Source organism: Brachyhypopomus gauderio, chromosome 6 (genome assembly GCF_052324685.1).
Source record: "Brachyhypopomus gauderio isolate BG-103 chromosome 6, BGAUD_0.2, whole genome shotgun sequence".
Lineage (NCBI taxonomy): Eukaryota > Metazoa > Chordata > Actinopteri > Gymnotiformes > Hypopomidae > Brachyhypopomus > Brachyhypopomus gauderio.
Window position 1 is genome coordinate 5514103 of NC_135216.1, and position 144179 is coordinate 5658281.

Sequence of the window (144179 nt, forward strand, 5' to 3'; positions counted from 1 at the left end):
CCTACCATCTCTGACATGCCCACAGACGAGGAACGTTACATGCATGTGGGTGACAACAGAGATGGTGGAGTTGTCAGAGACTCCATCTGCAATCACTGCTTTTCACATTAAATCATGCACCACCATCACCCACCCCACCATCCACCCTGTAACCTTTATACATTACAGTCAAATTCACTGTTATGTTTCATTATTTCATTTTTCCTGTAAATAAATATATTTTAGAATATATTTTAAGAATAAGATATAGTTATGTACAGCCATAACACTTTGTACTATATTCATATACTTCATTTTTATCTGATGCCATGTGTGTTTCACACCACTCAGATTAGATCTGGAATTAGTAAGTGTTCGATTAAAAAAAATATTTAAAAACTCAATACAGTATTATAAATGTGGAGAATATAATAATATAATCGCACCCTTCTGCTAAATATAAAAATATCATTTTCACTCACGCATTAACTCTGTTGGCAATTTTTTGACATGCTGACTGCCTTTCTCTAGCAGCTACCGCAGTATTACATTTAAGTTTAATAATATCTAAATATTCTGCATACGCAGTCATTAATATTTCAAGCTACAGTGGTGTGAAATACGATGCTCGGCTGATTTTCGCGTTTAAGTCCATGATAAATCTTATTTATCTGCGCTCCATTAAGAATGCCTTTCATAGTTACGCGTGAACGCGCTTCTGTCTGGGTCAACCTACTCAGAGTTGAGCGACCCTGATTACTTTAACTCCGATCCGCCGTTTTGGAACCGAAAACTCTGAGTATGTCAGATCGGGGTAAGACAACTCAGAGTCCAGGGTTAAGTTTAGAGTTTGTTAACCCCGCTTTGTGGAATACCCCCCCCCCCCCCCCGGCCCACCTGAGAACAGAAGGTCTGGAACAGGTGTTCTGTCGATTTTTCCTACCCATCGAAAATTCATACCAAGGCTTACTGCGCATGCGCAAGTCGCTTTTACGTCACTATTTTGGTGGCCGCCTACTACACCCATCGATTTTTCCTGCCTGCTAGCGAATTTCAACAGTGCAGTACTATTTAGTCCTTTCAATAGTGCAGTAAGTTAATTTCTTGTTTATAATTTCTTCTTTGTTTGCAGTTGCAATGTTTTCAACTGTGCATTAAGTTAACTAGTTGATTAAAATGTTTTAAACAGCGCCGTTTTACTGTCTGTTATTACCTATAGGGACTTGGATATTTCCGCATGATAATGATTGAGCCGTGTAGTGTATTATTATTAATAATACACTAATACGCAAAATAAAACTTTTATTTTAAAGCTCATCCTACTTTTGAAACGCTGATTTGCGCTACATTACGACGTTTCCATAAGGTAAACAAACTAGAGATACGTCTACAATACTACTTTTTAAACGCTGATTTGCGCTACATTACGACGTTTCCATAAGGTAAACAAACTAAGAGATACGTCTACAAATACGCGATGCCAACGGACACGGTATGAAAATTCGACAGACTAGCCTATAAATACTCGCTGCCAGCTGATACGGTAGGAAAATTCGACAAAGTAGGAAAATCCGACAGAACACCGGCCCCACAGCCAAACTGAGCTGGACATGCCTGGTGTAGAGTGCCTTGTAGCCTCTAGGGGGAGTTAGAGTGCTGTTGAAGTGGGAGGAGAGAGAGAAAGTTGGACAGAGTGTGAGCGGGAGAGTGAGGACACCCGGGGGGTGTTCCACAAAGCGGGTTAAGCGAGAAAACCCGGGTAAGTTAACTCAGAGTTCACGGAAACTCGAGGTTTTCCGTTCCAGAAACCGAGCTTAAAGAGAACCGGAGTCAGTTACTGTAGCAACTTATGCTCTGAAGCTAACCTGCTCGCTGGCAGGTTAACTTGGACCTGACCCAGAGTTACAAACACGTCATCATGACGTGTCCTTTCCTCTAGGATCATGTGGATATTGAAACTCAGTTTATTCGCTGAGTTCTTCGTCGGGAACGCCTTATAAAACCCCGAATAGACATAGGCCTATCATTTTCGGATTATTTTTTTAATGAACGTTATCGTTTTTCAGCACAATCCAATACTTACGTCAATAAAATTATTAAGCGTCACATTTCAAATATTACACATCGCGGATCAGCCCTAAATTCTCTCCAGATTGTTATACGTCGCTCTTCGTTTTTTGCTAGTGGAATTTTTTTTTATAGTGTAGGAGATGCGGGATCTGTCAGCAAAGCTACTGTATGTCGGTCTGTCCAAAAACTATGTCTGGCATCAAAATGACTAGTGCCCAGTTTTGTGGTGTTTCCTGGGCTTAAGCCAGTTATGGACATCAAAGAGGAATTCCACAGCATCGTAGGTTTGTCTTTAATTCACACGGACAATAAAGAAATTAAGCAAAGGAGAAGCAGTAGGCTATATAACAAACTTCATTCCATTTACATTTTAAGGATTTCCTAGAGTGATTGGCTGCATTGATGGAACCTACATATGCTACCTATTCCAGCACCATTAGAACATAAAGGCGATTACATAAACAGAAAATCCATCCATAGCATTAATGTACAGGTACTAACCTTTATAATCCTTAATGAATAATGTACTTATCTTTAATGGTAACAAAACTAACGTAGCTATTGCCACCAGCCACTTTCCCTCAAACTGGACATATATAGACTTACCTCCCCCTGACTATATCTCAGATTTGCCACCAGTCCAGAGACCAGTCCACCAGCCCTTTGGCACCATGCACCATGCACTTTATCCCTGTCCCATTTACCTACCTCACACACACTGTACATACTGTACTTATATTTTTATATTTCATACCTTATACTGTTATCTATTTTACATTTTTTTACCTTGCTTATTTAATGTCTATTGCCTGGCTTGCACCATGACCGTCTTGCACTATGTTGTCCTGCACTATGTTGTATGTAATTGCTGCTGTGATATTTTGTAGTATGTAATTGCACTGAGGCCTAGCCTAAAAGTGTTTCATTGTGCTGTACAACCCTGTTTCAGCATAATGATAATAAAGTTGAATTGAATTGAACTGACCGTTCTCCCCATCAAGATCATATGTGATGCTTCTCACCTCATCACAAATGTTGAAGCCAGATGGCCAGGATCCGTGTATGATTCCACACTGTACAACAAATCTGAATAGAGTAGGCCTGAGGTAGTGCAGTGTAATAGTTAAATCAGTGTAATGCAGTGTAATAGTTAAATCATTGCAAACCCTAGTGTGATTATAGGACACTATGACGGCCTCCTTCATGGAGACAGAGGGTATCCCTGCCTGTCCTATAGGCCTACCTTATGACTCCCTATTCAGATCCTGCACCTGGACCACAGTCCCGCTACAATCAGGCCCACAGCAAAACCAGGGCAAGAATTTAAATGATCCTAGGAATCCTCAAGGCCAGGTTCCAGTGCCTGAAGGGGCTCAGAGTTACCCCTGATAGGGTGTGCCACATAATAATGGCATATGTGGTATTACACAACATTGCAACTATCCAGGAAGAGCGACAGCCTACCATCTTTGACATGCCCACAGATGAGGAACCTTACATGCATGTGGGTGACAACAGAGATGGTGGAGTTGTCAGAGACTCCATCTGCAATCACTGCTTTCCACATTAAATCATGCACCACCACCCACCCCACCCCACCATCCACCCTGTAACCTTTTAATATACATTACAGTCAAATTCACTGTTATGTTTCATTATTTCATTTTTCTTGTAAATAAATATATTTTAGAATATATTTTAAGAATAAGATATAGTTATGTACTGCCATACCACTTTGTACTATATTCTTATACTTCATTTTTATCTGATGCCATGTGTGTTTCACACCACTCAGATTAGACTTGGAATCAGTAAGTGTTCAATTAAAAAATATTTAAAAACTCAATACAGTATTATAAAGGTGGAGAAAATAATAATATAATCGCACCCTTCTGCTAAATATAAAAATATCATTTTCACTCACGCATTAACTCTGTTGGCAATTTTTTGACATGCTGACTGCCTTTCTCTAGCAGCTACCGCAGTATTACATTTAAGTTTAATAATATCTAAATATTCTGCATACGCAGTCATTAATACTCCTAAGCTACAGTGGTGTGAAATACGATGCTCGGCTGATTTTCGCGTTTAAGTCCATGATAAATCCTATTTATCTGCGTTCCATTAAGAATGCCTTTTATAGTTACGCGTGAACGCGCTTCTGTCTGGGTCAACCTACTCAGAGTTGAGCGACCCTGATTACTTTAACTCCGATCCGCCGTTTTGGAACCGAAAACTCTGAGTATGTCAGATCGGGGTAAGACAACTCAGAGTTCAGGGTTAAGTTTAGAGTTTGTTAACCCCGCTTTCTGGAATACCCCCCCGGACCAGAGCCGTATGGCTCTGACCCGGACTAGCCGCGGACTAGCCGTAACCACCACTACTAGCCTCCCAGTTGTTCTTCATTAAAAGTGATATATATTGAAATCCATTCTTCAGTCCCCCTGTTATATTTAAATACTTATCTCGCTACCGCAACCGCCAGCTGGATTAACCCACGGCCCGAGAACTGGTAAGAGTGCTGGTTCCGTAATGCCCGGTTCACACAACACGATTTTAAGCTGGTTTTTCAGTCGCCGACTGTTTTTTGTAGATCGCCGACAGAAACTGTGCTCGGAGGCAAATCGGCGATCACTCGGCGCTCGCTCAGTCGTGTAGTGTGAACTGCTGAAAGACGCTCGCCGAGTGGTCGCAGACGATGAATATCTAGCATGTTTAATATCTAGCATGTTTAATATCTAGCATGTTTAATATGTAGCCCAACAACTAAAGACTCAGCACAACCAGTCGTGTACAGCACAACCAGTCGTGTAGTGCGAACGGCACAAAAACCTGACGACTGAAAAGTCGTGTAGTGTGAACCTGGCTTAAAAGTACGTTTTACACTTTTAAATATTGGTCCCTAAAGTATTTAAAAGGCTACAAATACCTTCATACGTGTGCAAACACAACCCATTCTGTTCAAGAGATGGTCAAATCTGCGCTCTTTCCAAATAGATAATGAATATAAATCTCTTGGCGTCGAGTTGACATGATTTGAATGTGATATTGGCGACACATGAATGTTGTGGTTGCTATAACACTGGTGGTTCCATAAGTTCATACGTCAGTTACTTCACCACGTTATTTCGAGTGTCGCGCGCTCTTAACCGTGTGCGGCTGGTATAATTGCAGTATGTTCTGTTGAATAGCCAATAATGAATTGGCATTAAAGCTCAACTGACTTAAAATAAGTATATAATATTTGTTGTAATCGAACACATTCTGTTTCCGCGTTTGAGTTCGTGTAACCTAAGAAATTATATGGCACAATTAGCTTGATGCTAATGTTATATAAGAAATCCCATAGGATTGCTAGCGGAAATTAGCATTATGATCGCGTTGATAATTTGCCTTCAAAAACATCATGTACAGCAAACCTTCTCATGTAGAAGCATCAAAATTGATAAATGTTGTGATCTAAACAGCAGGCTAAAGCTACTCGTTGTATGTTGTGTTATAGACTGTGCTGGGTGTGATTAGCTAAGAAATTATATGGCACAATTAGCTTGGTGCTAATGTTATATTGGAAATCCCATAGAACTGCTGGCGGAAATGAGCATGATCGCGTTGCATCAAAGCACTGATAAATGTTTGTGTCATGTGCTGTTAAACAACTTTATTCTGATCAAATATCCAGAAAAACAAACAAATATTAAGACAGAATGAAATAATGAGTGGTTGAATTATGAATGTCTATTCCGGGTTTCTTGAGTTATGAATGTAAATGTGTGGCGCTATCAGGGACGCTTCATACATAACGCCAATACCATGCTTCTATCATGACTCTGAAGAACACACCCACAGCAGCTCATACTAACTGAACATACCCCTAACTGAAAAGAAAAATCTATCTATCTATCTATCTAGATTTCTGTTAGAAGCATTTGATAGAAGCATTTGTGTTTCTGCTTCTATCATGACTCTGCCATGCTATGAGTAGTCTCGCCCGAGTACTCATAGCATGGCATGCTTGCCTGCTAAACTCCAGTCTGCCATGGGGAAGGCCAGGTCGCTACTTTCCCCAAAACAAAATATATTAATAATATATAATATTATAATATTATATATAATAATAATAGTTTCATGGCCACATGATCAGGCAGGACAGGATAAGAAGCACTTTTATGTTCATTGTGCTAAATTTCATCTTTTGGTTGACACACTTCCAAATAATTTTTTTGGCAACAATATCTTTGAAAATGTAAGCCAAAATGTTCCAAGCTACTTTTTTGGTATCTTGCCCTCCGAGTGTTGCCAGCATTTTTGTCTGAGGAAAAAGTAATAATAATAATTAAAAAAAACATTTTCAATTTGATCCTGTTGAACACTAAAATATAAATGCTAAACATAAACAATATTCTGACAACTCAGTAGGACAATTTTATAGGTATGCATTATATCAAACAAAATATTATTGCTTGTATGATTTTGAGTGAAACAGCATGGGTACGTTTCATTTTTATTATAAGTACCTTATTATTCATCAAATAACAGTGTTACATTTTTCCCAGAAATTTCTTGGCTGGTACATTTACCCATAATAACCTGAAACCTGATGCTATAATTATATTACTTGTTTCACTTAGTGATATACTGAAAACAGAACTGATGTTCAAGACATCTGGCTGAAGCTTTTTTCTTATACGTTACATTGTCATTGACATTACCAAGTCGAAAATTACTACCAAGTTACTTCTGGCTCCAGTATTCATGGAATCAGCAAGCCAGGCTTCAAACTGTTCCACCTCCTCTGTGGTTTCCAATGGGAACTGAAATCCTTCAGGCATCTCAAGAGACCCCCGGGATCCTTCGTTTGCATCAGATCTGGTGTTCAGGTTACCTAGTGCTCCCAGTATTTGAGTTTGCTGATGCTTAATCTGCTCCAGCAGTGTCAGGGCCTGAAATTCATTTTTCAAAATGAGTGGGAATTCCCCCCTTAAATGTGTCACATAAGGGGGATTTCTATATTGGGGGGGGGATACTTCTGGTGAACCTAAATACAGGTCTTGCTGTGCTTCAACAAGATATATTATATATATTATATATATATCCTCTCCTTGGTCTTTCTTTTCTAAAAAAAAAAAAAACATTCCGACTGCTCTCTTGGAGGGCCAAGCTGAAATTAGCATACATTGGTTAGGCTTGTTATAACTTAATTTTACGTCTGTTTTGTGTGCTGAAATGTGTCATCACATCACAATCAGCTGACTGGGCATCAGGCAGCATTTTATACATTGCAGTAATCCAGGGTTGCCAACTCTCACGCAATGAGCGTGAGACACACGCATTTGACTGTCTTCACACGCACAAACGTCATACATCCGATTTCTCACGCTGAAAAAATCTAGTTTTTTTTTATCTCTGATCTACATCTATGATTCAATGAGTTACTAGTTCGCTCTGGCGCCATTAGTTCGCTTATATCGCTCTGATATAATACTTAAGGTGTCCATTTTACACACCCCCCCCCCCAACAATTTACACACGCACACCCCACCCCCGGCCAATATTTTACACACACAGAGCCACCCCCCTCCCTCCCCCCCTCCTAAAATCAAATCTCACTCAAAGTGATAAAGTTGGCAACCCTGGTAATCTGTTTTTTTGCACTTCTCCTCCGTTATTGACCACCTCTTTCAGATCAGCCTCGCGCTTTCTTTTCAGTGCTGCTGTATGAGAGACACTAGCCGAGTGGCGACTTCAAGTCGATGTTTTGTAGCATCGGCTGGTAAAAGGCACAGCACCGTACATTTTACAAATCGAGCAGCTCATTTCACCGCTATTAAGTTCGACTATTCAACTGGCCAAGAATATATCCTTGGCCAGTTGGACTGAAACATATCTTTGGACTGCTGCTTTAGTTTACTACCGTCACCTGTCTGTGAATCCTGAGGATTAGTTTGGTCAACGTCGCCGCCGCTGCGGTGCTAGGAAGAGTGAGAGCGCCGAGTGCAGCGTCCAGTACGGACGTCGGTCTGTCCGACTATCTGTCCGTCTCATAATACAAACAGAACTATTGTTTTGCTGAACGTTTTCGCTGTAATTGTGTGCGGGAGTTTCCCGCATTATTATGGCAAAAATTGCGGGAATCCAAGAAATAGTGCGCAATTCCCGCAATCCCGCACTGAAATTCAGGCCCTGAGTGTCAACATATGCAGTTGAGCAGCTATAATGTTACAGAAGAATTAATAGTTAAAATGTTTCAATCAAAAAACCCACAAACAAATTTCATTAACCACTAATAATAAGAGGAATAATAAGAGGAATGTGAAGAACAGTAATTTGGGTTTGACAAGTGTGGTTGAAATTCTGAAACCCTTAAATGGTGAGCATAAGTCAGAAGCAGTTGGGTAAGATAATAACGTACAATGATTTATTTAACAAAGTATGGATTTAATTAAGCAAGTATGGATTAGTTCCAGAGACCCCTGTTACAAACGCACAAGGCGTCTGTCACAGAGAGCCCAGAGACCCCTCTCCGAGAGACCCCTGTTACAAATGCACAAGGTGCTTGCAAAGAGAGCCAATTCCCCTCTCCAAACTCTCATCTTTTGTACTTTAATCATAAGCACACAAGGTGTCCACGAAGTGAACACGAGGTGATCAAAGCATATGATTGGATGAACATAACACAAATCGCACGTGATTGGACAAATGTATATTGGCTTCTCCCCTCGCATGCCCCATCCATGCTTGGCAGTCTTGTGATGGCATGATTGACTGAGTGTCGCCGTGGCCCCTTCCAAGTGGAGATTAGGCACCTCCAGCGAGGTCAGTTTAGGAACATCAGAGGAACATCAGATTAGGAGTGAGCCGAGGCCGTCCAGAGAGAAGACAAACACTTCTGAGGCCTACTGAAGTCACGAGGATGGCTTCAGTACCATGATTAACACAAATATGTGCAAAAGAGCCCTAACCTATACATCTAATGTGTTTAATATATACTAGGAAAGCCTGGCATAAAGGGAAATCATAAAATTTCCATCACACAAGCCATGTCACGTAGGGCTACGCCCCCTCTCCTCGCTGTCACTCCAGTGTGTCTGTTCCTCATGGTTCTGTTGTTCCTTGCCCGTTAGCCCCGCCTTGCTTGTCTGTCTCCCTGTTTTCTGTCTGTCTGCCCCGCCCGTGTCGTAATCGTCCTCAGCTGTGTCTTGTTAGTTCTATGTCCTTATAATCCCTGTATCTCCCCCCTGTCTGGTTATCGGTGGTTTTGTTTTCCCTGTTCACGGTCCTGGATTCCGTTTGTGAGTTTGCGCGTTATATTTCTATTATCTTTATTCATCTGCCCGTTGCATGTTTTCCCTGTCTTGTTTAGTTCCCTGTCCCAGTATGCCTGTGTACCTTACATGTTCTGGCTGCCCTCCTGGTTTGACCCACGCCTGTCCATTTGACCACGGTTTTGGTATTCCCTTGAATAAATCTCGCTCTCCTCAGCGTTTGTGTCCGCCTCCTCGCTCCACAACGCGAGCTGTGTTACAAGCCAACTTAATAAAAAACAACAATAATAATGCTTTGCAATGCACAACCATAATAAGAACAAGACGACTTCATTAAGCTTACCAGTGCATGGAATGGGTCCAATTCCTGTCCTTGTCACTCTGCAATTTGGACGAAAGAACTGATGACCCTCCCCTGTTCTCAAGTTAATTTCAGGACGGTACACCGATGATGCAGGTGGGATGGAATCAGCTGGTGGAGGAGTCACCTGAGGGGCCAAGATCTCTGTAGGGAGGAGCGGAGCCAGAGCAGATGGAGGGGGGATCTGAGGGGCCTGAGCAGGTGGAGGGGGGCCCTGTGCTGATGAAGATAGCCAGCTACGTACTGGTTGATGAGCCCGTTGTTTCTTCAGTGGAATTCTCAAATCACTCTCATCACTATCTTCATCAGACTCTCCCAAATAGTGGCTGAAAAAACAAGACAAATTATTTTCTATAATGCCCATCTAACAGCAATAAAGGAAAAATTTGTCACTATTTTAATTCTGAAATATTGAAACTAATATTTGCTTGGGTTTTCTCCGAGGCCTTGAGTCCACCTCTTCCTCTGACTGAATGTCAGAAGTGCTGCAATTTAAAGACTTTTTCAAAGCCTGGCGTGCTGTTAAGTAGTTGTCTGCAACAGAAAGAATCTTAGCTCATGTGCATGAGTGTAGTACTAATATTGATTAATAATGAATAATAAGGATTAGACACTAGAAAGCTGATCTACAGTTGAACAATACACCAAACAGCTGAAAATACCACATGTCTTTAGAACAGTGCAATCAAAGTGGACCCAGTCCTCTCCAGGCAGCTCTCTCTGTTGAACTGCTTTATCCACACGTTTGTGTTGTAAAGTGTCTCTCCAGCACTATACCATTCAGATGGCACAACGACAACCTTTTCACTTTCCAAGAGTTTAACAACATGGAACATTCTGAAATGTGAAAAAGGATCAGTATTAATTAGTTATAATATTAGTTTTTTTAAAGGGTTTTTTTAACCTTAAATAACTCAGAGTAGTATTCTGTAATAGATGTGTATCCCATGTATGTGCTCACAGTACAACAATAGAAATTGCAATCATTTAAATTTTTTCAATTTTGTCATTCCTATTGCTTCGTCCTAAAATGAAAGCATAAGAAATAAGAAAATAGGACAAGAATGCACAATAAGAAGTAACAAACATAAGAAAAGCCTGTAAGGAAAAAAAGAGTTTAATTTCCCTAACTGTCTGTGAGGAGCTGGAGAACGAGCTGCAGGTTATACAGTGAGTGCAGATCACAGAACATAGTAAGCAGTGTGTTTTTGCAAATAACATCACATCTGCAATGATCTACAGTACTTACCTTCAGCTCGTTCCTTTGACCCCATCACAGAGGCGTGTTACAATAACATCCTGTGTTCTATTACTTTAACACTGTGCATAACATTATCTAGTTAATTGATAAATCTTTCCTTGAGATAAGTGTACTTCTTTATAACATGTTATTAAACAAACCGCTGTAAGAATTCTATGTGCACTACAAAATGAAATGACTATGACTAAATAACTTCATTCAGAAGTAGGAGAAGAGGAAGTGTGGGTGCTGATACACATTTCTGTCTATCCAATTTCTGTCTATCCAATTTTTCTACCAAAACGATGGCGCCAGTATGTTTGTTGGCGTGCTGTCGGTTTTTACCTGTCCTGCCGCTGCCTGTTCTGTGTATGTCTATGTGCCTTCTTTTCCACCAATTTCTTACAGTACCGGCGACTCAATTTCAATATGACCGTGAAATTTTGCTCTTTATACGATCGGCTATGGACATATATGTACACAAGACTGTTGGGGACCAGTTTTTTCATCTGCGGTTTTCCACGGCAATGTCACCGTGTATTGGCCGCCTGTCCTGCTGCAATATTCAGAGAAGGAAGCGCCAGAGAAAGCGCGGAAAACGAGCCGGTGTGAGAGTAATAATAATAATAATAATCTTTATTTGTATAGCACCTGTCACGGTGAGGCGGCCCCCTACCGGCCGCATCTGTCCACAGCGGCTGTTGTTGTTGTTGTTTGGTGACGTCATGTGCGTCCCTCAGGTGGGCGGAGCCCGTGATCCGTCTCACCTGAGGGTCGTTTGTTTGCCTATATATGTCTTGTCTTTGTACCAGTTGACCGCTGGTCATTATATCCTTAATTTGGAGATAGTGCACGGGTTTTAGGTTTGCACACTTTCTATTAAACCATCATTTTTCCCTGAGACTTGGCGTGATCGCTTCCTTTTCGTTGCTCACCCCTGCCCGTCACAGCACCTTTCATACATACATGCAACTCAAAGTGCTTTACAGTATAAATAAAATAAGCATTAAAAGGAGATAAGACAAAAAGAAAATGTTAAAAGAAATTAAAGATAAAAATATTAAAATAACATAAAAAGTAAAGTAAATAAGATAATAAAAAGTAATGTAAATAAGATAAAACTATTAAGATAATTGGATTTAGAAAATAATAGACAACGTAATGTAATAAAGTAAATAAGATTGAGAATTTCTTAACTAAAAGCGGATCTAAACAGGAATGTTTTGAGACTGTTCTTAAAACTATGCAGGGATGAAATGCCTCTGAGCTCTTCAGGAAGAGAATTCCAGAGCTTTGGGCCATAGTGGCTAAAAGCACTCTCGCCAATCTTTAATCGGCTTTTAGGAATCACCAGTAGATTACTGTTTGAAGACCTGAGAGACCTGACTGGAACATATCTAACCATCATTTCACTGAGGTAAAGAGGGGCAAGACCATGAAGACATTTAAAAACCATCACTAGAACCTTAAAATTTATTCTAAAGCTGACAGGTAACCAGTGCAGTGAGTGGAGTGCAGGTGTAATATGATCTCTCTTTCTCCTGTGGGTCAGAACCCTTGCAGCCGCGTTCTGAACTCGCTGTAGGTGCGAAATAGAGCTCTTTGGAAGAGCAGATAGAACAGCGTTACAATAATCTAGCCTTGATGTGATAAATGCATGGACAAGTTTTTCACTGTCACCAGGAGAGAGCATATCTCGTACCTTAGCGATGTTTCGAAGGTGAAAGTAAGCTGTCTTGCATGTAGTCATGATGTGTGATTTGAAGTTGAGCTCATTATCAAAGGTGACGCCCAGGTTCTTAACACATTGTCTGGCATTCAGATTCATTTGATTTAAATAAGTCTGGACATCATTCCTTTGTGAATCACTGCCAAGAACAAGAACCTCTGTCTTCTGTTTATTTAACTGTAGAAAATTGTCAGACATCCATGTCTGTATATCATCTATGCAGTCAAACAGTGAGCAAATTGATTTTAGGGCTTTAGGTTCTAGCGAGATATACAGTTGAGTGTCATCTGCATATTGATAACTAATACCATGTTTATTAATGATGTGTGGTAACGGAAGCATATATAGGTTGAATAGTAACGGCCCAAGAATTGATCCTTGGGGGATGCCACAAGTTATTTTTTGACGTGTGGAGGAAGAGGTACCTAAAGCCTGCTTTATACCTCCGGACACGGACGAATTTCGTCCGTCCGTACCAAACGTAGCCTACGTAGGGGGCCACTGTACCTCTTTCCGGTTCCAACGTTGTTATGATTTTTTAAAATACATCCTCTAGAGGGCAGTATAGTCAAATTTCCGGCACCGGTCTTCAGAAAAATGGCGTCGGTAAACAAGTTGGCTTTGCTGTTTCTTATTAATAGAAAAAGACAAAAGCAGAAAAAAACATGGTCTATGCGGCGGTGGCATGTGCGACCACTTAATGAAAATCGCCACATCAATGGAGAATCAATGGAGATACCAATCTTGTCAGTACGGCCGTTTCACAGCCGCAAGAGCTACCCAGGAAGAAATGACTGTTAGGGAAATCTTTAAAGAATACTTCCAGACAGATCAAGGAAGGCTTGATTGGCAGGATCGGCACGTCAGACGAGGCTCTAATGTAGCCTAAATACTTGAAATGCAGTTAGAATGTTACCATCACTGTGTTGTTATATTAAAATTCTGTGTTGTAATAGATTGTATGTATACTTACAATGTATGTTTATAATGCATAAATAACTACAGTTATTAGAGTGCTTCATTTTTAATCAGCACTAATGTGCAAATAGAAATATAACATAACATTAATTATAATATTATAACAAAACGGTAAACAAAACAGTGCAAAAACATACATTCAGGGGTCTTGAACAATTAACTGCAGCTAACATGTCTCAATATCTAACTATATGTTAGCATCAACTGCTGGATCTCTTTTACGAGTTTTTTGGCATCTGCTGGTGGGAGGTCCTGAAGAAAAGTGTTCAAGTACGCTGTAAATGTGCTGAACATATTATTGCTTTGCTGGGTCTCATGCCGCAACTCCTTCAATGTTTCCAGCAATGCAGTATCTACTGGATCCACCTCTGCATTTCGTCTCCTCTTCTTGGACGCTCCAGACTGGGGACTCTGATAAGGGGGTAGGCTGCCCACATCAGTAGTAGTTGTTGGTGGTGGCGGTGGGAGTGGTGGTGATGATGACCAAGACCCATGCTCTGTAGCTGATGAAACATCATCCTCCGTCTCCTCTATCTCCTCCATGTGTGCCTCTGCTCGCTCTTGACTCTAGAAGTGCAATATATAATTAACTCAACACAAATGGTTTTCAGTCATGGACATAGTTTAAGAACACTGCATGATTTAAATAGTATAAAATGTGCATTAACACAATGCACTTCAAGACATGTGAATCACATCATCTGTAAATTTTTGCCAGGAACTGTTATGACAAAGATTGTGCATTCAACAGCAAAGGTAGCTAGTAAGTGGCTTTATGTCAAGTCATGAGTAACTTTATCCTTGAGTAACTTCAGTATGAAGTAAGTTAGCCTAACTATAAACTCTAAATTTGAAGAATTGGGCTACTTTACCACCTAATTACAGCTCATCAACATTGATAATTTTACAAAGACACTTACATCGAAGTTTGTCGAGGTGTTTCGGTGTCGGATGTGCACAGAGCCGGCCCTGACCAATGTGGTGCCCTAGGCGAGATTTTGGTTGGTGCCCCCTGTATCATCAATCATCGGGTTGATTGTGTCACTATTAAAGAAACAAATAAAAAGCAAATGACTTAAATATTACCATATAACAAGCAATAAATATAAAGGTGTTGCACAAAAAATATTTTAAAACTATTTTACATAACGTAGTGCAGAGAACAACTTTTAAATATTAATAATAAATTAAAAAAAATAAATTAAAAACAACAACTACCACCAGTGCAAATCAGGGCAATTTGCCTACTGCAACATTATTATTTCAAAAGTGCATCCGCAATGAACAGTTAGTATATATTTATTTTAAGCTAAGCTAATCATAGCACCTACTAGGATTGGGCAGTATAATGACAGTGTCGGTTTTCACTAAGATCATACAGAGGGGAAAAAGCCACAATGACGATTGAGTGTTAGTTGTCAGTCAAGCGAGCTGGTTTCAAAGAAAAACACAACAGCTACAGATTGGCAACATTTTGGATTTGTTTCAAATAAAAATGAGAGACCATTGGAGCACGCCCCCACGATTCTAATTCGATAATATGATTGGTTGATAAAACTGCCAATCTATAATAAAAGCTCTCTCTTTTACCTAGAAACAACGGTGTGAAATATTCTGATTGGTTGATTTTTTATTTCACCGCTGAGGTTTTTTTCAAGCACAAGTACGAAAAGTGGATTTGAAAGCCGATTTATAGGAAAAATACAAATTATTGGTGAAGCGTTATTAACATATATTACATATAATAGATAAAGCATCCTTTTTAAGATCAATTAACCTTCAGAGAAGGTGTTGAAGTCCCTGACGCTTCGCCAATGGTATAGTGTTAATTTACCACATATTACCATTATATTACCTGTTTTTCGCCGCCTTTCCTCCTCCACGCTTCTCATTTTTCTACCCTGGGCACCAGAGGACTTCTGCCTTTTTGACGTCTTTACAGGGAGATGTCACTCACTCTGTGGTGTACAGAGAAACGGTAACGAGGTGCGCAGAGCGCGCGGGGGAGGGCGGGTTGGCGCGCGGGTGATAGGTGTCGTGTGTTGTTATAAGAATGATTAATTTGACTAATATTATTAAACAATGAAATTATGATTATGTGGACTTTGCTTGTTTTCACATTTATTAATTGTTCATTTGTTAAAAAATAATAATAATAAAAAAAACCGCATGCACGCGAGCGCCCCCCTGGACAGCCGGCGCCCCTAGCATTTGCCTATATCGCCTAATGGAAGGGCCGGCCCTGGATGTGCACCTTCAGCCACGCCAAACGGTGTAAAACAGGGTGTTCTGACCCCCCAGCTGCATCTCCACTCTTCTTTGCCATAGCATCTCGATGCGCTCTGACAAACCTATCCCGAGCCAGATTCCATTTGTTTTGGGCTGCCTGCACAGACAACCCAAGCGCACCAGCAATCTCCTCCCAGCTGTTTTTGCATCGCTGTTTATCGCAATGACCTGGCACCGTAGCATCATAGAGGTGAATGAAAGTTTTTATTTATTTGATCTAACCAACTCGCAAAGTTTCGCCATTTTTAAAAGTCCAGTACTCTTCTTCATTGATTTTCCCGAATTGGTGTACTTCCGATGCTTCTGACTCTCTACTGCCCCCTGATTTCCGGTTTATATTGCTCCATTACGGATTCGTAGGCGCTCTGGCAACGGACCCACTGACGGATGAAACGACCCCCGGAACCGGACGAAAGGGTCTGTATTTATTTGATTTACTTTGACATAGTCATTCAACTGGATTGACACTACTTTTTCAATTATTTTGCTAAGAAAGGAAAGGTTAGATATAGGTCGATAATTATTAAGAATTGTGGGATCAAGATTTCTGTTCTTTAATAGTGGTTTAACCATTGCAGTTTTAAAAATTTTAGGGAATTCACCCAATTGCAGAGACTGATTAACAATCATTAGAACTTCATTTGCTAATGAGCTCAGAACCTGCTTGAAAAAGCTTGTTGGTAGAGGGTCCAGTTCACAAGTAGAGGATTTTAGTGATGAGATCACATCAAGTAGTGTTACCATGTCAACTTTTTGGAAATTAGACATATTAAAGTTAGGCTGAGTAACTGATGTAAGGGTTGATGGTTTATTAGTGCTTGTTGCTATGTTCTGCCTTATACTAGTAATCTTGTCCCTAAAAAATATAGCAAACTCCTCACATTTTTCAGTTCAGTTGGCACATTTCAGTTCATCCAGTGAGTGAGAGAACATAGACATTGAGGAAGTCTGAGCCAAATGGATACTCAAAAAAAAACTGACCGCTCTGCATAAGCTCTGTATAACACATAGATTCCGTCAGAGCACTCCACAATATTACAAAAGACATGTCAGTCAGACACTGCAAACCTGAGATCATGAGGGGGGTAGGATTTCAGCAGGCGTTGTAACAGTACTGCCAAAATTATACTCTCCTTACTAACGCAGCCCATGTTGAACATAGAGACATGTGCTTTACACGGTATAACCTACACATGCAGATAAGTCACCAAAACAAAAGACATGTCAGTCAGACATTGCAAACCTGAGATCATGAGGGGGTAGCATTTCGGCAGGCGTTGTATCAGTAATGCCAAAATTATACTCTCCTTACTAACACAGCCCCTGTTGAACATAAAGACATGGGACATGAAAAGAGGAAAGGTACTAGAGCAGGGGTGGCCAACCCAGCCGGTCCGCGGGCTCACCTGCTACATTTTCGTGGTGCGCGGTTAGTTTACAACCCTAGCGAGCCGCTAATACTTTTAAAACCGGCGTAGTGGAAAACACGCATTTGACTGTCTTCACAGCTAATAATTTACACTCGCCCATGTACGATGTGGCTCTTTGCCGTAACACAGTAAGAAAAGTGGCTCTTGGTCTATGACGGGTTGGCCACCCCTGTACTAGAGTCTGACGTGTTAAAACAGTACTCTGATGCACGTAATGTGTCAGTACTACCATGTGGAGTACTCATCCATCCAGATGCAAAGGTTTATGACCCTGCAGCATCACCACCATTTGGGCTGGCAGAGGTGAAGTGCTGCAATGTGGCATCAGTTGGAGAGGTCCAACACCTTAAAGTAGTTGCAGGTGAGGCAACATTGAAACCCACTCACAAATACTACTGGCAGGTACAGGGGCAACTTGCCATAACTGGTCTTCAGTGGTGTGACTTCATCACAGATACTCACACTGATGTCACCATTCAGAGGATTTTGCGGGACGAAGGACTTATAACATCCATGAGAGAGAAGCTAGACACATTTTATCATGTGTACATGGATGTCTACCTAAACATAAAAGATAAAGACACATACAATTTTAATTGTTTTTTATTTTTGAAAATATGAAATTTTCTTAATAAATTTGTATTCTTTGCTTGAATTTTGAAAATATTTGTCAGCTTTTTGACATTTTGTTTACTCTGTTAATCTATTTGTATTGTTACCATGGAACTGTCTTACATTTTATTTTACTTAAAAAAACAAGATATTCTGAGTAAACATACAGGGGTGATAGTGTGAAAAATTTCTGAGCCTGGAATTTTTCTGAGCGGGGGGAGTGTGCTATATTTTGAACATTTAATAATAAATCTTTAAATTAATTAATAATAAATAAGTCAGGTAAACATTATGGTGAGAAAAAAAAATTCTATTAATATTCTGAGAAAATGCTGTAACCTAAAGATTATGTTAACACAATTAGACACAATATGTTAAAAACAGGCATGATTAATTATTTATTCATTACTGTTAGTAAATTATAGGATACCAGACAACTCAAATAAATTATGCAAATAAAGTTTAAAAGAATTACAAGTATTATGATTATAGTTAGTTTTAATATATAAAATATTTTGTGTTGGATTATTAGGACATACATTTTGTGTTTTTGTTCATGTATTACACCTTATGCCGTAACTAAGGCGGCCATGATGAACCAGATCGTCTGACCACCTGTACCGGCTCAAAAAAACACTTTCTTATATTTCTGATAAAAATTAAACTTCATCAGAATAAAAATAAAATACTGAATGTATCTTGTATCTACGTCTGAAGCTCTTCCGATGTCTGAAATACAGGCAGTCCCCGGGTTACGACGTCGTAAATCGATTTTCGGTGTAAATCGGAATATACGTACATACTGTACGTAATTAACGTACTATACGCAGTTGCCTTTTTGGCAAATACCTTTATCCATAGCTGAGTTTAACTAAGGCTAAAGGCCTATCCTGACACCGCGCACACAACACCAAATTCCGTTTACGATGCAGAACCGGTTTATACAGTAAATGGGAGATGTGTCGAACCACAGAAAATCGCAGGGTTGCCAACTCTCATGCATTGAGTGTGAGACACACGCATTTGACCATCTTCACTCGCTCTCACGCCACACATCCAATTTCTCACGCCGGAAAAAAAAATCTAGTTTATTTACCTCTGGTCCACATGTATGATTCAATGAGTTACTAGTTCGCTCTGGCGTCAACCACCGGCGATCGATTGATCGCGATATAATACTTGTGTCTATTTTACACCGCCCCGGTATCGCTCGCCACCCAAGCCCCCCCCCTCGGTTAAACAACTTACACTCGCGACCTCCTCCAGGTTCAAATCTCACTCCAAGCGATCATGAAAAGTTGGCAACCCTGAAATCGTAACTCATAGTCGTAATGTTTATGTAAATTACATCAGAGTAATGTCTTTGGCACGACCAATCAAGTTGAAAACATAAACTGACCAAAACAAACTGGACTTAAAGCAGGAGGTAACTTTTTACGTAATGTCAGAAAATCAAAAGGCGGGATGACCCGCAAGTCAATCAAATGACACCGCCGTCATCCATCCAGCGCTGATGATCCAGTGAGAGGTTCATATTTCGGCCTCAAAACAGATAGCGTGCGCACCTGTGTGGTTTATTATAATGATTTGACGGATTTTTCCCCCAAAAAATTTAAATGACGGAAATCCGTCGTCGTGACGGAGAACTTTAGCCCATGCACTAGGCGAACCTTTTTTTTCTCGCGGACATGTCGGTACGACGGAATTCCGGCGTGGTGCCTGAAAACTATCAGGCCTGAACATAATATTTTGGTTGTGCTTCAAAGAATGCATCAATTCTGACAACTAGCTATATTGTTTATAATCAGTATATTTGGAGTACTGAATTTCCTGCAATGGTATGTCCAATGAATACAGTCACAACCAAATCATCTATGACCTTGACTACAAAGAAAACAAACACAAAGCACCTGAGACAAGAGGGTTCAAATATATTTGATTTATTATATTTATAAACATTTGTTATTAATTTGGAAAAAAAAACATAAATAGTAAGTTTACTTTGTGTAGCATTTTTCATATCCATTATTTAACAGGAGCAGGATCAACACAAAAAAACTCTTTGGACAATAAGATGCCAGTAACACATGAACAATTAAGATAGAATACAGTAGCTTAAGTAAGTAATTAAGAAATGTGGTAAGTTAAAACTTTTGTACAGAATTTACTTTAAAAAAAAAAACAAATCTGAACTAAACATTTCTGAAATATATAAAAACGTTCAAACAGGTTTATCCTCCATAATATCCAGGGGACCCTGGTAGTTGGACATCAGGCAACATATTGCCCAAAGTTGGTTGACTAAGCCTGTGAAGGAGAGTGGAACAACTCCGTCCCAGATGTGATACTCCTTCACTCTGCGGATTGCCCTTTCCACCAGCACTCTTAGACGCGCTATTGCTTGTGTCTTCTCAGCATCTTCCTTGGTGAACTGCACAGACCTCTTGAAGGGGGGAATGATCAGGGTGGCCCCTACTTCTGCCAACATTCCTTCTATCTGAAAGCCCTTATCAGCCATCACTCCATCTCCTGGTTGTAGTAGCCTGGTGAAGTTAGACCTCCGGGTTAGTTCTTGATTGGAGATGGATCCAGTGTAGAGCTTGGAAACAAACGTGATGACACCACAGGGAGCAACTCCAACCAATGATTTAAATGTTGTGTGATTTTTGTAATGTGAAAAGCTTTCAGATTGTACGGTGACTGATGTTGCTGTCTCACCGCGGACTTCGGTGCAGTCAATCAGCACACGGACCTCTGGACAGTACTGGTGGATTTTTTTAGGCATGGTAGCTTGCACCTGCTGTCTGGTCATCCATGAAGGTTGAGAGCCCAAAACAAGGTAAAAATAACTGGTCCATGTTATGATGATGCGGCTTACTGTTGATAAACTGACCTTGAACATTGATGCCAAAGCTTGTTCCTTGAGTCCAGCAGCAATACGGCAAAGAAACAGGAAACATTCATCAATGAGGCCTAGTTTACGATGAGGACTGGGTGTTCCATAAGCCTCCCTCTGTGCCTTGGTCCAGTAAACTATCCTTGAAGCTGATGGTGCAACAGACCCCCAGAACATCATGAAGACTTCCTCTGAGGGAAATCGTGTGTAAAAGCGGAATTCTTCATCAGTTGAGCAGAAACGGTTAAGCTTAGGCTGGTCTGCGAGGAGTGTAAGCTGTTTAATTTCTTTCTCCAGCTCCATCACCTTTTGCTCCAGCTCCCTTATCCGTGCAGCTGCAGCATCCATTTTACCTGTGACAAGAAAAAAAACAAAACAAAAAAAAAACAGTTTTAGATTGTCAAATAATCTGACAAATTTTAAATCAAACTCTTTACTGACCTTCATTGTACACCAACTATAAATTAGGTAAATTGGTATATTTTTACTGTGCAATGTTTAGCTAACATGTTTTGGTATAAGCACAACACATAAACCATGCTTGTGCTTGGAATGAACATATGCTATCTCAGACATCAGTTACCTATTTAGGTAAGTATTGCATATTTAGACTGTTATTCAGGTAAGTATTGCATATTTAGACAGCTATTCAGGTAAGAATTGTATCTCCAATATTTTTGGTAAGTATCGTATCTTAAGACTGTTACTCAGGTAAGTTTTAATTATTCAGATGGTTATTTAGGTAGTTGGCTTGTGTATTCGGATCTGTATTATGTATAATAGTGTATATAGGAGTTGTAAAGTTACTCACCAGGAGATGGTGGACGGCAGTAATCGTGCTCCATAGCATTAGCGTTCGGCTCGGTTAGCATAGCTTCCAGACCCTGCTCCACTCTCTCTCCCGTGGCAGCCTCAGTGTTGAGAAGGAGAGGAGTACTTGCCCTCTCGTAAGGTGTCAGACGATCTTCATGTCGACTTTCAAAATGATTCCAGGCGAATCGTGATGGAACTGATCCCTTCTTTAGCCTGGATCTGCTTCCTCCCTCTTTCACATACAGCTCCTCCGACCTGAAGTGCTGGCTACACACGTATGTACTGCCGCGCAGAACCGTAAATGTGACATTTTCCTCTCTCCTAATTGCTGCTATCCATTTACTACGTAAATGTTTGTCCTTTGGAAAGTCATGGAAACTCAGGTATGGTTGTTTCCGTTTGCTGTTTGAGCAGAAAGGCACACTGCAGTAGCACTTGCTATGCTGCTCCATATTGTCTCTACGTCCTATCCGCGCAGTTTACCCTGCTATTTTTTACTTCCGCATTCCAAACCCGGAAACGTGAAACGGTCCCATAACACTGCACATACAAAAAAGTAGCCTACTTCGCTAAGCCCATTCCCGCCGCTTGAAGGAAAAAAATGATTTAGCCTACATTCTCATAATTATGACTTAGTATCTCAGAATTATGACTTACTTTCTCATTTTGACTTAATATCTCATAATAATGACTTATAATCTCATACTTGACTTAGTATCTCAGAATTATGAATTACTTTCTCATTTTGATTTAATATCTCATAATAATGACTTACAATCTCATACTTATGACTTAGTATCTCAGAATTATGACTTAATATCTCAATTGAGTTAGCATCTCATCTCGTTATTATGAGAGAGTAAATGTATACTTACAATCTCATAAAATCATTATGAAATACGAAGTCAGAATTATTATGAGATACGTCTTAATTATGAGAATGTAAGTCATAATTATGAGATACTATATGGACTTCCTTTTCTTCAAGCGGCGAGAATGGGCTTCCATATATATAGAGTAAGATATGTCTACTTTGACTTATTTGTCATTTTTGGGAATTATACTTAATCCAAATGTTCGATTTCAGTGTTGCTAGACATTTGGTTAATCAGTTATTCACTACGAACAGCAGCTATCCCTTCTCCGTGTTGCCTGTTGAATGGGATAACCTAATTGTGAAATTCACACACACACCAGAATATCATCAGATTCCGCCACTGTTTGATTTGCGGTCTCGTCTCACTCGCGATTCCATTCAAACGTTTCCGGGTTGACCACAGGGACAAATCTGTGCGAGGTGATACCATGCAGAAAGGGAGACGCTAACAGTCAAAACATTGGATGTTTCAAAGAAAAGTAGGTTCAACCATGTTGGCGTTTCTGTTCGGGAACTAATAAGAGGATAGAACGATGGAGTTGGTTTGAAGCTTTAAGGAAATGTAACTAGCTAGTAATCTCGCAGATATCTATTGCTAGCAGTGTATCAGCTAACAAGCTAGCTAGGTTACCCAAGATGTTGGACACCTGCTGCCTGGTTCTGCTACACTGACGTGTGCACCGCTGCCCTGCCCTTCCCGCACGCTAAATGCAAAACTAGAACACTGGTCCTAATAAGAAACATTGAATGTTTATACAGTGTGTGTATAATGTTTATAAAAGCATTGCTAATCGGTTATAATACATGGACTGTGAGTGAGCTAGCTTTTGAGCTAGACAGTTAGCATTAGTTAACGAACTTTTTTTATTATAGCAAAACACGAAGAGGCCCGACTTGTTTACCTAGAAGATGGCGCACTGCAGAGCTGTAGGTTGGCAACCGTAGGTAACGTGTCTGCACGCGGGCTGCCTCGCGCTGTGATTTCCTAAACATGCGCGAGCTGCGAGCCCCGCGCACAGTGTCGTCAACAATGTCTTGAGCGTTGTGTCTAGTTACGGGTTCTTTAAGGCGCTAGGTTGGCTAGCTGTCTTGGCTGGTTGGCCGTTTTGATTTGCCGAGATTGTTAACTGACCAGACAGCACACAAAACATTCTCCTAAAAAACATATTAAGACTTATCTTGATTAATTTACAGGCAACTATATGAAAATAAAAATACACCGTAGTGTCTCGCTTTTCCCCTAAATTCTTTTGCTTGTTAGCTAGCTGGCTAAGCTAACTAGCAAGCTATTAACTAGCCAGCTATAGCGTTTCGTTCTTTATCGTTTAGTATGTGAGCAAGTATTAACAAGTAACGGTTTCAGCTTTTAAAGGGATTCCTAAAGTTCGTTGTAGTTCAGGGGGCTCATCATTGCTGTAGCTTATTTGCGTGCAAATAAACGTTTCCAGAGGATAATGGATGAATGGGGGGGTGGGGGTGGAATTTTTAGATGTTTTGATGGCGGACATTGATATCTGGTTTGGAATTGAAACGGATTCGAATTAACTTACTACTCAAAAATGTTACCTTAGGAAGGTTTGGATATATATACAGTAAGATATGTCTACTTTGACTTATTTGTCATTTTGGGAATTGTGTGTGTGTGTGTGTGTATATATATATATATATATACACACACACACACCATGTATATACCATGTGGCTTCTCTGGCTGGGTTCCTGAAGTGTACATTTGGTCCATAAATATTTAGGACTGGACAACTTTGGATGTAGCCGAGGGAATGTGGTTGTGGTGTTAAACTGAGAATGGAGCAATATTAATATTTTATTGCCAAGGAATTCTAGAGCACTGAGCACTTACATTCCAAATGCTGGCACTGATTAAATAATGCACCAAGACTTGTGTAAAGACCTTTGTATTGCTGAGAATAAGCTGTGCAAGTTTATTAAGGCTTGTTTCAGTCTCTTACCTACAACAGAATGTATTGAATGATGTATGTGTGTGAACGTGAAAAAGAGAAAGAGAGCTTGCAAGAAGAGCCTGGTGTGCAGTCTGGCTCTGATTATCTGCAACTGACCAATCAATGTCATTTGACAAATATCGACTAGTGGAATTGGTACAGTCCATTTGAGATGGAATCTCTGGGTATTGATCTTCAGTGTTCTGAGTGCTGTCAACTATATTCTGGTTTGTGATACTCAAGGTGAAATTGCGCACACCAATAGCCCCCCCCCCCCCAATCCACATTTCTGCGAGGTTCAAAGATTAACGAAGTAGCACTCATTAGTCACAAATTAATTCGTTTTTTTATTTATTTTTTATTTCAAAGACTTTTAAAAACTTGTTCTTTCCAAAAATTGTTAATGATCCATTTGTCCAGTCACACTACATAATCGATAGGAGGTGCTATAAGACAGTGTTTCTCAGCCTTGTCCCTAGGACCACCAGACAGTTTACTCTGTCAGTGTAATCTCCAGTGATCTTGCTTTCTTGGTTAAATTGTGTTAGGAGCTAGAACAGAGAAATGTGGATTTATTAGACATACAGTTTGGTCTGTACAATTACAGACGCTATCCGTTAGAATACACAACTCATCAGCCACCCTGTACATCAATCATTGGACCACTTGCTAACCATGTATTGGTCAATAAGAAGGGTGCATTAACAAGAACAAGGACCTTTCCTGACTGAAGCATCTCGTTTGTGTTTTTATGCCTGACTAAATTGCTAAACAGCCACCAAACTCCGAGAGACCGTACCCAAACATTTGGGAATCCTTTAATTGAGCACTGAACATTTTTCAACAGCTCACTGCCTCCATGAATATCTGAGAGAATACCACGCACTGCTCAACATCTGCAGGCACGTTCAGGATGCCAATCCCGCCTCCACCACCCCCTCCGCCTGGGGGCCCACCTCCACCCCCCACCTTCAACCAAGTGAGTACTCCACCTCACAGCCCATCTCCAGACCTCTGTCCTGCAGGACCATCTGGAAACTGAGTAAAAAACAGCAATAAATCTTACAGCTATAAATATTACAAAATAAATGATGGCAAACAAAATCCCACCTTTACACCTTCCAAAGGTTTTGTTTATACTTGAACATTTTAATCTGACCTTCTTGACATTGTGTTTTGAGGATTTTCTTTTGAAAAGCCTGTTTGTTGAATGTTTTGTTTGAAGTTACTGTGATTTGTAGTGATTCAAGTTTAATCTTGCTTATTTGTTAACAGGATGCAGATCAGATTATTGACAAGTAGTTGCATAGTTTCGGTGCGACACTAGCATCGTAACTAGACATGCTCAAATTATATTTGAGTGAAAACTATGTTTTGTGTCAAAATAATGATCTGCAACAAAGAAATGTTGCTAGATTTTGCTTGATTGCTCAGATATTAGTGTTTAGAATCCCCCAAAGCATGTCTCTTACATATGCTTTTTTTTTTTTTTTTTTTTTTTTAAAGAACTAAACATTTTCTTCAATGACTTAACGAGTGAGCACAAAGTGAACAAATATTTCAGCACTGTAAATAGTAGAATGGCTTGTAAGATAGGAAGCCTCTCCAATGTATTTTTTTTCTCAGCAGTTGGATATGAAATACCAAATAAATGTTGTGAATTCAATCATTGTTTACAATGCTTGCCGTAGTTCTTCGGAGATCTCTCTTTGCACGAGTTCTTTTTATCCATCACGTCTTTTAATAGAAGTCAAAATCTTCTCTGATGTTTATTGAGTTTTGTGCTTTTCTCTGTTTGTTCAAATACTCTATTTGTTTTAATAAAGGCAAACACTATTCCTCCTAAACTGTCTCGAGATGAAGCAAAAGGCAGAGGAGCTTTGCTGTCAGATATCTCCAAAGGGACCAGGCTGAAGAAGGTTGCCGTGGTCAATGACAGGAGCGCTCCCATGATTGAGAGTAAGCCTGTACCATTCTACTGCGTTATGATCTCCCAGTACGAAGCAGGTGCACTGACAGAGTCTCTGCTATCCTGCAGACCCAAAAGGAGGTGGTGGAGGCGGAGCCGTTGGTGGAGGTGTGTCTGCGGGAGCTCAGTCAATGGGTGGCTTGTTTCAGGGAGGTGTGCCTAAACTGCGGCCTGTAGGAGGTATGCATATTTTAACGTTCCTCCTCCATTTTCAGTATTGAGCTAGGTTTGACTCCACTGATTTACAACACTGGTTTCATTAATCAGGACATGTGAATAAACATGTCCAGAAATATGACCTTGTTGTACCTCATACTTGCATCCAAATGGGTGCATTTTCTCCACATGGTCTACCGTGAATTCAAGTGCTCTGCTCCATAATTCTCAGGCTGTCAGTTTTGAGATGGAGATAATTTACATTTACATTACACTCAATGCGATCTATAGTTTTTGTTGTTAAATTGCCTGTAGATCTTTAAACAGCACTGCCATTTCCCTCTGAGTGAGTTCCATTCCTCTGTGTGTGTGTGTGTGTGTGTGTGTGTGTGTGTGTGTGTGTGTGTGTGTGTGTGTGTGTGTGTGTGTAGATGGCTCTGTAGGCAGGTGTGTTCTGCAGCCTCCCAACTCTCGCCCCGCTGGCCCGACGGGTCGTCCGGACAACCTTGGCAGCCCTGTCCAGCAGTCCTCTCCCCCCGAGTCGAGTCGCATGCAGCGTCCTTCTCTCCCCGATCTGTCTCGTCCCTCTAGTGGAGCCAGCAGCCCCTCGATGGGCATGAAACACAGCTCCTCTGCCCCTCCCCCCCCTCCTCCCATGTCTCGCCGTGGAAATGCTCCACCTGCCCCTCTGCAAAAGGCCAATGCGTCTTCATACAACCGAGAAAAGCCCCTCCCACCCACACCGGGGCAGAGGGGTCCTTCTCCGGCACCAGTTCGTGATGCTGCACCACCACCTCCCGTCAAACCACCTCCCTCTCCGGCAAGCAACCGCTCATCATCGTCATCGTCGTCTTCTTCCTCCCTGGCTCCACCACCACCACCACCACCATACCGCCAGCAGCTTGTGGTCTCCAACGGTCCCTCCAGCCCTGTGAACGAAACCGCACCAGAACTGCCCCAACGACACAACTCTCTCAGCAAGAAGCCAGTCTTGGGTGGCCACACGCCTACAAGAGCACACGCTCCACCCCCACCCCCGTCACCACAGGTTGGGCGGCCTCCGCCTCCAGCACGGGACCCACCAGGCCGAGGAGCGGGTGAGTATGCCTGTGGAAGTGTCTGACTTCTCCTGTCGGACTGTGCATTTCACATTAATGGAGGACACAATAATTACACAATAAGGACATTTATAGCTTGTGGGACCATTTGAAAGAGGTTTTACACTGTAAATCATGATATAACTGTTCTACTGTCATTTATTACCCATTACACTGCGGTGGAGTTTACAGCCAGTAGAGCGATATACTTGCAGTCATGAGCACTTGACAGGAGTGAAAAATGTGACAAGGTCAGAAAATGTCTTTTTATTGCTTCTATCTAAAATGAAACATCCTGGAGCAGATGGGCACTGTCCAGTTAATCACACACTACAGCTACCAAAATGAACAATGCACGCACATTCTTGCCATCTTAAATGGTATGAAACTATTAGGATGTGTGTGTCGCATGGCAGACCCAGTCGGAGCACGTGGCTAAATGCATGTGCTCTGGGGAGCTGCTCTTAGCTGTGGGGTAGATGGCTCCCTGTGACTGTTTCTCTCTCCAACTGTTTTCACCTGGTAAAACACATTCAGGATTGTAATGTTAAAAAGTAAAACAGAGCTGCGTAACTTGACTCATTATTTTGTTTGCTGTGGTGGTAGATTCTTTAAATGCCCGTTTTGAGATCATCTGGAGTTTTTTATTTGTTTTCATTTAATATTATATTTCATATATTTTCATTTAAAATTCATATTTGTTAGATCAATTTTCATGTAATTTTGGCAATTTTGTGCCTCATTTTTTTATTACATTGTTGAATTTTATAATGTATTTTTAAAAGTCTAAAAACAAGATAACATTACGTATATCTGCCATCAGCCTCCCTAATTTCTAAATATCACCTTTGGCACCAGTCTCCACCATTGGAAAAAATTCAGCCTTATAATTCAGTGAATTCACATACATGTATTGCATACCCCAGGGCCTTTTCTTATTGCATGTTGTATGTTTAATTGCTTGTTTGTATATTGTTGATTTAGCTCCCCCGGTACCCGGGCAAACGTCGCGCAACAGCCGGGACGCCCCACCACCACCTCCACCCCCCTACCGGAACCATGGGAACTCCTCCGACGCCCCCAGTAGGGGCAAGCCCCCACCTCCCCCTTCACGCACCCCCGCCGGACCCCCTCCCCCACCCCCCCCTATCCGCAATGGACATGCCTCTGTTCCCCGTTCCTTCGTAGGTAAGTGCATCGGACTCTCACCTCAGTTGCTCGTCCTGCCTGCAAAGTCACTACTCTGCCAACAGGGCTGCTACTGTGTAAATATATATGTTTTAACCATCCCTTAACTGTCAATTCTATAGCACATGTGACACTGTAGAACAAATGATGATATGCTTTGACATTGTATTGTCCCTATGAACTCCAGATGACTTTGAGTCCAAGTATTCTTTCCATCCTCTGGATGACTTTCCTCCACCAGAGGAGTACAGACACTTCACCAAGATCTATCCCAGCAAAGCCAACAGAGGTAAGGCCTGGCAATCCTCTCACCAGCTTTCTACGTTGCAGTACTGAATACCGGTAGATTTTTTTAGTACCTCTCACAAAGCCAAAAGTTTCTTCAGTGCCAATAAACCATTATCTATGATGATGACGCATCAAGACAACAACGATCCCTTAATGTTACTGACGTTTGCACATCATGCGCCGTGTACAAATGACATTTTGCATTGTGGTTGATCATGAAAGCATCGTGGAGGCTGAGTGTGCTGTGGTGCGATTGGTGTTGTGAATGAATCGTGACTCATGACTCTGAGTTATTCATGGCTTTGTGATTCTGTTGGACAGTGGTGAGGGGGGCCCCTCCACTCCCTCCAGTGGGGAGGTGAACACTGTGACCGGTCACACGGTGCCACGTGGGAGTCCAAGCTTGCACATTTGCATCCACACACAGACAATCCTCTCCCTCACACCCACACACACACACGCACACCAAGCCTTCACCTTATTAACACCCTTTCCCTCACTGGACAACGTTCCATTTCACTCGAGCATACTACCATCGCGCAAGCAATGCTCTCTAGACGTTCATCGGCAACGGGTCGGGAAGAGAGTTCTTCTTCACTGGGGACGGAGGGGGACGGCAGCAGAGAAACGACGTTCAGTGTTGCATTCCACCACCCGCCACGGCCAGCTTCCCTTTTCTCCAGATGTTGTGTGTTGTGTGGATGTTAACACTGCAGACGAAGGAGCAACAGTGAGATGGCACGCAACAGCGCTTCCAGTGTTGTTTGATGCACCAGCTGTTGGAACTGAAGGCCTGTGTAAGTGCAGGGCTCGAGATGAAAAACACGGGTTTGGAAGAATTCTGTTGGGCATATCATTTATTATTATTAATGATGAGTAATACTAAATTAATAACTTAAAAGTAATAATAAACTAATAATAATAATAATGCTATTGCTAACACTTTCTCCAAAACCTGCTCAAGATTGATGCACTGTGAATATGCCAATGACTCAGAAAGCAGAGAAGTTTGCATGCCTGTCCTTGAGTGCATACTGGAACTGTAAACCGTAAGCACTATAACTGCTTTAGCTGGGTTATTGTACTTTTTATTTTTATTTAAATGTTTATTTTTTGACACACCCCGTTATCAGGGAACAACCATTATTTTTTAAGTTCTCAGGGGGCTTTTGGGACTTGAACACGTACCCCTTGTAATGAATAACTATTATAACAAAGTTCTCTCCAGAAGTGCCATGAGGAGCAGGTCCCACTGCATGCTTGTGTCTCTTAGTTGTCCCTTGCCTTCTCAGTAGTAGTGGGGCTTTTGGACAGGATTGGGCATACTAACAATGGTGTAACCTGATTTCTTGATATTTTTTCTTTTTTTATTATTGTTGTGGGAAAAGTTGATTTTGCGTTGCTCTGCACAGACCATGTGCCATTGTTGTGCATCATGGGGGAATTCAGGCGCTTATGTACGTCTTCCATTTGTTCGGTCTCGACAAGGTGATGAATCTGCTCCCGTTCTCAGACTGCTTGCTTCACATTGCACCAGCCAGGATGAAGGCAGGTTGTGTGTGTGTGTGTGTGTGTGTGTGTGTGTAGCCCTCTGACTAGCTTTGTTTGATGGCCTTGCTTTAGCAATGCACTCATGCCTTGTGAGAGAAAACTAACACTACTTACACTAACTCCCAAAGGGGTGAAATGAACTGGAAGTTGCTTAAGCACTATATGATTCACTTAGTTTGGACCCTCTTTAAACTGCATGTGACGCGTTGGGACCGAGCTCAAGCTGAAATTTGACTGCATGTGGAGCTGCAGACTTCTGTGTGTTTCACTGTTTATTTAAAAAAAAAATACTGAACTGGAAAAAGTAAATGTTGGAAGGCTGTGGGTTTTTTTCAATTCTGTAATACTGCTGAAACATGACTTAGTAACTGTCATGGTAGTCGTGTTCAACTAACTGCTCAGTTATCCTTCACTGTCCTCTGTACAGGGACTAGTAACGGATTTTTCATGATTGACACTTTTGATTCCGTTAATGGGTATCGGCTCATCTGCATTTATGACTGGATTAGACAGTATTTTGCAAGGCCAGAGATAGAGCTGTGGATGTATCCATGCATACATCTTAACATGGTAGGGGTAAACAATGCACTGTGTGTATTTTGTCCATCTCATTTCCTTCCCAGATCTTGAATTGAGTGCAGCTCACATGCCCCTGTGAGCCAAATAAGTGTTGCAGAACTCATCGGACCCCCACCACCCCTTCTGCCTTACACACATTGTTAGCTCATTGGTACACAATTTTTAGGAAAGGAAAAATAACCGAAGTACATTAAACTATATAGGGAAATATGGTAGTAATAGTTATTAATCTATTTTTAAGTTGTAAAAAGCTTGTAATATAGGGACTGAAGCACATGTGAATAACCTGGGCCTCAAACGGAGCCTTTGACTAATCTTTGTGGCCCACATGAGTATGAATGAGTACTTTTCTCGCATTATTCTGGTCATTCTGTCTGTCCCTCTCTGTCACCATGAGACAGTGTAGACACACAGCTTCACTCACATTGAGAGAGACTCCAGTGTGTCCCTGCCCATTCCCTGCTGTTCATATGATGCATTCCTCTATTGGTCAGCTGTGTAGTACCAGTACAAATAAAAAATTAAAATGGACAAATAAAGGTCAGCTGATGTGTCTGTCTTTTTTGTGGAAAATAATTGTAATATTTTATTTTTTGTCGTGCTGTCCTCAATCTAAACAAAGTATAAATGGGGTATTTCTGAGTCCTGTAACCTTTTAGAAGTGCAAAATTATAATCTGTACCCTTTTTATTTATTTACAATATTTGTTCAATACTTCTGACCACATCACCAATGCTGACAGGTTGCTCTTTCTTTGCCCATTCTCAGCAGGGCAGAGCCGTGGATATGGGGAGTAGTATTGGAGGGAACTGGTATAAATGGAGGGTTTACATGTTTATAAAATGTTATATGATACAAATGGGATCAGGATTTTCTAGATGGGAATGACGTAAAGGGCACTTTGAAATAAGCCGCACCTTAAGGTTGTGTCAATGGACAAATCCATCGTTGATTGCCGATGGGTGACGTGCAGTGTTGAGCGAGCATTGAGATTCCACCTCCAGCTGCTCCTTCTCATATCAGCAGAGTGCCCCCTACATGCCACTATAACATAGAAAACAGTTGTTGGCAGAGACTCTGCATGGTTGGTTCTTCATTGCTCCTGGTTACTAGTCCAACTATTCAATTATTTGAATGGAATCATTTGTATGTTACAACTGACTCCAATGCTGGGTACGGTGCAACATAAAAAAAACGTTCAGTTTCACAAATTAACTATTGCTAACGTGTCTGATTCCTCTCCTGCATGTTTATCTATTTTTTTATGAACAGAGAATAAGATGTGATGGATGAAATCCCATAATCTTGCCCTTATCACTGATTCTAAAACACTGAGTAGAGCCCTGCTGTTAGTAACCCTTTCCTCACTCTTTGCATAACCTACTGAAATCGAAAACTATTCGATTATTTATTCATTGTATGACCCACCCGACACACATGTACTAAAACTAATTTGGCAAATGACTTCGAGATTTCACTGTTGAACACAAATGTGCAGTGTTAGAATAACATCCTGAGAGTTGTGCTTTGCTCTTGCCATCTTCAGTGTTTGGTCTAAAGTGATCAGGATATCTGTCTTTGGCATTATAAATGTTAAAATGTTTGTAGTCTTGGCTCAGGCAAAGAGTGACATGGCCATTGTCGACAACTGATATGTGAGCTCTCTCCAGCAACAGACAGAGCAGCAAAGCATCGACAGGTAAACAAGAGGCATCAGAAGCCGTGTTCCTGGTGTTCCTATTTCTGGATGTTTCAGAACAAACCCCTGCACACGCAAGGCCAGCTGTGGCCACAAGCTGCTTTTGTTCCTGCTCAGTTGTTGAACAGTTTCTCTTGTACATTTCCAAAAGCAGCATAATAGGAACTAATGTCAGAAGGAATCTCGCAGTTTTGTGGTAATTACAATATGGTACTATATTACCATATGGTAATGTCTGAAATAAGCACATTTAATGCATGGAGACTACTGTTTGACTCTCAGTAATGAAAAAAAGCCATTTTTAGAGTACATTCTGAAATGAAGTTAAAGGAAATATAACCATGTTTCATTCCCAAAAATGGTTTAATAGTTCATGACAGTTATGTTAGAGTAAAGAAATAGGAAGCTCTTCTTGTCTGCTGAGCACGTTTATTAGTCTTCAGTGTAAAATGCTTTTTCTTCTTTTATACGGTATACTATGTGATTGCATCTACACTGACTACTGGATATCTAAAGAAGTTTTCACTGGTTGAGCAGTCCTGGTAGTAATTTTATGATTGGACTATCCTTCTCATCTCATAACACCTCGCTAGGCTATAAGTGGCAAAGGCAAATTTATTTATATGGCACTTTTTACAACAGCTGTTGTCACAAAGCTGCTTCATTAGATGTCCAAATCCAGTGCACAAGCCAAATTGCAGTGGCAAAGGAAACTCCCCTAAGGCATGAGAGAGAATCTCTGGGGTTTTCTAGGAGCCCTAGTCTAGGTTTAATGAGTTTGGGTGTGTCCAGGGGATGGAGGAGGAGCCACAGCAGCTGGAATGGAAGTAGATGTGACGGATTATACTGCACAAGGAGTTTGCTACTGTGGGGCAAGACCAGTAGATCATTAGAAGTATTTTACAATCAATGCAAAATTTTACTGGGAGCCAATGCAAAGTAGCTGATATATAAGTATGATCAAACGTTTACATTCTAATAAGATCTCTGCCAGCTTTATTTTAATTTAACTGGAGTTTGTTCATGCACTTAGAGGTAGAGCCAAACAGTGAAGCATACACTGCTTAAAAAAAAAAAAAAAGGGAACACTTAAATAACACAATGTAACTTAACCACACTTCTGTGAAACCAATCTGTTCAGTTAGGAAGCAACACTGATTGTGAATCAATTTCACCTGCTGTTGTGCAAATGGAACAGAAAATGAGAATGGGTAGAAATGAGAGGCAACTAGCAAGACACCCCCTATAAAGGAGTGGTTCTGTAGGTGGTGACCACAGACCTGACTGATTTAATTTTGCATTATGTCAGTTCTCTCACCATAGAGGTAGCATGATGCAGTGTTACAATCCACAGAAGTTGCTCAGGTAGTGCAGCTCATCAAGGATGGCGCATCAATGCAAGCTGTGGCAATGACAGACGTGACAGATGTCTGGAGACGCCATGGAGAATGTTCTGCTGCCTGAAACATCCTCCAGTATGACCGGTTTGGCAGTGGGTTAGAGGCCTTTCTTTGGAGGGCTGCACAGACCTCCATGTGCTAGCCAGAGGTACCCTGACTGCCATTAGGTACAGAGATGAGATCCTCAGACCTGTTGTGAGACCATATGCTGGTGCAGTGGGTCCTGGGTTCCTTCTGATGCATGACATTGCGAGGCCTTACGTGGCTAAAGTGTGTCAGCAGTTCCTGCATGATGAAGGCATTGATGCTATGGACTGGCCTGCCCGTTCCTCAGACCTGAAACCAATCAAGCACATCTGGGACATCATGTCTCGTTCCATCCACCAACGCCAAGTTGCACCACAGACCATCCTGGAGTTGACTGACGCTTCAATCCAGGTCTGGGAGGAGATTCCTCAGGAGAACATCTGCCACCTCATCAGTAGGATGTAGGGAGGTCATACAGGCACATAGTGGTCACGCACACTACTGAGCCTCGTTTTAACTTGTCTTGAGGAATTTCTCCTGAAGTTGCAACAGCCTGTAATTTTATTTTTCACTTTGTTTTTGAGTATGATTCCCAATCCAAACCTCCATGGAATTATAATTTTGATTTACATTGATCATTTTAGTTTTTTTGTTCTCAACACATTCCACAATATAAAGATTTTGAACTGGAATATTTCATTCATTGAGATCTATAGGATGTGTTGTTTTAGTGTACCCTTTATTTTTTTTATGTAAGTATGAATATATGTACTGATGGTATGTCCCTGAGGTGGTAAAATTTTATATGAGCTTTGAATGAGAGAATTGAAGCCAACATTACACCAAGAACTTTAATCATCAAAGCTATCAAGGTTTATTATGCATCAAGAGCATGTATTCCTGTGGGACTAATAGAAGCACTCCTGTTTTGTCAGGATTAAGTGAGACAAAGGTTCACAACATCTAGTGTTTGAGGTCCTTTAAAAATTCCTGATTAAAACTGAGCTAATACTTCTAGCAGATTTTTTGGGGACACCAAATATAACCGTAGTGTGTACTGAAATGTCACCATTTACAGTTTTTTACGACTGCTAACATTGTGACACTGTTTGTCCAGTCTGTAGTCACATTTGCAAATCTGTAAACACAACATCAGTCTTCAGTGGGCTATACAATTAATACAATTCATGTTGTTTTTGTACAAAATGCAGTCATTTAACATGTTTCATTTTCTATACACACAAGATTACACAATAACTAAATTCTGGATCATTTTTGTCACATTTTCAAATGCTTGCACACAGCATGTCAAAAATGAAAACCTAAGGTTCCAAACCTTAAATATCGAATAAAATGCAAAGTTCTGCAAAAAAAAATACACATGTATGTGTAACACACATTTTTTGCACATACAGATCATTGAAATAAAATGCAGTAATAGACCAACTACAGCTGATTCAAATCCCACTTGGAAATACAACCAGGTGTTGTCAATGACAGGGACACATAAAAATGGGCTTGTTTGGTGTGAGTTTGGTCAATGTGGGCACAGGAGCAGAGAGTATCAGAGGGAGGAAAAGTCATGTCTGCACAAGGAAGACGAACAGCTGGGCCAAGGCGAGGGAGAGGAGTAAGAATGCGTGGTGGTGTTCAACGAAGGGTAAGAGCTACTGTCACTGATGAAGTTAGAGCCACCATCATAGATCATGTGATAAATCATGGTCTAACACTGAGAGAAGCTGGTGAAAGAGTGCAGCCTAACCTCAGTCGCTCAACTGTGGCTTCCATTATCCGGACCTTCAAACAAACTAGCAGGTAAACAATACATTTCACAAGTATAATCCTACTAATGCTATATAGATACAGTGATCCTACCACTAATACATATGTTTGTTCTTTTACAATAAAGGCTGCAACGTCTGCCTCCCTCTGGGGGAAGGGGAAAACTCCTGAGTGAAGACCAGGAACATGCCATTGTAGATATGGTCGTTGCTAATGGTGGAATAAAGCTTGGAGAAATTCAGACCGAAATAATAGAAAATAACCAGTTATTTCACAATGTGGAAAGCATTAGCTTGACGACCATTGCCCGGACACTGACTAAATACAGAGTTCGCATGAAGCAGCCGTACACAGTTCCTTTTGAAAGGAACAGTGAGAGCCGGCAACAATATGTCCAGGTATGGTGTCTGTCCTATGTATATCTTGCAGTATAGTGTTACAGTAGGACAGACTGAAAGTATATTAAAATGCTGTTTGTTTCTTTTAGAGTCATGGAACTGGAAGCAGCTCAGACCCAACATGAACTCTAAGTGGATGAGGCAGGATTTAACCTGGTGACAACTTGTGGTGTGGTAGAAACATCATTGGGAGAAAGAGCCACCATTAATATACCGGCTCAGAGGGGAGGAAATATCCCAATGCGTGCTGCAATGTCGGGGGTTGGTGTGGTCCTTCACAAATGCCAGATTGGTCCCTACAGCGGGGTTCTTATTTATTTTTTATTTTTTATTTTTTTTGCACTCTACCAGCAACTGGTGCCAGAACCAGGAAGGGAAAAGATGGGAGGACACTTGTGATTACATAGAACAACATGGCATTCTCATGTCATCGCAAACTGGTTTGCAGAACATCCAAGAGTGATGTCCCTTTATCCTCCTGCCCTACTCTCCTTTCCTCATCCCCATTGAAATGTTTTATGTATAGACTATAAATGTGTGTTTTTACACATGGGACCATGGCTAATTGTTTAAAATGTATTAAGCTACAATTTCATGTCCCTAATAAAATAACCTTTACTGCAAAACTGTTGGATTCCTTTTTTTTTTTTCTGCGTTCCATACAGAACATTACAGTAAATATCACTCATTGTGTAGATGGTCTATTGCCAAAAATGCACATACTTGAGTAAAAGTTCCAAATGAAGAGGATTACAGTAAAAATGAACTGATGTAAGAAAATTACAGATGTTGCAGTATAATGTCTGTTTGCTGGGAGGTTATGCATGTGATTGACATTATGTTCCTCTTGAATGGAGCATTTGTGCTAGGGTTTGAAAGAATGATTGGATACTGAACCAGCTTTGCTGTGTTTTAACAAATTTGGCGTATAAAGTGAACTTTGTTTGTATTGTGAAATGCAGAGTTGGTATGTAGTTAAGAAAATGCGTTTTTGAACAGGATATTAACTATTTGGCTATATGAATGAGGTAAATGTGTTGCTGTGTTTAGAGTTTTGAAAATGTATCAAGTATTGGGAAATGTTGGCAGTTGTAAAAAACTAAGTTCAGCAATTGGTGACAAGCTTAGTAAAATTTGACCAGCAAATGGCTATTTCCTTAAGCCCATTTTCAAGTCTATCTATAAAAATGCGTCACATGTTGCACTGAGATCAAGCTAAGTAAGGAGACAACCTTAGTTGGAAGCCACAGCAGGTGAGTTAATGTAATCTGTGTTGTCTCTGTACTATTGGGTTTAAACCCAGACTGAAATATTTCTGGGATCTTGGGAATAAAGGGAAGGTTAGAGATCAGCCTGTAGTTTCACAACTGACATACGTCAACATTAGTTTTCTTTATGAATGGTTTGATGACTGCTAAATTGAATGATCTAGGTACACAGCCAATGTTCAGGGAGCAGTTTATTATATTTAGTAGATGTTTGATTACTCTAGGTGGGTGTGAGGAATTAATACAGAAAGCAAATAAAGATTTTCCACATGAGATCAAAAATATTAAGTCAGGCTCTCTGGTTGAAGTAAAGTGTTTTAATGCCTTTATTGATATGGTTGTGTGGGTCCTGGTGGCCTGTAGATACCAACAAGTGAAAAAAAGCTAAGTGGGTTTCTTTCTATACATTTATGTTAACAAAATAATTTCAATGGATTTGAGATCATAACCAGTTTTCTGGTTCATGCCTAGTGTGTCTCTATAAATGTAAATGAACACTGCCTCCACAGTTACAGTTGTGATCAAATTTATTCAACCCCCAATGCTGTGAAGGGTTTTATGGAATTCAGTGCACATTTGTAATTGTGTTCATAATGAAATCTTACAAGGATTTGTTAAAGAACTAAATGCAACTAAGATAGCATCAATTTTTTTTGTCATAAAGTATTAAATGGCCTTTTTGTGATTTCTTCATTGACACAATTATTCAACCCCTTTACGACTACCACTCCTAAGAACAGAGGTTCATTCCAGTGTTTTCCATCAGGTATTGAAAACATCTGTGGATGTCAACGAGCAGCAATCAAGCATGATAAGCACCAATTAGGCAGATTTAAAAGGACTGTGATACTCAGCTCCTTCTAGACATCTACTGGTGTGTTTCCAAGCATGGTGAAGGCAAGAGAATGGTCCCAGAAGACAAGAGAAGAGGTTATTGCTCTTCACAAGAATGGCAATGGATATAAAAAGATTGCGAAGTTGTTAAATATTCCAAGAGACACTATCGGAAGTATCATTCGCAAGTTCAAGTTAAAGGGCACAGTGGAAACGTTACCTGGTCGTGGCAGAAAGAAGATCCTGACCGCGACTGCTGTGCGCTACCTGAAGCGTAATGTGGAGAAAAATCCCCGCGTGACTGCTAAGGAACTGAAAAAAGACCTGTCAGATGTGGGCACTGAAGTTTCAGCTCAGACAATAAGGCGCGCACTGCATAACGAAGACCTCCATGCCAGAACGCCCAGACGCACCCCCTTGCTGACTCCAAAGAACAAGAAAAGTCGACTGCAGTATGCCAAAAGTCATGTGGACAAGCCACAAAGGTTTTGGAACAGTGTACTGTGGTCAGATGAAACTAAATTAGAACTGTTTGGGACAATGGACCAGCGCTATGTTTGGAGAAGGAAGAACCAGGCTTATGAACAAAAGAACACCTTGCCTACTGTGAAGCATGGCGGGGGGTCAATTATGCTTTGGGGCTGTTTTGCTTCTAATGGTACAGGAAAGCTTCAACGTGTGCAGGGTACCATGAATTCCCTTCAGTACCAGGAGATCTTGGAGGAAAATGTGATTGAGTCAGTCACAAACCTGCGGCTTGGGAGACGTTGGACCTTCCAACAGGACAATGATCCGAAGCACACATCCAAGTCCACTAGAGCATGGTTGAACATGAAAGGCTGGAACATTCTAGAGTGGCCATCGCAATCACCAGACTTAAATCCAATTGAGAACCTCTGGTGGGACCTAAAGAAGGCAGTTGCAGTGCGCAAGCCTAAGAATGTGACTGAACTGGAGGCTTTTGCCCATGAAGAATGGGCTAAGATACCCATAGGTCGCTGCAAGACACTTGTGTCAAGCTATGCTTCACGCTTGAAAGCTGTCATAACTGGAAAAGGATGTTGTACTAAGTACTAAAAAATGTCACTAGGGGGTTGAATAAAACTGATAATGATGTGAGCACAGTAAAGACATTTGTGGTTATTCCATCATAAATATTATGTTATGTTTGTCTAATTTATAAGTGCCTCTTTGATATAATTGTAAATAAGATGACTGAAATGATCAAAATCAATGTCAAACTGGCCAAAACACTTTATTTCAGTGGGGGTTGAATAAATTTGATCACAACTGTAGATGAGGGTGGTGTACATGGCTATAGTCAGAAGGACTCGCTTCATTTAAAGGTATAAACTCATTTGGCCTCACCCAGATTTGACAGAGTACATAAAATATCTATGATCAGTGATGACTTAATTTAACATCTATAGATGTTAATATTTAGCAATATTTAGTTTTAGATTATGCTATTTATTAGGTTATGAAGACAATTTGGCTTTCTGTAATTCTGTTTAGGAACAGACACTCTGTCAATATGGCGACCCTTGGGGTGATATCTCAACAGATGGGTGATCAACAGATGGTCAGTTTAGCCTCGTCTGGTGCTTGGCTACTTGTCTGGATCATCATTGACTAAGTCTGTGATAAGACTATGACTGTAACGCTACAGAGCAGCGCCCTCCCAAGTAGGATGTATACTATCCTGCCCTGAAAGATCATACTTTCCCTCAAATGTAGTTCACCACTTGCAATTCAGCAAAGACAACCAGCTGTATATTACATCACTACACAGCAATGGAATGGGAAAAGTGCATACTAGAGCACTGGATGCAATTGGCGCATCTGTATAATATTACTCTTGTTACTCGTGAAGGTGTATTTTGTTAGTTTCTATGTGAATGACTACCTTAGAGAACATATGTTTGCCTAAGACTTAAAAATTACATGCAACGTCCGGCATGCTAGCCCATGGTACACAGCAAACTACTGTTGCTGGTGTCCCAGTGGTTGAAAACCCTAGCTAATTTCACCTGTCACAGCATAGTGTCCCTTATAATCAGAGCTCTTTCAAAAGGCTTCTTACAGGGTGCCTTGTTGAGCGAGGCATACCTGTTGGACACACAAAGAGGTTTGGTGCTTTTATGGGTGAACTGAAACATAGCTATTTCACCAGGCATCATCCATTTGTACCTGTCGTAGGCTTTGATGCTGGAGCTGAGAGCAGAGTACAAATTGATCTACATTACTCACAAAGAATAACAAAGAATAAGTTTTCAGTATATTGCAATGAACACAATAAATAAATGAAGTGGTCATGATCAAAATGTTTTTAATTACTTGCATTTTTAAGCCGCTCTGTGGATTATATGTCGAAACCTGATGTCTGTTTAGTGTCTCTACTGTGTGTCTCCTTTGTTGGCCAGTTGGAGTATATTCACACTAAGTACTCCACAAATCTGATGTAGTGTCTGTTTTGCCAAGGGGAAATATTCTACTCCTCCTCAAGGACTGATATGTACTTTACATGTTGTCCCTCTGGGACACAACAGCTTTCTTAGATTTGAACGGTGAGTTCAAGTAAATATCAGACATGATTGCATCCTCATACAACAGAGCATATGGAGAGCCCTGGGGAGTCTGGTAAGTGGGTTCATGTCCCTAAAGTCCAGCAAGGTCCCTAGAAGCCCAATATCCAAGTACTGACTTCAATGAAGAGTCAGTATGAAAAAAAAGAGTATTTTTACTAATGCACTGACCAGGAGTTTACCACTCCTCTCTGAGATACTGATGGGAAAAGGGTTCACAGGGTTCACATTAAATTATACTGTATGAAGAAAATGGAGATTTACAGAGCCTGGTTTGCAATGTGCACATGTGGCAACAGCTTTTCAGTGAATCCATTTTCAAGAGCTGTGTGAATCTGTGCATGGTTGTGGTTCCATCTCTCCAGGGCATTTTTTTTGCCAGGGCCAGTGTGTGTGTGTGTGTGTGTGTGTGTGCGTGCGTGCGTGTGTGTGTGTGTGTGTGTGTGTGTGTGTGTGCGTGCGTGTGTGTGCGTGCGTTTGTGTGGTATTGTGGTCTTATTTCATCAGTGCATTCATTTGAATCATGTGTGTTTGTGACCCTCAGTTCAACCCTACAAAAAATACAAAGACAAATTCTTGTTCTTGTATTACTATAGAAGTGTTCCTATAAACAGATTTTACTGTCACAAAGTTCTGTTTTCATGAACAATGTATAGGTGCCAAGTATTGTTTTGTATATTTGATTGTTTGCATTGACAATCTGTATACATTGTTTCATAATGTGATGAACTTACTTTCCCCTCATTTGTACCAGTAAGATTCAGATGTTGCTGGTTTTTCTTACTGAACAGTAAACTTGTTCAATAAACTGAGGGCATCCATAACTTTGTAATGTTGAAATTGCTCAGTACATTTAAAAACCTTGTGTTGTAAATGTGGCCTTGTACTAGTAATCAAATCTAATCCAGTATGAATTACTAGTAGCATTATATGACACTGGAGGGCCTCATTTCCTACTGGGCTTTCACAATCTACTATTTTTTCAATTAAATCATTAGTTAAATTGTTTATTTTCTTTAGACAATAATTTATGCCTTTGAATTTCTGCATTTCTTCATTACAACCTCTCTACTCCAAGTTGTTAGTGCTTGATATGGGGGCGAGCATGTGCATATTTCATTATTAATAAATACAATAAAAATGCAAAACCTTTGCTTGTTACCTTGTTCAGCACTAACATCTTACAATATATGCCATGTGTGTGTAGACAAACACACCTTGTATCTCTACTAGAAATGTACTTTTTCTTTGTAGTGTTTCTTTGGAAAATGAACTACAAGTAGGTGGAGCAGAAGCATCTTATCTAAAGTAGTGTCATGTGACAACGGCCTTTTAAAAGGTAAAACATTACTTACTTAACATTCAACTGTCTGAAGAATTCTTTATTGTCTGAGAACTAGCCCTCTTCTCTGTGTGGGATGAACTATTTCACATGCATCTATTTATTCACAAATGTCTCCATTATTTGGCTGGATAGCACTCTCCTCCAAATACAATCAGTAAGTAGCAGCTGAAAAAAGATGCAGTGGATTCATCTTGCAGGAAGTGTGCATTAACCCTCAGCATTAACCCTTACCTTATTAACACTCACCATTAAACTGTACCCTATAACCCCTCACAAGTAATCCTCACCTTTAACCCTTACCCTTGTTCCCTTCACCATTAACCCATATCCTCTTACCCCTCACCATTAACCCTTACCCTTTTTGCCCTCACCATTAACTCTTATCCTCAATATTAACTCTCACCATTAACCCATACCCTATTACCCCTCACCATTAACCCTTACCCTTTTTGCCCTCACCATTAACTCTTATTCTCAATATTAACTCTCACCATTAACCCATACCCTATTACCCCTCACCATTAACCCTTACCCTTGTTGCCCTCACCATTAACTCTTATCCTCAATATTAACTCTCACCATTAACCCTCGCCCAATTATCCCTCACCATTAACCCATACCCTATTACCCCTCACCATTAACTCTTATCCTCAATATTAACTCTCACCATTAACCCTCACCCAATTACCCCTCACTATTAACCCATACCCTATTACCCCTCACCATTAACCCTTACACTATTACCCCTGTCAGGTGGTGGAGTGCAAGCGCAGAAGTTGGCACTAAACTGGAATAAATTAGGACAAAACAATAAATAAAAAAATATTCATTTATGCATTTCAATTTACTTTACTGGAAGCATTTCACTGGTGTACCTTGGCTGATGTCAGAGAGATTTATATACTCTACGCTGTCACGCCCTGTTGGCACCCAGCCACACATGCACACTCCTCCATCATTCACAGCATCCCATCACCTCCTCAGGCCCACTCGACCACACACTAATGATCATACTCACCTGTAACTCACCTGTAACTCACCTGTAACCCATTTCTCCTTCCTTGATTTTTTACCACAGGATCACTCTGTGAAATTCTTCGCATTTGACTACACTGTGACTAAACCTTGACTGTCAGCTCTACTTCCCAAGAGAATAACTTTGCTTTATTATCTATTTTGCTTTGATGAGAAGCTGCTTGTTTTAGTTTAGATTCCTGGCAGCATCACATTCCTCATAGGGGGTGTTAATCTGCAGGCGTGGTTATTGGTTGGCGGTAGCAAATGCTGGTCCACCGCGGGCCTGAGATACACCAACTGCAGGCCATTTTGGACAGGCTGGTCAGCTCGGGGAGGCTGTCTCTATGAGCCCTCTTATGAGGCTGGTGGCTCAGCTCACTCTCATTACCAGGTACCTGGTATCATTACCTGTCACAACAGACATCCCGATCCTTCCCACATCCCTGGACCAAGACGCTCCTCCACAATGTCTTAGAAAACAATCTATACTGTCAGTTTGAGTTCAAGTGACTTCAGCCTGCATGAGATCAGCGTCTTAGCTTACCTCATCACTGAGACTTGCGGACGTATGCAGACCAGCAAGGGAGAGGTGGTAATTCAGTGGCCCAGTGGCTTTTATCATCAAGGCTGGGCCCCTTATTAGAAATGTATGTACATATACATCTGTGTTTCAGGGAGTGGCATCATCAATAAATATGTGCAGATAAAAACACAGGCTGTAGTAAAATGTTTGATTTAGAACTTCTTATGATTATTTTGTGACAACATATGTTGTGAAAAGCGCTATACAAATATATTTGATTTGATTTATTTTACCAATAATAACATGGTGTTATTATAACAGAAAATAAAGAGACAGGAGGATGGCATAGTAACAGCTGCCATCAGCTTTGAGCTTGCAAGGTAATCTTTCTGAAATTTGGAAATGCTGAATTCAGCATTTTAAACTGTTTTCCACTGCCAGCACAAAAACAGAGAGGTCTGAAATTGTGCAGTGTGCCCCTATGCAATTCCAAGAGGGAAAAAAAATGTTTCTAGAAAAAGTTACCATACATAAGCCATATGTTCTTCACATAGGCATAGGAGTGTGAGTTTGGAGAATTGCTTGATAGAACTGTGTGTAGCATGAGAGAGAGAGAAAGAGAGAGAAAAGAGAGAGAGAGAGAGAGGGATTTTTTCCTTGCCACTGTCGCCCTTGGCTTGTTCACTGGGGGCTTGGACTCGGCACTTGTAAAGCTGCTTTGTGACAACAACTGTTGTAAAAAGCGCTATATAAAAAAAATTTGATTGATTGAGAGGCAAGACAATACAAGACATGAGACAATGCAAAACAATACAAGATAGACAGATGACACAATGCAAAAGCTGATTGATATTTGTCAAGTAAGAAGTGAAATTTTGTACAGTCAGGTCAAAGGATCACCAAAAAAAATCACAAAGACAAAGTGAAGAAGTGTCCAATCTTCATTCAGGCATATCACTGATTTCACAAGAAAAATCATTTAGCAAAAATGTGCACAGAGCTACAAGAAAAGTTTATCAGAGTGAAAATACTGACATGTTTATTTGCAAAACTATACTAGATTAACAAAGATTTATTTCAGTGGTCAATACTTCTGATTGGAAAGATGAATAAACAAAATAAACAGGGGAAAGATGATATTCATGCTTGGCACAGTTGCAAAATGCAACATAATGTCTGAGAACATTCAGCTCATTAGAGAAAAACTCTCTAAAATTAGTGGCATTGTCAGGTCCCAGAACAGTATTGTTGGGTAGGAAATCCTTCATGTGAAGGACAAAATACAAGATTGAATATGAAATCATACAGATGCTCCAGCAGTATTATGAAGGACAAAATACCATGCACTGTACATGACAAAGAGACTGTATAGTGGAGGGAAAGACAAGGACATTCTAAAGATGATTTTGATTCATTTTCTGGATTTGGGTGGACAGTACCACAAACAAACTGCATCCTTCATGGAAGATTCCAGTTGCTCTCAGTGAGAGAGTAATTGATGAATTACATTACATAGATCCAACAGGGGTCATCACAAAAGAGGCTGACAGGGTCAACAGCACAGTCACTGTAGTCACACCAAAGATGATGGGTATTTCTATGAACCCAAGAGATTTAAACCAAACAGTAAAAAATGAACACTATTCACTGATGACTGTTGAAGAAGTTGTTACCTGAATACCAAATATAAAATGCATTCAAGAATTATATATTTTCAGTATTAGATGCCAACCGGAAAATATGACAAATCAAAGTTGATGAGACACAGTGCACAGTGTGTACTCCAACAAAAAAACTCCCAACTTCATGCATTTACCCTTGGAATATGATCAGCATCAGAACTGTTTCAGGGGGTTGTTAATGTTACTGGTGACTTTCTGGTGTAGGGAGACTCACCAGAACAGCATGTTCACAGATTAGTCAGCTGCTGGAAAAGGCCAAACTGCCTCAGTTCAAGTAGACACAAATGCAATACATCACAATAACAAAAATCAAATAGGTCAAATTCTTTGCATTACTGGACTAGAACCGGACGATGGGAAGTTGTGAGCAGATGGCCAGGTGCCACCACTGGAATACAAACAAGAACTAAGGGTCTGTTACAGTACCTTGCAAAATTCATAGCCAACCTATGAAAAATCACGGCTCCATTGAGAAAATGTCTTGATAAGAACATCGAATGGTGCTGGAAGCAAGCCTGACGTAAAAGGGGTGAAGAACTGAAGCATTGGTTATGAATGCTAAAACTTAAAATTATATGAATAATTTCAATAATAATATCAATAATCATATAATGCTATTAAGACATGTACGATCTAAAGGGATTAGTAGTGTCATAATGCAGAAGTACACATTCATAAAAGAGGAAAAGTTTTCAGTAGAATGACAGCAGTGTTTTTGGAAATGTAGACACTAAAGAATTCCACTACAAAAAGATGGCCAAGAACAAGGGGTTCAGTGCCACAAATAAGACAACTCTCGTGGAGTTATTCAGATGGACTGTTGATCAAACATGAAGAGGTCATTGTCCCAAAACAACTCTGGAAAGAAATGCGCAGCAAAATACAAGAGTCACACCTACTAAGGGTCTTCTGTAAAACTAGAGCAAGAGACATTCTCTGCTGGCTGGTAATGACTATTTTAAAAAAGGAAACTGTATCTCAAGGCGCTGTTGTGCAACATGTTCCAAAACAGCAATCTGAGAGAACCATTACCTTCACAGACACTACTAGAGCAACCATTGGAGATCCCTTTCATGTATGATTGATAAGGCTTGCTGCTCTTTACAGACTACTTCTTAAAGTACCCAGAAGTCAGCAAAGTGAATGAGACAACTGGTCAAGGTGTCATCAATTGTAGGCATACAGATTTTGGCAGTTCTGACAATGACCCACAGTATGTGAATGCTAAAGCCTGCTGAAGACGTCCTGGAGCAGTAATGTTGATCCTTCGTTCCACTTTTAGAGTATTGCAACACACAACTGGAGGGCTCGGGGCTGTCACTTGTTCAGATATTAATGGGGCAATGTCTGAAGTCCAAACTCTCTACCCCTACATCATTGCATACATGAGAAGATATCGCAGATGTGTAACAAGCTTTTAGGATAAATCAAAAACATAGATGTACTATGACAAACTAGACACTTACCTGGTGTGACACACACACGTACCTGGTGTGAAAACTAAGAGAATGTCAGGATGCAAAGAGGGGCGACTTGACAGTGTTTGAGAGAAACCGTGAGCAGTCAAGATCCTATACAGTTCACACAGATTGATGTTGTATTTTGCTGATGAAATGACACTGGAGAACATACAAATCCATGGTGATGTCTGGATGAAGAAACAGGGTTCACCCAAGTTCTCCACAAGCTTTTTTGGCATGCGATTCAATTATATGGCTTACATTAAACCTACTGTATATCTGTTAGACACAACTCCTCTGCTGGGATGTTACAAGAGCTGTGCAATGCTCTGCAGGAACCTAGCTATCGTTTGCTGCCTGAGCTGGTGTACATCGTTTGCATGGACATGGTGACCACTGAAATCCAGCTGTCAGTTCCTTGGTGTTCTGTATGCTGATGACCTCATCCTGGTTAACGAGGAGCACCAGCACCTTAAGTGAAACTTATGGACTGTATGGATTGGAGAAAATTGAACATGATTAGGTATCAAGAAAATGTACATGGAATGTGCCAGATGGTACTATCCATATTACCAGGGAATACCTCAACTAAGTCAGCTAGTTCTAGTCCCTTGGGTGCCTGGTCTGCTCAGATGGTGACAATGTCCCAGGCACCTGTGCACAACTCACTGCTGCCTGTCTGAAGTGGAGGCAGGTCAGCAACATTCTCTGCCATCAAAAGCTGCCAGTCAAGGTTAAGGCCTATAAGGTCATCACTGGCCCATGTGGCCCTATAGAGCATACTGCTGGCCAGAATTTTCAAAGATTGAGACACAAATGGCCCCGAAACCTGAATCTTCATCAGGAGAGGGTTTGAGTTCTGTGGAAAACATCCTATCTGGTCCCTGATTATTGCATTAGAAAACTGAAATGTCCATAGATACTATCAAGGAGTGCAGACAAGATAAACACTAAGATTCAGATTTTACAATGCTTTAAAAATAATTGCATGGTTCCAGTTTTACAGTGCGATTGGTATGCAGATGTAATTGGATATGTATGTGTCTAAGTCTACATTAGTAGTCATTTAGACTGGACCAGAATACAAATGTTTTTGCATACAGAGTACATTTCTACACAGCCAAAACGTCTGACATAAGATAACAATGAAAACAATGTATAAAAAAACAACGTCCAATAAGACCTGACAGATCATTGTAGTTAATATAATTTTTATTTCATTGAAAACAAAATGAAAAATTAAATTTGTCCTGTAAAAATGTGTATTTATATAATTTCATTCATCACCTTTTTTATTTAGTTTTTCTCTCAAATGGGAAGGCAAGAAAGTGCTGTTAAGTCCATTTTCATTACACGTGATGTAATAAACTTACCACTTACTTCAGAACAGCCCAACTCCAATTGGAATGAGGAATATGCTTTAACTATTTTGTAATAGTGGAGGGGAGTCCTTTTTCATCACCATAATGATGAAATCATTTTTTTGCCATGTGGGTATCTATTCACCAGTGTTTAGACAAAAATACATCAATTCACAAACAGTTCAGGAAATGAAATTCAAAAGATGAATTACTTAAAACCTGAAAAAAGAATCACTGAATGTCTTTTATGGGTTTAAATGGTGAATGGTGGCTAAATCGACTAAAACAATGGATTAAACTGCATCTAACTTCGACCCTGTTACTGTTCATTACCAGGAACTGAACAGGAAGACTGCACATAGATTGCAGTCTTTTGCTGGGCCTCAGGAATGCTGACAAGCCACCATCCATATTTTAACAAGCACAGCTCTCACAAACATCTACTGCAGAATCTGTGCTGCAGGGGCATCGGAGCAAGACAGAACAATGGTAACAAAATGATGCTTTTATGCTGAAGTTAAACTTTTTTTAAACACTGCCCCAACTAAGTTCAACAATAACATTTTAACAAATTATCCATACAACAAAATGCAGCCATAATCATAAAAGCAAAAATGCAGGATGTAAAATAAATGTGTTGATGTCCATCCATACATCAATGACTCTTTATTGTAAATGTTTTACAACAGTATAAAACCTTTGACATTACATGGAAAAAATAATCTGTTATTCTTATAAATTTGAAAGGAATTTCAAAGGGTCATTCCAGGTTATTTATCAACTGCAGCTGTTTCTGTCTATTAACACAGACCGTATTAAAAACACAATGTATGACAATGTCTTCCAATTCTTTTTCCCCATTTTTCAGAGCTCCATGGTAAAAGTCTCACGTAATCTCACTGTGTCAGTTACAGATAACCACAAATCCTCCCACCATGAAATTTCCCAACTCTAAATTGCTCTGATTTGCATAATTTTTTTTTATTGTTTCACATTTATGGTTTTAAACATATTTATTGTGTTCATTGTTTCATTGTGCTGTAAGTAGATAAAGATGAATCTGTCATAGCAGACAGTTCAGCTGTAGTGATATATCCTGTGTAACACCTTGCAGGCAACTACGTAGCTTTCATTCCAGCATAGAGCTACGTCATTTACCAACATTTAAAGCAGTGTAATGGAAACAACATGTCTACCTGCATGATTATCACCACAAAATAAATCTCTTTGGCAGATTTACTCTTTCCTTTAGTAATTTACCTTTTTGACTTCTGCAAGCATTCCTGCTCCCATCAAAAGTGTTGCACATTACAGTCTTACTCTTTAGGACATACTAAAACATTTCATCATCACAATCATTGAATTAACCAAAGACAATTGCTTCAGCCAATCACAGGAGTGCCGATTCTGGATGTTCTATTTTGAGAGGGAGAAAAGAATGACAGAAGTTTCATATATTGTAAATTACAACAGAGACATAAAAAAAATTACGTGGGTACAACTGCTGTTACTGTGTGCACATGTGTGAATGCATGAGACAGAAAGCTTGAGACTGGGTTAGTAGGTTTTTGGCTCATGTGTATTAATTACTTATTAATGTGCATCTTCACTTTCAGGGTTGTTATTTTTGATAAGCATAACATTACTTGATTTGACGTATTATTGGAAGAGATTACTGGTTTGGAGGCTAAAGGAGGAAAGCCAAAACAAAAACGAGAAACTACAAATCAGATTATAATTTCTCATAAAGAAGAGGCTAGTACAATTTTCCTTGAATAATTAAATAATGAAGAAATGAAGTCTAATGTTATATAGAAGACTGATATCTGATTTGCTTTTCCACAGTTTGAACAGTCCCTGACTCAGAGACGCAGACGCACAGAACTCAAATGGAAGCTTGAGATATACCAGAGCTAAATGGCTAACTGCTACATTTCTAAGACTTTATGTTACGGATGTCATCTGTCAAGCAATTTTACGAAGTACAAAATTTAAACATTATGAATACATGCGTATCCCATTAATACAGTTCTAGGCTTTTCACCTCTGTTAGTTGCACAAGATAACAAAACAAACAAACAAACGAAAAAACAAAAAAAATAATAATAAAAAATAAAAAAACCCCGAACAAACAGAAAAGCCATTTGTGTGTTTTAAGTTCACATCACATGTACACAGACTGGTAGTGAACTGGAGCAAAGGAGGTTCCTCCATCTCTGCTCTTCACGGGTATGGCCAAACCCTGTTTCACAGAAACACCACAATGTTGAGTGCTTCCTGTCCTTAAGCCCCACCTCCAGGTCTTTTGTCAGTCATCCTCCAGTTCACTCACTGGATCTACACAGGAAGAATATGGTGAATGGACTCCCTGTCAGTGAATTAGCACGATTAGCAGGGACCTGTCTCATTTAAGCATGTTCAGTTTTGACAGGGTGACTGACAAAGCCCAACAAATGCAGGTTTAAATTCTCAAGCTGTTAATCCCTGCACATGTGCACACAAAAGAGTGATGCAAAAAAAGACTAGAAATTGCAGAAAATTGCTAAATGTGATAATGCACAGTCTAGCTTTAGATATTTGCTATATATATATATATATATATATATATATATATATATATACACAATGGCAAACCATTATTTATATTTATATAATTAATATTTAGCATAATTGTAGCATACAGAATAATTAGAAAGATACCATCCGGCAAGAGATGAAATTAAGAATTGATGACTGGGTATTGGGTGTGAGTTACTTCCAGCAGAATTTTCAGCGATCTCTAAATTGTCAGTGTTACACTGCTCACTCCTAACTTACACAGACATTTCAAGAATGGAGAGTACAGGTGGGACAGCAAGGAATCTGACAGCCAATAGCTGTATATGATCCCTTGATCCATTATGCAGAGCTTAACCTGCCACTGGTGCAGGCAGCCTTTGCTGCCGTGATGATGTAACTGGCTAATATGTTGGCCACTGTAGTGAAACACAAAATCCAGGCTTAGGTCAAATTAAGTCAGAACTTAACAGGCTAAGTAATAAATCATGCTTCTTGAGACATTCTTCTGTAGAAGGATGGCTATTTGCACTAGTTATATATTGTAGTTCATGATACATCCATTAGGTGGCAACATTGTATTACTAATGTACACAGGAAATGAACTGCAACATTAGAAATCTATTGTAACAGGCTTCTTTGGGGGGGAAAATGATAATGAATGATAATAGAACTATAAAATCAGTAGATTTTATAGTTAGATTTTAAAGCTGTGTTTTTAAATAATGTTGATGCATATAGATGTATATAGATCTGTGAATGAGAATAAGTTTCACATAATGGAGGAAAACTATTCACGGACCATTGGAACGTGATCGAATACTTTGTTGATAATGTATTAGATATTTAGGACTGGAATGTATGTACCACCTATTATGAAGCCAAGACATTATAGCAACCATATCAAACGAGGCATATGCATTTCTAATGACTTCAGTGAATCTTTAGTTGACCAAGTCAGGATTTGGTCCCTGAGGGTGGGGCAAAATCATTAAATGGAAATGTAAGGTTCTCATCAAGTGTGCACCTACTGTGTTGTTCTACAGCCCCCATATGCACCATTCTAGAATGTGGGAAGCATTCTAGCACCATTCTAGAATGTGGGAAATATTCTAGAACCATTCTAGAATGTGGGAAGCATTCTAGAACCATTCTAGAATGTGGGAAGCATTCTAGAACCATTCTAAAATGTGGGAAGCATTCTAGAACCATTCTAAAATGTGGGAAGCGTTCTTCAAAGAGTACCATTCTGAGCAGAATACTGCATTCTAACAGAGTGGGGCATTCTGGACACAGAGAGATTTAAATTGTAGGTGTAAAGGTTTTTAGTAACAGATACAACTGTAGTTCTACCTAGTATAAAAAATGTGTGTTTCTGTGCATGTGCGGTTGTGCTCTTGATGTCCAGAAAAATAAACACAAGTGTTTAACATCATAAGTGTAGGCTAACCTGCACTGGCGTGGTGTTAAAGTGGCTCTGGGTAGACCTGGCGAGGGTCATAGGTCATCTCTGGCATGTATCGCTCATGTATCTCTGGTTCAAGAGGGAGACCATCCATGGGTATTTCGGGGTAGCCATACGAAGGGTATGCACCATCTAAATCTATAGAGACAGAGAGGGGTTGGGGTGGGGAAGAGACAGAATGACTTAAAAGAGAAAGTGTGAGCAGGACAGGGCTGAAGAGTAAAACTGAGGATGTGCTGAATATCACCGTGCTGTTGTTTATGGTGCATTGTCACATTAGAAAAAGCTCAGGAAGATTAAAGGAGAGCGGTCTGACATGTCATATCCTGTTGACAGATTTCACCATTATAAGGTACAGTCCTTTCATGTGTAAATTATGTCACTGGCAAAGCAAAACTTCACATACATCCAAATGCTTCAGATCTTCTCTTTCAAGGGGAACTGTTTGATGTACTTTTCTCTTTAAAATGAATGCATATCAAACAGGAACCAATATTGCTAACTGCGATTTTGAATTCAATTAAATGGGAAGACTCAGTTCAGCTTGGAGGGCTTTGGTATGTAAGGAGTGATTAAGGAAGAGAATACTGAGGATAAAAAGACACTGGTGACACAAGTCTGGCAGAGAGAAAGTAGGAGAGAGAGATGTGATCTTGCCTAATCTCAACACTTTATTTAAAAAATGATTTTAGAATAGGTGAAGCAGAAATATGGGGGAGAAATGTGAGCAAAAAGAGAAGTAGTGTTTAACGCAACCTGTATGAAAGAGGAGAAGGCCAGAGATAAAGACAGAGAGGGGGAGAGAGTAGTGACAGGGAAGCTAACAGTGATAGATGGTTGCTTAATGGAAATGGAAATGCCATGGAAATAGGACCCAAGGGAATTTCATATTAAGACATTTTCAAATCGACCGATTCACACTCACACTCTCTGACTCTCTCTCTCTCTCACACACACACACACACACACACACACACACACACACACACACACACACACACACACACACACACACACATGCGTCTCTGCCCCTGAGGGCACAGGGCAGACACATAGGAGCTGTGTAAAGTGGACTCTGGCCAAGTCTATTAAGCATCCAGCAGCTCTCTCCCCTGTGCTCCATACTCCACAGGCGAGAGCGGAGCACTCAGAATAGAGCCCTCATCTTCACACACCGAAAATATGTCTCCCAAATACAGAGAGAGCAAAGGTGCATGTGTGTGAGAGAGAGAGAGAGAGCGAGAGAGAGAGACAGACAGAGAGACACTGAGAGAGAGACAGAGACAGAGAGAGAGAGAGAGAGAGACAGACAGACAGAAAGACAGAGACAGAGAGAGAGGCAGAGAGAGAGAGCGCAATGCTTCATGAATCAATTTAACACTAAAGCTCTGGCTGAGGGCGCATAAGTGTGTGCGCGCGTGTATGTGTGCTCATGTGTGTGTTTTGGGTGAGTCTATGCATGCGTGTGAGTGACTGTGTGTAGGCGCATCGTGTCTATGCCTGCAGGGAGTAATGTCTGTGTATCCCAATGAGAGGCTGGAGTGGTGGGTGAAGAGCAGTAACGTCTTCCTGCATTATCATCAGTACGGGACAGAGCACACTTACAGTGGGTATGCTAAACAACAGCACAGTAAAAGACGGTGTGCCGTGTGTGGTGCGCGTGTGTGGGTGTTGGCGTGTGCACTGCGGTGATACTGTGCACCTTCTTCGTGAGCACCTCGTGAACACAGCCGTGTTACCCTGTGAAGACAGACTGCACGTCATGGCATCAAGCAACTCACACTTTTAATCAACATGGATTTAATCTCTTCTCTACCCCCCCTACCCCACCCCTGTCTCTGCAGACAAACACGAGCATGACAGCACCTGGCATTAGCAGCAGCGTGTCTGTGAGTTCCTGCATTGCCTACACTGTGGAGTAACACCATGGGAGAATATACAGCCCCCTGTCCTTTCCAGAGTCTGCCTGCCAGCATAAAGCATTTGCTTGTATGATGCGCACCGCTCCTCCCCAAAGAACGGTGCAGGTGTTGTGTGTCGGGGTGCCGTTTTCGTTTCTTTAAGCTGCTCAGCAAAAGAATGCCTGCCAAGTGCTGTAATGTGCGTCCATTCTGTGTCACGCTGTCCAACACTTACCGTCCCGCATGTAACCAGGGTCGAGTGGCATCGTGTTGTGTGCCTGGGGGGGAGAGAAAGAAGACATGAAGAATATCAGACACACACACACACACACGCAGACACACACACACACACACACACGCAGACACACACACACACACACACACACACACACACACACATACAGAAACTGACACATGCAGTCATACACACTCAAGTACGCTGCAGATGACTCTCCATGTGAAGTATCATTTTGCAGATAAAATAATCTGGCTTTCTTTGATAGCCAGTTAAAACATCAGAATGACAGAGAGTATTCATAGACTCGCTCCTTCCTTAAGGGTTGAAACACTGGGTAAGTCTGACTTCCATTCACAGTTCAGTTGCTTTTCACAAACGTAAACCTTTAATTCCAAAGAATGATAGCCTAATGCACAAGTAATTCAACTAGGAAATGGCAAATAAATTAATGTAAGGTCTTCAAAAGGCATTTCTGTGCGGTATCAAAGGAGAACTGCATTTTTCATTCCATTTTGGTCAAGCAGTAATCATAATTCTCATGTTAGGAACTGACACATCATCTTTAATCAAAATGATGCATCTGAAATTCTTTCATATTGAGCTTTTTCTTATTATCAGGATGATGACTAATGCAAGCTTCAGAACACAGCAAATGGAGAACCTTTTCTCCTGATACACATTTACAAGTGCTCATAACAAAAGCTGCTACATTCTGTGCTCTACAAGCACTGACTTAGACCAAGGACCAAGTTCATTATGATAGAACTCTGAATTCTGTGATCAGATGCAAATCACTTTGTAAGTCACTCTGGATAAGAGCATCTGCTAAATGCCGTAAATGTAAATTTACATGTAAATGTAGAACACTGACTCTAGACCTGCAATGGTCATCTAATGAGTCTCATTCATATGAATACATGGACTCCATCAATGCATAAAAACGTATGCACAAAAAATAACATGTTAAAAAAACATGCTTTCTTGTCACAAAATGCCTGTGCATTAACTGGAACTTTAGTAATAACCATTAGGTTAGAACTGAGCAATGACACTGCAAAAAAAATAATACATGAATGCCATACATATCTATACATAAAGAGGTTGAAGCACTGAACTATTTTCTATTCTCCACTTTACTACACTCTATTGCAGGGCAAGCACGCGCTTTGCCTAAGGCGTTAGCCACGAGCAAAATACAACAGTGAACATTCCGCCATTTTATGACATTATTTAGTTATTTAATAACTTTCTCATATGCAAAGAGACTTTACAATCAATAGTCAGCTTTTACATCCAATCAACGCACACCTTGGCTGAGAAGCATTTTAACAGGTGACGCAGAGCTTGTAAAAGTACGACTGAAGCTGGAAGGGGTAACTAAGAGGATCTCTCTGCTGTACGTGGGTAAGAGGATCTCTCCGCCGTGCGTGGGTGAGAGGAAAAACCTGAGGTGAGAGCGTGCCACTGGGCTCACCAGTTCCCAGGCGGCCGGGTCGTGTTTGAAGAGTGAGTGGGTGAGCTCCACTGACACGCGCTTCCTGTAGTCCGAGCTCTTGTCCTCCGAGATTCGGAAGAGCACTGCGGCCGCGTAGGTAGCTGATGGGGACAGGGCATGTTAAGTACACTCAGGAATAACAGGTGCAAATAACGCTGAAAATAACCACGCATTACTGCAGTGGTTTCTAAACCCAGTCCAAGCTGATGAACAGCGAGGCCATTTTTGCTTTGCCTATTTAGCTTATCCTTGCCAGGGGTACAGATAATAAGCTCACGGGCACTGCAGAATGCTCTAAATGGGAATATTGACATCTACAGATTAAAGTGGCATATATGTAGCAAAAACCAGCCTGGTATCAGGAAGCATTAAATATTGACACATAGAGCCATCACTGATGCATTGTGTGCTGACTTCCGTTTACAGGCCAGTATGCACTAGCACTTTATTTGAATCGTGACATACAAACACTGCAGGGGCTTCCCTGCGGGGCCTTCTCCCCTGGCCTTGACTGACTCAGTAAATCCATTAGTCACCCACTTCATCCCTTCATCTGTGGTTGTCTCTGCCTTCCAGCCCGCCTCTCCGACACCCTCTCAGACCAGGGCCAAGGAGCACTTCAAATCACCTGCCCAGCCAGGTTTTAATATCAGTGCATTACACAGAGAGGATCCTTATGTGCACCTATATACCATTGTTCACATATGGCTGAGTCTACAAGATCATGGCAGGTACATACAGGTTAGTGGTGCTGTAATATTGGCACTTGAATACCAGAAAACCAATTTTCTTTATAGCCACTCACCAGCGTTGAGAGGGTGTTATGTGCATCCAATAGACGCCTGTCCACACTTAATTTTGCTGTTGAGGGATGTTCTCGTTTAATAAAGTGTATTGATAAATCTGATGATTTTGTTAATATAAACTCATTATGTGCTATGAAGATGGAAAACCCAGATGGAGATCACTGCTGTTGGAGCTGTAATCCTGCACATACGTTCTAAGCATTCTCATATCAGTTTGGTAAGAACCACATGTTCCCAACACCTAAGCCTACTGTGCAATGTCTCTCTAATGACTGTAACACATGACCTGTCACCTGACCCCTCACCTGCACACTAGTGGTCTAAGATGGTAGCTCTACAAATAAAACTACACACAACAGTGGCTCCTACAGGCACTCATCAAAATCTTTGTCAGTGGTGTTGTGATAATGGGATTTGGCAATGCCCTTGTAAGTGTTTGTACTATAATGGCAACCACCAGTGTTCTTGTTAGTGGTTCTGTGATAATGGTAGTCACCAGTGTTCTTGTTAGTGGTGCTGTGATAATGGTAGTCACCAGTGTTCTTGTTAGTAGTGCTGTGATAATGGTAGTCAGGAGTGTTCTTGTTAGTGGTGCTGTGATAATGGTAGTCACCAGTGTTCTTGTTAGTGGTGCTGTGATAATGGTAGTCAGGAGTGTTCTTGTTAGTGGTGCTGTGATAATGATAGTCACCAGTGTTCTTGTTAGTGGTGCTGTGATAATGATAGTCACCAGTGTTCTTGTTAGTGGTGCTGTGATAATGGTAGTCACTAGTGTTCTTGTTAGTGGTGCTGTGATAATGGTAGTCACCAGTGTTCTTGTTAGTGGTGCTGTGATAATGGTAGTCACTAGTGTTCTTGTTAGTGGTGCTGTGATAATGGTAGTCAGGAGTGTTCTTGTTAGTGGTGCTGTGATAATGGTAGTCACTAGTGTTCTTGTTAGTGGTGCTGTGATAATGGTAGTCACTAGTGTTCTTGTTAGTGGTGCTGTGATAATGGTAGTCACTAGTGTTCTTGTTAGTGGTGCTGTGATAATGGTAGTCACTAGTGTTCTTGTTAGTGGTGCTGTGATAATGGTAGTCACTAGTGTTCTTGTTAGTGGTGCTGTGATAATGGCACTCACCGATGCCCTCGTTGGGCGAGTGGAGCAGTTCCATGAGAGGAGCCGCGGCTCCCTCGGCGTCAATCATCTCCGCGGAGTGCTTATCCAAAGCCAGCTCACACAGCACGCCGGCAGACACACGCTTCACATTCTCCACATATGAGTACAACAGCTAGGGGTAAGAGAGAAGAGAGGGAGAGAGACGGAGGGATGGAGGACGGGGGAGAGTGAGGGAAGGAGGGAGGGATGGGTGGAGGGAGAGAGAGAAGGAAGGAGGGAGGAAAGGGGGAAAGGAAAGAGAGAAGGGGGAGGGTGAGAACACAGAGGTGAGGACATTAGGGAGGGATGGAGTGAGAAAGAAAGTGAGAAGGAAAAAAGAGGACAGGGGAGGGGAGAGGAAGACAGGAACCATGTGAGTAGGAAGATAGGAGATCAGAGAGAGAGAGAGGGACATAGGGACAGACAGAGAAACACAAATTTAAAGCTAATACCTTCTATAATACCTGTTTGTTCTATAGTTTATGTCTATATTAGTTGATTTTGCAACAATTTAATTTGTGCCATTCATTCAAGATGAGCGTTGCTGAAGTGAAACTGAACCGTGAATGTCTCGGGCTCTAGCTGTTAATGTCTCAGCCTCTGACTGTTACTGTCTCAGCCTTTGATCATTAATGTCTCAGACTCAAGAGCTAGAAGAATATGTTTGTGCAGATTAATAGCAAAACCAAGCCCAGTGCCAAACACCCATGCACCCATTGGACACATACACTCACAATAGGCCAGCAAGGACATGTGTGTCTTACCTGCACAAACAGAGGAATGGTCTGCATGCTGGCTATCTCACCCCTATTGATCGGATCTCTGGCTAGGATGTGGAGGGCTCCGGTACAGCCTTCCACTATCTCCTCCATGCGCACTCCGTCCTGTGGAGACAGGATAAATGGGAAAGAGAGAGAGAGAAAGTGTAAGAAAGACAGCAATCTTGACCAGCTTTTGTTTATCTTCCAATTAAGATTCAACTGAAGGAGAGTATGAGAAGGACCTCGCTGGCCAGGGACAGTGTTCTGGTTGATACCACCAACACTAACATCTTGTGCTTTATATTACTGAATTTCCTTCTTCTTAGTCTAATGCTAATTTGTCTGTAGCTTGTGCCTGGCTTCTGGGGCTTCTGACCTACATAAGAAAGTGACTAAAGGGGTCGGCTCTTTGAGGCTAGGACAGAAAACCTTAAGCTGTATTCTGCAGGGACACACATACACTTTCACCCATTTGAACTGAACACAAGCCTGATTAAGCAGGCTTGCTAAGCTTAAAATGAGCAGCTCGCCTTAGCCAGCCATTTAATCACCTTGGTCATTTTACACAGTAGTAAAACAGTGGTCAAAATCAATTACCTCTACATACAGGGGAAAAACATTCACCATAATTTATTGTTACTTGATAGAAATATTGGAAAGCAGCAGTTCTGTACTAAATGTTGTGTCCACAAAACATTTAACAAATCTTTCCAAATTCCAGTACATTACTGCTAGCATAACTGTCATTAACACACCATATAGCTGAAGATTCACTACTGTAATTTAAAACCCCCAACATCAACTTAAAACTGTCAGGCTGTTAAACACAATATTAATATTTAAAATCTAATTTATGCAATTTTTTCATTTACTCCAAATCAACCAGTCAAGAGACATTATGTATCTGACGTTTGCACGCTTGGTTCTGCGGTGCAGCAATGGAGGTTTCACCAGGAATGTTTCATGTTCTGAATTCATGTCCTAACCGTCACACACTTACCTAAAACAACACTGTTAAGTCAAGGCTGTTAAGGCGAGGTTAATGCACAACTATAGTAAGCTATCTTCATAGCTCACACCTTTGCATAATAGCTGCCCCTATGCTGTGAATTTTGGTTTGTTTTTGTAAATAACAGTACGTAACTATGGGGTCTTGTTTGTGTTATATATTATATAAGAGCCAGATGTGGTTTGGTGGAAAATGTGTGAAAAGCACTTATTTAAAAAAAGATGCCCAGTAAGATACATTTCTATTAGCTATTAGCATTATTAACCCCGTAGTCAAAATTAATGATACAGACAGCAGACACCAACCATATCTTGGCAGATCAGATACATTTCAGGTAAGGGAAACCAGAGAGGAAAGGAATGTGTTCACTATGTAAATTTAAATTTTCACCATTCCTTTGACCACACTGAAGGAATAAGATCATTCTACATTTGTTTGTTTGACCTGTGGCTTGACAGAATTTATATACAAGGATATGGAGATACTGACTGTACTGATGCAGTCATCAGTAAACCTAATCCTTTTATTTCCCACAGTTCCGAGTCGAACTCACCATGACCTCGTTTAATCACTGAGCTACATCTGATGAAAATAGAACTGAATTGTTGACAGCAGAACTCTTACTTAGAAGCTCTACTGCAATAAATAGTGTAGTTCCACAATAAAAAAAAATGCTGTTAGTCTCTAAGGGGACTTGAACACCTAGTAAAATCTGGTGTTGCCATCTTCCATGGTAATATTAAAACACAAAACACTGGCAGCTTCTGCTCAAATTTCACCGTACATTTAAGGCCCATTTTTCCAAGATGAACACACTGCACCAAGCTGGTACAGCAAGCTCTGTTCAGAGGCAACACCTTTACAGAGTATGACAAAGAACGTCTTGGGGATGACCTGAAAGAGAACATGACTAAGCACTGAGTTACACAGAGCACGTGACTGAGTTTCTTTATTATATTGCACGCTGAACATAGACTCAATATCATATGCTAGTTTGTAACAGAGGGAGCATGCTAATGACGTAAAAGCACAGTGAGGAGAATATGAAGGGTCCTGTAACGTATGTTACAACTGACAACTGACCTGGTATGTTTGCTGGGCACTAGAGCCAAGTCTCTGTGTGTCTTGATGAGCCTTCAGCAGCAGGTTAACCAATCGTGGAATGGCTCCTGCCTCCCTAAGTGGAGCTTGATTGGCTGGACAGAGTGCCAAGTTGCGGATCAAGCCCACAGTGGCCTATGGGGAGACAGCAGTATTGCACTGTAAAAGTCAAAGCTTTTGATAACATTTGTGATGGAACTATTATGTCGTTCTCCAAGTTTGTTGGAATTCACCTTATTCCTCTGTGCATTCAACTCTCAGGGTCCTAGTAATCAGAAGGCAATATAAATATTGCAAAAAAGGCAATACTGGCAAATTAAATCCCATATTTGAAGGGTATTTTTTTAAATCTCCAGATAGTATTAACAGGCTATCTTAACATGCTTCAATGGATGAACAATTGATCTTAGCTCCATTTATTCTGAGTCATGTCTGTTTCTTAGCCAACTGAAGCGTGCAAACCCTCCATCCTGGGAGAGCATCCCTGGCTGGCTAAATAGCATTTTTAATTAAATTTAGAGTCAACTCACTGACATTCACGAATTTTCACAACCGCTAATAATAACGCATATAAAACACACATGACATTTAAAAGGATTTAAAAGGTTGGAATTCTCCTTCACAATATTTTAATCAAAATTTTCTGATCAAAACCTGCTATATTTAATAATGTTCGATTTTTTCATTTTTTCATGTTTTAACAGAAGCGCATCACAACACATATGAGTCTTTTGATATAGACACATGATGTATGACTGATCCTGTCTGCTCTTTTACCAAAAGTTTTACATCCTTTGTTGTCAGTTATAGTGTCTGACAGCCTTGTCACTGTTAGACAAGTCTTCCTTGCTTTGCCTACTAACCAGACATCTGGGCAGAGAGGATGTTCTGCAAAGCATTCACACCTTCATTACACTACATTAACCAACGATATTCCACACTTCCTACGCCAGCTCATTACAGAACCCACAGCTGGACACATGCAATAGGAGATAAACATTAAAGGCCCTGCTTCTCAGGCTCCATTCCAGTACCGTGAAATGAATCTCTGTTCCTGTACTGTGAAGTGAATCTCTATTCTTGTACCGTGAAGTCAATCTCTGTTCCTGTACTGTTAAGTGAATCTCTGTTCCTGTACTGTGAAGTGAATCTCTGTTCCTGTAGTGTGAAGTGAATCTCTGTTCCTGTACTGTGAAGTGAATCTCTGTTCCTGTACTGTGAAGTGAATCTCTGTTCCAGTACTGTGAAGTGAATCTCTGTGCCCGACTGTGAAGTGAATCTCTGTTCCTGTACTGTGACGTGAATCTCTGTGCCTGTACTGTGAAGTGAATCTCTGTGCCTATACTATGAATCTCTGTTCCTGTACTGTAAAGTGAATCTCTGTTCCAGTACTGTGAAGTGAATCTCTGTTCATGTAAGTGTCTCCATTGTCCACTCCCCCTCCGTTTGTGCATTCCAGCAGACTCTAGCATTCCTAATGCTGCTTAAAAGGGTTGGAAACAGATTTTAATTTAGTTGTGTCAATGCCAGACATCCCAAAGCAAATTTTTATATAATGTATGATTATACACACACACACACACACACACACACACACACACACACACACACACACACACACATGCACACATATGTACACCCCCCTGGTCACTTTATTAAGTACACCTGTCCAACTGCTCAAATCACACAAATATCAAATCAGCCAATCACGTGTCAGCAACTTATTGCATTTAGGTATGTAGACATGGCCATGACGATCTGCTGCAGTTCAAACCGAGCATGAAAATGAGGAAGAAAGTTGATTTAATGATTTTGAACGTGCCATGGTTGTTGGTGCTAGGCGGGCTGGTCTGAGTATTTCAGAAACTGCTGATCTACTGGGATTTTCATGCACAACCATCTCTAGGTTTTACAGAGAATGGCCCGAAAAAGGAAAAATATCCAGTGAGCGGCAGTTCTGTTGGCAGAAGAGCATCTCTGAATGTCCAACACGTCAAAACTTGAGGTGGATGGGCTACAGCAGCAGAAGACCACACCAGGTGCCACTCCTGTCAGCTAAGAACAGGAAACTGAGGCTACAATTCACACAGGCTCACCAAATTTGGACAATAGAAGATTGCAAAAACATTGCTTGGTCTGATGATTCACAATTTATGTTGCAACATTCGGAGGGTAGGGTCAGAATTTGGCATCACCAACATGAAAGCATGCATCCATCTTGCCGTATATCAGAGATTCTGGCTGGTGGTGGTGGTGCAATAGTGTGGGGGATATTTTCCTGGCACACTTAGGAGCCCATTTGCACCAACTGAGCATTGTTTCAAAGCCACAACCTACCTGAGTATTGTTACTGACCATGTCCATTCCTTTATGACCACAGTGTACCTCTTCTTCTGATTGCTACTTCCAGCAGGATAACGCGCCATGTCATAAAGCGTGAATCATCTCAGACTTGTTTCTTGAACACGACAATGACTTCACTGTATTTGAATGGCCTCCACAGTCATCAGCTCTCAATCCAATAGAGCACCTTTGGGATGTGGTGGAACGGGAGATTCATATCATGGATGTGCAGCCCACAAACAGCAACTGCGTGATGCTATCATGTCAATATGGTGGAATGTTTCCAGTACCTTGTTGAATCTGCCACAAAGGATTAAAGCAGTTCTGAAGGCAAAAAGGGATCCAACCCGGTACAAGCAAGGTGTACTTAATAACAGGGAGTGTATATATATATATATATATATATATATATATATATATATACATACACACACACACACACACACACACACACACACACACACACACACATACACACACACACACACACTATATTCACTCACCCATCGAAATTATTGGAATCAGGTGTTCAAATCACTTCCATGGCCACAGGTGTCTAAAATTAAGCACCTAGGCATGCAGACTGTTTCTACAAACATTTGTGAAAGAATGGGTCACTCTCAGGAGCTCAGTGAATTTCAGCGTGGAACTGTGATAGGATGCCACCTGTGCAACAAATCCAGTGGTGACATTTCCTTGCTCCTGAATATTCCAGTTAACTGTCTGCTGTATTGTAAGGAAATGGAAGTGTTTGGGAACGACAGCAACTCAGCCACGAAGTGGTAGACCACGTAAACTGACGGGAGCGGGGTCAGCGGATGCTGAAGCGCACAGTGCCAAGAGGTGGCCAACTTTCTGCAGACATCCTGCAAAAATCACTTCATGTGGCCTTCAGATTAGCTCAGTGCACAGTGAGGGGATTCATGGAAAGAGTTTCCATGGTCGAGCAGCTGCATCCAAGCCATTAAAGTGCAATGCAAAGCGTCAGAGGCAGTGGTGTAATGCATGCCGCCACTGGACTCTAGAGCAACTTCTCTGGAGTGACGAATCGCGCTTCTCCATCTGGCAATCTGATGGACGAGTCTGGATTTGGCGGTTGCCAGGAGAACGATACTTGTCTGACTGCATTGTGCCAAGTGTAAAGTTTGGTGGAGGGGGAATTATGGTGTGGGGTTGTTTTTCAGGAGCTGGGCGTGGCCCCTTAGTTCCAGTGAAAGGAACTCTGAAAGCTTCAGCATACCAAGACATTTTGGACAATTTCATGCTCCCAACATTGTGGGAACAGTTTGGAACTGGCCCCTTCCTCTTCCAACATGACCACATCGACCAGGTCCATAAAGACATGGTTGGCAGGGTTTGGTGTGACCTCAACCCGATAGAACACCTTTGGGATGAAATAGAGCAGAGACTGAGAGCCAGGCCTTCTCGTCCAACATCAGTATGTAACCCTCACAAATGCACTTCTGGAAGAATGGTCAAAATCCCCATAAACAAACTCCTAAACCTTGTGGACAGCCTTCCCAGAAGAGCTGAAGCTGTTCTAGCTGCAAAGGGTGGACCAACGTCATATTGAACCCTATGGATTAGGAATGGGATGTCACATAAGCTCATATGTGAGTCAAGGAAGGTGAGTGAATACTTTTGGCAATATAGTGTATATTCTAATTTCTGTGTTTCATGCAATATTTTTACACCTTTGCTGAGTGAATAAAACAATATATATATAATGATATAAAACAATATATATAATGATATAATGTTTCATTTCAGACACTGACTATCATAAGATACAGCAGAAATTGTATTGTCAACCATTAAAAATAATCTTGTCTATTAGCAGTGCCTTGGATACATGCCTCAACGTTTGCTTCTCCTGGTTGTGGAATGTACCATAGCAGTTCAGAAGCCAGGCATTTTCTGGATCGATACGCTCGCACAGAACAGATCAGAGCTCTCTCTCTCTCTCTCTCTCTCCCTCACACACACACACACACACACACACACACACACACACACACACACACACACGTCCTTACACCCCAGTGCACTGATGCAACTGAGCAGGACATCATGCATGTCGCAGTCCTGCATCCACTGAGCGAATCACAGATTCCATCCTGGAAGTAGCCAATCGCAGACAGCCATACCTTAATACAAGCTTTCTTATCCTTGAGGAGTCAAGAAACCACTGGAAAAAGCTTTAAAGGAAAGACAGAGATTGACCTGCAGTCTTACTAACAACTACTAATACACTGCTTCTAACATCAAACGAAAAGAAAACAAAACATTATCCAAGCACAAGCCAAGCACAAACCTTAACAAACCTAATAGCCTCATAACTATACAGACAGTGGTTGTCCAGGAGATAGTCATTAAATATTTTGGTAAAACCATAAGGCTAATTTGTTCCTCAAATTCTACAAAATATGTAGAAACCCAAAAGTCATATTCTGTCATTCAGAGATCAAATAAGAACTGAGGTCTTGCAAAAAGCCTCTCCTTGTTAGCTAGTCCATATCATTACAGCACTGCATGCAATCCAAAGCCTTTCTCCTGTGTGCCAGTCAGCAGAGGACTGTGTGTGTGTGTGTGTGTGTGTGTGTGTGTGTGTGTGTGTGTGTGTGTGTGTGTGTGTGTGTGTGTGTCCGTTTTTCTGTGTGTGTCCGTGTTTCTGTGTGTGTGTGCGTGTGTGTGTGTGTGTTTGCAGAGAGCTCTTCATCTCAGCATCCTTAGAACTGATGCAGGTTTTCTCTCAGCTGGCCAAAATCCAGCCAAAAATCACATATCCATCATTGCCAAATTCCAGCCCGCTCCCTGTTGTATTAGCACAGCCCTGAGACTAGCCACCTGCCCCTTCGTCTTGACGCCACAGAGAAAAGGATATATTGTTTTAAGACTGCTGCAGTGCAGTCTGTCACTGCCTTGCGTGTACACACTTGTACACATAAGCATGCACACACACACACACACACACACACACACACACACACACACACTCACCTTGACAACAGGCCAGTAATGCGGCTGGCCCAGGAGCTTCGTGATGGCGGGGATGCCGTAGTGTAGGCGCACTGCATTCTGGGCCAACTCTGCGTCTGGGTGACGGCTGGTGAGGTGGCGCAGGGCACAGACAGCCGGCTCGGCGACATCCTCCTTCTCCCCAGCCCGCAGCACAGCGTGGATCAGCGCCTCCACGCCCCCACTCTGGGCCACCAGAGCCTTGTTGCGTGCATTGTTGCACGTGAGGTTGGACAGGATGCCCGTGGCGCACGTGAGCATGTTCACGTCGTCTGAGCTTAGCTGGCTCACCAGTACCTGCAGGAGCCCGTCCAGACCTTCCTGAGGGGTGAAGAAAAACAGACAGAGGCGGTGAAAGAGTGTTGGGACGGAGATCCAGCGAGGTGTGACAGTAACACCAAACCATGGACGCTATTTGTTACATACGGTTTTACCACCAAACTCATCTCAAACAGCGATTTTACCAACATATATGCACAAATAAGGGGTCGAGTAAGTGGTCACGTCAGTAATTAAGCCTTGGGTATCTCCAGTAATGGGCAAGTCCAATAAGCACTAATGACAGACCCCGAGCAGAGTGGAGTAAAAGGGAGGTTCGATAGTGTGTTATTTCTTTTTTTTTTTTAAACACACTGGCCCTTAATGAACTTTTAACATCCACATCTGTTCACTGCTGCTCTCTGCACAGAAAGAAACATAGTGCACCATAATCAAGCTTCCTTATTTGATCATACGGCAATTACACAATAATGTGCACAATAATGTAAAGAAAGTCCCTGCAGCACGGAGCTTAGGCCTTACTGGTTAGGCAAATAAAACTGCACCGAGCCATTTGCTTCTCCAACCAAGTGTAAGGCTCTTAACAGCGATTACTTTACTACGATCGTTCTGAAATATCCATCACAAATGCAACAGCAGTAGGGCTGGTTTGCCTGCGCATGTATTAATCCTTAAGTAAAAAAAAAACCAAATTGGCCAACTGCCAAATGTCTTAACATCTGGGAGTCTCAACACTGCTGAGCACTGAGTGCAAAGCTGTGCTAAAGAAGGAAGCACGTTGAAGATTACAGAGCGGGCAGCAGATAGGAGAGGAAGGGAAGGGCACGGTGACATTTGCAGTCATTCGGTTTAGAGGACCATTATGAAATAAACCATGACACAAAATGTGCCAATCAAATATGTGTCTGTGACGCAAACAGTCACAGGGCAGGGTGCTGGCAGACCACCCTGTGATTGTCACCAGACGGTCGTGAAGCTTCCCTGCTCGATTTGCTGCTAAGCAAGCTTGATTATGCCAATGCCACTATTTGAAACTAAATTACAGCAAAGCTTCTCACCAAAAAGTGAGCAAACGCACCAGTTTTCAAAAACACTGCATGTTAGAATATAGTTTGAAACACTATCAGTTTGATTTACATGCACTACTCCTTGTACAGTCCTTGACCTATGGACTTTGAACTTTTATTTAAGGCTGTATAGCCCCTTTTTATTCAACCATTAATTCATGTTTAATGAACGTTAATAGAGTCTTAACAAGGGCCATGCCTGTGCATATTCACCAGTGTACAGCCACACATACACACTAATCAGTTTCACAGGCCTCATCAACAGTCTCCTCTACTCTCTCTAGTTTTCTTTGGTGTTTTGTCTGTATTTAAGCTATTAAATTATTGTGCTTTATTTATAGGCATCTGTAACACTAGCTGTTAACGCTAGCTTAAATGTACTTTCAAAGTGTTCAGTAATATTTTGAACATTTTTTATTTAAATTTATTTTTCTTGAATGAATCAACAAGGGTTGCTAAATAATGGCTTAACCTACTGTTTATGATTCCTGCCCACCCCCCTATAAAAAAACAGATTTGATACAGTTCAGAACACTGACGTCTCAGATGAAGACCAGAGCTTTTTAACAGACTAAATGGATCATGTATGCTTCATATGGAAAGAAAGATTTTAACAAGGACATTCAGCCATTAGTTCACCATGGAAATTAAACCAGTTACAAATATCCTAAACCTCCCTGTACAGACTACATTTTCATGTCATGCATGCTCTTAAGATTCCAGTGCCTGTGTTCCTACAGCAACACAAATCTCGGAATGTGCGCATGACACACAGGACAAGTGTAGACGGCTTACGGATCTGCATGTGAAATGAGTTCTGTGCTGTGGGAGCTGAAGGACGCAGTCCTCTCTAACTGTGCGTGAGACGGAGGGGAGCAGTCACTGTGCACATTAGACATTACAGCTGCTATATTCACACAGACTCTGCCACTCAAATGCAGCATCCATGGCTATACAGGTCCCTCATTCTGCTCCTGTAGAGGAATGTAGGCCATACCGTATATATAGTGAATAAGACTTTCTATAAAAACATCTCCCCTGTTCCAGTGTACTGCATTCCAAACAACAGCTGGTCTCTCTTGGTCTCTTTCCTGCTCTCTCTCCTGGTCTCCTGGTCTCTCTTCTGGGCTCCTGGAGTGCTCATGCGCTTTTCAGGTGTTTCATACACATTTGTGAAATGAACAGGTTCATGAACTGGAGTTACAAATACACTCTATGGGCAGAGGAACATGAAAAATCCTTCACAATTCCCCAAGGAACACATAACTGAAAGGATTTACCAGGGGAACTAACATTTCTCTTTTCGTGGGCTGTAAAGTTGCACTGTAAAGTTCAGTCCTTGATATTTCTGTTGGACTTGTCCAGTTCTGGTGGTAAGCATTAGGGTATGACTGTGAAACGATATTGCTATAATATCCTGGTGCAGATCACTGTGCTTGTAAACGTATGCAAAATATAACCCTCTTTATCAGAGGTTGTACAGAACCAGATTAATGCATTCCCCAAAACTTCTGAAACTATTGTTTCAGAAAAAAAACTTCACTCGGGGCTGCTAATTCTAATTATTTTATTTCATTCTGGCTCTGACTAATTTTCACAGCGAATCAAGCCTAAAAGGACATGAGAATAAATTAGACCATTTTGCCATGGTGTGGCTGAAATGATACCCATGTTTCAAAGATGGAAACAAGTAGCTGCTTATCAATCGGTCCCAGCACACAGACAGACAAAACCACGGTTACAACAACAAGAATGCACGCAACCCACCTGTTTGGTAGCAGCGTCGGACAGGTTCCTCAGAGTCCACAGGCAGTTCTGAACGAGGCGCTGGCTCGAGCCGGTTAGGTGCTGGCCGAGAGCTTGCATGCCCCCTGCCAAACACAGGGAACGGGGTTTTTAGAGCGGCCACAATAACCAAACTCAGAGTGGGCAGAGGAGCAAAATGGGACTTAGGAACCTGTCCAGCGGCACCATATAGCTCCCTAGTGGGGAGGATGAGCGTCTGGGCTTCTCCACACACCGCCCACAGTGTGGCGAAAAAGAGAGGCATTCTGAAACCTATGCAGATAAATTGAATTCTTTATTGCTGAAAGGAGAGAGAGGGGGCAGAATAACGCAGAGCCTCAGTGTGGTGCGGCATCTGCCAAAGAGGGAGATTACTGTTCAAAAACAAAACAGAAAGAACGGGAGCCAACCCGCTAAGAAGGGAGAAACATGCTAAAATGTCCTTCTGGAACTAAACCTAATACCAACCCTTATGATGAGAGAAAAGGGAGAGAGAGAGAGCCAATCAGAGAGAAAGAAAGGCACAAGAAAGACCAGCCTGTACTCTAACAGAATTCTGCACAAATAATTATCTAATGAAACAGCACCAGCTCTGCTGCATTTGACCATTCATTTTCCTGAATTCTCAGAGAAACACATGCGGTCCTGTTTTAATGCACCTTTAATGCATTAGCAAGTGGGTGGCACTAACAGCAAACTACTCTTGGTAAAAAGTGGTGTGACGCATGTAGGCTCATGAAACCCACACACACTCACTCAGACATACGCCAAAGCACATGGACAAACACATGTCTGCTCACCGGCGTCCACGATGGCTGGCTTGTTACTGGGACAGACAGAGAGCACCTTGAGCACCCTGCTTGTGGTCCACAGCAGTTTCTCGTAGTTGTAGCTCCTCATGATGGACACCAAACTCTCTGGGCCACCATTAGCTAGGATGATCAGCTAGAGTGCAAACAGAGGCAGAAAACACTCAAAATCAAATCTCTAATCTACAGGACTGGCACACTGAGCTATCCAAAGCGTGCATATTTAATGAGGGAGTGTCCCATTTGCATACTAATTATTAATACAAACTAGTTTTTGATGTTGTAGTACAATAAAAATTTTTAAAGTTGAGTATGCTCAAAAAAAAAAAGAAAAAACATCTGGAAAATCTTTGAAAAAAAGTGTTGCAGTAATGGTGACAGATGTTCAGTTTTTTTAAACAAGTGAAATAGTTAATAAATACATTTAGGAAATGGATTCTATGTTAGTAAGAACATTTTTTTCATCCATCCATCCATCCAAGTCGCGGGGGCAGTAGCCTAAAGCTGGGCGTACACTGTGCAATTTTTGGCCCATTTTCAGCCGATTTTTCACTCGTGCGACTATTTCTGTGATCGGGCCGAGTTTCGGCTCAATTGCGTGTCGTGCATCGTGTAGTTTACCCAGGTAAACGAGGAGCGATTCACACCTCACGACCAACTCCCGATCAGAAATCGTAGCGTCGCAAGAATATCAAACATGTTTGAAATTCAAATCGCTCCTCGTGAGATCGCATGAGAGTGTCGGGTCGTATAGTGTGAGTATATGAATCGTGAGCTGTGAACTTTTAAACCCTGCGATTTAGTCGTACAGTTTGAGCTGGAGCTGAGTACACGATTTAAAATATCGTACAGTGTACGCCCAGCTTAAGCAAGGAGGTCCATGTTTCCCTCTCCCCAGCCACCTCTTCTGAGGACAGCCAAGTGATATAATCTCTCCAGTGTGTCCTGGGTCTTCTCTGGGGTCCTCTCCCAGTTGGACATGGCTGGAACACCTCACCAGGGAGGCGCCAAGGCCAACCACCTCAGCAGCTTTACTTTGACTCTCTCCAGGCTGACAGAACTTCTCACCCTATCTCTAAGGGAGAGCCTGGACAGCCTGTGGAGGAAACTCATTTTATCCCCTTGTAGCCGCAATTCTTTTTGCCACTGCTCAGAGCTTGTGACCATAGGTAAGAGTCGGATCATAGATTGATCAGTAAATTGAGAGCTTTGCCTTTTGGCTCAGCTCTCTCTTCACCACAATACCGCCTGTCAACCTACAGTTCCATGCTTCCCTAACTGGTGAACAAGAACCCGAGATACTTGAACTCCTACACTTGAGGGAAGGACTAATCTCCACCCTTGTCTGACTGAGCACCATGGTCTCAGTTTTAGAGGTGCTGATTCTCACCCCAGCCGTTTTGCAGAAGACGAAAGGAGACATGCAGTCCTGAGACAGAACACCCTTCACCGCTTGGCTACGTGTGGAAATTCTCTCCATAAAAGTTATCAAAAGAATCCGTGACAAAGGGCAACCCTGAAGGAGTCCAACCCCAACAGGAAATCAGTCTGACATACCGCCAGCCATGTGAACCATGCTCATGCTCCATTTGTACAGGGACTGGATAGCAGAGGTGGGGACTCGAGTCACATGACTTGGACTCGAGTCAGACTCGAGTCATTAATATTAAGACTTTTGACTTGACTTGAAAAAATATTCAGAGACTTAGACTTGACTTGGACTTTTACACCAATAACTTGGGACTTGAATTGGACTTGAACCTGTTTACTTGCAAAGACTTCATTTTTTTTACCCCAAATCTAAATTTTAAAACGCATATTAATATTTATAAAGTGCGCCCCATTAATTTCATTTCCGTCCTTCTGACGCAGACCAGTCCTCTGCTTTTCCACACTCTGTACGTGTGTGTGTGCATGAGCTGCAGCACAACCAATCAAATGGGGGGTTGGCGAACATACATTTTTACCGGGCGGGGTGTAAAATGGACACAAATTAAGTATTATATCGCGATCGATCGATCGCCAGTGGTTGGTGCCAGAGCGAACTAGTAACTCATTGAATCATAGATGTGGATCAGAGGTAAATAAACTAGATTTTTTTCCGGCGTGAGAAATCGGATGTGTGGCGTGAGAGCGTGTGAAGACGGTCAAATGCGTGTGTCTCACGCTCAATGCGTGAGAGTTGGCAACCCTGGGTTCTGTATCTGAACTCGGGGAAGAGAGCCTCTCTCTGTCACCATCATAATATCCAGTTCTATCTCAGCATGGATTGTGTATTTGAAGACATCTACGTCGAGAAAAAAATATATTGACAAAAGTGGAGCGAGTTTTCAGCTATGGGGACATCATTCATCGTGCACAAATGACATACAGACTTTTGGCCAGCAAATGCAATGCAGAATAGTTTACTGAAATGTCTAAAGTTGCAGATTCCTGTTAATTGTTCAGTTCTTATATTTGTTTGTCTTGTGTCACTCACACATGTTCTCCAAGAAACCAGATAAGAGAAGAGAGGGAAAATGCTGTTATGGTTCGTTGTATTGTACTGTGAAAATATCAGCACTTTTTATTTGAACGTGGAGTTCTACTTATGACTTTTTCACATAATATTTATTTCTGGAAAATTGAATATTTTTGCAGCTAAGTTTAACAAATTGAACTGTGCAATAAAGAGGTGTAATTTTAATTTTTTTTATACTTCGTGTTTTCAGTTGCACGTTTTATCAAGATTTGAGGAGAATACAGATTTAAAACGCATGTCTATTATTTACATTTAAAATATACCTGCAACATTGGTTTAAAAAAAAAAAAGACTCGAAAGGACTTGAAATTCCAAGTTTCAGACTTGGGACTTGACTTGACTGTTGCCTGTCTTGACTCGAGACTTGACTTGACTTGAGTGTCTTTGCTTGAGACTTGACTCGGGACTTGAGGTATAAAGACTTGGACTTACTTGAGACTTGCAAAACACTGACTTGGTCCCACCTCTGCTGGATAGCCCATAGCAGTGGTCATAGTACCCTATACTCCCAGGGCACTCCCCAGAGGAATCCCCAAGGGACACAGTCAAATGCCTTCTCCACAGCCACAAAACACATGTGGACTGGTTGAGCATACTTCCATACCCCCTCTTGGACCCTCGCAAGGGTGAAAAGCTGGTCCAATGTTCCACGACCAGGACGGAACCCACATTGTTCCTCTTGTAACTGAGATTCAACTATCAACTGGACTCTCTTCTCCAGAACCCCTGCATAGACCTTACCGGAGAGGTTGAGGAGTGTGATCATCAGATAGTTGGAGCACACCCTCCGGTTATTATTGTTAATTTGTGTAATTTAGCTAGCCATGGTAGCTGCCTTATAAAGCTCAGCGTTTGGTCATTATAAGCAAGCTAATCAGCTAAATTTACCTAATTTATCCATATTTATAAACAAAGTAGAATATCTGGTATATCTATTTCAGTACAATATAGTCTCATTACAATGTAACACACTGCCTTTCACACACAGGCATACATAAACACACACACATTGAAAATGCATGGTATGGAATCTTTGTGTCTTTCATATAACATTAAAGCCTCCTTGAGAGTATCTTCCAGGATTTGAAAATACAAGAGCACATGAAACACTAGAAAAAAAACACACACACACACACACACACACACACACACACACACACACACACACACACACACACACACACACACACACACACACACACACACACACACACACATTCTCACCTTACTCTCCTGGTTTCCATAGGACAGGAGCTGCAGGCAGTCTGTGGTGATGGCCAGGAACTTGGGGTTGCTCTTCTTCAGCAGGGGAACCATCTTCTGCAGGCCGTCAGCCAGGCGCACTGCCATCTTAGCCCCCTCCTGGTGGAGGAGGAGGTTGTGCAGGGTGGTGATGGCGTAGAACAGCACCGACTCCATGGGGGAACTGAGTCCAAACCAAAACACAGGGAAACAGAGAATCCATTTTTTTTACTTCAAATGTATACCTATTGGTGCTTGCTAATATCTACACAATGCTTTGGAGATTTTGCATCAGGGAAACCATACAGGCTGTTACATACAGAGTACATTGTTTGATTCATTTCTTATTAGCTGTGGTGTCATGATTCATGTTAATAATTCACAATTATAATCTAGTCACACTTCTGCTCATCATGAGAATGAAACCCCCGCAAAGCAGACAAGTCTGGCACACGCCGGAGCAGCATTATAATGAGGTGGCCTGGGGGCAGTGTGGACAGTGCCGAGGGGAGGGGGCGTCGCGAACCGGCAGACGCAGGAGGACAGGACTGAACACGGCGTGCGGTTTGAGTCCAGCCACCACTGCTGGCTGCGTGTGTAGCACGCCTTGCCCCAGGCTGTTCCCTGAGCACAGCGGCGGGGAGGGTGTGGGGTGGGGAGGGGTGGGGTGGGTGGGAGACGAGTTGGCAGAAAGTTCTGTGCTGCACCATGGTGAGGCAGGACTTCATGGAGACATACTGAAAAAAAAAATAGCTTAAGCCAGGCTTAAAAAGAAAAATACTAGTTTCAACCAGGTGGATTTTGTGTTGGCTGTCTATGTACTAGATGTGAATTAGTTAATGCCTTTGGTGCAGGTTGTCAGTGACGTAAAAGTTGCAAAAAATAAAATAAAATTTTGTCATTGGTGCAATGAAACAGCACGATATAATACTACACTATTAGAATATTAATTATAATGGCTAAGAATAATGCAGAAGGTTAATTAATTAACCTTACTTAATTTCAGTCAGCTGGTTGATAATCCAGTTTCATTCCAGTGAGTCAATAAAACCTCAGTCAATACAGTGAAGCCCATGGCTGTGCATGCTTAATACTGTCTTAAAGGAGACATCTAGAAATTCTTTAGATGGCTACATGACATACTTTTTAAATACGCCCTACATACGCCCTTCAATACATCTGAAATAATCATACATGAACATTTATAAATGCTTTTTAAAAGCTCATAAAAGCTGCTTTTGTCAATTTTGTTGAAGGATTTTTGGTGACATTAGAATGTATCATGACACTGTAGGTTAAAATGTCAACGCATGTTATGAAAACTTTAAAGCTCAGTGTTTTTTCATTTGTTTATTTGCTGCTGTATATGATATGTATTAATGGAATGTCATTTAAACCAAACTTGAAAAAGGTCATAGGTCTCTGTTCTACACCAAAAATCACAAGAAAACGACACAACAAATGAGAAAAATCACTATAACAGCAAAGAAAATTTCAGACTTCCAACCAAAAGGCCTATTTTCATGTTAGTAAACAAAAGTGCATGTGACCTTCTGGTAAGCTTTAGAGAACGACTCAGCAGTTGAGTCCCCTGAGCTAGGTTCAGCAGAGTCCGTCCCTGAACCGCTGGACGCACAGCTCGGACGCAGAGCTTCCAAACTCCGCACTCTCTTCCCTGATCAACAAAGGCCTTGTTCTGAGTACTCGGGAGTGTGAAAAGTGTAAACTAGCAATGAGCCGACACAGTAGGTCATGCTGGTATGAAATTTAAAAGCGCTCAAATCTGGAAATGGTTTGCAGTTTTTGTGAAAATCTGCATATTAGAGGGAGTCTGTCTATATGACTATATGCCTATATGTGTGGAGTTTTCAATCTAAACACTAAAGACCAATAACGTTTTAAAGAACGATCCAGAATTTGACATTCCTTTCATCTATCCATTGATTCATCCATCTAGCCTTCTTCTGTCACTTGAATGCCGTGCCATCTTTTGCCACCCTTGTGATATCCTTCAAGCTCTGATATCAAGTCCGGGACTTGTTTTCCGCTGCTCGCACCTTAAACATGCCGATTCAACTGTCTGTCATTCGCTGCACATCTATCGCTGCAGCACACCTGCACACCCATATAATGCCTGTAAAAAATCTGCATTCTAGCATATTCAACGTTCTTCCTACATTAACAGGAGTGACACTTGATTTGCTGTCCTGGTTCAGTGCACACTAAACCCCAGCCACCCCACACCACCTGCAACCCCTCCTCCATTCACACACCCCCACACCCCCCCACACCCACCCCTCCTCCGACTGACCCCCTCCTCCCGTCTAACCTCAGCATGCGAACGAGCGCGGGGATGCCCCCAGACTTGAAGATGGCGAGCAGGCCCTCGCGCTGGTGCGAGAGGCTGTGGAGGACGCTGGCCGCGCAACGTGCCGTCTCCAGGTCGCCCGTGCTCTGCATGGCCCTCACCACGGCCGCCACCATCTGGGGCGACTGCACTAACACACGCCGCGACGCCTCCTTCCTGGTCAGCTGGTTCACGATCAGAGCCGCCTTGTTCACCACCACCTGAGCGTCCGAGGAGAATCAGAAGCAAAATGTTCAGCAGTGATAAATGTGAGGGAGCAGGTGCCAGTTAGCATTACACACATAAGGTCATGCTGACTGTAAACTCTGTTATGTATTATTAGCAGTGTAGTTAGAAATCCAGTACTGTGCTCTGTAAGTGGGACTATGTGGGACTACTAGAATGCTTTCTTAATATACTTGGTACTTTATAAAAACACAGTATGGAATTTGTAGGTGTCCTGTACAAATATGTCAAACAGGAAATTCATGCATCAAAGGGACCATAGTTATGTAGTTGTTTTATTTACAGATGCATAATGTCATGTTCATATATGACCTCAACAGTGTGTTTGCATGTTTATCAAACACGTAAATAAAAAGAAAAGTAGGAGAAATATGAACAGATGGCGCAGTGGTTTAACCCCAGTAAAACTCATTTTCTCTCCTTGAACACAGTAACACAGCCCAGTGGCAGCAGTAGCGCGGAGGGTCTAGCGGCTAGCCTTCATTTATTCATGAGCCTGGGTGTTTTGATATCAACGGCAATTAAAAACACAAACAGATCCTGTTTACGACGCAGAGCCTCTACGCAGGCGTGCGCCAGCCGCACCACTACAAACACCACCCTCCCCGATCACTGCAGAGCACACCAGCTGTTGACGTGCACGGTGGCATCCTCGTGTATTTGCTATTAGGTGTTTGTCTGAGTTACAACAGCAAAAATGGGTAAGCACTGGGAAGTAATGTATATACACACATCCAAATCACGCCAGTGCTACGATAGCGTAGATGTGAAGTTCGTCTGCTTGTCTGTATGCCTGGCTGCCTGTACGTCTTTCTGTATGTGTGTTTGTCTATTATGCCACGCTTCTTTTTACCAGAAAGTCTTGTGAAAACAACGCCTCTGTCTCACAGTCCTGTGGAGCCGAACTGGCTAACTACTGCGATTAACACTCCTGTGTCGTACAGAAATTCTTTTCAGATGTATCGAACAAACAAAAATGGCAACAGTACTTTTACTTTGGCAAAGCGCTGTGAGTTCAGCTGGCAAAGGACCTTGACAAATATTACACCACTGAGGAGGACAGGGAGAGAGAGAGAGTAGAGAGAGAAAGAGAGAGAGAGAGAGAGAGAGAGAGAGAGAGAGAGAGAGAGAGAGAGAGAGAGAGAGAGAGAGAGAGAGAGAGAGAGAGAGATCAAGAGTATATGAGTGACAAGGCACTTGGGCAAGCACCTCAGTTGGATCTAAGTTGTGTGTGTGTGTGTGTGTGTGTGTGTGTGTGTGTGTGTGTGTGTGTGTGTGTGTGTGTGTGTGTGTGCGTGCGTGCGTGCGTGTGTGTGTGTGTGTGTGTGTGTGTGTGCGTGTGTGTGTGTGTGTGTGTGAAGTGTAATGGAATGCTCTCGTTTACTGGAGTGAGTGAGTCAGTCATGCTGGATGCTTGTAATTACACAATGTACTGGAGGTGAACAATTTTGCGGGTATACACATTCCTAAAATGGTAATGCATGCACCATGTTGATAATTGCAATATAAATTCTTCAAACGTTTAAATAATTTTTAAATGGATTTTTATCCCGTGCTTTAGCAAAGAAGTGCATGAGCACAGAATAAACAAAGCCACTCCAAACTTTAACTCTCTACCCATCTACATGTCATTCTGGTGGTACACATCTAAAGTAGGTCTAAAGTGGATTTGCTGCTGACACACCAGGTGCATCATGGCTTGTCCCAGGAATAGAGATGGTAGCCAGCTGTTGCTGGGGGGGCTTGACCTTCCAGAAACATCCGAGGTGCGTGGCCTACCTGGTCATCATCCGCTAGCAGCTTGGTGAGTTCGGGCACAGCCCGAGTGGCCAGCTCAGCGTCGTCCTGGTAGTTGATTAGGTGGACAATGGCGGTCTTCAGCAGCTGCGAGGGCTCGGCCAATCTCTGCACGTTGCTCTGCTGGGCGGAGTTGCTCTGCGTGGCCACCGCAGGCGTCTCGCCCTCCACAAGAGTCTCGGGAAACATGGCGGCTCGTACGCGCTGAGCTCGGGTGAGGGCATACTGTGCCTCCATGTCTGCAAGCAGGACAGGAAGTGATGTGGTCACACATCCAAAACCTCCCACAAGGATTTCTGCATGTAAATGCACCTCCCACAGTCCCATGTCGACCTTTACTGCCCATCTTTTACGACTCAGTTACTCATCATCTCATATTAGTCTGTCATACTAGTTTTTGCTCCAAGTTTCCTATAAACTGACATGGAAGTGGGGATTTAGTAATAGCTGTGATTACTGCTACGGTTTAATGCTTATCTTTTTAATAGGCACGCCAAGCTACCACCATATTTGTGTAAACTAATCTCTGCTTGCACAAACCAGGGCTCATCAGAATTTTATAATCCATTCTTATCAGTCCTACCTAACATCACCACCACCTCCAAAAAAACCTAATCATCTTGTAATGCTTTACATTATTTACACATTTTTGCAACAGCCAGTGGCACCTCTGGTCGCTCTCGTTCGCTACTGCAAAGGACCAGCTACTGTACAACACCTTTCCAACACACCCGGTCTCTCTCACTCTCTCACCCACACACCTGTCTCTCTATCACCTTCTCATCTACACACCCTGTCTGTCACTCTCTCAACTACATTCATCTCTCACCCTCTCCGACACACCCTATTTCTCTCACCCTCGGTCACCCACACACCTGTCTCTCTCACCCTTTCACCCACATACTTCTCTCTCACCCTCTCACCCACACACCTGTCTCTCTCACCCTCACATCTATCTCTCTCACCCTCTTTCACCCGCACTGTCTCTCTCACCCACATACCTCTCACTCTCACCCGCACACCTGTCTCTCTCACCCTCACACCTATCTCTCTCACCCTCTTTCACCCACACTGTCTCTCTCACCAACACACCTCTCTCACCCTCTCACCCACACTCCTGTCTCTCTCACCCACACACCTGTCTCTCTCACCCATCTCTCTCTCTCTCTCCCTCTCACCTACACGCCCCTTTGTGTCTCACCCACAGCCCTCAAGGGCCCTGCTGTCATTAAAGGTTAAGAACTGTAGCAGAGGACAGAAGGAATGCACTAGGTTTGGTATGACTTTGAGGGCTGTTTTAAAACAACATACTAAAAAGGATTTTCACTGAAGAATCCCCACTTGCTCTTCTGCTGGATCCGATTGGACCAGATTAGCTCTCTACGGGCCCTGGGGTTATTTGTGCCCCCTCGTCCCTAATCCTGCGCTCCCTGAACACCATGCACAAGGCTCAGGAAGTGGAAAATTAATTTCCCTTGAAAGTTTTGGCTCCTTGCAGTGGGCCTCATGAAAGTCACAGATGCAAGCCCGTCTCTGAGCACACTCATCTCACGTAATGTACAAGACTGCAGTACATGACTACTGTCACAAATGTTCCCGTTGGGGCTCCGCCCTCTCTGCCTCCTCCCCTCTTACGTCTTGCCATTGGTCCTGCAAATTCCACCCAAGAACCTGCCCCCGAATATTATTTGCACCTGTCCGTCATTCTTACATAAGGGAATGCAACCAGATCTCAGGCTACTGCATATGCAGATTATGGTTATCTAGAATTTATTTTTATTTATATGTTTATGAGTATGAATTTCATAGATAATAATTTTAAAACCAGAACTGCCATTAGCCTTTTTTAAGTGTCTAGAGTAATTTTTTCAGAATACCAGGAAACATGTCTGTGGAAACTGAACCATATATGGAAGCCCATCTTTAATTGATGTATATTCCTGTTCTCTTTTGCTTGCAGAGACCAGGGCCATTAACGTGTGCCACTAAGCTGCAATTTCTGAGCGTACCTCGTCCTAGTTCCCTGCATTATTGCTGTTATCTGTTATTGACACTGTTCTCGTTTACCCGTTCTGGATTATCGATTTGCCTACTGCATTCACGTCTGTCGTGTTTCAGCTCGAGACCATTATAATGGCCATGCTGCTTAGACTGCCCTTAATAACACAAGCATTCTGTCTCTGGCCCATAAGCAGGACAAACCAGACTGCTGCAGTAGATAATGTACCTAGGGGCTATAGAACGAATTCTAAAAAAAACCCTGTAAAACAAAGGACACACAACATACTCTAGACTGTGTTTAACAACACTGTAACTGTTTATAGTTTATAGTTTCAAATCGGCCCTTAAAGCAGGTTGAGATGTGGATAAGAGATATAGACAAAAATATAGACTGAGAAATATAGACTGAGATGAAAATGAGGAGAGAGAGACAATAGAAAGAAGAATGGTAGACAGTGACACAGAGCGAGAGAGAGAGAGAGAGAGAGAGAGAGAGAGAGAGAGAGAGAGAGAGAGAGAGAGAGAGAGACCAACCTGCGTTGCTCTCTACCACGGTGCAGGTGGCACTGAACTTCCTGTTGCTGCTCTCCGCCTCGTCCTCGTCACGCAGGGTCGTGGCCCCAGACTGGATCCCGGAGTCAGCGGCGTAGTATGTGTGTTGCCATTCCGCCACCTTCACGGCCCCATCAGCTTCACTCACTGCACACACACACACACACACACACACACACACACACACACACACACACACACACACACACACACACACACATACCGAGATGCACCCAGGCACAGCACCTCCACCCCTATACATTTCTGACTAGTCAAAGTTGACAAATTACTATTGGTTCACCCTCTACATTAGTGATTAGTCAACCTTGTGCCGTTTCAGCCCTTGCAGCGATTTAAATAACACAACCGATAGCCCCTTAATAAGACAGAAACCACCTGTTTGTAACTGGGCAGAAATGTAAACGGAACAAGGCATGTTTGCTTTCAGTGACCAGTTGGTTATACTTTCAGTGTTTGATGGTATTAATGGTTAACGACATTAATGGTTAAAACCTTTAGTTTCTGTCTGCCTTCTTTGGACATTATGTTGAGTAAATGTATGCTTCCCAACTATAATGTTGAAATGCACAGTAATATGTTGAGTGTTTCTCGATCAAGGCTGAAAGGACACTAATACTACACTAATACCACACTAATAACCACCCCAATATAAATGTATGTAAATCTCTATAAAGTATTTGCAGGATCTTTATTTTTTGTGGATAATTAGTGGTGTAATCAGTAATGGCCACTTGTCAAACCCAGCCACAAACTCATGCTGCATAGATAACTAGCTTTGCACAAACTTACTTTGCATGGACATCTCCACGGTCCAGTCTGAAAGCCGGCTGTCTGGAAACATAATGGGAAAAGAAAGCTATACACGTGTAGATGTATTTGGGAACTTCAAAAGCACTACACATGTGGCCTAGATTGATCTTGGTTTGACCCCTCAAATGTCTTTCACAGGATTTGATCTGGTTGACAGATTTGGAACACACAGAACACCATTTTGATTTGTTTATTGAGTTTATTGATCTGTCAACAAAGCTCTTGACAATGGGAATAATTTTCCTTTGTTGGAAAACGTGTCAGTAGTACAATTCAAAATGGCTGTTACCGTTCTAAACTATAGTTTTTTCAATCGGTTTGCAGCCAAGACTCAAGAATCAATACGGAGAACAATATTGTACAACAGTAATGGAACAATATATTATTTATACTCTCACCAACCACTTGGCTAAAAAGACCCCTATTGAAGTTGTACAGTTAGCCCCATTCACAGCCTTTAGCAAACACCTTTATCCAGAGAAGCAGTGAACCCTGCAGCACTGTGCAGTAAAAACTTTTACACGTATGAAAGCTCACAGGGGCATGAATCCATGACTTCGATTTTCTTCTACCAGTTGATCACCGGAGCACTCCACCTCATGTGCTGCCACGCATATTTTATATTAGCCACTCAAGTATATCACCATTGGTGAGTTTTTATCTGAGACCCACTGAGAACCACTGCTGACTGGATTATTTTGTGTTGTAGGCCACTTTTTTGTAACCCAGCAGTTTTGTACTAATGATATACAAACTAATGATATACAAACCACTCTATGCAAGCTTAGCACTACCAGGTTCCTGTGCTGCCCCTGTGATGGCTCTTTCTTATACTGACACTGTCATGGTCCTGTGCTCAGATACTGACCAGTGCTAAACTCGGTAAGGCGTGGTAATGAATTGTATGTGACATGCAGAATTGTCTGCCAACAGCGTGCAATTCCTTGCGTGTAAATGCACCTATCAAACAGGAATTCGATGTGGAAGGTAAGTATGTTTCTAATAAAAGTGGTTAGTGAGTACTGAGTATATGTAATATTGGTAATAATATGAAAGGTCAACAGCATGTAGATGATGTTTGTGGTGTACTACTTTACTCTAAATCAGACTGATCAGCTTTTAATCTGATTTTCAGTCATCTGGTATTTTCAGTCAGGTTTGTGTATTACAGGGTTGCCAATTTTCAAGATCACTTGGAGTGAGATTTGAACCTGGAGGGGGTGGCGAGTGTAAATTGTTGATGGAAGGTGTGGCGAACGTAAATTGTTGAGGGTGGGGGGGTGGGGGGGTGGGGGGGGGTGGTTGGCGCCAGAGCGAACTAGTAACTCATTGAATCATAGGTATGGATCAGAGGTAAATAAACTAGATTTTTTTTTCGGCGTGAGAAATCGGATGTGTAACGTGAGAACGAGTGAAGACGGTCAAATGCATGTGTCTCATGCTCAATGCGTGAGAGTTGGCAACCCTGGTATTAATAATACTACAATTCGTCAAGGAAGATATGGGTAAATAGATGGGTAAATAGTCAAGAATTGTTAGTGTGGTGAGGCTCCAATAGATGTACCATATAAAAAACGATTAACATTCAAAATGATATCAATCTACAAAGATCCTTCAAGTCTCATTTGTAGTGATGGAACTCGAAGGTGAAATCAACACACAGGGAATATCAGCTCTAACTGACCAGCGTCGCCCATCTATAGAGGATGATTCAGCAAACATCTAACCCTCATTTGGAAATGTTTTTTTTAAACCAATATCTTTAACAATAAAAGTATAACCTGTGGTGTTTTTTATACACGTGAACGCTGCTTTCTTTGGGTAATGTTTAAATATCATGAAAATTAAAAATACCATGAAGTGAAATGGTATGAATGCAGCTGTTATTTTCTTATTTTTAACCACAAACATCATTTGATGTCTAATATAAAATAATAGACACCTGCTATTCAACATTCATTCAACTGAGACGATAATTACAGCCTAGTTCCTAAAATGATTGGCTACAATTAACTGCAGCAACTGATATTAAATGGTAGCTCAATTTTAATACCACCAAAAAAAATCATCGTTCTTCCAAAGCCACGGTAAATAAGACAAATGAGGGGAGCCAGCATCTGGAGGAGCAGACCTAGATCCTTCAGGCTGCATTAAAGTGAAACCGAGCCGCATGGCATTATACGAGTGTAAACCAAGCTGGTTCTGCAGTTGACCCTGCATTCCAAATAAGTGACAGCATGCAGCACTTCAAAGCCAAGAACACACGCTCGAGACCATCAAACAGTCCTATTTATATCACCGCGGAGGAGAAACTGGTGCACAAGTCCCTGTGGTCCAGCGGGAAGGGAAGCAGAGGCTTCATGATCCGAGCGTCAGAGACGAACGTGGACACAGGTGTGCAAGGGGAGCGTGGGAAGTGGGTGCTGTGTCAAACTGTCCCCACTGAGTGTAATAAGGCCAGGGAGGGGAGACGGCATGAGGAGGACAGGACCGCTTCACAGGAGTGATGTGAAAACGGGTCACTTGGGCTGTCCCTGAGGTGGCAGGAAAGAACAGAGAACCTCACTCCTATTTCTAGAGGAACAGGGTAACCCTCTGTGGGCTGAAAATTCTTTAAATTCAGTTACTCAATGACTGACTTGAATTATGGATATAGAAATAATTTAGCCACTTAATGTCTTCAGACAGCTACAGTAAATGATGTAATGAGGAAAGACATGCAGGCAAAGGAATTCGGTGGCAGTACAGGTCGATCGGTTAAAGCTTTATAATGGAAGGCAATTTTAAATCTTTGTGGATTCTTGTAGAAATTGTCTATTACAATACTGGCTTGGTAAATTCAATAGGTGCTTATCTGTGATTTAACATCCTGGAATGTTCAAGCTTTTTCCCAGAGTGAAGATTCAAAACTCGACAAGTTGGATGAATCCAAACTGGCTTGTTAAATAAAGGTGTCAGACTGAGCTTTCCTACTGAATGTGTGCAACAGCGTGTCGATGCGGGATAAGAGGAACAAAAGACAAATACTACTGAAACAAATTCACACCAAGTGACAGACAGGAGGCATTGTAGTCCAACAATGGTTGGCACTTACAGCTAAACAACACTTTTGAATAAAAATGGTGAATAATGGACAGATGTTGAAAGATTCCAGCAGCCACACAATCTCAAGGGGCGATGCTGTCTTATGACAAAAAAAACCCCAAAAAAACAAAAAAGATAGTGCTGAAGGCACCTCAAAGTTTCCAGATGGAATAAGAAAATATGCATGACAGATTTGAAACATTATAGAAATGTGAACTGTGTGACACTGTGAGCGTTCCTACTCACAGTAAAAAAAACGACTGAAGATATTCCTTGTTTCAGATTGCACATACTAAAACTGGCATGAAATTAAAACAGTGAATAAACAGTGATTGACCTAACTTAACACTTATACTTTTACAGTAAATGCACAAAAGAAATTATTCTATGTTGTGTCCACGCTGTCAGCAGCACTGCTGCTACTATGTACCTGTTCACCCCTACCATCCTTGGCATGAACTTCCTCCACCTGCGAACTCCATCCTTGCTGACAAGCCAAAGAAATAAAACTTTACTTCAGGGCCATTACAGTTCCTGTATTTCAGTTATTATTTCAGTCTTCAGCTCATCTGATGCTGGTCAACACAACTTGTGTACCAACAATATGGTCAATGTAAGTCCTGCTGTGCCACTCACTAAATAATGCTTCTGATTTATATAAGCGTGGTGCACATCTGAACTGACTCATCCTCTCGCGTCTTCGTCCTCTCTCATCTTCGTCACTGCCTTTCTACATCCCTTCTCTTTCATCCATTCCACTTAAAATGAATCACTGTTTTCCTTTCACTGTGTCACTCTCTCTCTCTGCCTGTCCTAATCTCTCACCCTCTCTTGAGGACATAAGGCATCTGGGAAATTGCTTTTTTAATTGTTGTTATGATGCCGACCGGCCTGCATTTTCTGGAACCATTAATTACAGCTAAGCTGCGATGGTGGTGCTCTCTCTCACACACAAATACATACGCATATATATATATATATATATACACACACCTACACACACTTGTGTAACTTGTGCAATACTATAGCTAAGCAATACTGTGGTTATATAGATACGCCAGGCCCTAACCTAACCTTGCCTCCATAATGACCATCACACTCTCTCTCTCTCTCTCTCTCTCTCTCTCTCTCTCTCACACACACACACACACACACACACACACACACACACACACACACACACACATACACACAGAGAGAGACTGAATTTTGACACCTTAACTATCTTGCTAACCATCTTTAGTTAATTAAAAGGCACTTAAAGCCAAGAGTTGTTCTAAATGATAAATAGCTCTTCTTAAAACACTCTGGGAAATATGCAGATGGATGTGCGCATCCATTAACCAGATATTATTAAAATATGCATGACTTAGGACTTCTGTACACTACACAGAGTACAACAGAGTACATTAAAATAACAATATTACAAGCACAAATTGGAAGTGTGTCATTGAAAGGTCAAAGGCAAAGTGCTGCAATTTTACTTTCTGCTATAGGATAGAATGAGCAAACAAGGCCTTCTGATGTCATGTGAGTTTAAGCTGTCATTCTGCTCTGGCCTGCTGTAGAAGTGCAGTCTGCAAAGGTCAGAGGCCGTTTCAACTAACGGGATCGAGCATGCTGCCCCGAAGGGCGGTCTGCAGCTCTCACGCAGTCAGAAGCACAGGGAAATGTTTATGACGTGGGTTTCTCACGCAGTAAGAAGCACAGGGAAAGATTTATGACGTGGGTTTCTCACGGGGTAACGTTTATGACGTGTGTTTCTCACGCAGTCAGAAGCACAGGGAAACATTTATGACGTGGGTTTCTCACACAGTCAGAAGCACAGGGTAACATTTATGACGTGGGTTTCTCACGCAGTCAGAAGCACAGGGTAACGTTTATGATGTGGGTTTCTCACGCAGTCAGAAGCACAAGGAAACGTTTATGACGTGGGTTTCTCACGCAGTAAGAAGCACAGGGAAACGTTTATGATGTGGGTTTCTCACGCAGTCAGAAGCACAGGGAAATGTTTATGATGTGGGTTTCTCACGCAGTCAGAAGCACGGGGAAACGTTTATGACGTGGGTTTCTCACGCAGTCAGAAGCACAGGGAAACGTTTATGACGTGGGTTTCTCACCCAGTCAGAAGCACGGGGAAACGTTTATGACGTGGGTTTCTCACGTAGTCAGAAGCACAAGGTAACTGGCAGAATTCAAATAAACAGAAATATAACTGTTTCTGAACCTGAGAGGCCAAACTGCCGAGCTGGTGCGTGCATGCATTTGTGTATGTGTGTGTGTGTGTGTGTGTGTGTGTGTGTTCCCAGTGATGTAGCTGATTTTAGCAATGCTATATATAAATCAGCAGATGTCATATCTTTTATATACTTTCATATTTTCATTTTCATCAAGCCATAGGCTTTGTTTTTACTAACAAGGCTCTGAGATGCGTGCGAATTACCAGTGAGTCAGCAGACACTGATCAACCCAGCTGATGCACAGTTTTTTCAAATATGTACCTATCATATCAGTATATATGTACATGTCCAGTGGAAAGTTTGGGAACAAACCTCCGTTTTCCTCTCTCTGGAGCCTGGAGTGAGACCCAGCTTCTGCTCAAACCCAACACCATTCAGCATTCCTAAATCCCCATGAATTTTCCTGTGCCATGCCTGGTGGTCTGCACAGGCAACCTGCTCTGGGCCCAACTGAACAGCACAGTCTGAACCTGCAGGAGCAGCTCAGCCACACACAGGCAACACACGGAGTGGAAGACCGTCAAGTTCCAGAAAACGAAAATCCACATCTCAGACAAGAACTTTCTACTTCACATTAGGGAGATATATTGAACACCACATAAGCAGCCATAACCGATATAAACAACTGTATACAACAACCATGACTGTGAATATTATAAACAAATAAACTGCTATGAGAAACCTTATGGAATATATGCAGAATGCAAGCATGTAAGGTTTCAGTGCTTATTGAACACTGGGGGAAGGTACATAGGATGCCATATGCATTTAATCAGTAAATTTGTGTTTAAATACATAATCACAATGATCTGAGAGTATATGGATCAATCCAGAATCAATTCTCCACTATTAGTCCCTGTAAATATAGCAAAGTTTTGTTTTAAGGTACAAACATTGAAGAGAAGCAACTGAACCTTGGGAAACGTATTCTACAGAAAGACAGTGAACACTGCTGAATTATAGCAATTCCCCTTACTCTTCAAAACTCACAAAAATCCTCATCTACAGTTCACTTTAATCTAGAAATAAAAAGAGTCAAACTTAAAGCAGGGTAGAAAGCCCGAAGTAAAAAAAGACCCACAGGGATACTGTACATCCTTAGGATCTAGATCAAGTTAAAACAACCAGATTCAAGATGTCAGAAGTGATATGGATTTACCTCAGACCTAAAGACATATTGCACACTAGTGTGAAATAAACAAAGGTGCTCTGGCCCTGAAATGACAATCATCACCGTGACGATGTGACACTGTGGCGCTGTGGCACAGACCATAAGGCTGATAAAGTATGGACCCAGCAAGCCCAGTTAGGTCAAAGAAATCACTGCTGATCTTAGGAAAGTCCCACACTTAATTACAGCACACACAGACAAACATGCACTACATTTCTATATTCAATGTAGGTTTATTTTTCCTACTATAGTTATATTCTTAATGCTTATAGCGTTTATTTCTTGCCTTTGTTTAAAATCATTTCTACTGCCCCTTACACTCACTCCATTTCTTACCCATTATTCCTACCTCTTTCATCTTATTACCCTGATAATATGGTGTAATCAGCATCTCTACTTGACTAGAGGCATTCACCCTGCCACGTTCTTGCTGGTATGGAAGGCTAGGGGACGTCTAAAAGAGGTGGGGCTGGGCCAAAGAGGTGGAGTTGTGTGAAAGAGGTGGGGTCTGGGCCAAAGAGGTGGGGCTGTGTCAAAGAGGTGGGGTCTGGGCCAAAGAGGTGGGGTTGTGTCAAAGAGGTGAGGCTGTGTCAAAGAGGTGGGGTCTGGGCCAAAGAGGTGGGGCTGTGTCAAAGAGGTGGGGTCTGGGCCAAAGAGGTGGGGTTGTGTCAAAGAGGTGGGGTCTGGGCCAAAGAGGTGGGGTCTGGGCCAAAGAGGTGGGGTCTGGGCCAAAGAGGTGAGGCTGTGTCAAAGAGGTGGGGTCTGGGCCAAAGAGGTGGGGTCTGGGCCAAAGAGGTGAGGCTGTGTCAAAGAGGTGGGGCTGTGTCAAAGAGGTGGGGTCTGGGCCAAAGAGGTGGGGCTGTGTCAAAGAGGTGGGGTCTGGGCCAAAGAGGTGGGGTCTGGGCCAAAGAGGTGGGGCTGTGTCAAAGAGGTGGGGCTGTGTCAAAGAGGTGGGGCTGTGTCAAAGAGGTGAGGCTGTGTCAAAGAGGTGGGGCTGGATTACATTATAAGAGGCATGTCATGGCAAACCAGGCGTGTCTACGCCATCAGTTTGGAGCCAACAGCACAGAATGCAGCATATGCTGCATATAAAAAAAACTTTGAAAACACATCAGCAATTGTCACATTAAACATTCCAATTACCAAACATTTGCCTTTGCTCTTGGAGAAAGAAACCAGAGCACCTTTGGCAGGAAAACATGCTTCTAACTGCCAGTGTATTCAAATGACTGAACCCAAACTAACACACACCAAAACACACAATTACAGGACACACACACATTACAGTGAACATTCTTACATTCAGTGTAGGTTTATTTTTACCTATTCCAGGTGTGTCCTACTATAGTATTTTCTTATATTTTCTAACTGCCCCTTGCTCGCTCTTATCTCATAATCTCATCACCCTCATATCATGCTAACAACAGAACACACCACTGACCTTTACTTATAGGTATTTTGATATTGTTTTTCAATTCAAAAGATTCTCTCTGAGTTTAATTCTGTCTCTGAGTGATAGAGAAAGAGAGAGAGAGAGAGAGAGAGAGAGAGAGTGTGTGTTAGTGCTTGCAGTTAAGAGCTGTAACAGAAGGTTTGAAGGCCACTGGAGAGGCCCTGTGGCCTGAAATAATGCAGTCAGGAAAGAACATAAACAAGGGCGGATGTGTGTATTTTTTGACCATTGTTCTAAAGAAGGGCATCGGCCTCTTTTACCACGGCGACCTCATGTCCACTACATTCTCCTCTCCCGCTCTGTCCCTCTCTTTCCTGACGGCTTCACCTTCACCTGGTTTGGGCCCCAACACTCCATTTCTCGTTATGCGTTATCCATTGCTCTCTTTTTTTTTTTTTTTACTGTGCCATCATGCGTGGATGCCACTGCACTGTCAAGCAAGTCAGGGGCCTGAGAGAGCAGAAGGGTGAGGGCCCCACGCTCTCCACACTGCACCTCCGAGCTGCAGGCATTACGTCCACTGGTGCTCCATCCCAGCCATGTGGCCAGCTGAATGCCCTACACTAATTTAGAAAAAAGTACAAACAACATACCAAACTGTAGATGAAAGTAAATTAGGCAGGAAGTAAGAAATGACTTTTACAAGACAGCCCAGTAAAGAAACTGACTGCTTTAAGACAAGCTTCAAAATATCGCTGAACTGTGCTGCACACAAACACTACGCATACACATTCCACCGACATGCCCAGTAAGCACATATCCTCTGGCACTTCCTCAGACACTGGTTTACCTCTTACTTCAGACGCCCCAACTGTATACTTCTTAGTGTTGGCCTTTGTGTAACCCTGCCCTGCATGAGTTCTCTCTGCACTAAGGGCTTGTTAACTGATGACTTGAGTCAGGTGTGTTGTGGCAGGACACCGCTCTAGAGAAATACAACGATTACTACAGCGCAGAACCTCTGTAAACTACTGTCCCGGCTCCAACATGCCTGATTCAGCCCATAAACAGGGTGATAGATGAAGTGTATGAAAATAAGCTCATGAGGAAACACTAAACTGTACAGTGTTGTGGGGAGGAATGCTTCTGGATGAGCTCCTTGTAACTCAAGGACTTCCTAACCCTACACACACACACACACGCGCGCACACACACACGCGCACACACACACACACACACACACACACACACACACACACACACACACACACACACACACACACACACACACACATACACACACACAGCTCCCTTGACAAGGCCTAAGGCTTGGTGCTGCAATCGAGGATGTTTTCAGGGCTCCCAGAACTGAACAGTGCCATAGCAGCAGACCTGTCAGGATTTTTGACCTTCACCTTACTGCGGCAGCAGTGTCGAGGGAGATATGGGTTTGGTGTACCAGCATGAGCCTGTAAATGTAAATCAGTGTGTGTGTGTGTGTGTGTGTGTGTGTGTGTCTTTAAGACAATGGTTTACATAACTACAGCACGTGGGTTTGTTCAATCTAACACACTGCTCACCCTGTTGTAATGAGTACATTATGTCTATGTTTACTGTTTTAATGCCACAACCATTCAGTATATACTTTTGCTATTCAACTCAGTATTTACATGGAAGTGTGTATTACCTTTTTTAGTTTGATTTATTATTAAATTATAGAAAAGGGGGAGGGGTCTGTAGAGTAGGGCTCTGAAGAGGACGAAGGTTCAGCAAGGAAAGGGGTGGGTTTCAAAGAGGAGGGGGAGGGGCTCTATAGAGGAAGGGGAGGGCTCCATAGTGAAAATAGAAGAGGAGCCTTATGTAGAGCAGGATGTGAGCTTCTTAGAGGAAGGGGAGGGCTCTGTAGAACAGGAAGTGAGCTCCTTAGAAGAAGGGGGCTCTGTAGAGAAGGGTGACAATGCACTTATGGTGACTGTAGCAGATGGGCTGGCAGAGAATCCGTGCCTGCCAGACTCCCGGAGCTGATCTGAAGATTCTGTGATCCCCACTCACTTGGACTCTGATTACAGAGCCTCTGACATTCTCTGCACCCCACAGGGGACGGGACGGGAGGGAAGGTGTATGAAGCTTGCTGGGGAAGATACTGTCACAGTGGCAGACCTACGCTTTGGGTTTTTCAGCTAGATATAAATACAATAGCTGCTCTTAAAATAGGACTTAGAATAAGTATTACAAGTAACATCCGAATTTGGATCAGTTTTATTTGCAAGGTATGTTACACAAATGAGGAATTTAACATAAATTCAGATAAACCTACTGCACTACTTAATGTTTTGCAGAGAGTGCACAGAATAGGGAGTAAACTAGACTGTTTATACTTCAATAGTAATGCAGAAGGATGTTTAAACAGCACTTCTGACTTCGTACTTATGAGTAAGGATGTGAGAGACATGCCCATGTGTTATATATAGTATGTGTAGTTTATTACTTTGTGAAGTGTTTGTGCATAGATACAGTACCAGCTTTGATAATACTAACGGCGCATTTGACTAGTGCAAGAAATAAAGTTATATGCTGCAGTGAAGTGCAAGAAATAAAGTTATATGTTGCAGTGAAAGGGGACTATGTCATAAGTGAGTTAGTTGTGCAGCTAGCAAGATCATTTTAAAATTCAACACAGTCGACAGTTTGTGATTCACGTTAAACCACCTGGTTAGTGTGTGTTTGTTCAAGCATTCCAAATGAACACTTAACAGTGTTGCCAATTCCATGCTGAACCTCTCTGTCATTATATTCAACTTCCTTAAACATTTGCTTATGATCCTGTGTATGTGTGTTAGACGTTTCCAGATCTGATTAACCTGTGCGGTTGAACCAAAGGGGCTGCTTTGTGAAAAACACCAATAAATTTGAACCCCTTTATTATGCTTTTAAGAACAGTAGTAAATGAGAAGGAAATGCTGCCGGTGTGTTTCTGGAATCGGGGTGTTTAGTCAAACACAACAGCAGTGCACTGTGGTACAAGTCACACTGTGACTCAGGAATTTGCCAGGGCCAAGGTACCGCCAGGATAAACTGTAAATGCGATTCAGAAACAGTCCTCTCAGCAGAGCAGTCATTGGGCTGTCTGCAGTTGACAAAGCAGTGTCAGTGCAGGTGGCAAACAGCCACAACAACTCCCAGCACCAATGACAACTCCCAACACCAATCACGATTCTCTCTCCCATTGCAACAAGCAGCTCTAAACCTCAGTAAACACAGACTGGTCCACTGGGGGTTTGGAGTTTCAGATGCAATCGATAGGCAGTGCATTCCACCACGTTTAAATAGATTAGGTATCCACTAATGGTTTTACAAATGGTGGTTGATTCGCCCTGGTTTCAAAATGGCTTTATACAACGGAAAAAGACTAAAGACAATATGTCGTCTCATAAGGTCCCTGTGATGACAAAAGCTGTGCCTGCTAGGCATTCAACGCCCAAGAGCAATTTCTGATATAATGAGAGGAACTTGAGATATCTGGCGATTAGTGCATGAAGATAAACTTCACAGCCCTCTTAAACACAGGAATCAAGGGACAGAACCCTCAGGGCAGGCCAGCTGAAGCCATCTCAAAGTGTTCGCTCAGTGCTGTTACTGAAAATATCAGGAAGTAGGAGACCCTAGGGAGAGATTAAACACCCACGGAAAGAGCCAGGGGAAGGCATGAGGAAGTAACATATCTGAAGTGTGCGGCAGATTGGAGACCACCAGCCAGGCACCGATTTATGTCTAAATGAAAAATGAGGTGAACCAGTAGATGGGCTTTGTTCACTCTGTAAGATAAGTTGCAGTTGGGTTCAGCTGGGAACAACTGGGTACGTTTGGGTACAGTGAGGAGCAGTGGTAAGAGATTACTCCATTTGCAATTTACAACTATTACAAGATTGACTAAATAAACTTCTTTTTTTTTTTTACTGGCCCCAGGAATGCCCCAAAGGCCCGCTGGTTAACCTGCAATACAGAGGATGTTAAAATGCAGTGGCCATAAGAATACAATGACAGAGCCAAACCTGAGAGCTCTTAAGTAACAGGTAATTCTTTGTCCGCATGCTTATCTACCCCGTCGCCTGGCAAGAACATCGCCCTGGGGAGAACCTCTGGCAGAGAAAATCATCAAACATTTCAAGGCCAGGTAACAAATGATCTCTGTCAAAGTTAAAGGGGAAGAACGGTCTTTGCAATGCTATTAGTTCCGAGCGTTTAGAAAACAAGGGTCGTTTGTTGCCTGCCGCTGTCATCAGCCATTTAGGCTGAGAGTAGGTTTACTCAGGACTCATTAAAAATCGCCCACAGATCGAGGTGGCTCTGTGAGGTGGCCGACGCAGGATCTTCAGCACCTCAACACACTTCTGCACTTCAAAAGCAAAAGCTTCCTCCCTCCAGGGACACCACAAAGATTATCGTCCACAGCAAAAAAAAAAAAAAAAACCCTTTCATCATTCACTTCAGAAATGCTAGCGGCAGCATGACGTTGGTATCCGCAGCTAAATTTAGTTGATAAAACTGCACTGATATCAAGAATAGCTTTTTAACTGTGATGCTCGACGTCCCCTTGAAGCCTTGCTAGCTAATGAGGAGGAGAAGGAAGTGATGGATGAGCTTCTGAACTTCCTGATAGACTCCCATTTCACAAACAACAGCTTTAACACAATGGAATAAACCCTCTGATTCTAATAGGCTCACAAGCAGACACACACACACACACAAGCACACACACATATCAGCGGGGTGACAGAAGCTTTTTCATCTGTCTTCCCCTTAATCCGATCCCTTTACTGGCCACGTTCAAATGCAGCAGGTGGATGTGACGGATACGCGTCTCGGCTGCCTGTGATACAGCAAGCCGTGCCTGTTCAAAACAATCGCCGCTCCTGTCTCCAGACACACGTCACGGAGCCTTCCTCCTGCGTGAACCACCAGAGCCGGTCTAATTAGCGTAAACCTCATTCAGAGACTACCAGCTCCTGCTTATCGCTCAGCTCAAAGCCACACGCCGGCTTATTAGAGAAACAAACACCGTAGCAGAGGAGAGGAGCCAGTGACCCGGAGAAGCTCAGAGCGCGTGTGCATGATGGACGGCCTTGCGTCAACACAGAGCGAAAATCCTCGTCACCCACAAGGCTCCCTAGTTCCATGTCAGCGTGGAGCTTTTCCCAAAGGTCTGCCGTGCGGGGGCGGTGAATGGTGAACACCGCAGTGAAACCTAAGACAACTCAGAAAACCAACAGACCGCAGACAGAATGCTTCTCATTGCAGTACCTGTCTATTATATAGTGAGGTCTGGTCAAGGGAGTGACTCAGCCAGTAAGTGTGTCAGGTGTAGTGTGAGTTAATGGGGCTGAAGTTCCACAGTGCCTGTTGATAAAGGGCAGCAGCTCTAACTGAAAGTGAATATGTTACAGCAATCTTAATTCCACATGTTGTTGACCTCCAGTAATAAGCTCAGGTGCTGTACTAGTAAATTATTTGATTGGTCTTACTAACAGCTGCATAGGAATTACATGATGCAGGTGCTAGCAAGCTTAGTTTGGTAATTGGTTTGGTAAATGTGCAACCTCTTACAGGAACATCAATTCATGTGGTTAAAACCTGTGTCCCTATAAAATCTAGATATGTCCAGAAGCTAGTTTGCAAAATAGGGAGAGCTATTATAGCTAACTGCAATCAGCAATGAATCAGCATCAGAAAAAACAGCCGTCAGACAAGCTGGGGAACTAGCGTGGCACATTTTCATTGTTTCATAGAAACAGCATGGCCAACATGGCCAGCATGGCAGCAGTTAGAACGCATGACAACAGAGTGTCCCTGTTTCACCTCATCTTTGGGAAAATAAATAAATAAATAAAAAATTGCTACTCAATGAAACACTGCAGATGCCTTCAGAGTTGAGCATAGCTAAACAGTTTAGAAGCAATAGGATGAAACACCAGTCAGTAAAAACAAACCCAAACAAATAAACAATACAGTAAGGTCATAATGGGCTAATATCCAATCAGTTACCTCTTACTAAGTCATTTTCATCTGATTGTGCAATAGCCATACCAAAACTGACTCTATATTTGTGTTTTATTGAAACGTGCCAGTCAGTGTTTGTAAGAGTACTGCATAATTTATTATAATAAAAACAACAGAACGTCATATTGGCCAATCCCTAGGGGAGGTAGGCAATACATCAAGGTTTTCTGTGTTTCTGTGAAGACTTTATTACTGTGAACATCAGTTCCTTACGAACTAAACTACACCTATTTGCAGTCTGCTGCTAGGCCTTCGTCATTATTGTCATTCTTCGTCATGCTTCGAACGAAAGGCGACTGCCATCTGCCTCACGAAGCCAGCCGAGAGCCACCATGGATCAGGAGTCAAACCTGTATCAGCACATTCCTTTATGCTATACCTTAAATTAAATGAGAATTATTGACAGTTATGTTTGAATCAAAGCCAATGAGATGTGAGATGGGGTGAGGTACCTATCCCTTGCCATCACCGCTGAATACACCCTCTAACCAAAAGATATCTCACTAAGTATACAGGACCCTGACATTGCTGCCTACACTTGACAACCCAATAAATCAAAAGCTTTGTATTCGCAGGGACTGGTCCATGGCTTCATTTCACTGGAATGTTAGCTTGGCCAGTTTGCAGGCAGACAGTATGCTCCAAGCATTGTTCAGGTGTGGGCACTTTGAACATGGCCTGATAACACGTCTGTGAAATTACTCTCATCTGTCACGAAATTGGATCTAATGAACAAATCTAACCAAATGCAAGTTCGCAATAAATTAAAGTACAATATTCAAACACCCCATTAAAAGAACTATTCTATTATCTCAGTTAAATCTGTCACAAGAAATATGTCAAAAAAAATCTGAATAACTCAAATAATCCTTAGAACCTTACCAGTAACTCAAATAATCCTTAGAACCTTACCAGTAACTAAATCTGGTAAAACTGACAAGAACAACCACATGACGAGTACACATGCACATACACAAACATAAAGAGAGGCAAGGAAATTGTTAGAATTTTGATTACTATAGCTTCAACACAGCTTATACACTTCTCTATAAATAAACACCTTCCCTTGTCTGTGACACGTAGTAATTACACACCCCCAACACCTCTCCCAGATCATCTCAGGAAATGGAGCATGCCAAGCAGCCAGGTGTGATTGACTACAGCAAATTAAATGAGAGCAAATGAATTCTGCAGATAAGGTGAAAAAAGCTTTCAATAGATTCCTTACACTGAATAATTTTCGATACACTGAGAGTTTTCGATACATTAACATCAACTAATTTGGAAGTTGCTAATGTAATGACCTTGTAAAAGAGGTCAGACAGTGTCTAAACTGCATGTGTGCCAGTCACAGAAAGGGCCCAAACACTTGGGTGTGCCTAGAAGGAGAATTTCAATGCCAAGACCACGTTCGGTGCAAACTAGGGTTGCAACGGTATGAGATTTTCACGGTATGATAACCGTCTCAGGAAATACCGTGGTATCAAGGTTATCACGGTATCACAGTTTGTTACATATATTATTAAAATATACACTGACCCTTAAAGAAATTGCAACAAAAGTTTTTTTTTGTTCAATGAACTATTTATTGTAGAAACCTGGAACTACTGTATACAAAATGTCTCCTTTAAAAAAAAACAAGCTGTACACCTGTTTATATAAATACTGCAAAATTAGAGAAACCTAAATCATGGATTTCAGTAGGCCTACAATTATTTAAGTTTAAATTATTTAATATCTGATGCACTGAGCCTGGGTTAGTGTCTGATCAACAACTGTTGTAAACGTCCGTTTTACTGCCAAGTTGGAATATAACCAGATACTGCAGAAAGAGAGGATTTATTTCTGACATGATCCTCACAATACAGGGTTGCCAACTCTCACGCATTGAGCGTGAGACACACGCATTTGACCGTTTTCACACGCTCTCACGCCACACTTCCGATATCTCACGCCGAAAAAAAAATCCAGTTTATTTACCTCTGATCCACATATATGATTCAATGAGTTACTAGTTCGCTCTGGCGCCAACCACCGGCAATCGACAGATCGCAATATAACACTTAATTTGTGTCCATTTTACGTCCCCCACCCCTGTCAAGCGAACGTCAAAAGTTGGCAAACTTGCAATAGAGATTTCTATTTTAAGGCTTTCACACCGAGTCTGGTTTTAACATATGAAAAACAGGCACGTCAGAATTTGGAAATGAAATCATGTAAATTAATGGTGTCTTTCACATCCAGTGAAAGCAAAGACCTTAAAAAGCTAGGTTTATACTTTCGCGAGTGACCGTAGCGTGCGACTCCGCACACCTCGCACGAACGGCGGAAGCGTTACACCCCTCAAAAACGGGAAGGAACATTTACCTGACGAATTTTAATGTTGCTTTGTGTTTCAGGTTTGAAAACTGCTGACATTTAGGCTGAAGTACTTGAAAATGCTTGAAATTGTAACTACTTCATTTCACAACAAACAGCTGTCTGACTGAACATTTTTGTATTACGTTAACAAATACGAGCCTCTTGTAATTCCAGGGCGAAAATGTATAAATATTTAACTTAATTAATGTGCTGGGAAATATTGAAATGGACCTTGAAAGTGATGTACAAGTGCTTTAGTTCCACCTTGTATAGGTGTATGAACCCGGCAAACATGGCTTTGTTCGTTGCGCTGAGGCGAGGCGCGCGCAAAGTTTCGAGAGGTGCACGACTTCGCGAATCGACAGCACGCGAGACCCACTTACGGCATTTTCGCCGCTGATTTTAGTTTAGCCTTTTTTTTTTGTTAAAAAACTGTTAAGTCTGATGCACTTTCTGGCATTCTCACCGCTGTGTACTGAGTAACTGAACCGGAGCAGAGTTGCGCATGCGCGGGTGAGTTTCTCCGCTGGCTTGCCTTTTACTGGTAATAAGCAAACGCACACGGTATGATAACCGTGCATTTTAATAACGTGGTATACCGTGAAACCGGTTACCGCTGCAACCCTAGTGCAAACCAAGAAAAAGCCCCTCAGTCAGACAGACCCTGGGTTGAAAGTTCACTATTAGACTCTAGCCGTCACTTAAACAGGAATACTGGTAACCTTAGAACCCAACCAATGACTAGATGACAATGGATGTAAACATTTCAGAAACAAATCTCAGGCCTGTAACAGCTGATCCAGACTGAGTGACGAGTCTGACTTTGTTTCCCAGACAGTGATCATCTCCTTCCACACCACCGCTTATGATTACAATACTGTTGACCCCAAGTCACCTAATTACTGAAGTCATTACAGACACACATCTTTCTGAGGTCATGAAAAACAACAAATAATGATGATATCACAGCTGTCACAAGAAACTTCATAACAACTAGCCTGAAAAAAACCTGGTTTCTCAAGTTTAGGCCTAATTATCACTGAGCTATAATGCGCTCAGAGCTGTTTATCTAAAGCTCTCAAAAAACAGAAGAAAAAACATGGTGGTCACACAGGGCACAATTAGCTTCAAACTCAAATCGAAAATATCAAAAACCGAGAGGTTTGTCTTGCTGTCAGAGCAACATGCAATTGCCAATAATTTATATCAAATGTACTAACAAAACTAGCAGATACTCTTTATACCAACAAGTGTTTAGAAGTTCCCAGGTGGCACCACTTTACGACTGAGCAAACCCCATTACAGTTTAGCTCCCATTGTCAGATGTTCCAGTAATGTTTTATAATACAGCCTGCATTTTACAGGGGACTTACAGGAACAGCAGAAGACAACAAGACATTGAGGATCAAGAGAGTAGCAACTGGGAACTTACAGTGCATCTTTCTGACATTTACAGTTATTTCCTGGAACTTAGGCTGGAGCGTCCTTGTATGATGTGCAATACAAAACAAATATTTCTGACTTTTGCAAATTGCCAAAGGCAGTGGTGACAACTGATTTTTTATGTGTACGAGTTTTGCAGACAACCTTCACCTTCACTCCAGGGATTTATTTTGCTGACGTTTTCTACTTCATTGTATGATTTTGAATAAGAACACATGGAGAAATGGCTCAGTACTTTTGAAAATGAGCACCTAGCAGGCACATTCATCCAACCCTGCGGCAGTTCCCAATGGGCAGGCTGAAGTGGAGAGGAGTTGTAACTCTTTAACACGGTCAGATGCGGAAGGCTTGCATTGTCATCCTTGAAGATACGCTGTATGTTCTGGGAAATTACATGGTAAATGGCAAGAAGTCAAACTGTGAAACCTCATTACAAATGCTGCATAATAAAGGGTTGCACTGTATTATAAAGTGCTACCGATGTTTTGGACACATTGTAATACCTCAGGCATGCCAGGTATGAAGTCAAGAGCCTTTGTGTGCCATGCTTGTAACTGCAACCCTCGCATCAGGCTGTAGGTGCAAGTTCAAATGCAACTTTGAGAAACAAGGAACGGGTTGGAACCACAGGCCAAGCCAGGCCGACTCACATCCAAACGGGATGCTGAAGCATAACCGACGATCAGTGAACCATCAGTGAGCCATCAGTGAGCCAGTGGGCCTTGCTGCTACCAGAGGCTGATTTCAGATGAATTCTTTAAACAAGCTTTCTATGACTGATAGCCATCATCAAACACGTTATCAGAATCAGCCATAACAGTTTGTTTCACTGTTTAATCTCAAGGCCAGTCAACGCAGTCCGTATATTAGCTGATGAGCCACCACAAATGACTTTTCTCAGGGATGAACGAGTTTCACATCCAGCCCAAACCTTTACCAGGATTTCCACTTTACCTGGTAGGGCGGCAAATTCCTACTATATAAACTCTGCCCTCCTTATGCACAAGAGTCATCTTAGGCACACTCAGTGCTTTTTTTTTTAGGTAGCTAGGCCTGAAAACATATATAACAACAATATTGACAAAATACTGCACCATCAATATCATCAATATGCACTTTTCATAACTTTCCTACGTGTCTTTTTTGGACCCAGTGCTTTTCAGAGCACGCACATGTCCATTTGTGCATACGTGATAACAAAAAAGCAGGAAGATGTTGGGCTTTAAAAGCACCCGGCAGTGTTTCAACCCAAATCTGACAGAAGGCAAGAGATCAAAGCCATAGCAGGGATCTGCTATCTGCATCCATCAGAGGCCTCATCCCATTAGGCACGCTTCTCCTCGCCCAGCCCGTTCAGAGCTGCCACCACAGTCCTCACACAGCCAGCCAATATCAGCCTCCATGAGACTTACACACCACAGCACTCAAACAGCCAGCCCATATCAGCCTCCATGAGACTTACACACCATGGTACTCACACAACCAGCCATATCCGCACACAGCCAGCTCTATCCGCACACAGCCAGCCCTATCCGCACACAGCCACAGCAGAGTCAGCTAGTCTTAGGTATCTTCAGTGTGACTTTAAAGAAACCCAGTGCAAATGCTGTTAGTGTGGTTCTTTAGAGTGAGAATGTTGTCTTTTAAACTCACACCAAATCAGCATGCCAGTACCTCCAGAGCATTCGTTTGCTGCAGGAACACACAAGGGCCCAACGGCACATAACAGAACCAAACACAAGACATGATGTCACAAGATGCAACTCTGACACCTGCATGAGAGAACAGAGCGAAAAAGAGCCGACAGCAAATGAAGGGAAGTGTGGAGGTAAAATACCTCATTCACATTTGGTATAATGAGCAAATGTGTACTGAACTAGAAGAAACACCCAATTAAAAATGGCCAAGAATTCAATATATATATGTTCAATATATACTTATATATTCAATATACACTTCCTACACCAGAGGAATTTGCCCCCTTACATTTCCACTCACTCGATAATGTCTTGTCTTATCTCATCTCATCGTGTCTTGTCATAAAAACTATTCAGGGTGTGACCAGATCCATATTTTGTCCAGGCCAAAAGAACTGAACTACAAATACACACCTAGTGTTACACACCACCCCCGACCTCACTCAGCCAACCTGGAGCAGCCCCAGCTGAACTGAACTCCCACTGAACTGCAGCTGGGGGACTTCAGCCGAATGCTTTAGCAGAGCTGAGGACGGAACCACAGTGGAGCAATAAGCAACTCTGTGACCGAGGGTGTACAGACCGGAGCACGTTCAATGAAAGGCCACGCAAGAGAGGCGTCGCCAGACAAAGGTCACTCAAGAATCTGGACACCACATAAACCTAAAGAGTGGAGAACAGCATTTGGTTTTATTTATTTTCTAATTAAACCTTTTTGTAGCAGTGCTACAGCTAGGCTCCCAATGAGGAATGATTTTTTTCTGCATTAATGATCACAGGTTATTTCTGCATGAACTCTTGATGTAGTGCTATTTTTTTTCACATCGCAACAATGTGCATTTTTAATTCAAATAAAAATACATCCTACAATTATGCAGGTGATACCAACGGAGATGGGAAAAAAAAACAGCAGCAGAACAAATGGTAAACACTTCAGTACCATGGGCAAACATTCACGCAGCGCACCCTCCCCACTGTTTACCTGCCAGCAAAGCCCTGTGCTCATTCTACTACAGTCTAGTTTCTTTACACAAAGGATACACTGTAGGCTACAAAGTTAATCATAGCCTACATGTCCTGCACATGGTGTTCCCTTCTCTGAACTGCCTGCTCTAAGACTTCAGGTGAGAAAGCCTTCCTGAGCTGATTCAGCTAGAGCAGAAACATGGACAGACGCCCCATTAGAAACCCCTTAAAACTGTACAGGTGTGCATATGACTGTCTAATCTCCACTTTTAGACATATAAAATGCACCTATAGAACAGATATTTATATTGAAAGGGGTGAAAATGTATAGTCTGCATATGTAATACGGCATATGTTATGATAGAGCAGGTAAAGCAAGTTGCTAGACAGACCAAGGTCGTGCATTCGATTCCCAAGGAGTGCATACACTGTCAAACACAGTACATGTAATTCACTCTGGATAAGAGCATCCACCCAATCTGGCAAATGTAAACATGTGATCAACAGCGGAGACCTTTTTGGAGAGAAGCTACTGAAGCAGTGATCAGTGTGATCCACATGCTACTGCGTAGCTACTGTTCCTGTCTCTGGCCCTGTGATTCTTATCAGCTTCTAGTTCTTTGCCTCAAAATAAACAGCCTCCCCCATGACCTTTTAAAGTTCAGCCATAGCTGTCTGCAGCCTGAAATTCATGGTATGCAAATAATGACCACATTTAAAGTGTTATTAAAACATTAAAATGTAGGGCATTGGGAACCAGTTTACATACCTTCGTGATATACCAAATTAATATAATCAAATGTCAAAGGCCTAATACATTGCCACGAAAAATGCCTACCAACCATGTCTGACGATAACGGCGAGGTCTTCTATTTCTATTTGACCGTTTCATATCGGACCCAGTCACGTTCAGCTTTCTTGACGAACTATCTGAACTTTCATGCACCCTGTGCTGAGCATGAGAACATGGAAGAAAGCAGTGAGACCCCTCTTACACACTGTTCATCACAGGGAGAGCAGAAAACATATTAACACCTGTTAATCTGTGATTGTAGGGAGGAAGAGAGAGCACTGTGAGAACAGATGGGTTTATAATTTTGATATAATCGACAAGATGTCACAGAAACTGTGCCAGAATTAATTCTAAAGGTTGGGAGCCATAACACTGACCCGCTGCCCACAGAGGAGAATCTAAACTTAGAGACCACAAATAATCTAGAACCAGGGGGCTGGGTATACAGCCAGAGGTTAATGGATGGAGAAGGACGAGTAGACTAGATACTGAGGAACAAGACCATATAGGGCTGTGAAGGTTATGAGGGGTAATTTGTATTGAAATTGGGATGAGACAAGGAATGAGTGCAGCTGGATGGTGGTGATATGAGCTGAATATCTGGTGTGTTTGAGTTCTAGCTGCTAAACTTTCAACGACTGTAGTCTGCCAATGGTTTTGGCAGAACAACCAATAAAAAGCACATTATTACAGCCCAAATAGGAAATTATAAGGTTCTAGATTAATTTATGCAAACTAACTTTACATTCTTGACTTCTGAATCATTTCTGAGCATCCATATGGATCAGTGTGATTAGTGAGGCAAATTATACAATGAATACATCAAACAATGTGTAGCCCTGTCTGAAAGGCATCAGTCCACCATTCACAAGGCGTTTCCTTTCTCCATAATAGACTAAGATAACCAGTAAATACAGCTGTATAACTCTGCAATACACAGTCATAAAAATTCACTCTTGTTCTAGTCCAGTAATCAACAGAAAGGTCACTCTCACACAAATGACATCATTTCTCAAGAAAGGTTTCCCTGTGGAAAAAGTCTCTTTGGTGCTATTTTTAATTACTGTGCAGCGGCTCAGAAGCTGACAGGCCCAGGAGAGGCAATAACGTTTGTTATCTTTCAGCTATGTAGCCCGTTCTCACAGGGTCCATGAAAAAGACAGCACTGGGGGTGAGGGGGTTGTGGTTGGCCAGTCAGGAATGCAGGACGTGGACAGGACTGCGGGATGCAGTCAGGATGACAGAATGTGGGTAGTGTAGAGTCCTGATAGAGAGGGGCAGCCTCTCTCCCCAATTCTACACCCTACAGTAACGCTCATCATCAGTACACGCTCTTGGGACTGGCTTTGACAGAGTGACGCAGGAAGACAGCAAAAGGTGGAGGAGATTTGGGACCAGGACTAAGACTAAGGGATGTGAGGACAATGTAAGCAAAAAAAGGGAGAGATTAACAGAAAGTGGAGAGATTAGTGGAGAAAAATCCACAGAAAGGTGAGAAGGGAGTGATCAACAGAGACAGAGAGCAGTCAATCCATGAGACAGGTACTGCATGGATTCAGAAAGAAAAAAAAAGAAAGAGAGAGAGATGATGGAGTGGTGAGACAGTGTTAATTTGCCCAGGCAGCTCTTTCCCAAATTAAAACCTTACTGTAGCAGCTACACTGCATCTTCACAGAGTAGTTGTCCTCTGGGGATTAACACACACACATAAACACACACACACACACACACACACAGCAGCAAGTGTGCTACACTGCATTTTCACAGAGTAGTTGTCCTCTGGGGATTAACACACATGCGTAAACAGAAACACACAGACATTTACAAACTAAAACACCCCTCAAAAACACAAATATACAGACACATACAAAGACACACACAAACACGTGGAAAAATAATTTTATTATATAATAAGCCTTAAAAAGATGTAAAATGTTTCTCCCACGTGAATCCCGCGTGCTTCTGTAGAAAATGTGCTTCTGCAGTCATATAATATCATATAGCACGATTTTGCTGACTTGACAGTTCCTCCACTTTCTCTGATAGCTTTTGATTAAATACAGACTGTTGTAAACTTACCAAACACACCCACACACACAGAAAGCCACCGTGATCAGTCTCTTAGAAACACAGTTTTAGTTGCAGCAAATTAAGCCTGTTGTGCACCTTCATCAATTTCTCTCCCTTATCTCCCCTTTTCACTCAGACTGTCCACCCCTCCATCGCTCTTTCCGCCCACTGTTCTCTCTCTTTCACCCCATCTGTTTCTCTCTGTCCCACATCATCTGTCTCTCTCTATCTTTCTCTTGGTCACACTCTCCCTCTTCTCTCTCCCTGCACTGTGCTACAATAATATCTGCAATTAAAAGCAGCAGCCCCGCCCCTGAACATCCGTGCGATGGTTATCTCCTCCAGACCACCAGGGTGCAGTGGTGTGTGTTACTCAGAAAGCTTTAATAACGATGTGGCAGTAGTCACGCTGGAAGTCAGGAAAAGATCATGTCTGCTCAGGAGTGTGCAAAAGCAATCCACAGTCCTGTGCCATGCCACCCTTCTGACGGACATTTCTGATAAGCACACAAACACATCGGCCTGGAAACAGATAATCTCTCCCTAGAATGGCAATGCCAGAAAACACACACAGCCGAGAATGTAAATAACTTGTCTGTCAGACATTGTAAAAGGGTGATTCTCCGGCTACCTCTACCAACTTTTATCAAAGTCAAAAAACATGATTCCAGACAACCCAAGATTCATGAGGTTAAGGCAACATCAGATCTTTTTATTGACATTTCAAAACATAAATGCCACAGTACATGCAATTTTATTCTTCTCATACCCAATCATGACCCTTCTTTCTACCTGCTTCTAGTGTTATGAAAGATATCTTTAATGGCCCAACACAGAAACACTAATCATATACTGCCTCTCACACATTTACCTCAATGCACAGTGCTGATCTCACTGCATCTACAGGAATTCATTGCACATTTAACACAGCCAGAACCATCTGGACCCATCATTCCAAACATGTCTGAAATATGGTAATACTGACCAAAGATCATGTATAATATTAAAACACAGGCCCTGAGGAAGAAGCTGAATTGGCCTGAGACCTGACTGGGACACACACAGAGGACATACACAGAGGACAGACCACTCACACACAGACCACTGAAACACACACCACTCATACACACACACACACACACACACCGGCAGGTACACCAGGATTCCCCACTCATCTGATACCATTAACAACCAGTGTGAATTTTATTCATTGTAATAAGTGCAGATCGTTTGACTGTGATGAAAAGCTGATGGTGGTCCTTCAGCCAAGAAAAAACAGCCAATCTGCTTCCAGGTGCCGGTGGCCACCCATGACATTAGCTTTTATTTCTCAAATTGGCCAAGCAGGCAGGATTGGATGGTATTTTGAGTTTGATAATGAACCCATCCAGAAAAAGGTCTAATCTTTTTTTTTTTTTTTAGGTCCAAGCCTTTTTTGTGTTTGGATGGCACTTTGAGTTGATGGGAAGTAAGGTATTGGGTTTGAGTTCAGCATCTTATTTTGACAGTCACCCTGTAAAAGACGTGCAGTCATCCTTTTGTAACCATGTAGTCCAACTGGGCCAGGCCTCACCAGTAGGACACAGCCAGGAAGGGCACGGTACTGCTTTGACAATTTGTAAATGATGCTGTCTGACAGGGAAAACATCATCACTTTGCTCACTATAAACAAACTCTCTCTCTTCACACTTACACACATAATACACACACACACTCGCTCTCTTCACTCTCACAAACATAATACACAAACACACACACACACACACACACACACACACACACACACAGGTCTCTTTTGCGCCTTCACACACTCACATCATCTAATGTCCACACATATACCAACACACATTCATAATGTAAGATGCTAACAAGCTCTCTCACTCTCTCTCACAGCTTTTCACAGAGGTATGCCTGTCCTGTTTGCTGGCTTTTTATTGTAAAATCTAATAGAAAACCTCAACACAGAACAAAAAAAAAATCTGTCAACACCTGTCAGCAGATAAGAAAGGGAGATTTCAGAAGAGAGACATGAGATTAAAGAAAAGAGCAAATTAAAAAGATAAAAGGCACCACGAAGAGGCGATGGTCTCACCGCATCTTTGCTAATGACTACTGCACATCCATGACAACAACAACGTTCTGCTGCATGAAGCAAAGAGATATCACCCACCACCGCTGCAGGAGACATCATACTGGTCATTAGGATCACCAAAACACCAGTAACTCCATATATTCAGTGGCGGCATTCTTGGTCAACTAATATTCTGTCATACGATTCATTTAAATTATTAACTTAGGGTTAGGATTAGGGTTAGGCATCTTCTTATTTATTTTAAAAAGTGAACTAGCTGTTTCTGCAAATGCAAGCTTGGGCTGCACAGAGTGCCCAATTAACTTTTAGCACCAACGCACTTCTTTACTGCGCTTAACATTTACGCCCATGAATGCTGCAACACACAGACTACCAAAGAGTGCAAGGCAAATGCAGCGTTGCTTAAGAATGATCCTGCGCTGTGTTCTGAGCATACTTGGTGCCATATAGACTCACATGTATGACCCTGAAATGTTGAATGTACAATGTAACATTCAGTACTTTACTAACCTCAGCTCAACATCCAATTTGACCTATTGAACTCTTAAAAAAAAACACAAGTGCCCACAAGGCTTCATGTTCCTTTCAAATCGCCTATAGTCAGACTACAGCTTGTACCACATGTTTACATGTTTGCCTAAAAGACAGGAATTTGTTCAATTGTTAAAAAAAATTGCATTTATAACTTTTGCAAGAGTTTCATCCATTTGCTCAAGATGCTAAACATGCCATGTATTATTTTAGAGCAGACAGCTGCATCTCATTTTCCTCATCCCATGTGATGCCATCTCTCTCTCTAAAAAAAATAATATATATAATATATATATAAAAAATATATATAATATATATATAGAATATAATATATATATATAAACGACTAGTTGTAGTAGTAGACTACTTATAGAACACTGCATAGGTGCAACCTGCTATATGACATTCCATCCACTAGGGGCTGCAAGGCCAAGTTCATATGCAGCAATACTCCCAAGCCCTAGAGAAGGACTGGGCTTGGCTTCAGGTTTCCAGACTGGTGATGTCTTCCAGTCACCATGAGATCCACTGGACAGGGAAACAGCATCGTTAAGTTAAACTCAAACAGGTGCTTTGGCTTGCTTGGTTTTGGAGCAGCTGTGTGGAGTTGAGTGAACTAGCTAACAATTCCTGCTGCCCCGCGTGATATCAGCCAAGAATGTTGTAGACTGTACAAGTTGCTAATGGTATCGGCCACAGGGGAACCGTTATGTTGTCCATCAATCAAACACTTAAGCACACACAGCCAAGCATGAGAGACGCTAAACTATGCAAGAGACATTAGCAGTTGCTCAAACAATTTTGTGACTCTGAGCCAAATGAGGGGGAAAGTTTACTACTGCAGACACTAGGGGATACTCTTGTTGGGTTATACCACTAGAAGAAACACTGGAGGGGCTCCCAATCCCTATGGATTATACCATCAGAGCAACACTGCAAGTTGCCCACAAACATACATGTTTACAAAGTAACATGTACACTGTTGAGTACTGAAACAAACGGGACATATTATAGAGCCAAAAAACCTGCATTCTCATGACATAAGTACAGAGGAATGTTTTAATTTGCGTGTTCTCATATGTTTTGGCTGCTGTTTGGTTACTGACCACAAATGTCACTGCAATACACTCTGACAACACAACAGCAATCATGACATTCAGCGCCAGGAGAATACAATCTCTCCAACCATCTGAAGCAGTGTCTGGAAAGAGCTTGGATTCTGTTCTGCTAAAGGCAATTACATATACAAACACACCCTGTCCCATGGGTCACTTAAAAGCTTGCCCAGTTCCAAACCCTTTGTTATGCTTGGAATATTAGGAAGAGAAATCATGGCTATAGAGGCTATACTGTACAGCCTGACCCAGCTTTTCGTGCACTATGATGATGTTTTGTTATGCAAACAATGAAATGTCCTCTCTGCTTTTAGGTCCAAACACGAATGCCTGTTACATCTGCAGAGAAATGATAAGTGATAAAGGTGTGTATATCCAACATCTTAAGGAGGATTTAACAAAAGGCCTGTCTGCCTGTCTGAAGATGGAGCTTAGCTAATCCATCCGATATTTCAATATTATAATCAAACAAATGCTTACGCACATGTGCGCACACACACATGCATGCGCACAGTGACGCTAACAATCACAAACAAACCAAAACACATACACGCCCACTAAGCATAACTGAAAAGGCTAATTAATTTTTTTGTTGTGTTCATCTGAACATGCTTTTTGTTGCAGTGGAGATGTTCAGGTGCTCCGGTACAGCAGTAGAACAGCCTGGAGCAGGAAGTGAAAGTCCTCGTCAAAGCAATGAGAGAGAACTGAACCAAACTGACAGGTTGTGTAATAAGCAGGATGTTATATAAGCATGTAGAGTGTACACCACTGTCTGACAAAGAAGGCCAGGACCATAACCAAAAAATGTCAGCATGCATTACAACACACACACACACACACACACACACACACACACCCAAACTAACACTCTCAAACATGCACACGTGCACACTCACAAGCCCAGTTTCAGAACTTACACACAGAGGAGACAAGTGCATACATCCAAGACTCAGGGTAGTGGTACTGTGACAGTATACACTGATACACTTAAACATGCACACACATACTCCCTCTCTTTGCCTGTTTTTCTCTCTCACCAATTACTTAGGTTTTACACTCATATCATCATAAGCAAATGTCAATACATTCTAAGTAAAAGAAAAAAGAAAAGGAAATTAAATAAGAAATAAACACAAATGCACAGATCCTTGTGTCTCCAGTCTGGTCAAGCACTAGTTCCCCAAAACCATAGACCCAAATGAGGGTACATGTACCGACATGCATGACCTAGCTCATCATTACCAACCTATATGAACATTATGAACATTACTTAAACTGTCACAGACGTATGAGCAATATCACCTAACCCATCATAAACCTTTATGACCATTACTAACATGTCTTAACCCATAAACCTACCATACGTGAGTATTGTTAACATGCCCTTGCCCATTCTTGCGCATATAGCCTAAGCATTGTGAACATGATGTATCATAAACTGATACGAGCATTATTAACATGATTTAACTCATTATAAAACTCTGTGAGGACGTTGAATCATATGAACCCTGATTTAACTCATTACTGCCTTTCAGTCTCTCAATATGTGATTTTCCCCCTAGTGTCACAGCAAAAGTAATTCATACTCCACTCAAGCAATCTGCACTGATAACAGATTAAAAGGATAACTATGCAGAAGTATGAAAATATCATTTTAGTATTTAGGTTTAACGTCTTTTATTGTTTTGGAACTGCTTTAAGCTTTGAAGCACCTTTTTATATTCAGTTGCAGCTTTAGATGTACATAACTATTGTAGCAAATTAAGTAGATTATAGCTAAGGGTAACTATTGATTACACTTCTCTTGGACACAGTAATTACATCAAGCCTATTACCCACTGAAATCACCAGGAGCCTGTTAGTGGTGTCTGACGGTGGGGTTAGCATAGATAAACCATGCATATAACATGCATAAAACATGAGGACTTATGGGACCTCTACAAAACAAGGTAATGGGTGAAACTGGTAATGTGCAAACGCACATCTTTTCTTTTCTCCAGAAATCTGCAGAAGTTCTAACAACCAATCCCACAGCAGGAGGTTGCCAGAAATTGGAAAACTGCCCAAGTAGCTGCACTGATGAACAGGAAAAATGACAGAAGATACCACAGCATGGGCAGGTGGTGATTTAGTGGCACACTGGTACGGGCACAGTCAAATGGCTGATTCTGAGACAGACTTGTGCTTGATGACTGCCCCCGGACACTCTGCAATTACAGTCTCATCATGTTTAATCCATGCTGCCTGAGTGGACACCAGAATGAACAGCTTTCACTCTACCATCCTTTTACATACTGCTGCATCACAAGTTTTAGGAAACCAGTCTGTGGACCTTCAAACAAACATGAAAACAAGCAATGCGCAAACTCTGACTGACTGCCAAATCATTTTCACTCTTCAGCAGACATTCATGAAATGGACCAGAATTATGGCACGACATGATGCAGTCAGATACAGCCAATGCTGCCCAGCGCTTGGACTGTACACTTGCACAGATGTAAAACACAGTTTATCTTAGTCTTAACATGTATTACATGCAACACTCATAAAGCCCTGTGTTTATATCCAGACTCCGGTTGAGTTCAAAGGCCTGAGGTGGTGTCTGGCGCAAAGAACGTATCTAACCCGCAGTCATGCTAACTGTCGGCAGTGAAGAAAAGTTCTACCAACAATCTTCTGCCTCTGACCAAAACCCATAAAGCCACGACAGTACATCCACACAACTAAATGCATAGAAATGCACACGCTCACACACACACACACACAGACACACAGGCACACACACACACACACACACACACACACACACACACACACACACACACATACATACACACACCTTCACACGCACACACATACACACCTACACACACACTGCTTTTTTAAGTCTGACATTTGATATATTAACAAACAATATCCTGCTGCACAAAGGTGACAAAGGCATGACTCTTTTATTAGTCTACATGCTACAATTTACTGTGAAAGTCAAGAATGCTTGAAGAACACTGAGCTCTTTGGACTGCACATCTAACATTCTGAAAAAAATGTTAGGACGATCTCACTAGAATGAGTTTTAAGGAAAATCGTATGTCATACATCACTATTCTCAGTAAAAATGTGCTAGACTGTAGTATTCTCACATTTAGATGTCGGGTATCAATCAACCACTTGGGTTTCCCGAGCCACCATGGCAACAGTTTTTCTTCCAAGCCCTAAGTAGCAATGCCTAGATTTCGACATTTCCATTTGCACATCAAAACATGTGTATCAGGTCATATCCAACCATGGGATCTAAGCATAAAAGAATGTGAAAGCAGAAAACATCTATCGCTTTTCGTCCACGCAGCATGTAACATGCACTCTTGAGTGTTTTAACGTGATTGACGGCTGTTTCCACGAGCTCCAGTTGACTGTAGCTACTTCGTACTTGATCGCTATTCTCATTGCAGGAAAGATTGTGCATTAAATCTCGCAACTACGCAGGCGACGCTACGAGGAAGCTCTCAGTGACCAACCTGGGGCTCACCGTCAAGATATCGGTGCAGGTGAACCTGACGTAGGTGTGGCACCTCCATCTATCGCTTATTAACATCTGATCGGATGCTCCTCACACCAGCTCTCCGTTATTAACTGATCTTGTGCAGTGAGTGATATTCTGAGGGGTCGATGCACGCATTCTCCAAAGAGAGATTGCCAAATTTATGAATGAATGAATGAATGAATAATGATGGGAATCGTTAAATACAGTAGGTTTTGTCGCATGAGTCAACATCTCATCTGCATATAATCACAAAGCGCCGCGGTTTGTGTCTCACTGCTGCATATAACACCGGGTGCATCGGAAACCCTCCGTGTACTGTCATACTGTCCTTATCTACTTTCAACCTGCAGTCCTCTGTCACGATAAAAAATACATATTGTGTTCAGTAAACAGCTTTACCAACATACGCGCCTGACAGTTTTGGTCGCAACTGCGGAGCTGTTCCTGATCCTGATGTTTCGCATCTGCAACGAGAGGACACTGCTTCATACTACTGTTACCTCCGCAAAGTGAGCCCAGCACACACGGAAAACGACGTGTCTTGGTCTTTTATCAAGCCGATGGCCGGCACGTAGGCAACTAAGTTTTTCGTATCTCATAGTAACAACGGACGAGCGCGTTCGCGTGAGAAAAAGCACACTGTAAGATACAGAACGGGCTCCAAAGAGCGACGACTGTCATGCATCCGTGTCAAAGTCATCCTGCACCCGCTACAACAACTAAAGCATTCTCAGGAATGCACATCACATATTAACAGATCCTTTACCTCGCAGAATTCGCACGGCCGGTGTCAGTTTTCACTTGCGCGGAGATCTCCGTAAGTAAACTTCTGCAGACCCTCGTCCGGCCCCCAGATACACGGCAGCTTGTTCCGAGTGTCGTGCAGCCCTACAGGACAGCGGCGGCGGCGCGTGAAGACTCCACCTATCGCAGCGAGCGCGAGCCCGAGGGTGCGCCTTTACACCCTCTACACCGAATCAGCTTCGTTTGCCATTTACAAACGGTCTACGACACGACGCAAAAGTAGATTATCTAATGCCAGTTATTTTTGCATGTATCATAATAGTTTAGAACCTGTACTATATATAAATGTTTATGCTCTTTTCCATTGTATTGGTCGGATGATGCATGTAGCTCTTACACTGTATAGGTACAACTATACTTAGTTTATTCTGGGATATTCATCTTGAAGGCATTTTATTCAGCCCTTTGTTTTTGTGTAAGTTTTTAATGTCTGTCTGAGAGTAATATCATACTTTTCAAGAATTCAGAATTAAAATAATCCATTTCATTTAAATATTAGCAATTGCTGGGTTTTATTGTCCTGAGTTTTAAAGTATGTCTACTGCGAAAATGAAGTAGAGGAGATAATAGTTTTAATAGTAAGTATGCTGCTTAATTAACTCCAGACGTAAAATTCGCATGGAACGTAAAAATGATTACCCCGTTAAATCTAGATTTTCTACTCTCTTGCTTACATGATGGTTCTGCTAGGTAGTGTGCAATCATGTGCATAAAATAAGTTGACATTCTAGGGGAAGTTCTCTACTAAAATACTCCAAAATATATTTCCTTTTTTTATTTAAGCAGGCAATTATTCATTCTGCCTACGGTGTCAGTGATGTCATAACTATGGATCACGTGTGTATGCAAATTATCGTGCAAATTATATTTTAAAATCTCCTGCGTTCAGATAATTGATTTAATTTAGCATATGACTCACCAGTAACTTATAGGTTCCTGCAGTTCTGTAGGTCTCCTGCTAAGAGGGAGAGTGAAGGTGTCAGGTTTGAGAAGACAACATGTAAAACTTTTGAAAAGCCATTTTAAGACAATAGACAAAAAGCAACTAAATAAACTTGGGGCAGGGCTTATATGCTTTCCACATCCTCCACAATATCTTAACTTCAATGCCACTGTCACTTTAACGACTGGAATGATGATGTGATGTGAATGACAAGCAGATATTATGTGATGAGAATGGCAAACAGTGATAATGCCTTAATGCTTTCCAAATGTTTCCAAATCATCCGTGTTCTCATGATTATTGTCTTTATTTCACCATTATCTCATCAAATAGTCTGTATAGTGTCTGTTTTTTGGGGTTTTTTCTTTGTTTTGTTTTGTTTTTACCAGAGGACAGGAGTATCAAAGATCGTCATATCTGAGAACCAATCATTTGTTTGAATTTGGTTGGTGTTCAAGCCACATTGTGTGGTCAGATGAGGCTTCAGTCCATTTGGGTTATACATTAATATGCGCTATATATATATTGGGTATATACTAATATGGGTTATATGTTATATGAATTATATATTATGGGTCATATATTAATATGGGTTATATATTATATGGATTATATATTATGGGTCATATATTAATATGGGTTATATATTATATGGATTATATATTATGGGTCATATATTAATATGGGTTATATGTTATATGGATTATATATTATGGGTCATATATTAATATGGGTTATATGTTATATGGATTATATATTATGGGTCATATACTAATATGGGTTATATATTATATGGATTATATATTATGAGTCATATATTAATATGGGTTATATATTATGGGTCATATATTAATATGGGTTATATGTTATATGGATTATATATTATGGGTCATATATTAATATGGGTTATATGTTATATGGATTATATATTATGGGTCATATATTAATATGGGTTATATGTTATATGGATTATATATTATGGGTCATATATTAATATGGGTTATATGTTATATGGATTATATATTATGGGTCATATATTAATATGGGTTATATGTTATATGGATTATATATTATGGGTCATATATTAATATGGGTTATATGTTATATGGATTATATATTATGGGTCATATATTAATATGGGTTATATGTTATATGGATTATATATTATGGGTCATATACTAATATGGGTTATATATTACATGGATTATATATTATGGGTCATATATTAATATGGGTTATATATTATATGGATTATATATTATGGGTCATATATTAATATGGGTTATATATTGCGCATTTGATATCATAACCCACAAACCATTTTTAACAAGTAGTCCCACAGTGCATTTTAAAATAGCATTGCAATTTTAGAGAATTTATGCATCAGTGAACTAACAATGGAATGGGGGTAAAAATCTTGCTTACAGCAAGCAAAGACCCTTGACATCTTAGTATTATTCCACACAGTTGTCGATGCAAGGCACATGGCATGACAAACATCTAGTATGTTATGGCGCCAGGTTCTTCAGTGGCCTCAGATACCAGTGGGCTGGGTGCAGAGATATGGATGTGTTGGGGAGGCTTGGAGCATTTTTGAGGCATGGACATAAATGATGTTGTCTTCCAGCACACTAGAGTCACACCCAGTGAAACTGCAACTTCTCTAAAACACCCCTTGCTCTGGTTTGGTTTTCATTTTTATAGCAAATGAGGAGCTTATCAAAAGACAATGACAGTTTGCTAATGAAAAAGAAATACAATGTAAATTGGGGGTGACATGAAACTTGTTTTATAAACCCTTTTGTGTTTCCCAGCTACACTTGAATGACTTACTTTTAGTCAACTGTATGAAATAATTTCACTTGATCTGGACAAACCTCAAAAGCATGTTTAAAAGAAATCATTTTTGCAGCTAACAAATTTTCTCTCAGGTAATAACATGACTTTTATTATGCATTAGTTTTGCTGGTGTTGAAAACTAAGAAAAGAGAATGAAGCATTTGCTAATAAAGTCAGTGTCCACTCTGTGAACTGAAATACCTAACTACAAATGATCTTTAATCTTTAATCAACCATACCTTACATACAACCTACCCTTACCCTACCAATTTAACCTTCCCTTTTATTATTATTGTTGCTGCTGTGATTGGTGCTATTGTTATTAGCGATGGTGGTGGTTGTTTTGCATATTAAATACATAATCCGTTCCCTGTCCACGGTTAGTCTCTTAGACTGCTCAGAAAGCACACCATTAGCAGCTGTAACCTCTTTAGATGCTGTGAAGGTGTATGATGTCCCATGGGGCTGAAAGGATGTATTTATCTGAACTGCTCTAGGCCTTATTAAATGAGTTCAGATAATATACTTCACTCCACAGGCCTATGTCCTCTGTGTCTAGAGACATCTCTTGCAAAACCCATTACCACATTCAGGTTTTTTTAATTTAAATTAGTTTTATGATGTTTTTTAAGAACACCATTCATGCTAGATTTCACAGTAAGTATAATACAAGCACCAGGAATTCTAAAATAGTTATCATTTCTATCATGCATTATCACTTATTCTCCATAATCTTAGATATTTTTTGAGTCTAAAATTGTGACCTTTGAAATTGTGACCTTTATAAAAAACACATTACTTTGTGACTGTTCCTGCACTCGGTGAAGTCAGTGAAGGCAAACATATCTCCAATACCATTAGCTCCACCTAATGTCAAATTTCCTCCATCCTCCATGCTAACCCTGCAGCTCCACCCCAACCCTTTTCAGCTTCATACATAAACCTTTCAGCTCCTCCCCAGTCTCTTCAACTAATCCATTTAGTTCTACACCCCCCCTCCCGTTCCTTAAACCACTCCTCAGTTCTTTTGACTCCACCCTAGCTCCATCAGCTCTACCCTACCCTAACCATTAAGGCTCTGCCTTAGCCTTTCAGCCCCTGTCAGCTCCATCACAACCCCTTCAGTTAAATCTGTTTGAGTAAGATAAAGCTCTTGTGATATAATGACAGTTGCCTTAGAGGTCATTTAGAGACTGCAGGTTGAAAAGAAATAAATTGTGAATTATGACAGTAATTTCAAATGGATTTCACTGTACTTACCCAAAATGTTTTGCAGTTTATTTAATTGTCCATCAATCCGATTATAGTAAGTACACAAATGATATTCAGTAGATTGCAGTCACAATTTATAAGTCTTAACAAGACTCATACTTGATTTTGTAACCATGCCTGTTATTAGGAGATACTCTTATTTTGTTGAAAATGAAGAACAGTAATCACATTGCTAAAGATGTTAGGCTCCATCCCCATGGAGCTGTGAAAATGAAGGAAATTAAAGATAATATTCAATACACCATACAATGCACCTCTTTTCTTTTTGCAGATAATCAGGCCACAGCATCTTTATTTTTTTATAGTTCATTCCTATTCTACATGTCTATCTAAGCACATTTTTACATATTCAGTTATTATAACTTGAGCTGAAATACGGGGCAATGCAAATGGCATTTAGGATTGGGAAACACAGAGAAGCATGAAGTTATAAAGGATGGGTACAAACTGGGGAAAGCCAACCCACAATTATACACTGGCCTCCTAAACCACCTGTGATGTGTAAAAGAACTTAGTCCCACACCAGTGCTGTAAAGGCAAGACAGAGGACCATTTATCACGGGCACGGAGAACTGGGAAGCCATTGCTCCAGGTGAATGCCTGATGGAGGTGCAGGTTCCATGCACACAGCAGGTGGAAGGCAGGCGCGGCCGTCTGCACTGCACTCCTCTGTATCACAGAACACCACGGACAGGGGCCTCAGGGGACCATGCGGGGAACTGGAGACAAGCTATGTATTAGTAATGGGACTGAGCTTCATTATGGCTGTGGGGAGGCTCCTGCTGTGGCATGGACAGGCAGAATGATGGAGAACACAGGGGGCGAGAGATCACCACTGCAGGACCAGAGACACAGATGCAGAGTTCAGTTTCATTTGTGGGGTGCAGGGGGGGGTCGTCACCGGGCTGTTAATCAGCACAACTGCTCATTCATTTGTAATCTGGCTACTAACATCACTGAACGATGTGCCTTTCCACCGATAAGAGTCTCACCCTGGTCACAGTGCATCACTCTTTTGCCTGTGAAGCACTCTAATTGTTCGAGTGACCTCCTCCTCTTTTCCACTATCTAATGTTATCAGATTGTCTGATCACCGAGCTGGGTTCACTGCGTTATGCCTGCACTGTGATCCTTTAGGAGAGGTCTGTGAGGAGAGTGAAACCGAGTGTCTTGCAGCAGAAACACCTAAACTCTGGCACGGCTCCCTCTCCAGGGATCGAGAGTGGACCCATTATTCCTCAGTAAGATGAACTGTGAGTGAAGAGCTGTTATTAATAGCGTAATTTAGTGTGAGATTAGGCTAATCTGCAGAACTGGCACACTGCCGAAATACCAATGCTAGCAAGGATTTCAAGTATTTCTCTGTAAAGGTCTGTGGGCTCCAACAATGTACATAATCTGTTTTCTTGTTGTTTGTTTGTTTTTCCTGTTTGTTTATCTACTCTACAGCTAATTGAACATGAGTATCTGGCTTGACAGACAACATGCAATGCCATCCTAGTAGCAGTGTTTTTCTATATCATTTATTTTAATGCCACAGTGTGGGTTTCAAGCCCTCAGACTCAGTGAGGTCTAGCTTTCGTGTCAGCAACAGCTTTTTCAACGTGCCAGCGTGTAACCCTAAGCAGCATCTCCATCGTGAATTAGCTCATGAGCAACAACAAGGCCACACATGCAAGCTTCTCATCAGAACATATTAATCTGCATTGTTTTCAATTCAATTTCACGTTTTAAAACTCAACACGCTGTGTATCTCATCAGTACTGTCTCCCAGGCTGCTCTAATCTTCTCGCCCCTGAGACTGCAGCCAAACCTTCAAGGATTCCAATTTTCTCCATGATTGCTGTGGAGACCAAAGTACTTTTTAAAAAAATGAACACCATGGCTACTTGGTCCATGATGAAAGCCCTCCATTTTTGTTGCCATGGTGAGAAATATCATTCTGCCCACTGCTAATAGAGGCGGGCTATAAAGACCTTTCTCCCTGCTCTTAAAGGTAAAGGCCTATCTCTGTCAACAACCATTCCACTCAGTAGGCAGGCAGAACATCAAACTAATTTTGACCTTTTAGCTTTTAGTCTCTCTCTCTCTCTCTCTCTCTCTCTCTCTCTCTCTCTCTATATATATATATATATATATATATATATATATATATATATATATATATATATATATATATATATATAGAGAGAGAGAGAGAGAGAGGGAGAGAGAGAGAGAGAGAGAGAATATATATCCTGTACACTCTCTTCTTATGTGTGTGTATGTTTATGTGATTGTATACCCTGTACTCTCTCTCTCTGTCTCTTCTATCTCTCACACTCTTTACACGTGTGTTAGTGTGTGTTTGTGTGAGTGTATACCCTGTACTCTCTCTCTGTCTCTCACACTCTTTTCACATGTGTGTGCGTTCGTGTCCGTACCCTGTAGCCTCTCTCTGTCTCTTCTGTCTCTCATACTCTTTTCACACTCTTTTCTCTTCTGTCACACTATTTTCTGTTTCTTTCAATGATAGGACTTATTTTCAATGATGCACTGCATATCACAATTGACCTCCAAGATTGTTTGTGTTCAGATGTTGTATTTCATAAATGTACTGTTATAAAACACAGCACTATTATGATATCGATCTGCCTTCACAAACTGGAGTGCAACACTGCATAACTGCTTGAGTTAGCAAATATTTCACACTGAATGCTTCATCTGAGGATTTGCATTCAAAACAATGCTTTCACAATTTCAGAACTGATATTATTATAATCATTTTACTGCAGCGCTTCAAAAGGCCAGACACAAGAACAGGACGATTTAATATCTAGTTCAGTTGATTGTTGGTGATTTCATTGTGTTGGAAGAGCTATTCAGTGTATAGAAAGCCTCAGTACAGAAGTAAAAAATACTCTGATATTTGTTTTTCTATAAAGTGATATGGGTTTCCTCATGGAGCCAGTACAGAACTACTCCCAGTATCAAGGCTCTTCTGAAAGGTTAGACACAGGGGAGTTTACCTTCCACAGCGTATTCTCATGAGATTTCTTGCAAGGGGAATGTCCCAGCAACAGCTAGCTGGTGGAGATTGCTTTATGGTGTTCAGTGCAAAGGAAAGAGTTTTGCATTTAGGTTTCAGGTCATGGTATAATCTACTCCAAATGTATCTCAAAACATAATTAGATTTAATGAATTACTAATCGATTCAACAAAACATTTGGTAAATATTACTCTTAACGAAGCCATATTGCATATTTAGTGACTATAGTTGTAGTTAGCAGAAACCTCTGCTCTCAAAAATATCTTCTGTTTTTGGATTTTGTGGGACTTGGAGGATTTACCAAGTCTCTGTCTGTGCTGGAGTATAGTATTAATGCCTATGGAGTATATTATTAATGCCTATGGAGTATAGTATTAATGCCTATAGAGTATAGTATTAATGCCTATAGAGTATTGTATTATGCCTATGGAGTATAGTATTAATGCCTATGGAGTGTAGTATTAATGCCTATGGAGTATAGAATTAATGCCTATAGAGTATAGTATTGATGCCTATAGAGTATTGTATTATGCCTATGGAGTATAGTATTAATGCCTATGAAGTATAGTATTAATGCCTATAGAGTATAGTACTAATGCCTATGGAGTATAGTATTAATGCCTATAGAGTATTGTATAAATGCCTATGGAGTATAGAATTAATGCCTATTATCATTATTATTATTATTATAATGAGCAGAACAGCCATCTACAATCTAGAGCCAGTGTGCAGTAGAGCAGCTATGGTCAGTGAAGGCTGTGCCATATGTGCATGTCTGGCATTACCTGTGTGGAGTTATTTCCTCTGTTGTCTATCTCCCTCAGCCTTTGCTAGAGAGGTAGAGTGGTGGCTCTGCACTATAGTCTGACAGGATCCTGTTCGGTTAACCTTGAACTGAACCAGATACAAAGCATGAAGAAACAAACTGACATTGAACTGAAATTGTTTGAATGTTTTGGACACTTGAAGCATCATACAAACTGTGCTCTTCAAGTGACACTCTGGGGACAAAACGGGGGGAGTCTTTGGTTGATAGATAGATGCAGCAAACAAATAGTCTAGGAGGTCTAATATTACCATCCTCTCAAACTCTGTATGAGTTTCTCACCCGTGCCAGCTTTGCTTTCAGTCACTGCCAGTTAGATTCCCTCCCTTGGTTCACAAGGTCATAACCTAATGCACGCGCACACACACACACACACACACACACACACACACACACACACACACACACACACACACACACACACACACACACACACACACACACACACACACACACACACTTCTCTGCCAGCTAAGTTGTTTATACGCCCTAAGTCTCATTTTAGCTGGAGGAGCGTTTTATGACCTCATAACATAATTACATAAGTGTAAAGATTTAAAACCTGTTTCAATTAGCTGTTGATCTCTTATTCAAAAAACAGAAACTCTGGGTCCCTCTGTAGGTTTACACTATATACCAAACATACAACGTAATTAATATGTTGTTGCAGATTACTGTCCAGATTCAATACAGCACAGGCATGCCATATCACAGAATATCATAGATAGCAGAAACAACACGTGCATGTCATAGCATAGGCCAAAGACTATCATTACTGCACTAGCATGATGTCATACTACCTGCAAACACCAGTACCCTCCACTCCCTGATCTACACATCAACCCAGTTCACTTTGATGACAATAATTAACCTGCACTAATATATAGACTGTGCTGGTCGTCCCAAAGACTTACATAAGGCTCACTGTGATAATAGTCAAATTCCTTATGATGCAATAGGATCAACAGGATCTTGACACATCTCGCTCCTTGACAGATACTCTGTTTAATTACAAAGATAAGAGTCCCTTGTCCCCTCTCCATGGGATTATCTGTAACTCAGGCGATGCACATCTGGTAAATGATTTGTGCTTGACGTTTTACATGTGACTGTGTGGCTGTATAGGGCTGTTAGCCTTCTTCTGTCCATGCTCTTTTACAGTAACAAACTCTCCAAAGCAGTCAGTATTTACTCACGATAGCACGATCTTCTCAGAGCAAAACCTCCATCTGGCTCTCTGTCATTTGACCCAGTCTGTGGCAGTCAGCCAGCATCTGATTTATAGAGCAAACACCTTTTAGAGATTGCTGCCGAAACGTCAGTCGGGAAGAATAACAGCGAATCCATATTCCCTCAGAGAGATGGAGCTGTGACAGACCAGCAGGGCATTTCCACACTGCCACCTACTCTATAAAAGAGTGCTCCTTTCACTGTGTTCAGACAGGCGTTAATGTAGTACAAGCAATGTAATGGGAGAGGTCCCTCAATCTAAACACATCTAGATATTTCCAGCTGTACTTCAACCCTAGCCATGTGTGGCTTTCTGGTGCTCGAGTATCTAAGCCTGACACGCTTGTAGCCTGTCCTGAGCTGGACGCTACTGGACGTCACACTGCATTACCCTCTACACTCACAAGTGAGCCTGAGAACTCGAACGGGAGTCTTAGGATCGATACGGTGAGGTCTTGACAATGTTATCCGCCCCAACTCGGGAAAGAGAAACATGTTCTTCGATAAACAGGGTGCAAACTGAAAAATTGAGCATTTGCTTCCTGGCCTCAGAGGTGTCGAGGCAGTAGCTTAAACAGGAAGGTTAATTATGGAGGTAGAGGAAACAGACACCTCCAGAGGAGAATGGCACTAGCCATAGACCTTCTCTTCACCAAAGCTTCGTCTTCACCAAGGCTTCAGCCTTTCACTGCACCACAGACTAGCTCCGCATGTTTTATTTGCTCTGAGCATTTAGGTTAGGGCACAGGCTGTAAAATAGTACTATAGTTCTCAATATACTAGCAGATCAGTTTTATCCTCCAAATTTTCAAATTGACTATAGCACAAAGCAGCTTGATAGAGATTCAGGTCCAATCACTTCATGATGAATCAATGATGATATATGGATGAGAAGCTTTATTTATTATTTATATATTGATCATCACTGAGCACATTATATATATATATATATATATATATATATATATATATATATATATATATATATATATATATATATATATATATATATATATTTATATGCTTCACTGACGTTTTGTCAGTTATGTTTTGTCAGTCCTTTTTATTTGATTTGATAAAACCATTATATTTCTCATGCACATGGCTTCAACCGAAGAAATCCACGATTCCGTTTCTCCGTCTCTCAATAAACATGTGGTCTATCGTGAGCTTTTACTTCAAAGGGGGCTCTCTGCTTCCACGTTCTTCTGTGAATGTCATTGTTATACATAATTATCATCGACATCATTATCACCTGGCGACTAAGAAATGCAGTGCGTTTAACATACACTGTAGCGCTGGGAGTCTGCAGCCAAGGACATCGTAACCACGTCTGCATCACACCACGCTGCACATTATTCAGATGAACATTTTTTATTTGGATGAGTGTCCTCGAACGGCACCATATTGAAATTGTACTACAACAAGACAGGAAAATACTTCTCCACACATGGAGGAGGCTCTGAAACAGCTGTTTGGCTCCAAACAGGCTACAACACTCAGCCAGAGAGACACTGCAAACACTGGGCTTTTCTCTTTCCTTCTTTCTCTCTCTCTTTCTCCTTCTCTGTTTCACTCTTCCTATTTCTCTTTCTTGCTGTATCTGTTCATCAGAACAGCCCCTTCCTCTGTCCCGCCCCACCCTGTAAATCCTCTGCCCCGAGCGACCCAGTGTTCAGTCCCCAAACAGGCTTGTTTTTGTTCTTCCACACAAGCTTGTCGACAGCCTGGATGGATAGAGGGTAAAGCGTATGACTCAGACAATGCTCCTCACACTCACATACACACACAGAGGTCCTCCTTGAAAACAGCATCCCCCCGCAGAACCGTTCAGCAGGAAGAAGCCTCACTATGTTGGAACAAAGACTCCAGTGACAAAGAAGTAAATTACACATGTCAGATTAAAGGAGCCTCTGTCGCATCTCCATATGGGCACAAAACAGAGTAGATCACAGCACGTATTTCTCCAAGATCTTCTCAGACCAGGAAAGAGGAGAAGAAAAAGGCTCTGTTAATGTTCCTCGTGAAGCTCTATAAAAAGCTATTCGTTTTCACAAACCCAATCATATCCTAGAAATTTCACGAATTGAATAAAGAAAAATATGTCTCTCCTTTTTTCCCCAGTCAGATTTATCTCTTCTATGATTTGGCTGATCCCTGTTGCATTTTAGACCATTGTCCAGGTCATGATTGCAGGAGTAACCATGCAGCTCTCTCTGCAGCCCATGTAGGGTCATACTTCAATCAGCTCTTCCCAGCATGCCACCCATATGTGTTACTATTACAGAAAGTGTGTCACTGCACGCTGAGACTGCTCTATGGCAAAAAAAAACATAACGGACAACAGCTGAGAGAATGTGGCCTGAGGTTATCACGCACACACAAACACACACACACATGCTCTCTAACACACAAGGACTGTAACACACATGGACAAACACTTAACTCACATACAAACAAACTCATACATATATCTTTTCATCGTATACTGAAACAATAACTTCTCTGGCAGGAACAGAAAAGAACTAAGGCAGCAAAGAGAGATGAGAGAGGGAGAGGGAGTGAGAGATGAGAGAGGGAGAGGGAGAGAGGGATGAGAGGGAGAGGGATAAGGAGAAAGAAGGAGGAGGAGGGAGCTCAGTTACAGGAACAGCAAATCAGGAAAAAGAATCATCATGATGCAGAAGGAATTCTCTCACTCTCTCCTTCTCTTTTTCTATATATGTGTGTGTGTGTGTGTGTGTGTGTGTGTGTGTGTGTGTGTGTGTGTGTGTGTGTGTGTGTGAAAAATGAAAAGACTCAGGACAGTGGGAGTTGCTGCCAGCAACAGAGAGAGAAAAGAGAAGGGCATAAATGAAAGAGAGAGATAGGATGAAGGAGAGAGAGAGAGAGAGAGAGGGAGAGAATACAGGACAGATAAATAAACCTAAATGACTGTGCAGGGGGTGAGTTTTGCTAGCCAGTGTTCAGCACCAACAGCAGAATATGTGGCAGGCCTGTTGGAGCCGGAGGGCAGCAGTGTGAGCAGGGGAGAGAGCATCACGGCCAGGGTCGGCAGGGGAGGGCACCACGGGAGGGGAGGGCACCACGGGAGGGCCCTGTGAGGCACGCCGGGCCGGATTACGAATGCAGGTCCACACTTGGCTCTGCTCACTTTCCCATTAACACAGCATCACGTTCGATCGCACCAAACAGGGCTAATATGCAAGAGTAAAGCAAGCAAACCCAGCAAAACGCAGGACCACACTTGTAGAAAATAGCGTGGAAAATCAATGGAGAATTTAGCAATAGAACAAAAATGCATGATGAGAGCCATGTCATGAACCACAGAGAAGAATGATGTGCCTGTGGAGAGGGAACGGGGCTTAACTTGAAATGCAGAAATGATCAGTGGGAGGATTTATCTATTCATTTCATGGGCTGCAGAAAAGAGGCAATGCTGTAGTAGAGGAAATGAGGTGCCTCTGTGGCCTGATAATTATGTGACATGCCACAGGACAACTGATAAAAGGTTATATTGCAAATGGTTGAACATTAGTATGAAATCTTAGACATACAATAAAACCAGTAACATTTGCAGTAACGTTTCCTGCCGTCCAGTTCGGGAATATGTCGGCAGAGTCATCTGTCACCTTCAAAGCATTGGCAGCACTTTCTGCCAATAGAAATGATCTGTTAAATTTTTCAGTCTCATGCGGAGGATGCTATGAAGATTTTGATGTAGAGTTTCAGTGGCTGTGCTTTCAGTACAGCGTTCATGCTAAACACCATGAGCACGCCAGGTCTTCAGAGCACTCGTGTTCATGTGCTGCACATCAAAGCGTTGATATAACACATTTGAAGTAGTCGAGGAACTGCTGAACACAAAGGGCCGTGGTGAAGACTCTTGCATACAAATGAATTTATCATACCTTATGAAGGAACAAACTTTGTTAGGTACCTTTTCAAAACATGTGCATTTCCAGAATCATTGTGTGGTGATTTCACCATACAGAGGAAGGCAGCACCCAAGAAGGCCAGTCAGAATTCCACTGTTGTAAGAGTATAACCACTGCTAATAAGGCCTGACGTCTGTGCCATGCACAAAATGTGTGTCTTATCTATATTTAGTCTCTAAAACAGCTACAAGTTTTTGCTATGCATACGTCCTTTTGCTTTTTGTATACTGTGTGAGTAGAGACCACCCTAAAAGGGGTGCAAAAAAACAAAAGCAAACATGAAAAACGGGGAATGAATACAATGTGAGCAGCAATACCAATATAACTACATCCTTGATGTGTCGTGGCAAAGTGGGGTAGATAGCAATGGACATTTGATACAAAACCAGTGTAAATAAATACATGTTCTTAGTAAAGTGGGTGGTGAGGGTGGGTATACATTATTTATGGAGGAGTATATCACATTAACAGTGCTATAGAATTGATATTTTAATCTATAATTTTAAAACACCATTGTTGACTGTGTCAAAGTTTTTTTTTTCTGCCAGAGGATGTCTTGGTTTTGTGGCTGTTTGAATTGCCCTTATATTTTCTCCTATATTTGCTTTACCTACAAAAATGCAGGGGGAATGAAATGACAAAGAGCAATGTCTCAGTCCTTGTTTGAGACATGACTGCAGGCTGATTGCTTTAGCTTGTTTATAGTTTAATAACATGGTGTGGATATGTGGCTATCCTCGAGGAATGAAAAAAACATTTCGAAAACAACAACCAGCATTTCCTCAACGAGCTGTTAATGTAGTCCTGAGGAGGGCTGGATGATAAAAACAAGGATGGAAACAATGAGGAAACAGTCATGCCTAGGAAAACAAAAAACATGGATCTTTGTCCTTCTTCGTGTTTTTTAAAATGTTTTGTTTCTGGATCTCTGTGAACCCTTCTCTGAGTTCTGCAAACCGAAGACAAATATATATGGATATATATCTATTGCATTTATATATAACATAAATATATTCTTTAAAATATATACTGAGTTTCCAGTTCATTAGGTACACCTACCACAACTATGCTGGTTTTTAGGGATGGGGGTTTGGGGCATGTGATCTCTAATTCCCTGTTGTCCTAAAAGTTTAATACCATGTTTTGGTGTACAGGATGAAGTAATCCATCTTACTTTTATGCCTGTGTTTCAAAGCTATGTTGGAATGTAACTCCCTTATTCAGATGCAAGATTTTCAAATCTAGATTACCAGTGATCTAAATGGCATGACATATCACAAGGTAGACCATTGGCTATGTAAAGAACAACAGGTAGAACCTCCAGCATGAACAGGGTAGGTCGGGGTTTACGTGGTTTTTATAACAGATAGAAAACATCAAAATAAAACAATACAAAACATCCCCTTTCATTCCAAATTATTCTAAACAGTCAGCCCCCTCATCTGACCCACAACATATAAATAAAACAAATATTATTATTCACACTTTTTAAATCATTAAATGGTCAAAAGTCCAATAGTGATCAAAATAAAGAACATTCTGGGTGTTTCTTTATTTATGGATAAATTGACTTTTTGATCCTCTGGTCTTAGGAAGCATATTTGAAGTCTGGCTGTGCATTGCTGCAGTTGGGTAAGAATGTTTGGTTCCTCTGCCAGATGTATCTTCTTCTGCTCCTTCAGCTTTTCATTTAAGAAGTGACTTATAGGCATCAGCAACTTTGTTTGGCAAAGAATGTGTCCAGCCTTTATCCTGAGCTCCTGTGACAAAAACTACTGGCTTTGGGAATCAGGGGGGGATCCACCTTCTTCTCCAACAGCAGGAGATTGTAGATTGAGATCCAGCCCGATCCAGAATAAATGCTTCCTCTGCATTATGGAGAAATGGCTTGCTTTTCTCTACAATCTTGGACTCGCCTAAATCACCTTGTGTGCAGCTTGTGAGTTTTCACCTCCAATAATATCAATGACCACATTTGTGTAATCAGCTATCCTAAAAGACTTGTCTGGTTAGGTCTTTTTTTGGTTCAACATGGTCCTTTGTTGAACCGCAGTTCACGAAAGGGAGTGGGAATACGTCAACCTAAAGAGAAGGAACAGCGTCAACGTTATTATCACACAGTGTGTCATGAAGTGGCCTGGCTCTGTCCATGATGGAGAGCCCTCTATACAGAGAACTCCAAACCAACCGACCAGGTGTAATATTAGGAGACAGTCCTGCCAAGGTTGATAACCCCTATTCTTACAGCAAACACACCTGAACAGGTATGCTTCAACACAACTCACTGAAGAACAAGATGCACAAACAATCGCTTAAATGGACCTCTGGAGGGGCTCTTGTATTCCTTGTGAAGTTGATTCACATGGAAAGTTCAACAATGCCTGCATGTATTGTCCTGCACAACATGTCTACCAGGCAATGTCCCTTTCTGTGATGATGTTTTTGCCCTGCACCTAAGCCTGTCAAAGACCCAGAACAACTTCTGGCACTCTCTAAGAATAGGGGACAGACTCGGTATGTAATAAGTTCTACAGTTAGGTCCTTAAGGGTACCTTAGGGTAATAGTAATTCATTTACAATAGCAGTTAAAGTATAATTATAAATCAAACTATGTTCTTTTTGTTCGATAATGTCAGCTTTGATGGACAAAAGTACTCTTTTAAACTGTACTGAAAGGCTTTAATAAATTGCTTATTGTCTACTTTATCTACTTTATCACTATAATGGTTAAATAATAACCAAATAATAAAGTTCAAAATATGAGTGAATGTATATATGCTTCATATGTTGTAATATTTGACCAATTGAAAAGTTATATTACATAGTGTTCCTGAAATCAACCTTGAATTCCCAAAAAAGGTTTGATCAAAACATATTCAAGGTTTTCGGATGTCAAAAGGTTTCAGAATCATAACGGTTTTACAAGACAGTGAAAATCAGAACTTTTTCATTTTCATTTTGACATTTTCAAGATATGATCCAAACTGATAGCCAAAATCAAACCAGTTTATTTGTGAAAAACTGGGCTTGAATGTCTGAATATTTTGGTCTTGAACTGATGATATTTTGGTTTAATATCACATAACGTCATGTTAAAAAATTCCTTTTGTACAAAAGTTCTTATGCATGGTTAGCTAAAAAATATTTTCAGTGGTAAAGGCTGAATTTAATTACAGGCCACACAAATACAAAATCACTAATTAACTAATTTTAAATACAAAATTTTGAAGATTACCAAATAGATTTTTCAGCCTGGCAAAGAATGCTGAGGCACATGCAAATAAAGCAAAGAAAGTAACTCTGCTGTATGTGACTCTAGTAGATGAGCCTGTCTAGAGTGTCCGTCTGCCAGGGAAGTAGAAAGTTAAACATGTTTAAAAAAAACTTTACGGCTTCTGGGTGGTGCAACAGAAAAGTTTGTCGTCACTGGGAGACTGTTTGATCCCTCATGGTGCCAGACATCCAAAGTAATGCCTCTATGATGCTGCAGCCATCTGTGGCTGGGAATCACAGAATGTAAATTGGCTGTGCCCTAAAGGAGAGGTGGCATAAATGCTCTAACTTGTCAATTACAGATAAACTGGCCAATCGTGGGTGTCTGTGAGCATTGCATCACAAAGGGGTGGATGCTGTTACATGTGCCTCAGAGGAAGCAGGAGGAAACCCTTGCCTTCCTTCGATCGCAGCAATTGGGTGACAGGGGAGACTTACCTGACAGGTGAGACTTACCTGACAGGTGAGTTGCTTATGACTAAATTAGGGGAGAAATCCAAATACAGAATTACCAAACAATAAACACACCCAAAAACAATCAAATAATTAACATTTATTTAAATAATTACTGTGGAAAAAAAAACCCCAAATCTAGCACTGCAGAAGTCCATAAATGCTAACTGCCTTTACTCCAGCACTCGCTTGCCTAAGAACACTTAGGATGGGTAGTGGCTTGAAGGAACAGTCATGCATGCACATGATAATATCATATATCACTATGAGTGTGAATCATTTGTCTAAATAAACATTAAAATTGAAGCCTTGCACAAGTGCTTGCATAACAGTTTATCGTATAAATGTATATTAAAAGTATCCGGCTAATGCATATCCTAGGATCAATACCAGACAACCAATTAAAGATGCCAGTAACGATGGACATGATATACAAAGTACAGGTTGCTGGTAGAGTGAAACATCAGAGTTCAATGTTAGTGCTAGCAGTTATCATGGTATCATTTATTGAAAAATGTATGGCACTCTAATAGGTATTACAGAGCCTAATAGAATGCTCACTCAGAGTAATATTCAGCCTATTCAGTTCAGCTTTTACTAAACTATTTACAAGAGGCATATAAATGTAAAGCTTTAAACGTAGCTCTGGAATGTTGTTTATAAATTGTACGTTTAGGCTCCCGATACTCCCAAACTATTTATCTCGCTGGAGTGGATGTGAGGGAGAGCCATGCATTTCACTATAAGAATAAATGTTTTCAGCGCTGCTACTCGAGATATAGCAAAATACAGAATTTACCACTTTAGATTGTGGTAATCAAGGGCGTCAGGAGCATATTATTATCACAGTCAGGCGTCCGAGCACTTCCAATCCAAACTCCACAGGGAGGTAGCAACCTCTTCTTTAAGAATTCCAGAAGTTTCAAGTGAATGATTGTTATTTTAGGATCCTCAGATAGCAAACACAGTACTGAACAAAGCAGTGCAGCATTGGAACAGTATGATTTTAGGTTTCTTTTCTGTAACCCTCTTTTCTTGAGGCAGCAGACAAGAACTTTGCGGTTGGGACAAATAAGATCGGAAATTACAGAAGGAAATCATACAGGCTCCATTGTGATGTAACTCATGGAACTGTTTCAAGAACCCTCCTCGTGTGAGACTGGGACATAGATGTGACATTCCAGCTGAGTGAACTCCACTCTCCCCCCATGGGTCTTTGGGCATCAGTCTGCAAACTAAAAACAACAAGTCTACTCTCTCATATACAGAAATTAATGCCATTATATCAAACCTACATTTTGCAGTTGGCTTGAAGTGTGTACAGTTTGTGTTAAATGTAATCTGACTATAAAATAAAATAGACACTGACAAAAAGAATAATTTAAAATAAAGCTTCGACAGATCTAGGGGCAGCAGTTTTAAAGTAAGGGGACACAGCTGTGAGTAACTAAACATTACTTTTGCTACAACTTTTCAGCAGTCAATGCATTTGCACAGCCAAACCTCTTGGAACTGCAATATATGACAGCATTTTACAGGAAGGTTCCAGATAACCACCTAGCAAGCCATACAATCAACTCAGAGAACACACAGAGGTGCCTAAATATCTGTAGCTATACAGTATGCTGTATATTGCCTGCTATCTATCCAATAGTAAATTCTTTCCTGACATGGTATTATGTGCTATATACCAGAAAACGATTACATTTTACACCATTTCTCTACCTTAGTTGGCATTTCTATACTGCTACTCAGTTTGTCATGTGTATGATCCCACTGGCTTTCCACCAAAATTCTAAGTATTCAATCTGACTGAAGCCCACACAGCTTAAAATGTTACTGGTTACCTGCCATGTCATCCAGTCCAAAAACTTTATGTTCATTATGTCTTTCTCTCTCTTTCATTGCCTCTCTCTCTATCTCTTTTTCTGTGTCTCTCATGTTGGTGATTGCCACGTGCTTAAATAGTTACGTGTGTGTGAGAAAAGTCAGGAGACAGAATGACTTGGCCCTGAGGGCGTGAGGGTGAGGGTGGTGTCCCCTGAGACCCCCACATCTACTTCTCAGGTACATCAGATAACACCATGTTGCATTTGTCATTTCAAGAATAGATTTAATATATTGATATATTACTCATCAATAATTTGATGTATATAAAAAAATTATGAAAATGCTTGTGGCTTTTTGAAAAAAAAAAATTGTGGCTTTAGGTTTAGTAAGTGGTGAAGTGATGTGGCAGTTCTCTTTCACAGTCTTAGACTTGATTTGTTATGCAATGCCAGCACATAGAACAGCTCTGATTTGCCCTCTACGTTTCCAAACACCAACTAATTCACAGAATATATTAACTAAAAGGCCTTCCAAACCTTCAGCTTCTAGTGGCAAAATATTGCATCAGAATAAGAAAGGGTTCTGCCTAAGCCCACAAACAGTTTAGCTCCGCATGAGGTTACACAAAAGCTGGAAGTATTACTGCCACATAAGATGAATTACTTGTGTTTCTGGTAAAGCAGTAACTGTGCAGTTTATGCTAATGTTTGTTTCTTTACTAAAACACATAATTCATCTACCCCTGCAAGACCAGACGAGTACAATAGTGATATTACAGTCACCTGCTGTCGTCAAATGACAGGTTTGTTGACTAGAGGAAACAACATTTTTTAAAAGACTGACCATTTGCTCATTTTCCTGTTTATGTTTGTTGGTGAAAAAAAATGTAAAGAATACAAAGGCAAAGTTCAGGTGGTGAAGTTTTCTGCTGTTCGCCATCATAAGCTACACCTTACTGCACCTGCGATAGCTGGGCTGTTTGGCAGTCTGCACTAACCATGTGCACAGCACATATGTAAAAGAGAACAGTGGGACGGACCTTTATGACCAGTCAACCATATTAATCTGATTACTCATTGTGCACCAAGGAAGCAAAGTGACTCTGAAACAGACATTTGTTTCAATTTAATTACTATATTTCAAAGAGCACACCTGTGATTTACATGTTGGTGTTCTGGGATACTCTTCAAATGTGACTTTTTCCAGGTCACTTGAGTTCTCAAGTTCAGCAGCTTTAGTGGTTATGCTATTCTGTCAGACAGATGAGAAGGTCATCAGGTCAAGGTGGACTTCAATCTGAAGTGATAATTTACTCTGAGATAAAGCCTTTTTCACAGGCCATAAACCACCCTTATTACTTTAGCCCTTCCAGGCAATGTGTGTGTGTGTGTGTGTGTGTGTGTGTGTGTGTGTGTGTGTGTGTGTGTGTGTGTGTGTGTGTGTGTGTGTGTGGTCAGAGATATAATGCCATCTCCATTGAACTCCAAAGTATGACAATGCTTCTGAACCAAAAGAACATATAGCTATCTATATTTCGAGACCAATAAGTCATATGTGTAATTAGGAACATAATAGGCACATTTGTCTTTATCAAGCTTACGTAAATTTCACCAAGGTACTTTTTTCATTACTTACTTTCATTATTTACATTATTTTCTGTGTATGGTTGTCCACCATTTATCATAATCCCTACAAACATTTCTGGAAAATCTGAGTCACTTTTTAACCATTTCATTTTGTTCAAAATGAGACAAAAAAACCCAATGCAGGTGATCTGGAATGCTATGGTAGGCATTATTTTCCATGCATTGTGTTTGGATCAGATGAGTGATTCAGTAGATGAAAAGCCTGTGACATTTTTTCAAGCGGTATAGCCTTATGCAATAAAAAATACATGAAGTAAATTAAAACTTGATACAGCCCACTTTTGTCTGTGCAATTCTAATGTTCCCAGAGTTGATCATATGGATTGAGGACGTGGCTATGAAGAAAAATGCATTGCAGATATGCAAAGGCAAACATTTTTTTCTTATACTCATGCCATTTTACAGTATGTCTGGGAGTGTGAGGCTGTGGCACAGTGACTGAGATCAGTGTTGTCATTCCACACACACCAATGCCCCCATCACGCTGTAGCAACTTCTGACTGGACTTTCTCCACAGTCTCCAGCCTTTTACGTCCTTTCAATGTTTGCAGATTGTCACATCTATTACCCCTGCTGTTTTCAACATATTGCCCTTTGTCACAATATCTGGTTGGTTTGCCATCACTTGCTTGTCTGTCTGGAACTGGAAGTCCTACAGGATCTTAGCTTTGATGTTTTTCCACGACTCTGTTACCCCAAATGAGGCCTTCAGAATGTCCAGTATATTTTCCTTGTATATCTGTATGTAGTCCCTACCACTTGATTATGTCTCTTGCATTGTGTTGCTGGACTGTCTCAGAACCAACCCACATTGCTCATTCTACCAATTTCACATCACAAAAGAAGTCCAAGATTAATCCAACTTGTCTTCAGGTTTGGTTTCAATGAGCCTGCGTCTGTGCTATTTGAGTTACCGTAGCTGTCCTGTCAACTTAAACCAGTATGGCCATTCTCTTTTGACCTCTCTCATCAACATGGCATTTCTGCTGCTTATATGATATCTTGTGTTTTCCACACAAATCTGTGTAAAGTCTGGAGAAAGATGTGTTTGGAAATCCCAGGAAAACAGCAAGCTTAACTGAAATGTTTAACCCAGCCTGCCTGGCATCAACAAGCATGCCAAGGTTGAAGTCACTTAGATTAGGCGTACATTTTCCTCATATTGGTGATTGTGTGTGCGTGCATGTGTGTGTCTGTTTCCTTTAGGGATGTAAGCATTTCAATATCTTCTTGTGACAGGCTTAACAGTAACTAAATTAGTGTGTCTGTTAAATTTCTCATTGAAAGCACATATTCAATTGTAGTCTTTTCCCGCTAATTAAGTCATTTCGATGCCTGCATTAAAACGAATGAACGACTGCGTGAAATTCAGAAAATGGCGAGAAAATGTATAAGACAATGAAAACAAGGAGAGAGAGAGAGAGAGAGAGAGAGAGAGAGAGAGAGAGAGAGAGCGCATATAACAAACAAAAAGTTTTAAGTAACGAATGTGAAAACTTTCGGAGGCTTGTACGCGCGCGACTCTGACGAGGCGCGTATGGAGCGGCTAGATAAGCGTCAGACGGAACGGCTCGCGCGACGGAGGCGACGAAGGGGAAAAAATAATGACAGCTTCCCGCTGAGTTTGATAAGAGAGCTCATACTCAAATGTTTTCCGCAGAACTGGGCTTCTTTCGTGGCAGCACAAATGACAAATGTGACGAGAAATAAAGAAATAAATGGCAGACATAATGGAGGCGGCGGGAGGGTACTGTGGGAGAGAAGAACGAGCAGGGCCGTGCGGGTTCAGCTGAATAATTGATTCTAATGCAGCTTGGCTCTTGTTCGCGCACATCTATTATTCAGCATTAGTATGTTGTCAGAAACGGAGATAGCGAGACCAATTTCTCCTAATCGGCCGAGGCCTTTTTCCCGGAGGTCGACCAAACGCATCGTTTAGAGAACTGAGCTCTCCCTTTAAATTCATCAAGGATTCTCGGGTGAAATAATATTTTGACATTCATCATATTCTCAGTGTTTTCAAATGCATCTTACTTACTGTATAACTAATAGATTCCAAAACGTTTTGATCTAGGGTTATACTCCAGGAAATGCTGCGATGGCTGCATGTCATTTTAAATAAAACATATGAACGAGCCATGTGAATTCATTCCAATTCCATAGTTGTTCAAACATTATAATTTTACATGGCAATCTTGGCAAGGAGATCAGTGGACCACAGGTTGAAAGGAAACGGTGTCTTCCAGCACTCAGGGGAGTGACGATTTTGGCAGCTGTGTGGGAGGAAGCAGCGGTAGCCTCTAGTTTAGGTTCAGAGAGTTAATATCACAACCTGGTCTGTGTTACAATCGCTAGTTTTTGCTAGTCACCTCAAGCCAGCAGATAGAATTAATTACTGAAATTAATTAGTTGTGTCACACTGGTGACACAAAATAATAGCAGGACAAATTTTAACCTACACTTTTACACTTCAAGTGGGAAGTGATTTCCATAAAGATAAGCAAATTAAATAATGTATAAATTATATAATACAACGATATAGAAAAATACAACTCTGTGATTTGATGTAGCTACCACTTCTTGTAGTTGTATTTGTTAACATACATGTACGTACCTGTACATGTATACACACTGTTTATAAGTTTAGATTCATAAAGTTATAGTTTCTTCTGACTTCACTAAGCATTTTATTCTGGTTGGCTTGAGCTAATTAGTGCAATATATTTACAAATTAGTACATAATCCTGGGGTGGACTTTTACTCTTTTGAACCTGAACCACGTGTTTCTGTCAGAGCAGAAACAAAAAGGAGATCAAAAGAAATTGGCAGTAACAGTTGAATACTAAACACTTAGTCAACCTCATTATCACTGCTAATCTCTGAGGTAATAGCTGTGATACTGTTACAAATTCCCACCTTGTAGACATGGAAAGATATCTTACACAAACATTTTTTACATTCCCTCCACTAACGCAGGTACATAACTGATGTGACCTTGTGCCCACTGGGCACAGTTTCTCAAAAGCATTGCAGCGATATGACCATCGTAACTGTTAAAGTGAACGTTTAAGAATACCTTCTAAAGTAATTGTTCTACCCTGCTTCTGGGAGCCGCATCCTCAGAACATCTGGTGACACAGAGACAGTTATGCAGAGCTGAACACCACATGTTCAGAGCAGTAAGCCACAGGCTCTGCCATCAAGACCTCTAGAGTAGTAGTTTCATTTTATGACCTATAACCATACATGAATGTGGGGTTGAATCTGTAGAGAAGCAGTTACATATATTTTTTTCTTCTTTCCATTTTTCAAGTAGTTTTTTTCAAACATTTTTCAATGTTTGTTTTCTGCTTTCTAATTTAGATCCTTCGAATATTGATGTGCACTTTGGGGATCTGGTGTCTTCTTTACAAAAGCATTAGAAACAACAGTAACACTCATTGTCATCTGTCATTCGGTTTAAAGAAGCCTGAACTGATGACCTGTGGATGTAGCCTTACCTCATTTCTAAGCTCATGAATCAGCCATAAACTAAAACTAATTAGACCTGTGTCATATGGCTTACTGTTTTACTATATTCGTGCCTCATCACAAACTGAACATAATCTTTTGATCATGCCTGTAAGCAGGGCCGGAGTGGGACACTTTTTCAGCCTGGGAGTTTCATGCCCAAATCCGGCCCAAAATTATTTTCCCCTCCCAATCGGCCCAAACTAGAGACTGGCATGAGCCGGCCCATCGGGAATCCTCCCGAATCTCCCGATTAGCCACTCCGGCTCTGCCTGTAAGTGTAACTGCTCCCCGGGTGCCAGGCTAAGACTGCCCACCACTCTGGGCACGTGTGCACCACAGCCCCCTAGTAATCACTAGTGTGTGTGTGTGTGTGTGTGTGTGTGTGTGTGTGTGTGTTCTAACTGCACAGATGGGTAAAAAGCGGAGGACAAATTTCAGGGCACAACGAATGGCTATAGAAGGATAGCATCGGAGTAGACATCCAGAAACGATCTGCCATCATAAGGAAAAAATAATCTGTGTAGAAAAGTTTTTTTTTTTTTTACTAAAAACTGATTCCCTCTTCTTCTGACAAGACCATATTAAGACACATCATCAGTGTTGTAGCCTGGTGTCACTGTCAGGTCTCATAATATGCACAAAACCAAGGTTGATGGAGCCTCAGGCTTTGTCCAATTGGTACTCTCCTGACCCCTCCGGTCACCCCCTAGATACTTTCACTGCTCCCTCCACATGGTTATTGATGGCTCTTCTGCTTGGTCCCTTGATGCCCAGGGTTCCATATGCCTTGCTGAGCAAATGAATCTGACTGCCCCCCTCTGATGATGTGCACATGGTGCTGTGTTGCTGTGTCCATCTTCCACCAGTTCTTGTGACGTTACCACTTCCTTGCATACACCTCCTCCATGTTGTCCTCCCAAGCCACAATTAAATCCGGTGACTTGTGCCCCCCCACATACCAAGATGTCTGGTGTTAATGGTTGACTCTCCGACTGTCAGTCTTGTGTCATGGAAAGCAATTGTAAATGTAATTTAATTGTAGATGAAATGCAGATTTATCAACAGTTTTCAACAGCTTCGGGTTTTTCAACAGCGTCAGCTATGCCCTTGTTGCCTTATGGAATCAGTATTCTTCAGGTTGCAGTTGAAGACCTTCACGATATGCTTCTGTAACCTATATAAATTCCTGGGATGAGAATAATACTGATATTAACAATACACATAGTTATATTATTCGTATTTGAAATACAAATAATGAGAAAACCATTACCATTGGAGGTGAAATTGAAATAAAGTAACCATGAATTCACTGTAGCATCAGTAATACACGCACTCTTTTTAATGTAGTGTATGTTACTTTAAGAGAAGTTTTTGTTTTTTCGATGTAGCCATTCTCGCTAAGTCTGGGATCATTCAGGAATTTACATATCCGTGAAACACAAAAAAGCAAAAGACTCACTGAATGTCACATTTATTATTTTTTTATGTTGGCCGAACAAGCGAAACACATTTTTCTTCATTTCTCTCTAAAAGCGAAGCTTGTGAAGCAGTGAATCCTGACTGGTTTAGTAGGCTACCCCATACGGAGTGGTCTAATTCCTGCTTATTGCCGCTGGGTGACGACATCGTCGTGCTCGTTGCTGGTGTAGCACAGGTCCGAGATGTCCTACCGATAAATGACTCGATACCCTCAATAAGTACTGGACATTAGGACTTTCTGTCTCATTTTGTGAAACACTATTTAAAACACATTTATTTCATTCTTTTCTTTTGAAATCTTCATTTAACCGATATTTGTCAATTGTCACTTTAATAATAATTTTATTTTAATTAAATTGCTTTTTTAATTTTTTTATTTTAATTAAATTGAGTTATGAAAAGCAGATTACTACAATATTCACTAGATAAAAGATGATATTAAAGTGGTGTTTAATTTAAGTGTAATTAAAGTCAGTAGCCTAAACAGCAAGTCTCCAAACGAACCTATGTCCAAATAAATGTAACCATCATTGGGTGAGACAGATATTGCACAGTTGTACTATTGAATCAGCTCACACACAAAAACACTCGCACACACGCACACTTCATTGGCTTCTCTGTGATGGACAGAATCTGATCTCCTCTCAACATGAAATAAAACTTGTCAGTGACAGTGTTTCTCTTCAGAACCAAAGAGACTTTGTGGATTAGAAACCTATGTGCGCCTATGACAAGGATCCATTTAACTCTTGGCACTGTTGTTGTCACCATGATGTTGGTAGTGATATCTGTGATAGGAAGTTGTATTACTCCAGATTTGCTGAGTGGGACCTGGCACTCTGTTTCTGCTGTCTTAACCAGAATGTTTACTGATAGCAAGAAGAGGTTCCCAGAGATGTAACCGATAGGGCTGCAGGTCTATGCATGAAGAGGTTCCCTGAGATGTTACCGACACAGCTGCAGGTCTGTTTTAAAGGACAATTCACCTCCATGCCAGTGGGGCCCTCAGTGGGGTTCCTCTTCCCTTCTTGTGACTGTGTGTCTCTTCATGTCCAATAAAAACCGGTTGTCTGAGTGTCTGAGCATGAATGTGTGTGTGCTTGTATGCCCACTGGTGGATGCCCAGTGCTCTGCCACTAGGGTCTGTTCACTCTCCCCTTCCTGCACCTGATTCAGTCCTCCAGTGGGCTGTGGATACCAAGTATCCTGTGTACAATTGGTTGCCGCTTCTCGCCGGTGTGTGTTATTGGTCACGTAAGACTTGTACCTGTGTTAAAATTGCAAAGTGACCTTGGGTATCTTGAAAGGCGCTATATAAATTGAACATTCATAACTATTCAATAAACTATCATCAATATTCTTATATTTTTAGCACAGACCATCTACTCTAAACGTGCCTGGAAAGATTTCTGAGGTATTAAATATTTTGATGTACAAATGTAAAAACCTGAAATTATAATTAGTAGTTATAATTAATATTAGTAGCCAATTATATTTTCTCCTGAAAATATAACATTTAGGATGTGTGTCTACCTCATATAACTTTGCAGTTGCAACTGAAATTGTCATCAATAAAAATGGGGACGAATACAACTAATACTTAAGGGTGAAGAGATACAGACAGGCCTACCATCCATTGTATTGGAGAACTGATGGGAGCAATCGTGTTTGTTTTCAAAGAAAGATCTGTTAAAGGACTGTGACCCTTAGTGTCCTATGTGATAAGTGAGTGGGTTTAAAATGTCCATTATTTGACATACATGATATGTGTGAGCTGGTTGTGGATTGTTAGGGTGGTTACAAATGTGCCATGTCTAGATTTGTTTCATGTGCTGAGTTGGAAGGGGCTCACAATGTTTCCAGCAGATTTTGTGTGTCCATCCTGAAGGGCAGTGTTACAATAGTACATCTGATTATCCTCAACTCCAGCAAGTGCCAGTCAGGTGTCAACAGGCCAGAGGACACCCTCAAGCTTAACTTGCTGTAATAGTCCAGAGTGAGGTCTTTCACCTACTGAGGTGCTTGATTCCTTTAGTCCAATCTCGACAAGCTTGTTTGAGCCATGGACCTTTGTAAAATGTATTCACAATATGGCCAGGTCTCTATGATAAGCTGGATTTTAAGTAACTATTGGATACCCAGTGTGCCTTCCTTTTCTACCAGTGTAATTGTTGCACAGCATGAAGATGGAGGGTCTCATGGCTACGACACTAAATAAGGAGATAATCCAAAATCGGTTGATGTTTTCTGATTTTAATATTTTTGTTTGGTATGTATACCACTTCTGCATATCTCCATAGAGCAGTGGAGTCGATTCAGCTTTTCTGACTTACCCTGCCATCTTGTATTGCCTCTTGAGCAGCTTATTCACTGAGATGTTAGATTTTCCTTGCCCAGAGGACTGGAGGTCAAAGACGCGTGCTTGGCTACCTCTGTCACAAATCACTCTGCTGCAATGTTTAGTGTAATGGCGAGCATCATTTCTAGTTGATGGACCATATCTCCCTTGATAGGCCCGTCCAAGATCTGGTCTATGTTTCTCATTGAACTGCTGACATGCTGCTTTCTTTGTTAATTGAGGCCATTGGATCTTTGGTTAGGCCAGTGGAGCACAGTCAGCTGATGTGAATTGTGCCTTGGGCTCTGTGCATTGTAAGGCGACTGCTGGAACATGGAATATCTGTACACTGCTGGTCCTTGGAGTGGCCAGTGGAGTCCTGGCTGTGGGAGAAGGCATGACTCGGGGGTTCCAGGCACTGTGGTTTGCTTCCAGGTCTGGCTTCTCCTGCCTCTCAAGGCAAAAGGTTTAGGGACTGTCATGTTATATGTACTTGTAGAACTTCAATTCCCTCTGTCCTGATCAGCTTTCCCTTTTTTTTACTATCTGCTGACCAAATTTCTCCAGCCTGAATGATTGTGTTCTTGCTATAGGTCAGGTGCATCAGTAAGGTAATGTGACTTTCTTTGATTTCATCCATGCACAGGAGTTTCCATTCTTATTAAAGATCTGGCAGACAAGATTCAGGACTATACAGGGACAGGGCATCTCCTTGATATATGCCACCCTTTATGGTGATTTGGGAAAAAGTCTTCAATTTGGCTTCTAGTGTTGTCCTCTTGTGTTCCACTGAGTTCTGGATAAAGGCCTTTATGGCCTTATTGACGTGTATACAGATTCTAGGCATTCGAGAATCCAGGTGTATGGCATGGAGTCATATACTCTCTTGTAGTCAATCAAGCCAATACTTGGGTTTGTCTGTTTAATCTTGGAATCCTGGTGGACTGCCCTTTGTGAGTAGGTGGTGCTTTGAGTCTCTGGTGTTACTACCAATCACCTTCTGAGCTATGCTCATGATCTTACACATATGCTCATTCAGCTTGGTGGGTAGTATTCCTGACAGGAACTGCCATGTTATAATAACATCATCAGGGAGGTTATTGGTCTGTGGTTGGCTGGTGTTTTGCCCTTGCTGGGTTCCTTGTGATCAGTAGTGTTCAGTCTTCTGTTAGAGAGCGTGAATAGGAGCATATATTTACCTCGCGCTTCATTTTTTCTACTAACTGGCCATGCAGCGCTGATAGTGTCTTTAAAAGAATTAATCATCCATGTTAGCTTGTAGTATGAAATAAGCAAATGTGGATATTAGCATCTTTCTAGATTTTAACTTTTTAAAACAATACACTGTACTTGTGTTTCATAATCAAACTGAGAGATGGCGGTGTTAAGCTCAAGAGGAAAAATATTGCTGCATAAACTAGTTTCCAAGAATATACAAGTCATAGTGACTCCACAGATTGCAGGAGTCACACCAGTCTCAGTTCAGAAGAGATTGAGTTTAAGGGTTAACCTTACACATTTCTTCATTCAGTCCTTGGTATTTTCCAACTTTTTTATTCCTGCTTTGGCTGTTTCCATCACTTGGGACTAGCATGTTCATTATCACTGCTGTTTTCTGCATCTTGTCCACTGCCACAATGAGGAGCCAGTTTGCCACTTTTTTTATGCCTGGATCTGTAGGTCCAAAAGGAACTTAGAATTATTATTCTCCAAGGCAAGTATATAGGCCAAATATTTTTCAGCTTACCAGATGCAGACCTTGGAAAAAATATTTTATATGTTGCTTGAGTCACATTCCTTGTCATGAGTCTATTCAGGGTCTTGGAGCCTCACTGCATCCAAACACCTCACACAGCTTCCACCTACAGTAGAAGTATCTGCTTTATTAAATATATTTTACGGAACTATAAGACCCTGTCCTTGTGGAGTCTGGACTTCATGCATGTTACACAAATGGATGTACTCTGTGTTTAACATCACATCAGAGCTTCTTGTGTGGACTCTAATCCATGAGGCCCAGGGCTGGTAACTGGATGTATGAATACTTTTGTACAAAATAAAATAAAATAACAAAAATGGAACATTATAAATATGGTAAATTACACATGATGACAAACAGGTTGTGTGTGGACTTTATTGATTTGGCATCAAGGAATGACTGCTCACTTCTAATAAGGGCCTGCAAAGACATGTTCTCCAGTGGCTCTACAGCAACCCCAATAGCCTGCTGAGTCTGTCAAATGTCATGCATAAAATCATCATAGACTCTATAACACTGCAAATAAAATAGTACAAAAAGTAAAATGTGTCAAGTAGAATGTTCTTCCTGAAAAAATAGACAAGAAGAATAAAGGCAGTGGTCATCATAGTGAATTTCACCATTCCTGGTAGTGATAGCTATAGTGACTAGTCAACCACTGTCAGCAAAGCATTGTTTGTATGTGGAATAACAAACAAATATTATTGGACAATTGGAAATGTTTTGTTTCTTGGATATTGTAATGTTGAAAAAATGAGCATAGTAAAATACATGCATGTATACTATGTATACAGAAGGGTAATTATAGAAATAGTTGTAGATTTCTATAGTCAATCACAACAGACAACAGATAAAACATAAATATTTAACTATTAAAAGACTGGAAATACCTTCAAGATGTTTTCTTTTAAAAAGATGATTCAGGGTTCACCATGTTCATTGCGTTTCCTGTGCATTCTATGGGAGTGGACTCTGATGAATGTAAGTGCCTTGTAAAAGTACCTTATTTTTTTGTTTGTTCTGACAACATCAAGAGAAAGAAGTGTGGGAAACATATTTTTGAGAACATCGTATTGTGCAACATCAGTGAAAGTTATGCATATTCAGCTGGACACATGCCTGCTCATCCTGTTATTGTCCTTTCACATCCTCTAAAACCTCTGAAAAATTTCTCCAATATCCTATCAGATATCCAAACCACTAACCATGGACCATTTTAGTCAAAACATCCTCTTGAAATTCTTTTAGTATCAACACATTTACAACTCAGCTCATGTTGAGCTGTTATGTTCTTTTTATTATCAACGACCTTCCTCCACATGTACCCTTTAAGATAATAACTATGCGGTGAATGACTGTGCTGCTTCTATCCATGGAGCTCAAGTGGTTGCTGTGGTGGTAATGAAAGAGCACACAGAGGACGAGCTGAAAGGAGAC

At 41.3% G+C, this 144179-nt stretch overlaps 3 protein-coding genes and 2 long non-coding RNA genes across 7 annotated transcripts; 2 read left to right on the forward strand and 3 right to left on the reverse strand.

Moving 5' to 3' along the window:
- Positions 1–13676: 13676 nt before the first annotated feature.
- LOC143516558 (uncharacterized) lies at positions 13677–23582 on the reverse strand. Its single transcript, XR_013131734.1, has 3 exons — positions 23439–23582; positions 14540–14663; positions 13677–14186 (listed from the first exon to the last, which is right to left on the reverse strand). It is a non-coding gene; the product is annotated as an uncharacterized LOC143516558 (long non-coding RNA).
- On the reverse strand, positions 20012–23447 carry LOC143516556 (uncharacterized). The gene is made up of 2 exons (XM_077008230.1): positions 21658–23447; positions 20012–21199 (listed from the first exon to the last, which is right to left on the reverse strand). Exons 1-2 carry the CDS (start codon positions 22109–22111, stop codon positions 20172–20174), a joined length of 1482 nt encoding a protein of 493 aa, XP_076864345.1. The 5' UTR covers positions 22112–23447; the 3' UTR covers positions 20012–20171.
- Positions 22860–31101, forward strand: wipf2b (WAS/WASL interacting protein family, member 2b). Of its 2 annotated transcripts, none has more exons than XM_077008231.1 (8): positions 22860–23015; positions 25345–25476; positions 26324–26456; positions 26536–26646; positions 27054–27719; positions 28704–28907; positions 29095–29196; positions 29517–31101. In XM_077008231.1, exons 2-8 carry the CDS (start codon positions 25411–25413, stop codon positions 29555–29557), a joined length of 1323 nt encoding a protein of 440 aa, XP_076864346.1. In that variant the 5' UTR covers positions 22860–23015; positions 25345–25410; the 3' UTR covers positions 29558–31101. The 2 variants fall into 2 exon arrangements, with proteins under 2 accessions (XP_076864346.1, XP_076864347.1); XM_077008232.1 differs by lacking the exon at positions 22860–23015 and adding an exon at positions 23463–23481.
- Positions 31102–36015: 4914 nt separating this feature from the next.
- Positions 36016–36881, forward strand: LOC143516186 (uncharacterized). The gene is made up of 3 exons (XR_013131590.1): positions 36016–36266; positions 36361–36631; positions 36721–36881. It is a non-coding gene; the product is annotated as an uncharacterized LOC143516186 (long non-coding RNA).
- Positions 36882–49357: 12476 nt separating this feature from the next.
- On the reverse strand, positions 49358–113497 carry jupb (junction plakoglobin b). 2 transcript variants are annotated; one of them, XM_077008241.1, is made up of 16 exons: positions 113338–113497; positions 81994–82035; positions 81166–81330; positions 78613–78869; positions 76570–76808; positions 74223–74424; positions 70469–70613; positions 69651–69754; positions 66520–66858; positions 61159–61311; positions 59070–59189; positions 58288–58438; positions 56341–56462; positions 54864–54906; positions 52713–52865; positions 49358–50122 (listed from the first exon to the last, which is right to left on the reverse strand). In XM_077008241.1, the coding sequence occupies exons 2-15, from the start codon at positions 82004–82006 to the stop codon at positions 52729–52731; spliced, it is 2190 nt and encodes a 729-aa protein (XP_076864356.1). In that variant the 5' UTR covers positions 82007–82035; positions 113338–113497; the 3' UTR covers positions 49358–50122; positions 52713–52728. The 2 variants fall into 2 exon arrangements, with proteins under 2 accessions (XP_076864356.1, XP_076864355.1); XM_077008240.1 differs by having other exon boundaries at positions 49358–51043.
- Between the last annotated feature and the right edge of the window lie 30682 nt (positions 113498–144179).

Excerpts from the sequence above, each read along its gene's own strand:
- jupb (XM_077008241.1), bottom strand. Across the intron at positions 66,859-69,650 it reads CCGACGCTGCTACCAAACAG|GAAGGTCTGGACGGGCTCCT; the intron begins GTGGGTTGCGTG and ends TTCACCCCTCAG. Across the intron at positions 61,312-66,519 it reads ATTACTGGCCTGTTGTCAAG|GCCACTGTGGGCTTGATCCG; the intron begins GTGAGTGTGTGT and ends GTCTCCCCATAG.
- wipf2b (XM_077008231.1), top strand. The coding sequence starts at position 25,411 with ATGCCAATCCCGCCTCCACCACCCCCTCCGCCTGGGGGCCCACCTCCA. Across the intron at positions 26,457-26,535 it reads GAGCGCTCCCATGATTGAGA|ACCCAAAAGGAGGTGGTGGA; the intron begins GTAAGCCTGTAC and ends GCTATCCTGCAG. Across the intron at positions 27,720-28,703 it reads CCCACCAGGCCGAGGAGCGG|CTCCCCCGGTACCCGGGCAA; the intron begins GTGAGTATGCCT and ends TTGTTGATTTAG.
- LOC143516556 (XM_077008230.1), bottom strand. The coding sequence starts at position 22,111 with ATGGAGCAGCATAGCAAGTGCTACTGCAGTGTGCCTTTCTGCTCAAAC. Across the intron at positions 21,200-21,657 it reads CTGCCGTCCACCATCTCCTG|GTAAAATGGATGCTGCAGCT; the intron begins GTGAGTAACTTT and ends TTCTTGTCACAG.